The sequence below is a fragment of the Camelus dromedarius genome, chromosome 4 (genome assembly GCF_036321535.1).
Source record: "Camelus dromedarius isolate mCamDro1 chromosome 4, mCamDro1.pat, whole genome shotgun sequence".
In the NCBI taxonomy this organism is placed as follows: domain Eukaryota; kingdom Metazoa; phylum Chordata; class Mammalia; order Artiodactyla; family Camelidae; genus Camelus; species Camelus dromedarius.
The window spans coordinates 88,500,909-88,645,087 of record NC_087439.1 but is presented as its reverse complement, the minus strand read 5'-3'; the positions used below and the strand labels follow the sequence as shown (position 1 = coordinate 88,645,087).

General features: G+C 43.3%; 6 protein-coding genes and 1 non-coding gene across 8 annotated transcripts; 4 read left to right on the top strand and 3 right to left on the bottom strand.

The window, feature by feature from the left end:
• Positions 1-51,962: 51,962 nt before the first annotated feature.
• LOC116152961 (small cysteine and glycine repeat-containing protein 1-like) lies at positions 51,963-52,568 on the bottom strand. The gene has a single exon (XM_031451142.2). The coding sequence runs from the start codon at positions 52,535-52,537 to the stop codon at positions 52,226-52,228; it is 312 nt and encodes a 103-aa protein (XP_031307002.2). The 5' UTR covers positions 52,538-52,568; the 3' UTR covers positions 51,963-52,225.
• Positions 52,569-68,022: 15,454 nt separating this feature from the next.
• Positions 68,023-68,797, bottom strand: LOC135321230 (small cysteine and glycine repeat-containing protein 6-like). The gene has a single exon (XM_064485427.1). The coding sequence runs from the start codon at positions 68,738-68,740 to the stop codon at positions 68,423-68,425; it is 318 nt and encodes a 105-aa protein (XP_064341497.1). The 5' UTR covers positions 68,741-68,797; the 3' UTR covers positions 68,023-68,422.
• Positions 68,798-70,422: 1,625 nt separating this feature from the next.
• Positions 70,423-71,197, top strand: LOC135321229 (small cysteine and glycine repeat-containing protein 6-like). Its single transcript, XM_064485426.1, has one exon. The coding sequence runs from the start codon at positions 70,468-70,470 to the stop codon at positions 70,795-70,797; it is 330 nt and encodes a 109-aa protein (XP_064341496.1). The 5' UTR covers positions 70,423-70,467; the 3' UTR covers positions 70,798-71,197.
• Positions 71,198-82,056: 10,859 nt separating this feature from the next.
• On the bottom strand, positions 82,057-82,798 carry LOC116152960 (small cysteine and glycine repeat-containing protein 6-like). Its single transcript, XM_031451141.2, has one exon. The coding sequence runs from the start codon at positions 82,748-82,750 to the stop codon at positions 82,421-82,423; it is 330 nt and encodes a 109-aa protein (XP_031307001.1). The 5' UTR covers positions 82,751-82,798; the 3' UTR covers positions 82,057-82,420.
• Positions 82,799-84,396: 1,598 nt separating this feature from the next.
• On the top strand, positions 84,397-85,195 carry LOC135321228 (small cysteine and glycine repeat-containing protein 6-like). The gene has a single exon (XM_064485425.1). It carries the CDS (start codon positions 84,491-84,493, stop codon positions 84,806-84,808), a length of 318 nt encoding a protein of 105 aa, XP_064341495.1. The 5' UTR covers positions 84,397-84,490; the 3' UTR covers positions 84,809-85,195.
• A 16,846-nt stretch (positions 85,196-102,041) lies between these two features.
• On the top strand, positions 102,042-120,445 carry SLC19A3 (solute carrier family 19 member 3). Of its 2 annotated transcripts, XM_031452318.2 has the most exons (8): positions 102,042-102,138; positions 102,765-102,815; positions 105,831-105,933; positions 111,103-111,254; positions 113,464-114,277; positions 116,788-116,980; positions 118,270-118,411; positions 119,192-120,445. In XM_031452318.2, the coding sequence occupies exons 4-8, from the start codon at positions 111,105-111,107 to the stop codon at positions 119,366-119,368; spliced, it is 1,476 nt and encodes a 491-aa protein (XP_031308178.1). In that variant the 5' UTR covers positions 102,042-102,138; positions 102,765-102,815; positions 105,831-105,933; positions 111,103-111,104; the 3' UTR covers positions 119,369-120,445. The 2 variants fall into 2 exon arrangements, with proteins under 2 accessions (XP_031308178.1, XP_010996311.1); XM_010998009.3 differs by lacking the exon at positions 105,831-105,933.
• A 6,458-nt stretch (positions 120,446-126,903) lies between these two features.
• Positions 126,904-126,976, top strand: TRNAT-AGU (transfer RNA threonine (anticodon AGU)). Its single transcript has one exon. It is a non-coding gene; the product is annotated as a tRNA-Thr (tRNA).
• The last annotated feature ends 17,203 nt before the right edge of the window (positions 126,977-144,179 follow it).

Here is a 144,179-nt window from a genome sequence, read left to right as displayed (position 1 = left end):
GGCTGAACAAAAAATCAATTGAAGGTCACATTTAAAAAAATTTAAATAACAAATATGAAATGACACATCTATCAAACTAAGGATAGGGAAATACAATTTCAATCAATGTAAAATTATCAAAAAATCAGTTCTCTTTTATAGTTATAAAAAGAGAGATGGGATTAAGAGATGAGAGAGGGAAGAGAAAAGGAGAGCTTATGTGGAACAGAGAAGAGGGAGAAATGAACACAGATTGAAAGCAGTTAACAGTAGAAGTAAAGAAAGAAAGGGGTGTGTGAGCTGGGGTCAGTATTAGATACACATAGGTGGAGAATTTTTGTTGTCATTATAGGCTTTATTGAGATACAATTCACATAGCATAAAATTCACTCTTTTAAAGTGCACAATTCAGGGTGTTTTAGTGTATTCACAAGGTTATAAAAACTCATCACTTTCTATTTTTAGATTAAAAACGTAAGGAAGAAACTTCATACCCAGTAGCAGTCACTGTCCCTTCCCCTCCTTTCCCTTAACCCCTCAGCCTAGCTCTAGACCATCACTATTCTATTTCCTGTATATCTGTAGGTGTGCTGGTTTTGAAGATTTGATATAAATAGAATCAAATAATAGGTGGCTTTTTTTTCCACTTAGTATAATGTTTTCAAGGTTCAACCATGTTGTAGCATCTATCAGGACTTCTTTTACTTTTATTGCCAAATAATATTCCAATGTATAATTTCACCAAGTTTTATGTATCTATTCATCAGTTGATGACATTTGGATCATTTCCACTCTTTGGCTATTGTGAATAATGCTGCCATAGATGTTCATACAAGTCTTTGTGTGGAGATATATTACTTCTCTCGAGTATATACCTAAGAGTGGAATTGCTGGGTCATACGGTGAATCTATGCTTAACCATTTGAGGGTCTGTCAATGTGTTTCTCAAAGTGACTGCACATTTTTCATTTCCATCAGTAACGTATAAGGATTTTAATTTCTCCACATCATTGCCAACACTTATCTTTCTAATTATGTCACATCTTTGTGGGTGTGAAGTGGTATGTCACTGTGGTTTTGATTTATATTTACCTAATGACTAATGATGTTAAGCACCTTTTCATGTGCTTGTTGACCATTTATGTATCTTTGGGAAAAAGTCTTTTCCAATATTTTGTCCATTTTTAAATTGGATTATTTATTTTTATATTATTGAGTTGCAGGAGCTCTTCATATATTCTGGGTACAAACATAAGTCCCTTATCAAATATATGACTTGCAAATATTTCCTACCTTTCCATGGCTTGTTTTTCCACACTTTTTATAGTCTCACTTGAAGCAGGAAAGTTTATAGTTTTGATATAGCCCAATTTGTTTTTCATTTTGTTTCTTGAGCTTTTGGTCTTGTATCTGAAAAATCATTGCCCAACCCAAGGTCATGAAGATTTACTTCTATGTTTTCTTCAAAGAGTTTCATAGTTTTAGCTCCTATATTTAGGTCTATGATCCATTTTGAGTTAATTTTTGTGTATGGTGTGAAGTAACAGCATTAACATGATTAACATTATTCTTCTGCATGTAAATATCCAGTTGTCCCAGCACCTTTTGCTGAAAAGACTATTCTCTCCTCCATTGAAAAGTCTTGGTGCCATAATCAACAATCAGTTGACCATAGATCTGAAGGGTTATGTCTCAATTCTGTTTCATTGATCTATATGTCTACACTTCTGCCAGTGTCACATATCTTGATTAGCACAGTTTTAAAGTAAGTTTGGGAATCAGGAAGTGTAAGTTCTCTTTTGTTTGTTCTTCCTCTCCAAGATTGTTTTGGTTATTTGAAATCCGTAATTCCAGATGAATCTGAGTATTGACTTTTTCATTTCCAAAAAGAAGTCAGCGGAATTTTGATAGGACTTGCATTGAATCTGTAGATCAGTATGGGGAGTGGTGCCATCTTAATAATAATGTCTCCCAGTCCATGACATGTACATCTTTCCATTTACTTAGAAGCCTTCTTTATTTCTTTAATAATGTTTTATAGCTTTAAGTTACTTTTTTACTTCTTTTGTTAAATTTATACCTAGATATTTTATTCATTTTATGCTATTATAAAAGTAATTGTTTTCTTAATTCTGTATTCAAGTTTTTTATTGATATTGTATAGAAATACAGTTGTTTTTTTGTATATTGGTCTTGAATCTTGCAACCTGGTTGAACTTAGTTTAATGGTTTTTTAGCAGATTCTTTAGGATTTTCTACATACAAGATTATCCTATTTGCAAATTAAGATAGTTACCACTTCTTTTCCAATCTAGGTGTCTTCCTCCTTTTCTTGACTAATTATCCTGGCTAGAACCTCCAGCAGAATGATAAATAGAAGTTGTAAAAGCAGACATCTCTTCTTGTTCTTGATCTCAGGGGGAACACATGCAGTCTTTCAACATTAAGTATGATATGAGCTGTGAGATTTTCATAAGTGACCTTTATCAGGTTGAGGAAGTTCTCTACTATTTCTAGTTTGTTGAGTTTTTATTATGATGGGTGGCTGGTCAAATAAAACCAGCAGCCAGCTCTATTCTGAATTCTTGCAAGGGTGGTTGTTTCAACCAAAATGAAGAGCCCCAAACCAGTCTGAGGATAACAGGCTCTACTATCTCAGAGATGGAGCCTTGAAGGTCTCCACATGGATGTTTGGGTGAGTGTTTGGACACCCATCTAAGTCATGACCAAAGAAAGTGGTATATGTTTTATATGTGAAAACCATGTACTCCTTTTCTGACCTATGGAGAGACCCTCCAGTTCAGATTTAGCGTCTCTGTAGAGGGATTAACATAAAATTCAGCCAACTCCTCTCTGCACTGTCTGTTCTCACCAGGAGGCTCTTCAGTCCCCTCTGGTCTCCTACCTGCTCAGTTTCTGTGTAGTCACAGCAGAGGAGTGTCCATTAATGACACACAGGAGGAAATCAGCAGGGCTGCTACAGGACTCACACTAGAAACCAACAGATGCAACCAAAGTTTTCTGTCCAGGGCCATAAAACCTCACCTTTCCCCAGGCCAGGAAGGGCAGGCTACCAAACAGTCTGCAGGTGGTGTGATGATGCTGACGAACAGAGGTGATGCTCCTTCCCTGCCCTGACATCTTCCCCAGGAGAACTGCGTGGGATGTGCCAGCATCCAAGCCCGGAGTGCGCTCATCCAGACGTGGGGCAAGACAGCTGGATCTGAAATCACCTCTCTTCTGATGCTGATCTTCTTTCTCTCTCCTGCAGACACACTCCAAATTAGCTGGTTTCCCACCCAAAGTCCACCACTTTGCTCTTGTCTGGGTCTTGAATGATTTTGTTAATGTGTTTGTTTTTGGCCTGACTGCTCATACTTGCCTAAGGGCTGCTGAAAATTCAAGTTTTCTCTTACTGTCAAAGTCTTCATCATGATAAATCTCGGACTACATAATCCGTGGTACTTTGGAAGTTGGCAGGTTGAGGCTTTCCATTTAGCAGAGTATCTCCAAAGAGTCCACAGGGGTCCTCCTTTGCAGCCAATATGCTTAACAAATGAAGATTTGCCTCCCCTCAACGGTCCCCAAATTGCATTAAGACCAGATTTCCTCACCCAACTGACATCCTTCAGTATCTCATTCTCAACGGCTTTGACCAACTCTTTCCCTTAACTTGACAGCATATACTACAAAAACTTAACGCAGGTCAAACAGGTAACATCCCAAAGTCTATGGAGGGCCCAGTACATGGACCATTGGTGTTTGTTTAGACACTGGGAAAACGGAAACGTTCTTAGCAGACATCTAGAAAAAAATTTTTCTCCACTGTGATGCTATGGGATGGAATGAATCTTTCCCACAGAATTCTAAGTGGAATCCTGATTTATGAAACTTCCAGGGCCACTTCTTTCCTGCTGTGGAAGATCACCTCTGCTTAGTATGAATTTTAAAACATGCACATGCCTGCATGCACACACACACATAACACATACACATACACACATACACACAAAGGGCAAAGTAAGGGGGAGGAGGGACAAAGGATGGGAATTATTATCACCCAAAGGAAAGGTCCAGAGGGGATGCCTCATTTAAATGGACTCTACTATTCACTGAAGACGATGAAGAGAAATTCATTCGTTCATTCATTCAACAAAGATTTTTGTGCACCTAATTTGTGCCAGAGGCTGTTCATGGCACCTGGGATAGAGTGGTAAACAAAACAAAGTCTCTACCCTCATGCATCTTGGATTTTAATAGATGAGACAGACAAGAAACAAATAACTTAACATATAAGAAATCTAATATTAGATAAGGTAAGGGTTATGAAGAAAGATAAAGTGCGATAACAGGGAAAGGCTGTCCATGGTGCCATTTTACGTAAGATAATCAGGAAAACATCTCTGGAGGAGACATTGAGCAGAGAGCTGAATAAAGTAAAGGAGTGAGCTCTGCAGATATTTAGGGAAGAGCATCCAAAGTGGAAGGAACAGCAAGTGCAACATCCCTGAGACAGGAAAGTGCTTGGGGTGCTCGAGGGCCAGCGGGGCCAGCGTGCTGGAGCAGATGGAGTGAGGGGCACAGTGGTATGAGACGAGGCCAGGGAGGTGGCCAGGAGGCAGACTAGGTGAGGAGCTGCTTGTTGTTCTAAATAGCACAGGGTGGGATACCACTGGATAGATTAACGTAGGAGGGGAAAATGTGCCCTGATTTAGGATTTTAAAGGCATCCCTGACTCTGTGAGGAGAACAAAATAGAAGCAAGGAGAGCAGTGATGAAGCTTGTTAATACTAGGGTGGATGTGGTGGAGAAGGTCAGAAGTAGCTGAACTGGGGTTAGAGTCTAAAGGTACAAAGAACAGTTATTTTATGTAAATTGGATCGTGAATGTGGAAGAGAAAGAAAAGGTAGGGTTGACTCCAGATGCTTTGTCCTGATAACTAAAGGGACGGTAGTTCCGTTTAATCAGATGGGCAGCAGTGAGCGAGGAGTAGATTATTGGGGGAAGAATGGAATCAAGAGTTCCATCCCATCTGTAACGTCTAATGGACATGCAGAGAGAGAAGTTTCTTCCCCCCACATAGGACAGTCTAACCTTGATTCTGTCTAGTGTAGCTTAGGCATAGCTGAAACCAGACTCAGTCTTGAGGACCATCAATAACTGGTTGGAATCCATATAAAATCACCTTGGAGACCATTTAGTCATTTTTTGACATTAGATGATACTTAATTCAGCTAAATCTCAGACAAACAAAAAACCAAGAACCTGACTTTCAGTATGGGTGGAAGGATTCACTGTGTTTCACTGTATTGTTCTCGTTAATATGTATAACAGAATCTCCCATTGGTACCACATAATTTGTTACGTATATAAGAAAAAAATTTTAAAGCAATGATGAACATTCAAGGGGAAATGTTTTATGTCATTCAAAACTATTTTTTGAAATCCCAGTTTTTCCAAACTATGAGTAGTCATTGCTTAATTCTTTTCTCATGTCAAAAATAAAATATGACCTATCTATAAGACATAGAAACCACAAAAACTCACAGAGGAGAAGATATGCTACCCTCTGGGGGAAGAGGGCTTCTGATACATATACAAAACTTCTCCTATACATGTGAAAAAAAGCCATTTTTTTTCATTTTGATTTTCAGAGTCAATGTCCTTGTGATCATAAAGTTTGCTGTTACTAGATGGTATACAATAATGTGGATTATTCCTGACCCATCACTTTAAAATTCTTTTGGTTTTCCAAAAGTCTAATTTTGCACGGAGAAGTTGGGGATTTAGCTGCCTTTCAAGGAAGCTTTCATTATAATGGAGACAATTCTAAATCCCAAAGTATATGAGTACTCTGAAGGTTTTAACAGGAATTTCCCACTATAAACTTTGAAGCCAATGAGTCTCCCTTGGCACTTCAAAATAGTTTGCATCACCAAGCCGTGCCACTGCCCATGACTAAATTTTCCTTTCAAATAGAGGATCTGAGCCACAGAGGCAACTTCATCCCTTCAACATGACTGATTTCTTAAATCTTCAAGCCACAGGAAATACGAACTTTTCCAATTATAGTATCATCAAACTGGCTGTGCCTTTCTTTGCTCAGTCACTGATAGAGCCCCCAAGCTTGGATGGCTCACCCAAGACCTGTGTCTTGAAATCCAGGTTGAAAGAGAAGTTAAAAAGCTACATGAAGCATCATGGGATTAAAATTTCCTAAGAAACTAGACAAATACCATACAATATACCAAGATATTCAGCTGGATGTGTGTGTGTGTGTATAACAACGAGGAAACATCTAAATTTGCTGGGGGTACATCGTTAAACTATGTACACTAATTGGCCTGTTACACGCCAAACGTTTGCCTTTATTTTCTGTATTGGCACATTTATTTTAACTTAAGTTTTGTCATGCTAAAATTAGGGTTTACTTCTTTGTCAAACATTCCTAAGCCAGGATGGTATTTTTCCTCAAAGGGCTTTCACTGATGAAATGCTGTGCTTCCTGGTTTAATAGAGTTTCCTTATAATAATATTCAATGGAAAATGCAACAAATACTATTCAACAGTTTAATGGTCGATTTTAGTATGATGACTTCCTGGTGCGACAAATAGAAGGTAGCCTTTTATGAATTGCTGTGCTGAGAAGGATTTGGAGGCGGAGTGCAGGACGCTGAGAAAAGTTTCACATGTACTGGGAGTGGCTGCTGTGAGGCAAGGTAAGTGATGACGTGAAGGCAGCATATATATGGACCCTAAAGTCATATCTGCTCTGAGTTCTTTTATTGGTTTTAACAAAATGGTTGAATATTTAGTCTTTTTCTTGCAAAAAAAAAATTATCCTAAAGTGTATGTGTCCAGCTGAATACATATATCTTCTAGTGCTTTTTCTCTTATAGGATGAAGAAAGTCTATGAGGCATAATACAGAAAGAACAGAGTTTTAAAGATACTTCTGCACTTAAAAATATTACAATTATATATACTCTATGGAAAGAAAAAAAAGATATAAGTCAGAAGAGAAACACGAAGATACATTCACCATCTTGAGAATTATAGCATTAAAATTTTTCTGTAATCTTCTAGACTTATTTCTATTCATATATTTAACATAACCTGGATCATAATGCACATGTTTTCAAAAAACCTATCCTTTCATTTAAGAATGCAGGTAAATCAACCATTCATATCAAAAAACGTACTCTCTATGCTATCATTTTAAATAGCTGTACAGTTTCCTATTGCATGATTATCCTTGATTTAATTTCCTAGGTTGTTTCTGATTTTTCAGTTTTTATAAACAGTACTACGAAGAACATTCTATGGATGAATCTTAATTACTTTCTTAAAATAAGTCCAAGAAATCCAATTTTAGGGTCAAGAAATGTGTACACATTTAATAGTTTTGAGATTGCAAAGCTGCCTACTAAAAATCTCTGATGGGGTGGGTATATTTCACAACACTCAGAAATACGTGCATTTATTTGGGGCTTTATGGCCACAACTACATCTTCTACTCTATTAAATAAAGAGTCTAAAATTTGGCAAATGCAACATTACCAACTACTGTGATACGTCCCTTTGCCTCTATCTCAGTAACTGCTGGGGACTTTCTATTCCTTACTGGCACAAAGATAAAATGTCCTGTGAAATGTGCATGCCACACCCTGAACTCTTAAAGTAAATATTTTGCCAGGGAAATCGAAGAACCGGAAGAAAAGAGCCAGTGGGAGGGAGGAGGGCAGTCCCTATTACTCCCGTACTTTCCAGAGGAGCCTCTGGGTGCTGAGTATGTTTATTTAAGAGATCAAAGGTTTTAAAAATGTTTAACTGAGTTATTGCTCTGATGATGAAATCTTGGTAGCTCCCTGCTGTAAATTTGAAAATTCCCCTGCATGCTTCTCAAAGCTGCCATGCAGTAGGAGTCGGCCACAATAACCCGACTAGGCAGAGAATAGTTTGCTAAGGAATACTGCTGGGTCAAGGTATGGATGGAGACCAAGGCCACAAGTTCCTTCAGAGCAGGTGGTTTCACTCTTGAGCCAGGAGTTTCCATCTGGTCCTTAGGGACAGCATCAGCTAAAAGGCCAGCATGTGACAGGCTCCAAGTTCTAATATGTAATGTTTAAATATTCCAGTATTATGTAAGTTTGCTCTGCTTCTATAGAGAAACATTCAACTGTCTACTTGTTATATGTTCTGGAGTTTTTCTAAGACAGACTTAACCTAATTTTTTATTTAACATAAACTGTGTCTATTAAGAATATAATCAGCAATGTTTGCGAAAAATTTTACAGAAAAAAATTCATTGCAGCAATACGTGGAAGAGGTAAGAAAATAAAAACACCCAGATCGTTCATAATAGAGTAGTGATTGAAATAATTGTAGGATATGCAAAGGATTGAATAATATGTTGCCATTTAAATCATTGCAAATCATTTTATGCCGGGGGAAATGCTAATGACATTATCATAGTAAGAGCCATAGGACACAAAATTTTAAATAGCCTCTCAGTTCATTAGAGGAAATTGTATGTATTTATATTCATGCATGTAAAAATAAACAGGTTGGGAGGAAATTCACCAAAATAGAAAAAGAAATGACCTTCAGTAGTTGGAGGTTCCCCCCTCCTTATTTTTATACTTTTTTCTATATTTATTCATTTTTTTTACAATAAACAAATACTGCCTTTATAATCAGAAAAAAATAAACTATTTCCAAAACTACATATAAAAAGAACCCCATTGTGTAGTATATCCATGAAAAAATTGCAGTAAACATTGCAAAATTTTTACTGCTCCTCTAATTTCACAGATAGTCCTAGGAGCAACATACTGTGCCAGTGGAACATCAATAATACGTTTTGTGTTGGAATTTGCAAGATGAAATAGGTGAAAGCTAACTGGAAACAGTTTATATGGGCTGGTAGCTTTTTCAAAATTTAATTAGAAAGTTGCCTTATTAGGTTAGGAAAAAGTATCCATAAAACAATTTCAGAAATAGATTGCATTGATGGTTAGGGCTAAAGAATAACTAATTAACCATACCAGTAACTTTCTGTGTGACTGGGAAAGCCATCATGTTCTCTGGGTCTTAGCACCTCCATCGGACAATGAGTGCTGTGCAAATACTCTCTGAATTCTCTTTCGGAAGAAATACACTAATCACTGATACAAGAGAATTCTTTTATAGATCTTATTAATTATCAGCCTCATTTCCACTAGTTTTTTAGAAGAAGAAATGGCTATAAACTCTTATAGTGTTATAGCCTTCTGATTGTTTTTTGTGTTTTTGCACATTTAAGATTTATCTCTTAGCAACTTTTTTTAGTATGCAATCCAGTATTATTGACTATAATCTCAATGCTGTGCATTAGATCTCCAGAAATTGTCTTCTAACTGCAAGTTTGTACCCACTGACCAACATCTCCTCAACCCCCACCCCTGGTAACCACCCTTCTATTCTATTTCTACCAGTTCTGTATAGCCTTACGATTTGAACCCGCTCATAATAAGCCATTTAACCAGTAGGCTTAAAAACACTTCCTTGTATTTCACCATGGTCTGATCCTAAGCAAGCATCTGTTTTGAATCTTGGTATTTTTCTTGATTCTGTTCCATCACACCATCCTAATCATCCTTCCTCTCACAGTAGGAGTCAGGCAAATCCTAACACTTGTCACTTGTCACTATATACATTGCCACTTATGGCACATCTCTCCAGAGCTCACAGGTGCCCACTGGGAGTGAACCCAATGATAGAATCAGATAAGCAACTGGAAGTCTGCACCATGCCCTCAAGCCAAGAGCTACCAATCTGCTTGAGGTTTAGACGTCAGTTCAGGAAGATTAGATGAATCACTGGCTTGGTTCAAAAGATGTTTCAATAACTAGTGGGTGAGGTTCTGTAGCAGCCAGCCAGGAAATGACACCAGTGAGATCAGTGCTTTGCACTCATTACTGAACAGGCTCACGGCTTTGCCCCTGCCCTCAACCCCAGCCCATCATATGTAAGGGGGCTTGTGTGTGATGGTAGATGATGGGTCAATACAACATGTGGTCCATACCGGAATAACAATTGGTACAGCATCTCTAGAACAAGTCCAAAAACCTTCATGATGGTCAACCAATGGGATGTACCTTTCCTACTGATTTAATTTGAGCACATTACGGAATATTTCCACACTTCCTGAGGACTACCACATTCCCTCTGTAGAAAATCACAAGGGAAAACTGTCAGACTCCTTCAAACATCTGTCTCATTCAGACTGAGTTTTCTAGGAAAGAACTTTCTCCCAGAGGTGGCTTAAGAGCAGCTGATGATTTTTGCCCAAGCTGAAGGATGAGCAGGACCGTGGGGGCAGTAAAACGTTAAGAAAAGCTAAACGATTTCAAGAAATTTCTTCATGCAAGGGATTTTACACCATGGAAGCCACTGGAGAATTCGGCACTATACACCTGTGTGTTACTAACTAGTAGAGACACACAATCATTTTAGAAAGACAGTTATAAAAACAGGAGCTGAAAACACTGCTGACCCTGAGTGGCACATGAAGCATTTTCACATGAGTCTCTTCAGTCATTTCTCTTACTCTCAATGTATCTTATTTTAATATCACTTCATTTATTTTTCAGGTTTGGCTTACTTTCTCTCCCCTTGTTCCTTTTCCTTTTCTTTCTCCCTTTCTTCCTTTCTCACCCTTCCCATTCTTATTTTTAACACAAAATATAACATCTATTTTGCTCTGTCTTTCTACTTCTCCTTTTACCCATCTCACTCTCTACACCATGTAATGGTATTCAATAGTGTAATCTGCTTAACCAACTCTAGAAGATATGTTGGCCCTTTTACTTACTGATAAAAACACATGTATTTACTTTCCTTCCCTGCCCCCAATAGAAAATACATTAGTTGATTCTTCCACAGAATTTTGGGAGTTAAGAATAAGTTGGCAGCATGGACACATAATTTTAGCCATTACAAATGAGACAGCTTTTGTTTTAGCATGAGAGCAACTAAGAAAATAATTCAGGCATAATGTTCTTCATCCCTCCAACTCCAAGGAATTCTGACCCTTGTTGAATGTGACAATAAATAACATAATAAAGGGAATAGTTACAGGAATTATTTGGAGCACCCGGAAAGCTAAATCTAATTAGCACCTTTGTTAAAGGAGGAACAGAGCAGAAAAGGACATTGAATGTGATGCTTCCTACAATTTATAGCAATAAAATACATTGGAAAGACCGAAAAACCTCATCTTTTAGGAATTCCAATCATGCCGAATACATAAATAAGAAATCTGCACTGAATGGTAAACGTGACCAAATTACTCTATAGAATGTGAAAGAAGAACCATTTCAGGGAAGCACATAAAAACCCGTGAGTGTTTGTTGAACATCTGCCATGTGGTCAGGGTGGCTGGAGGAAACAGCCTGGGGCCAGAAGTCAGAAGGACTAAGATCTGGTGGCACCTGGGGTCACACACTAACCACAATGCTCTGACCAAACCACTAAGTTTTAGCCTCAGTTTCTGCATCTAAAAAGTGGGGCTAAATGTGTATGCAAGCATCATTCAGAGGACCGGTAAGGCTCCACGTGACAGCACTTTGCACCATGCAATGTATGCATCAAAGGGAAGCTATTATTGGTTGGTTGATACTGTTTCCACCACACGAAGCAATGTGGTCAAGGCAAAGAGGTAAAAAGACAGTCTCGGTGGTTGAGAAGCTTATAATTTCTTTAGAAAGATAAAACATAAATCAATGAGAAAGTGCTAATAGCAGGCACTTATATAACCACTTTGTGGCAGGCATTTTCGCAGGTACTTCATGTATGTACATTTGTTTAATCATTACAATAATATTATAGATTAAGTACTAATATATACATTATATATATATGAAACACATATATAAGAATGACTAGTATTATTCCCACTTAACAAGTGAGGACACGGCTACAAAGAAATATGCAGTAACTTGCTCAGAGTCACAGACGGTAAGAGAAGTGAGATTTAAACCCAGGAGTAAAGAGGGGATGGTGGGGAGAAGGAAGGGAGGAAGAAGATAAAGGAGGGGGAGAAGGAGAAGAAAAAGATGGAGAAAGAAGAAAACAAGGCTCTAAATTCTGTGTTTCAGATTGTAGGTTACCAAAGGAGGTTTATTTTTTAAGGTAGCCAACAACCCTTTAAGACCCACTCTAATGAGCATTCTCAGGGAAACAAAGATATTTAAGAACTACTCTCTGTCCTTAGGGAATTAAGTGAAGTGTGGCAATATTAAAAATAAGGCAGGATACGGAACATGTTTCATACATATGCATACATATACTTCTTTTCCTATTCTTTTTCATTCTAGGTTACTACAAGTTGCGTGCAACAGAAATTGACCCAGCATTGTAAACTGAATCCACTTCAATTTAAAATATTAAAAAATAATAAGGCAAGATACAGAAATCTAACACCTGATACTTTACATAAAAGGAGCAATAACATTTTTCAGTTAAAAAGAAAGAAAACATTGTCACTCGATATTGGTGCAAAAAACTTTGAAAGTTCCTAGTGGTGGAAAGATTACCCCCTGGCACCTGTGAAAATTTCTTGTGTGCAATTTCTCAAAAAAAAAAAAAAAAAAAAAGAAGCAAGCCACACCCCTCTCCCATCCTGTCATTCCAAAAGAGTTTTCAGTCCACCCACAGCAGGCATGACACCACCTGACAATTTCCCTGCACGTGGGCCATTCTGCCAGGAGGTCTGGAAAGACGCCATGGCTTCCTCCTAGGCTTCAACCCCTGCAGGTTAAAGACTGCTGATCTTTCTAGTCCTGCCGTTCTTGTGACCTATTTACTGTTTCCTGCATGCCAGGAAGAGATGTGGTGCTGGAGTAGAAACTATCTGTCAGCACCAAGTCAGCATCAAATCACAGTCAGTGCTACGAACCTGAACCAAATCCAGCTCCCGGCAGTGACTCAGAGCAGCTTAGCAGGATCACACATGAACCACCTGAACCCCTCCTCCAAGACCGTGAGAACGGTGCTCACCAACTCAAACAGGAGATTCAAGGTGAGCGTCTCAGAACCAGCTCCAGGGCTGTGACCAGGACAAAAAAGGAAAAGTGGGTGTGATTCAACGGGAGGATTTGGAGATGAGGAAGGAGGAAAGACAGCACTTAGGAAAGTGAGTGCAAAACACAGGTCAGATGTAAGACAGGGCAGAGCCAAGAGTGGAAGGCAAAGGGACTGATTTCTCTCTCTGGGGGTTGCCCCGCCCTTCTTGGAGCCAGGACTTCAGCCCGCCCTGCACCCCCCATTATGAAGGTAGTGGCAACATTCACCATACTTACCTACGGGCTTGGGGGAGACCCTAAGAAGGTGGAAGTGTCCTCATTTGCTAGAGCTCTGCTCACACCCCTCAATGGACAATGCTATCATCCCAGGAAGTTTTTAGGAAACTTAAGAATCCTTCTGGTCTTGTCTTTTACCCAGTGATGTGAACATATTGATTTAAGGGCCTTTCTCCATTGTATCAGCCCTCATTCCTGGAGTAACTCTTTTCACCCCCTCAACCCCTATTTGACCGGCCCATCACTGTTGTTAGATATTCACGACCTATTTATTATTCAAGACTTGAGTCAAAGGCTACGTTTCCAGGGCAGTTTCCACAATTGGACGAAACAGTCTTTACTTTGAACTACCAGAGGACTTGGCTTCTCACATCATGTAAGAACCTGCATCAGTCTTTCTTTACAGCAGCAGCTTCTAGCCCATTTCCCTCTCTCCCACCACAGCTGCCTTGGCTCAGGGCCTCAGAGCTGCAGGTCTGCATTCATAGAGTAGTTTTCTGAAGCCTCTTCAACCCATCACATAGTTGAAGAATATTATGATCATGACATGGAGAAACTTGTTTTTTACTCTTCTAGTTGATCAGTTTCCAAGCCTAGAAAAAGAGGATACGGACCAGTTCTCCTTCCCGGAGGGGCTGTTTTTGGAAAAAAAAAACAGGAAAGATCATTTTGTAGGAGCTAGATCTTAAGAGAAGATGTAAATGAGAAAAAGGAATGATGATAGAAGGTTACATAAAGAGAGTGAGGTGAAGAGGTTGGGGTGGGGCAGCAACTCTGAGTTTGAAATTTTAGAGAAAGGGAAGAGCTAAAATTAATAGCTCTCACCTCAAGATATGCCTTCCATTGAAATTAACTTGGCCTCCTTCATCATGATAATGACTATTAATTACTGCATGTTCTCTGTGTAGCATTTTACTTACATAATTATCCTTCCTTGGGTACATATGTCTACACCTCTCTTAGCGATAAGAGATCAGGGAAATTGACCAGCTCGCCTCATGTCACCCAACTAATGATATCAGAGCTAGGATTTGAATCCAGATCAGTCTGGATGCACAGTCTATGCCGCTTCTCCATCACCTGCCTCTTCTGTATGGACCATAAGAGGAGAGAGATGAGGGTTATCACTGCCCATACTTTACTGTCAAGCAGGCTAAGACATCCTTGCCTGAGTTCACATGGCTAGACTGTAGCAGAATTTGAGTTTCAGTCCTGATTTACCTTATTCCAAAATCCTGTTTGATTTTTCTGCTTTGATGCCCCTTTTAGTGACCTTGCTTCTCTCTGTTCCCCCATAACCTTTCCCGCTCTTCCACGACATTGCTAGCAGTAACACTGTCTTCCAGGAAGCCTTTCCTCACTATCCTCGTTTTATGATTATTTATTGCTTACTGCACTTTGCTACAGTACTTCTGAACTGAGAGATTATTAACTTCAATTTTTAGATCCCTAGAATCCACGATTGGTCTTCAAGATATTCACCAAACTGCAGAAATTGTATGTAAAATATTGGGTCTAGCCAACACAATACTGAAGGAGAAGAACACAGTTGGAGGACTGACACTACCTGACATTCAGGCTTACCATAAAGCTACTGTATTCAAGACAGTAGTATTGGTGAAAGACGCAAATAGACGGATGGAACAGAATAGATACCCCAGAAATAGACTTATGTAAATATAGTCCACTGATCTTTGACAAAGGAGCAAAGACAACACAATGGAGCAAAGATAGTCTTTTCAACGAATGGTATTAGAACAGCTGGACATCTATATCCAAAAAAAAATTACATAAAACTTACACATTTACAAAAATTAACTCTATGGATCACAGACTTAAATGTAAAATGCAAAACAGTAAAACTCCTAGAAGATGAAATAGCAGATAGTCTAATGGCCTTGGATATGGAGATGACTTTTAGATACAACACCAGAGATACAGTCTGTGAAAGGAATATTTGATAAGCTGGACTTCATTAAATTAAAAACGTTTGTTCTACAAAAGATTTGGGATTTCTCTGATGACAACTGATGTGAAGCACCTTTTCATATGTTTATTCACTATCTGCATATCTTCTTTAGTGAGGTGTCCATTAAGGTCTTTGTTTCTTCTTGCTGAGTTTTAAGAGTCCTTTGTATGTTTTGGATAAGAGTCTTTCTATCAGATGTGTCTTTTGCAAATAGTTTTTCCCACCCTGTGACTTTTCTTCTCATTCCCTTACCATGCTCTTTCACAGAGCAGAGGTTTCTAACTGGACTGCTGGAGAGGATGCCGAGAACCAGGAGCTCTCATTCCTTACTGGTTGGAATGCAAAATGGTACAGCCACTGCCAGAAGACAGTCTGGTAGTTTCTTACAGAACTAAACATACCCTTATCATATGATTAGCAATTAAAGTTCATTAGCATTTATCCTAGGAGCTGAAAATGTATAGTCACACAAAAACCTGCTCCTGGATGTTTATAGCAACTTTAGTCATAATTGTCAAAACACAGAAGCGACCAAGATGGCCATCAGTAGGTGAATGGATAAAAACAAAAACTGAATGACTGGATAAACTGCATAAAATGGATGTGGTATATCCAGACAATGGAATACATTCATCCCTCAACATCCATAGAGAATTGGTCCCAGGACCCACCATGGTTACTAAATCCATGGATGCTCAAGTACCATATATAAGTTAGTGTCCTATTTGCTTATAATCTACACACACCCTTTCATATACTTGAAAGCATCTCTAGATTACTTATAATGCCTAATACAATGTAAATGCTATGTAAATAATTGCTGGCCTGCAGCAAATTAAACTTTTGCTTTGGGGAAATTTCTAGAATTTTTTCTGAATATTTTTCCATCCACAGTTAATTGAATCCCCAGGTGCTGAACCCATGGATATGGAGGGCCAACTATGTTATTCAGCATTAAAAAAAAAAAAAAATGAGCTATTAAGCCACGGAAAATACAAGGAGGAACCTTAATTGTGTATTCCAAAGTGAAGGAAGCCAGTCTAAAAAGGCTAAGTGCTGTTTGATTCCAACTGTATGCCATTCTGGAAAGGCAGAACTGTGGAGACAGTAAAAGGATAGCGGTTGGTAGGGCTCCTGAGTGGTAGGAGGGAGGGATAAGTAGAGCACAGAAAATTTTTGCTGCAGTGGAAATACTCTGTATGAAACTGTAACGATGGAAGTCATTGTACATTTGTGAAAACCCACAGACTACAACACCAAGACTGGGTCACAACATACACTGTGGACTTCGGATGACAACGACATCTCCGTAGGAGTCATCAATTGTAACAAATGCACCACTTTGGTACATTTGTGGGGATGGAGAGTACATAGAAAATCTCTATTCCCTCCTTTCAGCTTTGCTGTGAACCTAAAATTGCTCTAAAAAAATTGTCTTTTTAAAAAGTGCTGGGTCTATGGGCATAGATCCATTTTTCTGAGGCAATAAGCCAGAGTCTTCATCAGGACCCTTAAGTAGTCTATAACTCCAAAAAGTTTAAGAATCACTACCTTGGAGCATTTCTGCAAATCATTCAATTCTCTCTGAAAAAAAAAAAATCTGCTTATTCCTTTAAATTCATTTCCCTGAGCCCAAGATGCAAAGGACTTTCAACAGCCTGGAATCTTCTCTGTAACGCAAAACAAGCTCTGAAGTGCTCTTAGTTGTTTTCTGTGGGCAGGATTTTAGGACTCCGATGGATGATCTGAGATGGTGATTTCCCAGCCTTGGCACTGTTCTTCCATTTATCCTCATTCAGATAATCATGCTGCACCGCTTGTGTGCTACCTGACTCCCCCTCCTTACAAAATCAACTGATACATGGTTCCCAGGCCCTTTATCTCAAAGTTTCCTCATTCAGCCTGCTGAGCAGGTAGTTTCCTAGTGCTGGGACCAAAGCCAGTTAATTCTGATGTATTTTTGTGGTTTTTCACTTCCCCAAAGGAAAACCCAGACCTATTGACAAGCATGAGGATGTGAACCCATTTTAATCCTGTAATCTATTTTTATCCACTCAGAACTTCAAATCAGACATGTCAAATTGATTTGGGGGAAAGAGGGCAGAATGCTCACATCTACAGTAGAATTTCAGCATTGTGAGTAACTTGAGACCACAGTCACCCAACTCAACAAATAAGTCAGCCACACACCAAAAGAGTTTTGTCAAAGCCTTAAAACTAGCAAGGTGCGGAGTCAGGAGACTTTTTTCCCTAAACCATTCTACACAACCAACTTCAAGATGCACATGTGCTCTTTCCTCACTGGATTCAATGTTTTTTCTAATTTTAAGTATCAACACTTCTTACCCATAACACCAGGAACATGTGGACATATTATCTGGGAGCAGTTTTCCTGGCTAGATGCCTAAGCTAAATAGTACACACACACAGATTAGAGTTGCCGACAGTATGCCACATGCCCTGAAAAGAATTGTGCTTATACAGAAGAAAAAAAGTAAATAAAGATCAAAGCTATGGGCACATCTGAGCAGCACACAATTGAAGGTCTACAACTGGCTTCGTGGGTCAAGGTCTAGCAACTGACTCTTCCTAGGCTCAGCAGTAGCTCCCGGCCCCTCGCGAAACATTACATCTGCAGAGACAGCTCTATTGCCGAAGGCTGGGAGCTGCTTCTGCTGGTTGGGCAGCAAAGGCAAGGCAGAGGCTCTCCAGCCAGCACCTCGCTAGCCTCATTTTCTCTCCAATAGAAATGACCCACCATACGGGTTCTATCAACCCTGCCAGACCTCTCTGCCTCCCAACTGCAGCTTCCCCAGGAGAGGTGAAAAGGAGAAACCACTGGCGAGTTTCTCATTGTATTCTTTGGAGTCCACCGTGTGGTCCAGCTTTGGGGAAATGTGGACACAGTCAGAACACACTTGTCCTTAAGTGTTGGGGATTCTCTCTCTCTCTGGTGTCATGAGGATCTGGAAAACTGGAGCTGGGGACGAGGCCAGTGAAGGGGGAAAGGTTGTGATGCGGGGCTTGAAGTTGAGTGAACAAAGGAGGGCAAGGAGGATTCCACTAAGAAGGGCAGGGGTCTTCAAGACTGTACTTGAGATGAGGGTAGGTGCATGGGGAATGGCCACATGATTTGGGAATCAGAAATATGCTTGATATCTACCTACTTTTTCTTTCACCTGGGCAAGAAGATTTCTTTCAAAGTGCATTTAAATTCCACCTCTCAGCCATCATAGTTCCCAGAAAATCCATGCTGTTGGGGTTCTGGTTGCCCTCTGCGGTCCACTGTTACCACAGTGGAGCCCCACCAAAGTGGGGCATCGCCCACAAGTCCTGGGCCCCGTATGAGGGATTTTACAATTCCTTCCCTAAGCCAATGGCTCACAGACCCTCACTATATTCAAGGGAGAGGAAAGAGAAGTCTCTTTTTTTTACCACCAGCATAGCACTTAAGACTTGTGTACTATGCCTTGTTCTTAGTGATTTTCAAATATTAACTCATAACATGCATAAATTCTCTGCCAGGAGATTACATAACAGTTGTTTACTCCAGTGTCTCTCAAAATGATTTTTGGGAACTACTCGTACCAGAATCATGGGATTCTTGTTAACAGTGATGAAGTCTAAACCAACTTAAAGCCAGTCTTCATAACAACCATGTGAGGTAGGTGTATTACCCCAGTTTTACAGATGAGAAAACTGAGATGCAGAGAAATTTGTACCCCACACGTGGTCACAGAGCTATCAAGTGCCAGAGCCAAGGTCAAATCCTGGGTCTGCCTGGCTGTAAAGCTTGTGCTCCTTCAGCAACAACATGGTACGGAATCAAACCCCGAGGGAGGGTGAGCACACTGATGCCCTGCTGCTGCGATTTCAGCAGCAAATCTCACACATCTCCCTCATGCAAGACACTGCAGAGGGCACTGCCGTGTCCCAAACACAGTGCCCTGGGATCAATGAACTCCTGTGGGCCAGAGGAGCCTGGGCGACTGGGACCAGGACCTAGGGCGGGGCAGGAATGGAGTGGATGGAAACTACAGAAATTGGGAGCTGTTCAAATTGTAGGTCATCCAGGCAGAAGAACGTGTCGTCAGGTTGCAAAGCATGCAAGAACCTGGAGTATCCCAAGGAATGACAGGCTCTCTCTGAAGGGGCTTACAGAACACAGTGGGTGAGGATGCAAAGAGTAATGGGGAAACCTAAGAGGAGCCAACAGAGCCCCAGCCCCTGGGCTGAGTTTTCAGGGCAGGGTTGGGGTCCCTGGGGTGAACGATAAGAGCAGAAAGACTTGGAGAATAAGACACAGGTAGTCTCCAGGACTGTGACCTGAGACCAGAGATACAGCCTTGGCCTCAGCAATCAGGACGAGGCCTCATAATCACAGCTATGGCACATGATCATTCTGTGCCACTGGCAAGGGGCAGAGTCCGAGGGTGTCCCCCAAAAGATGCATCTTCCACACCTGTCTGTGGACCACACTGTCCCTGGAGATGGCGTGTGGCCCTGGGCTAAACAAAGTTAACCAAATACTTTACAGATGTTACTCTGGAGACATTCATATACTCAGTTTCCTTTCAAATCTCCAGAAGGGAACCATAAGGCATTTCCCAAATGTATTTATCTCAGAATTCCTGTTTTCTGGTTTGTTTTTTAACATCATCTGTGGTTACTATCTGGAACATCAAAACACTACGTGGGGAACAGTGAGGTAATAAATCCAGTCTCCGCCCCCAAGATTGAAATGGTCCTTAAAATGGAGCGGTGTTGTGCCAGCAAGTGGGGGTCCGGGGGTCCCAGCCGTGCAGAAGAGGCTGCGGGGCTGGGGACCAAGCAGGGATGAACAGACGCATGCACACAGTACACAGGAGCATCATTTCTGCTTTCAAGACACGTGCACTCGAAGGGAACCCACCTCTTTCAAAGAGGCCACTATACCTTTTCTCCTGTTTGCCCAGGCTACTCCATCAGCAGTGTGACAGCTATGCCAGCTTTCTCCTCCCCTTTTCATGGAGTCAATCACTAAAAATTAAATAGGATATATCCATTCATACAATGAAATATTTATTAGCAAAAAATTTAAAAGTGAAGTACTGATACACCCTGCAAGATGGATGAACCTCAAAAACTTTAAGTGAAAGAAGCCAGACACAAAAGACCACACAGTGAATGGCTCCATTTCTATAAAAAGTCCAAAACAGGCAAATCCACAGAGACAGAGGCAGGTGAGGGGTGGCCAGGAGCTAGAGGCGGGAAATGAGGAGTGACTGCCAAAGTGCTGTGGGTTTCTTTGGGCGGGGTGGGTGGTAAAAATGTTCTAAAATAAGATTGCAGTGATGGCCACACAAAGCTGTCTTGTATTTCTTTTTGTAACTGACTATACTTCAATAAAAAAAAAAAATTAGTGGGGCAAATTTGTGTGAGTGTATTTCCAGCTTCTCCATTCTATTCCATGGATCTATGCTATGATGAATTTTTAAGACATCAAATTTTACACTTTAAATGGTATGTAAACTAAGTCTTAATAAAGCTTTAAAAATAAATAAAAAGAACTACTGGGAACCTTTTCACATGCCCTGCAGAGAGAACCTTTTCTTGCCTTCCTACCTGCTCAGGGCTTAAAGAAATTGATGCTTCCTCTTTGGTTAAGTCACTAAAACTCTGAACTGGGGAGGAACAACCCCCTTCCAGCTGGACCCCTGGAACCCTCACCCTCCATAAAATGAAGTGATTTGCTAGACACACTTCCTAGAAGATAGCTGTCCTCTCCTAGGCCCATCCTGCTGTGTTTACCTGGGGACAACGTCCGCCCAGTGGGCAGTGTCACAGCAGGTGATGGTGACGGATACTGATTTCAACAGGTATTTGATCCGCACCTCTTATTTAAAAAACGAAACAAAACATAAAACAAAAAACTGTTTTTAAAAGTATTTTATACAATAAAACAAGCTATTAAATTACAAGAGCTAAACAACGAATAAGCTTTGACTCCTCAAAACTGTCGAGGTCAGTCATGAAAAGCAAGGAAAGAATCTGTCACAGACCAGAAGGGACTAAGCATGTGTACTAACTAAACGGCCTGCGGTCCCCTAGAGGGATCCTCAAACGGAAAAAAACAGCGTTACTGGAAAACCAGTGAAATCCAACCAAGGCTGGAGTGTAGTCCAGAGTCACGTGCCAACACAAATCTCCCTGCTCTGATAAGCGTGCCTGGGTCAGGAAGCGGGCGGCGTCCGGGGAAGCCGGGGGACGGGTACACGGAACACCGTACCATCTCCCTAACTTTTCCGTTAAGTCTAAAATCATTCCCAGATAAAAGAGCAACATTTAAAATAAATAAAACATCTATGCACAAGTCGAGCCCAGTCAAAGCCAACTGTTAACTATGATCTTCTTAGCTTAACCTTGTCGTTTCTCCTGTTTTGGGGGGAATGATTTAACTTCCACAGGCTTTTCTGCACAGCCAGATGCTGAAACCACTTCTTCCTCTCACTGGTTCCTAACAGCCCACCTATGCCTCTCGGCTCTTTTTCGCTCCATCTCACGAGAGAAGATTTTGTCTTCTTTTCATTTTCCTTGCAGTCTTCCCTGGAAGAAGAATCCAGGGGAAACTGAGTCATAGTGGGACTGCGGGCTTGGTTACTGGGTGACTTCACTCCCTTCTAATTCAACACACACACCATCTCAGCAGGAGTTATTACATAACACGGCAAACACTGTAAAGTCCATCTGCTTTCCACCAGCGTCTCTTTCAAGGTCGAACTGCCTCCTAACATCCTAAAACCGTGGAGCAGAAACCAAAAATTGATAGTAGTGGTCCATGCTTGTACTTTTTCCCTTCTTCTTCTTAAACAAACAGCTTGTTTGAAGTGATTCGAAGAACAAACAGTAGAAAATGAATCGCATGCATCACGACTGTGCCCGTCAGCACCAAGGTAGGAAGAAAAAGTTGAATCAGAACATGCAAATGTCAAGGTTTTTCTTTGTGTTACAAGAAAGGCCTTCACAATTAGAATCACTTTTCACAAGTATTTTCAAGGTGTGGGAGAGAATTTTTCCAGTTTCTGTAAGAACAGGCAAAAACACCAGCACACCTGGGATTAAACGCTAGCACGATATTTCTTAGAAATCAGTGTTCTTACGCTTACCAAACCGGCAAGAAGGTTAAGACCGTAGAAAAGTCCTGTAATTCAAGTGGAAGAGAAATGAAAGATCATTAATCAATGACAGAGACAATGCCTTTTCGTGATTAATGGAAATTCTGATAGATTTTTTTACCAGAATTTTTATTTTAAAAATTAAGAAGTGGAAAACAGTAGACTCACCATTTCCTCTCCTAATTCTTGGTCTTCTTTGAAAACTGGCTTACCCAGCTTTGAAGTCAAGCTTTCTAGGGTCAGCTTAGATGTGGGGAAATCTGCTACGAACAGCGACCTACTTAGGGTTCAGTGATATTTTCATAGAAACTTTAGAGTCACTGAGTACAACCACTCATGTTTCAGTTAAAGAAATCAGGGCCAGGCTGATGAACCTTTCCAGGACGAGTTTTCTAGTGAGAGAGGAACCAGGTCTCCAACCAGCTCTTCCAGAGTTACAGCTGATGATCTTTCATCACCCCTCAGTCTTCTTTCTGCTCATCTCACTTTGGGCAAAAAATGTAAAATGTTCAGATATGGAGAAAGGGTAGGGTTACTCATCATTACATTTTTTTTAAGAAAGGTATTCATAACCACAAGAAGAAGAAAGGATAAACTGAAGATAATAATTATTTGTTATTGAAGAGGAACTGTTCAATCATTATGCTGTAAACTGTCTATTTATTTTGTACTATTTGTTCAGGAAAAAAAGTGATGCTTTCAAAGCAAGATCACATTCATACTTGAGCTCAAAATCCCCTTACCCTGGGCAACACTCCACCTTGCCCTCCACGAATATGCAGAGAACAAGTGTGCCACTATCTTAACACCTGCTGCCAGAAATACTCTCAGACAGGGAACTGTTTTTGTAAGCAAAATGGCATGGTCAGTGAGTAAAGTCATCATGGACAAAGACAAAGACACAAAAGAGAAAGTTGAAGTTCTTTGCATTAAAAATCAACAGAAACTAAAACACAAAGCCATAAAACCCTAGAAGATAACATTGGAGAAAATCTAGACGGCCTTGGGTACGGCAACAGTTTTTTAGATACAGCACTAAAATCACAATCCACAAACACTTGGTAACCTGGACTTCATTAAAACTTGAAACTTCTGCTCTGCAAAAGACAAGAGAATGAGAAGTCAGGCTACAGACTGGGAGAAAGTATTTGCAAAGAGATCTGTGATAAAGGATTTTTACCCAACATATACAAAGGACTTTTAAAACTCATTAAGAAAAAAAAATTTAAAAAGATGGGCCAATTTGCAGCAACATGGATGCTCCTGGAGAATGTCATTCTAAGTGAAGTAAGCCAGAAAGAGAAAGAAAAATACCATATGAGATCGCTCATATGTGGAATCTAAAAAACAAAAACAAAAACAAAGCGTAAATAAAGGACAGAAATAGACTCACAGACAGAGAATACAGACTTGTGGTTACCAGGGGGGTGGAGGGTGGGAAGCGATAGACTGGGATTTCAAAATTGTAGAATAGACTACACTGTATAGCACAGGGAAATATACACAAAATGTTATGATAACTCACAGAGAAAAAAATGTGACAATGAGTGTGTATATGTCCATGAATAACTGAAAAATGGTGCTGAACACTGGAATTTGACACAACATTGTAAAATGATTATAAATCAATAAAAAATGTTAAAAAAAAAATTAAAAGATGGGCCAAAGACCTTAACAGATACCTCACTAAAGAAGATACAGAGATGGCAAATAAGCATGTGGAAAGATGACCTAAATCGTGTCATCAGAAAAATACCAGTTAGAACAACGAGGTGCTACTCCAAACCTATTAGAGGAGCACACTGCCAGCACCAAATGCTGGCAAGGACGTGGAGCACCAGGAACTCTCATTCATTGCAGGCGGGAATGCAGAATGATACAGACACTTTGGAAGACAGCTGGGCAGTTTCTTACAAAACTAAATATAGTCTTACCATACGATCCAGCAATTGTGCTCCTTGATATTAGTCCAAAGGAGAAGAAAACTTATGTCCACAAAAAAACCTGCACATGGATATTTATAGCAGCTTTATTCATAATTGCCAAACTTGCAAGCTACCAAAATGTCCTTCAACAGGTGAATGGATAAGTAAACTGATACACCCAAAAATAAAATATTCAGTGAAAAAAAAAAAAGAAATGAGCTAACAAGTCATGGAAAAGACATGGAGGAAACCTAAGTGCACATTCCTAAGTGAAAGAAGCCAATATGAAGTGTCCATAAGGTATGATTCTAATGATGTGACATTGTGGAAAAAGGCAAAACGATGGAGTCAGTAAAAAAAAAAATTAGTGGCTGCCAGGAGCTGGGGGGAGGGGAAGGATGAAAAGGCAGAGCACAGTGGAAGTACTCTGTATGATACTCATAATCATGGATTCATTTCACTGTACATTTGTCCAAAATCATGGAATGAACCCTATTGTAAACTATGGACTTTGGGTGACAATGTGATTGCGATGTGTCAATGCAGGTTTGTCACTTGTAATAAATGTACCAATGTGGTGAGGGCTGATGGTGGGGGAAGCTGCCTGGGGGAGCAGGGGGTATATGGGAAATTTCTGCACCTTCCTCTCAATTTTGCTATGAACCTAAAACAAACAGAAAAAAAAAAAAAGATCTTAATATAAATAACTGAACAGAAATGTGGGTATGATGAAAGAGGAGCAGAAGGAGAGCAGGGTGACCATGAGCACACGCTCCAGCAGGACACACCCCGGATACCGTCAGAAACCCCGGGGAAGACAGCAGACCTGGTAGAACCCCACTGAGCAGACTACAGTTAGAACCCAAGGAACAAAGCGATCACAGTCTCACACCACACGCACACGCCCTGTGGCCTGTGGCTAGTGAAAGAGGGATTGGTGTTCTGCTAACAGAGTAAGCTGTGTGGTTTACAGGGCTTGATCAGGCCACTGAGAATATGAATTTTGTTCACCCAGTATGATCTGCGCTTTTCATCACACAGGCCAATGAGTGAATACATACAACGTCCTATAGCTTTCAAAGCCCCTCTCTCTTTTCTTTTGTTTGTGTTCTGGGTTTATTTGTTTGCTTAGCACTTTGAACGAGATCCTCCTTGCTCTGGTGATCTCAAGGAGCAAAGTAGCAGGGGAGAACCTCAATAATGACCCAGAAGGCCTCACATAGACCTCTGCCAATAGAAGGGAAACAGTTAAGAGTAGACGTAACTTAAAAAATCCCATGTGAAATCTAAAAAAAAAAGAGAGACAAATTTTATTTACAAACCAGAAATAGCCTCATGGACATAGAAAGCAAACTATGGTTACCAAAGGGGATATGGGGGAGGGTGGATGAATTAGGAGTTTGGAATTAACATATACACATTACTATACATAAAATAGATAAACATCAAGGACCCACTGTACAGCACAGGGAACTATAGTCAATTTCATGTAAGCTAGAATGAAAAAGAATCTGAAAATATATATATATATGTATGTATGTGTATAACTGAATCACGTTGCTGTACACCTCAAACTAACATTGTAAATCAACTATACTTTAATAAAAAATATTATTAAAAAAATTAAAAATAGGAAAAAAAAAAGAACCCCAGCATGGGAGAGGAGGAAGGAAACCACGGACAATCCAGCAGCATCCTTCGCTTTGTAGGGAGGAACCAAAGGCTCAAGAAAGCAAGTGGCCGGCCCCAAATTAATCAGCTGGTTAGAGCAGAGCCAGCCCTGCTGATAGTCGGATCAGTGCTGGAACAGCTGCATTTACCTGTTTTGAAACACACCTCTACCTCCCTCAAGCTTCTGACCATGTTCTCTAGGACTGTTTCTGACATGAAAGAAATCAAGTACTCCTGCAAAATCCAGCCGTCTTTTTCCCAAGATGAAATGTGTTCCCTGCATAAGCTCACGTGGGCAAAAGAGAACTTTGACACAACCCAAAGCTCAGTGGACTCGTGATCGTCAGGGAAAGGAAGTTCCAGAAATGAGGAAACTCTGAGGAAAACACCCATCGTACAAGGCTGGGGGAAATCAGCAGATGTCACTGTGACGATAGTAAGGGAACAGAAGATAAAGAGGTGAATCACAATAAAAAGCTGCTATTCAAACAAAATGCACTTTCAGTAAACAAATGTTTTGTTTGCTGGAAGGTTGAGCTCCTAAAGAATTCTGAAGGAAGCATTTTCTTTGGCCAAATAACACCTCCTAAAGCTAAAACATTTGCTTTTAGGGTGGTCATGTCAGCCTTGTAATTTGCAAATATTTTCAAATCTGATAAGGGTTCCCCCTGAACCAGACAAGATCCCCCGAGCCATCCAGTTTGACTAGTGTCAAAGAAAAGGTGGTGTGCCTGGCTGAGCAATGGTCCCAACGATGTTCAGGTCCTAATTCCTGGAACCTGTGAATGTTACCTTGCATGGTTAAGGGGACTTCACAGATGGGATGAAGGATTTTGAGATGGGAAAATTATCCTGGATATCGAGGTGGCCCTAAATGCAATCACCGTGTCCTTATAAAAGGGACGCAGAGGGAGATTTGACTACGTAAGAGGAAGAAAATGATGTTGGGACTGGAAACAAGAAGTTGGAGTGATTCAAGGGAGGGATTATGAGTCAAGGACTGCACGAGGCCTCCAGAAATTAGAAAAGGCAGGGAAGTGGATTCTCCCTCAGAGCCCCCAGGAGGAGCCAGCTGAGCCGACACCTGGACTTGGACCTGGTGAGGCTGATCTCAGACTTCCAGCCTGCAGAATAGATGTGTGCTGCTTGACGCCACCAAGTGTCTATTTGATATAGTGGCAAAATTTGTGCAAATATAGGGGCTAAACGTACTTAACCTCCACAAGGTGAGCCAGGGTATGTTTTCTTTTCTTTATAATTGAAGTAGAGTTGACTGACAATGTAATATTCGTTTCAGATGTACAATGTGGTGATATGGATTACACTCCATATAAAGTTATTATAAAACATTGGCCCTAGTCCCTGTGTTGTACAATACCTTCCTGTGTCTTACTTATTTTATACATAGTCGTTTGTACCTCTGAATCCCCTTCACCTGTCTTGCCCCTCCCCCCACCCCCTCCCCACTGGTAACCACTGGTTTATTCTCTGTATTTGTGAGTCTGTTTCTGTTTTGTTATATTCATTTATTTTTTAGATTCCACATATAAATGAAAACATACAGTGTTTGTCTTTCCCTGTCTGACTTATTTCACTAAGCATAATATTCCTGAGGTCCATCCATGTTGCTGCAAATGGCAAAATTTCATACTTTTCTGTGGCTGCATAATATTTCAGTGCGTGTGTGTATGTGTGTGTACATGTATGTGTATCTTTATCCGTTCATCTGTTGATGGATGCTTAAGTTGCTTTCACTTAAAGATAAAGAAACAGAAACAAACTTTGATGATGTAGAAACTAACAGAGTAGTTGCAGGGCCCAGAGAGAGCCCCATATCTCCCTGGACTGGTCCCTGAAGCCTCGTTCAGAATCTGTTTGCACAGACTCCAGGACACATTTCTCACCCGGCTTTTCTAGGTGCCCTAAGAAAGCTTCCAGGGCCTAAAGAATTTCTGAGTAACAAATGTTATTGACAAACAATAAGCCACACAGGAACAGGTTCCAAACCATTGCTTCTAGAGACTGTCTTAATAATGAGAACATTTAAAATATCAGCAATGTTCAGGAGGAGTAAATCTTCTCATGACCTTGAGCAGAAAAGGAGTGTCACAAAATTACACTGCTCTGCCTCTTACGATTCCAGAACTTTCTTTTGAAAGTCGGGTATCAGATAGTCACCTCCAGGAGTGAGCCAGTCCTGTCCTGATCTGCCAAAGGCGCCGGAGAGTCCATGTTTAACCAGTCTGTCGCCTCCAGCGCGCTCCTTGTTCTCTGCCTTGAAACCCAGGCCTCAAATCCTGGCCACCCCCACCAGCCGTGGAAGAAAGAACACTCTGATTATGAAGAACCTGGAGGGGTAGCCATCTGAGCCTTGTCAGGGGCAGGACAGTTCGCTTCACTTCTTTATCCTGCTTCTTACTAAACAGAAATAGCTGAGAAGTAAGACTGCGAAGAAAGCTGACAACGGTTAAAGGCATTTGTTACAGAATAATCACCCAGTGAGACCCCAGAACCCCCTTTCATTTCCCCATGTCAGATGAGAGAACTCTCAAGGCTTCACCTATTGCATCCAAAGACAATAAAAAGTAACGTCTTAGGAATCAAACTATGGTTACCAAAGGGGAAAGGGAGGGAAGGGATAAATCAGGAGCTTGGGATTAACAGATTCACACTATTGTATATAAAAAAATAAGTGAACAACAAGGACCTACTGTACAGCACAGGAAACTATATTCAATTTCTTGTAATAAACTATAATGGAAAAGAATACGAAAATATATGTTTGCATATATGTATGCATATGTATAACTGAATCGCTTTGCTGTACACCTGAAAATAACATTGTAAATCAGCTACATGTCAATAAAAAATTAAATTAAAAAAAAATAAAATAATGTCTTATAGCTAGGGGGAGGAGTGAGGGGGAGGAAAACTTTGATATTTCTGGACATATGAAAACAACGCCATGGCCATAGGCCCAACAATCTGCCTTTTGTTCGCTTGCTTACCCTTTGTCTCATTACTGCAAAACATTTGAACGTTTGAACAACAGCTCCTACACCATCCCCAGGATATGCAAACAGTTTCATTTTTCAAAACCCATGGAGAAACTGAGTCAAGGAGTGTTCCAAAACCACAAAGTTTATTTCTGGCAAATGTGAGCGAGCTGTGCTTTACCCGCGCTGTCTGGCTGGGCCTGTAATTGCAGCAAGCACCCAAGCGTGTCTCTCTCTTTAAAGAAATGTCATCTGCAGTTGCATCAGCCTTCTAGATTTTAACCTGTGGTTTTTCTACCTTAACGTGGTAACTGAATGTTGCAAACTCTTCTTAAACGTTGGCTTTGCCCCAAGGAATGAAAGTAGTGTCTTAGAGCCTGTGCAAGCTTTCAGTGCATGAAGAGTTTATGAATGAATCCCTGTAAGGCCGTTTTCTCTGTCTTTCAGATCCTCCTGTGTGTGTGTGTGGATGTGGGTGTATGTATGTATGTATGTGTGTATATAGGCATATAATATATATATATATATATATTGTTAATGGTTCTTAAGAAAATTTTCAACAGTCAACCCCAAGTTATCAGTTAGGGGAAACAGGTTACTTTCACCCAAACAGCACAGTGAGATTTTGGGGGTCAGGAGGGGAGGTATCTCTACTTGGGCAGAGTGAGGGGTCCACAGGCATCCTGGAGAAGTGGACCTTCCGCCTCCACCCACCCACCCATCCACCACTGTGGGTTTGCAGCATTATCCTTAGAACAGCAATCTGTTTTCCGGCAGTTCACAGCACCAGCGGTGGAGAAGAATTCAGCTCTAGTCAAGAAGCCATCCGAAAATCAGACGTAAGAAAGCACTGGCTCCCCCTAGATCAGGTCAGTAAGTGATGTGTAAGCACCTGGCCAAGGGGGCCTGGAAGAGTAACATTTAATACACAATTGTGGCTTCCATCACTGCTGGGATAAAGACAAAATTCTTAACAAGCCCCCAAGCCCCGGGTGGTCCAGTCCCTGCCAACCCCTCCAGCCTCATCTTGCTCGAAGCCCTGCTTCTGCCTCTGTCCTTCCCAGAGAAAGCCATCTTCCGGTCACTGGCTGACACTGTGCTCAAATCAGCAGACAACAGGTTTTTTTCTGTGAAGCACCAGGTAGTGAATGTTCTAGGCTTTGCAGGCAGAGGGTCCCTGTCACCACTGCTGCTCACTCTGCCATCATAGCACAAGTATCCCCAGATGTCGAGTACACAAATGGGCGAGACTGGGTTCCTGTGAAACGCAATGACACTGAAATTTCAGTTTCATATAATTTTCACATCACAAAATATTATTTTCCCTTGATTTTTTTTTTTCCCAATCAATTAAACCTGTAAAACTTAGTCTTAGTTCATGGGCTGAATAAAGCAGTTGGCAGGTCAGTTTTGGCCCATGAGCTGTCATTTCCAACCCTTGCTTTAAATCACCTGCCCTTGCAAACTCCAGATGAGGCTCTGCTACTAACACAAAAAGGGTTAATGGCGGTAAACTTCCCTCAGCTACCTCATCAGCAGATAAAACCTTAGGAAGTGGATGACCTGGAGACTAGTGGAGAAACTGTGAATTCACCTTAAGCACTAGCCATCACTGTGAGTTACCCTTTCACAAAGATGTCTGTATTCATTTGTTTGGGCTTCCATAACAAAGTACCACAAACTGGGTACTTACACAACAAAAGTCTATTGTCTCACAGTTCTGGAGGCTGGAAGTCCAAGATCAAGGTGCCAGTGTGGTTGACGTCTGCTGAGACCTCTCTCCGTGGCTTGGCGATGGCCGTCTTCCCACGGCGTCTTTACATGGTCTTTCTTCTTGGAGTGTCTGTTCCCTAGTCTCCTCTTCTCAGGACACCAGTCATACTGGAGGTGGTTCCACCCCCAATGACTTCACTGGACCTTAATTATCTCTCTAAAGGCCTTACCTCCAAGTATAGTCACAGCCTCAGGGACTAAGGTCAGGACATGACATACACATTTTTTTTGAGGGGGGGACACAATTCTGCCCATTACAATGCTTTTCATAGGAAATCTTCCATGATCATCCTTTTGTCGAAACCCAATTGCCAAAGCGCTGGGGATGATATACACAGTAAATGACAAGACCGACCATTCTCATGGCTCAGCTGGGATTGACCCTTTGACTCCAGAGGAGACCTCTCCAATCTAAGCCCACCCAGAGCAGCCACTTTCCTGTCTCAGTTAAGAACACTCGTCAAGGTTGCTGGTCCCAAACTGTCCAAACTTATTGGCCTAAAATAACCTCACGGGACTTTCAGGACCGCAGCACATGGACTCTGGATGCAAGGTCCCCTCCGGCGGTCCTGAGTCAGCCCACCATGCTTCACACCCTCCGAGGGAGCAGGAGAAATGGAGCTGCTCCCCAAGGCTGCAGCGCATCTGTGACAAATGACAGAGGCTGAGGGGCCTGGGGAGGAGGGTTGATTCCCTTCCCTTCACATCCCTGGTTTTCCACCTGGCAAAACCACACAGGCAAGATGAATGGGCTCTTTCCCCTCACCTTCACATGCACATTTTCCAAAACAGCCTTCTGCGCGCTCATGACTCCCGTATGCCGACACCATCAGGCGGTTCTGAGACCCTGTGCGAGAACCAGTTTCACTTTCAAGCCTAGAAACATGTGAAGATCTTCTCCCAAAAGAAAAGAAAAAAGTGGCAGGCTGTAGCAAAACACCCAAAAAGTGACAGCAGCACTAGAGACAGTTCAATTTTGGGGAAAATGGTCTGTAGGTGAAATAATAATTTCTGTGAACTGGGCTTGAGGAAACATCAAGTTCCTGATTATCTCCAGGGTGGGTGGGATAAAAGTGAAGTTTTGTCTCTGTAATCTTCCGGTGTTTTCCAATTTTTCTACAATAAACATGTGTTACCTTTGAAATAAAAAACAATCGATGCGATTTCTTTAAATGATTTACTGTTAGGATACGTGACAGTTTATTCGCAGAAAAAGACATTAGGATTTATTTTTGTTACTTTGGTTTTCACATCATCCCTGCCCCGAGGATACACAAACAAGTGCCCACAGAGCTGTTTTCACATAACTGAGATGAAACTTCATAGCTAAATTTCTATTCTATGTATTTTTGCTTCACATTCCTAGTGTGACTACTTGGGGAAAGCTATCTGGGTGTTTCCAGACGTGGGTTCCCTTGAAAGCCCAGCCCCTGTCAGCTTCCTGTGTGCAGTCCCAGGGCAGCCAGAGTGAGGGACAGGAGGTGGGCTGGGAAGGAGGACCAGGCCTGGCCAGCAGGCACAGCCCCACAGTAAATCCCACAGCCGCCAGGTCACTCCTGGGCTCCACTAAGGCCAGGGGGGACCCGGTGCCTCAGAACTTTGTTGGGGGGGAGGCAAAGGGAGGCATCTGGTCTCCTAACTCTGGCTGGTCCACATCCATCCATGGGGGTTAACCTTTGCCTTCCTGGTTCCTGCTATATCCAATTCTTGGGGAGCTGGTCAGAGGAGACCCAGGTGCTGGCTTTCTGGCTCCTCCATTGGGCTGATGGAGGCCCGGTGGGTGACTGGCTGAGAGCAGGAGAGGGGACAGCGGCTGCAGGCTGGGACTCCACTGAGCTGGCAGGAGAGGCCCAGCGGGCAGGGGACCGAGGGAATCTGGGGAGACATTCACTCAAGTTCCTGTCACCTGCCTTCTAAACCACACACTTTGAATCTGCACGAATGAGAAATCCTTTCTCCCCTCAAATGTCAAATTATTTCTTATTCTCAGGTAACCCTTTCATTGAAAATAACTGCTGAAATACTTTGCCGCCAGCCCCGTATTTAAATGGCCCGGGACAGTCCGTCACAGCCTGCACCACAAGACCATCCCTGCTGGGCTGTGGACGGTAATCCACAGCCCTGCAGCCCAGCGACCCCTCTCGGCTCCTGAAGAGAAGGCCTGGATAAAGGACAGGAGGACAGCCTTGACCTTACCCTCGGGACAGGCAAACCGATACCCGCTGGAGGGAAAACCTTACTCCGAACTGTTGCCAACTCGATCCAGCGGCTCCCCTGAAATAAGGCATCGATCCAGTAGTCTGGGCCTCGGAACGCAGCCCTTAATCCCCAGAAGCGAATGCACCCCTCGTGTGGGGCGGGGAACCAGGATGGACACAGCCCCACGGAGGCCCGGGGCCACGCGGGAGGCCCTGGGACCCAGGCCGCAGCGCTGAGCCTTGTTTCTGGGACGCGGCGCGGGGTCGGCGAGGGCGTCCTCCTGCTCGGGTTCCCGGGGCCGCACTGCGGGCTGGAGGCGCGGTGGCCAAGCCCTCCGCCTGCCCCAGGGTCCACGCACCGCGCGCGGCGCGTCCGAGCGCAGGCAGCCAGCTCACCGCGCGCAGACGCCCGCACTGTCGACCTTTGGGGTCGCAAAATTCTGCGTTGTGGGGGCTGCCTCGGGCACTGTAGGGTGTTTAGCCGCAAGGAGCACCCACCGCCACCACCACCAGTTGTAACTGACCAAAATTGTCTCCAGATGTTGCCAAATGTCTCCCGAGGGGCAAAAGCGTCCCTGATTGAGAATCGCTGCTATTGCGCTTCAGAAACAGTCAGTGAACAGTTGTAACGATGCCTTTTTCTTGGTGTCGCTGAGCCCGCTTCCCCGGCGTTCGCTCGATTTCAGGTCAGCATCATTGTATCAGGATCATTCAGGCTCCAACCTGGCCGGCAGCCTTCACTCTTTTCTTCCGCCACCCCCACCCCACAGCCCCTCACCAGCCCTGACCGCCCCAGGGCTTCTGGAATCCACGCTGTCCTCCCATGCATCCGACCACCAGGGTCCCCGTGTTCCAGCCGCTGGGCGCCTCCCTTCTGGGGGCTCCTCGTTGCCCTCATGGCCCAGGTCTTGTCTCCCATGTCCATTTTCCTCTTAGCAACAAAGTGTGCGTATGCACACCTCGCCAGTCACCGCCGTGATTAAAAGCTCTTCGCTGGCTTCCCATCGGCTCCAGGATAAGGTCCAAGCCCCTCACAGGTGGCCTCCCATTACCCTTTCCTCTGTGATCTCTCAATTTAATCTCCTAACTGGTCCCACTTTCCTCTTAACTCATCAGCATCGCCCAGTACCCTGCGCATGCGCCTTGACTGTAGCCTTTGTGCCATGGAGCGTGCTGCTCCATCTGCCTGGGCTGTCTTCCAGCCCAGCCTTCCTCATTTCTGCTTCAAGGTCACACTGTCCAGGGATCCTTCACTGACCCTCCCATGCAGACCGGCGGGGCACACCTCTACTGTCGCACTTCCTACATGGAGCCACCAGGTGGCAGCACAGGGCTGTGTCCGAGAGCCGCTCAGGGGCCACGCTGCCTGAATTCAACCACCCTCTCTGCCAACTGCTGGTTAAATGACCCTGGGTAAATCAGCTAATGCCTCTCTGTGGTTCATTTGCTTTCTCTAAAAGGTGGAGGTAAAAGGGAACCTGCTCCATAGAATCGTTGTGTGGATTATATGAGCTAATATGTGAAAAGTGCCCAGAAAATCCCATGGTAAACGTTCAATAAAAACTGTTAAATCTAGTTTTCTGTTGAAGTTCCTGCCTCTCCCAGCAGCCTGTGATTAATACTTCATGTTTAAACATGAGTAGGAGACACCTGGCGAATTAATAATACCTGCTCTGACCCTGGCCATAGATACGAATTTTCTTCTGAAGTTACTCAAGCTCAATCAGAGCAACAAGCAGCAGCCTGACGCAGGTAACCAGATACATAGTTCTATCCGGGAGTCGTGATTATAACCGTGTAACTGTAGATGTGGGCAGAAGCAACACGGGGGAATTTTTCCTGGGCCATCATAGACTAGCAAGACAGGTGGTCCAGAGACTTTGGGCTACTGTTAATAAGGTTTAGTCTTGTAATAGCAGGTTGAGTGTCCTATCAACAAAATCCCCGCCTGCCCTAGGACTGAGCATTCCTAGCTCTGCGGACAAAGTGGTCATGAAATGCCTCCCAAGCCATGGTCAAATTTATGACCATGAGAGCACTTGCCACCTGCCTCTACAAGGATTAAGTTGCAAGCCCCTGAAGTGACTGACCTTCAGCACACCCTGAGAAGAGTTCAGGACAGAGATCAGGAACGAGACACTCTCTGATCTGGGAAACTGGGAAACAGGCCTTCAGATAGTTAGGTATTTTCAGGAGAAAATTTTATGAGCCCAAATTCTTGCATCTCCTCATACCTAGAAAAGCACTGAGATCATTAACGGTGACATTTACTTTAGCCATTAGGGAGAGCTGTCTGCCAAAACCACAGGGGTCTTGACACCCTATGCCGATGTTTACTACTTTGTCACTAAACAGGTCTCTGACTGGTACTCCAGTGCCTTTCCCTAGATCCCTAAAGGCATACAGGCTTTCTTTTTAGACATTCTCAAACTTCTTCTCTCTGCTTTTACCGGGTTTAGCTCTTTATCTTGATATACACTTACTTTTGTGTTGTGTCCCTCTCTTACAAAAACGATTGTCTCTCTTTGAGGTCCAAGAACTTAGGAGCAAACACCCCCTTTCTACCAAAACTGCTGCCATGAACCAAGCCAACACCCTGGTGATGCAGCCCTTGGACACTGCTGGAGTCTCCTTCCTCTCCCACCTGTAAGGCTGCTGGGATGATCGGGCCCCGTGACACCAGACAGATCGGCAATGTAGGTAGGGACAGCCCCTCTGTTCAGCAGGAAGTTGATACGGATGAGACCTTCGCCCATTCCAGAGATTTGTCACTGCCAATCTGTAAGGGGGATGTGGGGCCAAATGACGTCCTTCAAAGCCCAGTGACTCCCATTTCTGGGCTCTCAGATGCCTGCCTGTGATCCCTCAACAGATAAAGTATACTCTTTACTGGGCATGTTTGCCCTAACAACCTCATAGCCCTAGGTAATGCCTAATCTCACAATAGCTCAGGCTGGTTCATTTATAGGAGCCATAATCCCCACTGCCCTTCCCGGACCCTAAACCTCTTACCTCATCTACAACCAGAGACTTGTGCACAAGGTCATCAGGCATCTTGTGACCTGACATTATAAAAAAAAAACCCAGCAGCCAACCCTCGGAGCTCACGCAGGCATCTCTTCTCTGTGTGGCCTAATAAACCCCTTTTCTATGCTAAAAAAAAAAAGAAAAGAAAGAAAAGAACAGAAAACAAAAGAAAAGAAAAGGAAGGAAGGTAGAAAAGCAAAAAATGAATAGGAGAGAGTCGACTTCACAGGAGCTTGTTAATTCTATCCTAGGGGTCTCACGTTTTCTAAATTATTTGTGAAATCTGTAACTACCCCCACCTTCCTCCTTTTCACCCTGTGACCTCACTCCCCACCCCCACCCCACCCCCGCCCCTGCCCCGGCCATGAATTGCTTGTTCAAACACTTTGCTTTTCTGATCAGAGCAGTTCTGATCACCGCCCTTCTTTGGCTTCAAAGTCCTGCCTGGTTCACTGCTGCCCCAGGGTAAAGTCTTAATGTCTCCTCCCTCCCAGCTTACAAAGGTTACGGAGGTGGGGGGGCTTCTGGCTTAATTCTAGGGACCTGGAGTTCCTTCTCACTCCCCTTTCAAGAAAGGAAGAAGTCAAGGGATGACCGAGGCCTGAGACCAGGTGGAGAGGGACAGAGGCTGGCTCTTCCCGCCACGGAGGACCTGGGGGACCCCAGCCCCACTTGGCGTCGGAGTGCACCCAAACCAGACAGACAGAAGAACCACAAGCCGAGCCCTGCCAGCTCACAGAAGTGCGGGGGTTGATAAAGCAGCTGTTGCCTTAAGCCATCAAGTCTTGGGGTGCTTCGTGACATAACCGTAGGTCACAGAAACTGTCATTCTTAGTTACTAGTGGGTTTTCTAAGACTCCAGCTTTGCTCCATGCTGGCTATTCTGAGTTCTGACTGTACAGGGCTGCCCCAGGCTGTTGTGTGCTCAGCGCCCAGGGGAAAACAGACATTTTAGCAAACCCAGTGTGTCTAGCTCTGACCCTAGCTGGACGTTCTCCCGGGCAAGGACAGACACATTTCATCCTTCTCTGAGCTCAAGGCCAGAGAATAATCAGTGCCCACTGAATGTGCAATAAATTGAGCTGAATTGAACGTAACTCCCTGCAATTTGACTCTAGTTTCACTATCTCTGTTTTCTACGGAGATAACGAAAAATTGGTAGCCTAAGGATAACCCTTTACATTCAAAAAATGTATTCAATTTCCCTTGGAAATTGACTGGCTAAAGAAAAAAACCATGTTTATTTGATTAAGCACACTAATAATTTTTCTGAAATAAAAATGCCCTGGAAATACCTGTGTGCTTGAAATCTAACCTTGAGGTTTCAGTCACAGGTGAAATCTAGCTATGTGGCCCTGACCAAGTGACGAGTTATGATCCTCAAATCACAGAAAGGACAGGGGGACCACAGGCTGGACACGGACAGTCAAGACACGTGTCTAGGCCTGACTGGGGACACCCGAAGCATCGCCTGCATTGCTGAGAACGCTGGCATTTTGATCCCAGCCATCGCCTACATCAAAGAAGCAATAAAGGCAAAACCATGAAAACCTTCATTCACTCACTCACTCATTCACTCACTCAGTAAAGCCTTGTTGGTCCTGTGGACCACATTCCCCAGGCCAGGCCCAGGACGGCTCTGGGAATACGGCATTACCAGCCACGGTGACGCATTTATCCAACCGCAAACCAGTCTCCAGAGAGACAGTGAACACCCGCTGTGTCGGTTTCCTATTGCTGCTGTAATAGGTCACCACAAAATGTGTGGCTTAAAACACAAATTTATTGTCTTACAGTCTTTGAGCTCGAAAGCCTCATTGGGTCCCACTGGGAGAAGGTCCAGGGGACAGCAGGTCACGTCTCCTGAGGCTCTAGGAGGATCTGTTTCCTTGCCTCTTCCAGCTTCTAGAGGCGGTCTGCATTTCTTGACTTGGAACCCATGTCTGGCAATTGCCTCGCTCTGATCCCCGCTTTTGTTGTCACATCTTCACTGACTACCCCCTTCTCCCTCCCTCTTAGAAGAACCTGTGGTCATGTTGGGCCCAGTCAGATGTTCCAAGATTCTTTCCGTCTCAAAATCTTTCTCTTAATCACACCTGCGAAGTCCATATTCAGAGGTTCTGGGGATTAGGAAGAGCACATCTTGGTTGGGGAGGGGGGGCATTATTCTGCCAGCTACCCCCACCCAATGCACAACACATACCAGCTACAGTAGAAACCCCAAAATAGTTAGGGCCATGATCTGTAGAAAATTCCTGCAGGATGAGAAATGTCTTCATCCTTCCTTGAACATGCAGATTCCTGGGCCTTAAGTCTTGAGCAGAGCCCATGAATCTTCATTTTAACTACACTCTAAAGTGATTCCAAGGCAAAAGAGCAGTGGACCACACCTGAGGACCACTACTCTAGATCTTAACAAAAATCTGTGAAATAGTCCATAGAATTGAATCTAGTGGATTCGCTAGATTTAAATCTCTGAGGAGCTTCTTTTTATGGGAATTTATATTACTGCAGTTTAATATAAACAAAAACCATCTAACTGATCTACTCTGAATGTAATATTAGTTTATCTTTAAGGGTATAGACTAATTTACTTACGGCTGTGAAAGAATTTGTTTAAAGCTTAAAGAGATCTATAAACACAAAGCATTACCTGGCTGCACTGCGAGCAACTGTACATAGATTACAGGGCATCTTCTTAAAACCAAGGTCACAGAGTTGAAAATAAACCCTTTGTCACTGTTCTAAATTTAAGCCTAAGACAATGTTTAAGCAATTTGGATTCTACAAACAAAAAATACGTTTTCCAAGACCAATAGTCTTGCCAACATTTTACTAGTTAAGGGACGCATATTCTCCTATTACTTGAAATAAGTAAACCAGCAGCTATGCCCTTTTTCCAGCTAATAGGAGAAATACCATATTAAGACGGAAACAGATTTCTTGAATATGTGTAAGCACATCTGACTGTCCTCTATGACTGGATTACCGCATTCTGTTGATTCTTATTTTGTAGTTGGCATTACTCCTTTGATAACTATGTAGGTTTAAAAAGCTAAAGCTCTAATCTGTTCTTAGAAACAATGATCAGGACATACATGTAAACTAAAAAAAATGTGCAGTGTATACTGTACATATGTATTTACATGCAATATAATGTGTATATGCAGTCAAGCTGTAATAATTCTACCTAATAAAACAGAAAGTGGAAAAAAAAAGAAGGAAACAGGTTATAGAACAAAGAATGATGTTATCATTTCATGAGTTTTGCTTAATTCTCTCCACTCAAATTCCAATCATAATAGGAGAGGGAATTACTGAGATAACTCAAAGCTATATGATATGGCTTTGGGGAGATTCTTCTTAAGGACACAGACACTTCCAGAGCCACATTTGTGATGCCAGTATAGTGTTTTTGTTGGCAACCTCCGCTCAGTAAAAAGTCCAAGTCTCTTTTTCTTTTAAGGGCAGTTCTTAGTAGAATCTATACGTCCATACGTTCAAGGACCTGCATTGCAGCACTGTTTATATTAATTTTAAAAACTGCATACAACCCAAATGTCCATTAATGGTGACAAAGTTAAAATTTCATGGTTAATTTACAAGATGGAAAGCTTTGCAAGAATTTCTAAAAGATACGGATAGACCAGAGAGATGCCATGTGGCACTAACATGTGAAAAAAGCAAGTTGCACAAAAGTATATACAACATGGTCTCGTGTGGCAAATATTAACTGTACACTAGTATATGCATACAAAAAAGCTGTGAGAATAGCCACCAAATATAGAAGTGGCTATGTTTATTTAGATGATGAGAATACCAGGGCACTTTTGCTTGTTGACTTTGTCCAGACTGGACAGTCTACTTTTGTCTTAGAAAATTAACACACGCTGAGAAAGAGTGGTGGATGGACAGATGTGTGCCTTCTGTGAAAAGCTGCATTGCCTTGTGGTCCATCTCAGTACAAAATCAGTTATCCAGGAGAAAAAAGACAATATGAATTGTCAATTTATACTGAAATAGAAAAAAAAAATCTTCAATGCAACCTCTTAGCAAAGTTTAAAGTGGTAAATGAATTCTAGAAGCTCAAGAAAAATATCCTAAACATCTTTATCCTTCCAACTTCCCAGTGCCCTTTATACCCCAGTGTGGCCAAACGTCTCCGCTCTCCCCACGCTCTCAAAACTACCCCCAAATTCCCAAAGAACTCAGGCTTGACTCCTACTGTCAGGAACCGCCTCTTTTCTCTCCTCATCAAATCCTTCTTAGCTTCCAAATATAAACTGATTCTGTCTTTCAGAACTTCTTTCAGTTCTTCGCTCTCAGAACTGGCAAGCAAACTCAAAAACTATGGTGCAGAATGGAGGACATGCCTATTTACCCACGCTTTTACCTATGTAACATGTGCTGGATCGGATCCAAGGTACTGTGCACACATGTATGTAGCCATGACGAGCCAAATTCAGTCGTCTTACCTAGAAATAAGTAGGATACAGATGACTCTCAGTGCAAGAAAAGAAAACAAAGGGTCTTCTACGCTATTTGTTAATGTTTGATTTTAAATACACACAGAAACACACATTAGAACGTAGCCAACAGAACACCTCATGTTCTTTGGAAGACAAACAACAGTAGCTATCAACTGTGTTAAGCATTCAAGAATCGACTTTCTCCCTTGCAAAAACAGGGACTGGGGAAATGGCCGTAAAGATGCTTTACAGCCAGTTATTAAACTTTGCCTTTTCCTGGTCCGGTGCACTTTACTCTCTTGTGCTATGTGCCAAAGAACCAGCACGGAAATGTTGGATGATTACCTAGCGCACCATTAACCCTTATTTTGCATAATTATTATTCAAGCAAATTAACATTCTTTGTGCTATCTATGAAGCCAGATTTCTTAGACCAGAACTCGTGCAGGACATCACAAAAGTGCTCCAGTCCTAACCAGTAACCATAGCTGATGTTCCTTCAAAGGCAAAACGTTCCCAGTTAAAAGCAAAATATGAAATGAAGCTGTATCTGGGACCCGTCACATTTAAAGCAGTCACACAGCTTTTAGTAACTGACTTCTGCCATCAAATAGTTTCTGCACTTAGGTTTTGGGAGAGAAAGGGAACATGTGAGTCCCTGAGTGCAGCTGAAAGCATGGGCTCTCCCCCCACCACCCACTCTTTCATCACCAGCAACCCAAGGCACAGAGTGGGGACAGGGGTGAGGACACCAAGACCAGCCATGATCCTCCTCACCAATGGCTCAGGCTAACTCCTCAAAAATCCCTGTCCTGGACATCAGCCAACTGCCCCTCATACATTAGCATCAGCGAGATATAATACAGCAGCCTTGGACCTCCTATGCACACGGAGGTATCCACATCCCACACTACAGAGAGCTGTCTATGGAATTTGCTAACTGTCTTCACCTGTCAATTTACATTCTGGATTAGTGTTCACTGAATCCCAAACATGTCAAGGAATGTTGTTCTGATTAAAGTCTTAGCCAAAAAATGTCCAGTGAAAAGAAAGTTGTCTATGGAATGGAGAACATGCGTTGACAATGTGGTTGTAAAGATATACAAGTAATAAGCCATTTTTTTAAGTTATAAAACTTTATTTTTATTACAAAAAAGCCACTAGAAAAATTATTTTTGTCTAGTAGAAATTTTAAAAGAAAAAGTGTTTTTCTAACACCGTGTTCTTTTCTTTGTTAGTCACATGACACTTTATCCAATAAGAAATTTTTTTTTCCAAGTGCAGAAACAAGAATGAAGGAATAACAAGGAGAGAAAAGATAGAGTGAAGTCAGGAGTGAGGTTCCTACAGAAAGAAAGATGCTGGGAGGTCTTAACAAGGGGCCTCAAAATTCCAGTTTGATATCTGCAAAAGCAGTACTTACACAAACAATTATAAGAAAACATTAAGGAGATGTAATTTGGATTTTTGAGGCAGGTCATAGGGTGGGAAGAAAACAAGCAGGTATAGTTAAACCTCCAACTGGATCTCAGAACCAGAGGTTATAGTATGTCTTGGATGAATTCGGCCAATTCATTTTTCTCAAAGTCTTTGTTAGCAAGTAGATCTTTGAGGGATGGCAAAGTGGTACAAGAAAAGAAGAATTCCAAAATATGTGAAAAAGATTTCTACATTTTGGGAGAATAATTAACACAGATCGTTGAAACCACAACTTATCTGAATGTCCACAAATAAGGTATGACGGTGAACATTTACCTCTGGAAACAAGGAAAGCTGGTCATTAATCATTCACGGTGCAATGAAGTTCATCCCCTCCCATCTCACCCACCTCTCTTTAACATGATGCACAATTTACTGATTTGAAGTCCATTTTTTCACTATGCATCAAAATAAAATAGGTGGAAGTTTGATGATAGAGAAAAATTTTTCATAAAGCATGCCCTTTTCCTACAGGAAAAAAAACATCTCTGGGTGGATCAGCAGAAACCAATCAGAGAAGCTGAACTCTGGGAAGCAACAGCAGAGAAAAGCACATGAAAGACACTTTTCTTGGCTGACGTTCTGATGGCTTTTATTGGTTGATTATTTCCTTGTTTGCTTATTTATATTCCACTTTATTTCACAAAAGAGTTGAGATGGCTTTCAAAAGATACATGGAAAGATAAAGGGTTGAAAAAGTAGTGACGAAGGGGAAGTACAGGTATGTAAACCAAAGTTAAGAGGAGATTAATACAGAGAAATAAAATAAACCACAAAGTCCTACTGTACAGCACAGGGAACTATATTCAGTATCTTATAGTAGCCTATGATGAATAAAAATACGAAAAGGAATATATATATATATATGTATTACTGAACCACTATGCTGTACACCAGAAATTAACACAACCTTATAAACCAACTATACTTCATTAACAAAAGAATACAAAGAAATACACAGTTCTACTCACACCAGAGTCGACAAAAAGTTGACTCTAGGCTTCCTTCCAATCAAAGGCAGGCAGAGAGAGTTTTGAGACCTACTTAACAGTGTTCCCTTAGCATTTTTGTTAATTCTGATTAAAACGTAGTCCATTTACAATGTTGTGTCAATTTCTACTGTACAGCACTTCAGTCATGTAGGAGCATACATGTATTCGTTTTCATATTCTTTTCACCATAACTTACTACAAGATATTGAATATAGTTCCCTATGGTATAGAGTATAAACTTGTTTATCTATTTTATATATAGTAGTTAGTATCTACAAATCTTGAACTTCCAGTTTATCCCTTCCTACCCCCTTCCCCACTGGTAACCATAAGTTTGTTTTCTATGTCTGTGGGTCTGATTCTGTTTTATAAGTAAGTTCATTTGTCTTTTTTTTTTTTCAGATTCCACATATAAGTGATACATGGTATTTTTCTTTCTCTTTCTGGCTTACTTCACTTAGAATGACAATCTCCAGGTCCAGCCATGATGCTGCAAATGGCATTATTTTATTCTTTTTATGGCTGAGTAGTATTCCATTGTATAAATATACCACAACTTCAGGCATACAAGACCTTAGAAGTTTTGTCACCAAAAGAAAAAAAAGTCAATAGTGAAAATATTCTTGGAGGAATTATTCAAATAAGAAGAGGAAAAGCTTGAGGAGAATTATGACACATCCAAGATAACATTGTGAGAAATGAAGGAGTTGGAGGTGAGAGGCAAAATAGAATAGTGGTCAAGAAGGGTAACTGATGTCTGGCTGCCTGGTCCAAACACTGGTTCTACCAGCTGTGAGATGTGTGATTGTGCAAAAGTTACAGAACAGCTTCGTGTCTCAGTTTTCTCCTCTGCAGAAAAAAAGTTATTGTGAGTTGACCAAGCCAAAACCTTCAGAGTCATTCTTAACTTTTCTCTACTTCTCACACCTAAATCCAGCTTCAGAAAATCTTGTCTATAGTGTCAAATTCTATTCAAAAGCTGTCCATTTCTATTCTTTGTTGTCTCTCCCCCTTCATCTCTCACTTGGAGTATTACAGAAGCCTCCCAACCGGTCCCTCTGCTTCTCCACTTGGTCCTGATCTACCTACCACAGCACCTCTGCAACAAAGCGTCCTGGGTGATCATTTTAAAGCATAAATCATAACACTTAATCCTCTGCTCAAACTCCTACAGAGTAGTGGTCCAAGTCCTTACAAGACAGGAAGGAAGGAAGGAAGGAAGAAGGAAGGAAGAAGGAAGGAAGGAAAGAAGGAAGGAAGGAAGGAAGGAAGGAAGGAAGGAAGGAAGGAAGGAAGGAAGGAAGGAAGGAAGGAAGGAAGGAAAGAAAGAAAGAAAGAAAGAAAAGAAAGAAAGAAAGAAAGAAAGAAAGAAAGAAAGAAAGAAAGAAAGAAAGAAAGAAAGAAAGAAAGAAAGAGAAGCAAGCAAGATTGATTCAACTGCAGGCAGAGGTAGACAGCTTTAATAATTACTGTTTGTAGATAATTTTGTTTCATATGTAACCAAACTCATTCATCTTTCCCCAGATAATTTTGAAACAAATCTCAGTCATTTACATTATATCATTTCACTAGAAGTCATTCTGAAATTATTCTGTTCAGAAGCTCTAAAAAATAAGAAGCCTTTTTAAACTAACTGATCACACCAAAATACATACAGGTAGTTGGCTGGTTTGAATCAGAATCCAAACAAGATCATACATTGCAACTGGTCAATATACGGCCCAAAATATTTTTAAAATTATAGCCACTCCCCATTCTATTTTGTTTTCCTTGTAATTATTTGTTGGAGACAGCAGGTTGCCTGTATTGTGCAGTTCCCTACAGTCTGGATTTTTAATTATTCTGTCTTCATGGTGTTAGCTTGCTCTCTTGTGCCCTGTATCTCCTAAAAATTGATAATTAGATTTTGTTCTTGATCAAATTTAGGTTCCACATTTTCAATAAGGATGTCATAAGAGGTTTGTGCACCTCATCAGGCGGTACATACTATATGATTTTCTTACATCTTCCAAAGTATGACCAATAGGTTGTTTTTGTTTTGTGTAACTCTCATTGTGAACTCATAGGTTTAAAGATAATGAATATTTCAAGTTTTTGCCATCACATTCTTACTGAGACTCAAATTGTCTCCTATTTGGTCAGTGGGAACCTCTATCAGTTGGTTCCTAAGTCCTCTTAACAGCCCTGATTCTTCTTAGTGGCAAATGGTGTGCAGATTTTTGCCCTGGTAGTATCCATTGCTAGTAGGCTGATCACTGTTTCTAGATCTTTTCAGTGGACAGAGTGGGAAATTTAAAATACACCATGAGTTCTTACAGATCCTTCTCATTCAAAATCAAGACTATAAAGATTCTACCAACTGTACTTAACTGGCCCCTGAATGCTTTCTCCTGGGCCAAAAGTCGCATTTACCAATTAACAGCAACGTAAGTACTCATTTGTTTTATCCCATAGCACATGCACAACCATCTCAGCCTAACAATACCAAACCACCACCAAAAACTCTACCACCGAACACCAGTTGTGTTGGGTTTGGTCGTTCTTTTGTCCTTAGAGTACATTTCACAAGAGATGTACAAGTCAAATTACTGTCCTTTAAAGTCTCTTGAAACAGTTCCTGTGTGGTGATGCCGCCCACTCAGTTCACATTTAAGCTCATCTGTTTCATTTTATTTTCAAGTTTTAGGGATTTTCGAATGTTAACTGTGTTGAATAATTGTGTAAAATAGTCACATGGTCCCAAAGTCAAGCGCACAAAACAAAATATGTTCAGAAAAGTGCAATTTCTGTTCCCTCTTACTATTGGGAATCAATTTTCTAGCTTTTTTTAAATTTACTTTGCATTTTTTGAAAATTATCAACAAATACACACACATTTTCGAACACCCCTTTCTTAGGTAAACCTACCAAATCCTTGAAAACACTTAATTCCTTACTTATAAAGTTGTGTTAGAAAAAATAGAGGAAAAAAAAAAGTGAAAGCTGCCCAGATCATTTTATGAAACAAGTGTAATACTGATTCCAAACTAAAAACCATGCCAGAAAAGACATGTGTGAAAAGAATGGGACATTTCACTTATAAAATTGACACTTCGGTAGACTGAAGGAGAAAATTGAAGACTACCTCAACTTAATGCAGAAAAAGCACCTCATAAAATCTGAAACCTATTCATGGCTTTTAAAAAGACTGTCTCTCAGCCACCTCGAAACGTCCAGGTGACCTAAAACAAACATCATTTATACTTAATGAAGACACTTGAGCTGTATTCCAGCTACTGTCAGAAACAAGACAAGGATACCTAGAAACATTAGCAGAATCAACCGATAAATCATGAGAACTAATACGAGCGCTCAGAAAGGCGACCAGATGTAGCACTAAACGGAAGCCTTCAATAGCAATTTTATATATATTGCTCTTAAAGGCAGGCGACTTAACCCCTGTATTAATTTTAATTAATAACTGTTAATTTCCTAGGACAGCTGCAACAAAGTACCGTTAACTGGGTGAGTGAAAACAACAGAAATGTATTGTCTCATGGTTCTGGAGTCCAGAAGTCTGAAACCAAGGTTCCCTCTGAAACCTGCGGGGGAATCCTTCCCTACGTCTTCCTACCTTCTGGTGGTTTTCTGGCAACCTCTGCATCCTTGGCCTTGAAGCTGCATACCTCCCGTCTCTGCCGTGGTTGTCACGTGGTGTTCTCCCTGTGTGTGTCTTCACATGGGCGTCTTCTTATAAGGACACCAGTCATGTTGAATTAGGGGCTCACCCTACTCCGGTATGACCTCATCTTAACTGATTACTGCAATGACCCTACTTCTAAATAAGGATAATATTCTGAGGTCCTGAGGCTTAGAACTTCAACATAGGAATTTTTTTGAGGGGGGAGGACACCATTAGACCCACAACCCCCCTCATCTGCAGCGGGATGCAGCAAGTGCCCTGAGAGTGGCTCCGGGTAAGAGACGCGCGCGAGCCCTGTTCCGCAGCGCACCACGAGAGGCGGAGACAGCCTTTCAAATGGACTGCGTAGGCTTGGTGATGGCAGAAAGCATATTCCAGGTGGAGAAACAAGCATCAAAGTCTTGACATCAGAAATGGTGGAAGAAAGTGTGTGAGTTAACGCAAGCACAGTATGAATGAAGGGAAATAGGAAAAAAAAAAGTTCAGAAAAACGACTCTGGGGAGTGTCTTGAAGGCATTGGTAGTTGAGTGATTAGCAATTCAACTTCTAATCCAATCTCTACAGACATCCAGCTACTCCTTCTTTTTTTTTTTTTTTTTTCCGCTCTAATGGTTTGTATTGAGTGACCACCCTAAGCTATTGCTTGTCCTGGGGACAGAGCACTAAACCAGACCTTCATGATACTTGCAATAAATATGGAAGGAAACAGATCATAAAAGACAGATTCATGTAATTTCAGTATATGAAAAATGCTATGAGGACAGTAAAACAGGGCAAGGGCAAAAGGCATCTCTGAGGAAGTAGCTTTCGACCGAAGGACAACAAGAAGCCGGAAGTGCAAAAACCTGGAGAAAGCGTGTTCCAAGCAGATGGAGCCATAGTTGCAAAAGCGCTGAGGCAGGCAGATTAATGAACAGACTGCCAGGAGCCCAGGGTGAGGGAGAGCACTGGATGCTGGAAGTCAAGGACCAGATCACACAGCGACGTGGTAAGAAGCCTTCAACTGACAATGATAAAACAGAAAGGATAACATTCAATCCACATTGCTCATGTCAAAGTTTGAGGGGTGTGTAAAAACTGAATAATGTCACCAAATAATGTCATCAAAGCTGCCGGGTAGGGTGCCCAGAAGAGATCTGACACTGGCTTGCACCTTTTTGGAGCATCATCCTTAATCTCACCGCTATACTGAAAGAAAAAAAAAATGTTTCTGGTGTAAACATCTGTGTTTAAATGACAAAAGGCAGTCTTCTTCTGTAGGGACAGGAATGGGACTGACATCTTGCTTCATACTTCATAAAACTCCTCTACTGAGTTGAATTTTTCAAGGCATTTGTTCATATACTATCTATGCCATTTTTTTCAAGTGTGGCAAAGATGACAACAGCTCATTTTAACCAGCTTTTCAAAGACAGCGTCTATTTTCAGTTCCTTAGCTGGAAACTCCTCCCAGGCAGGCCTCCCTGAGGTTACACTCACACCACTCTGTTCAGATTTGGGATGTTCCTGAGTGTCCTTAATCATACATTCCCAGGCAGTTTCTTGGGTTGGATTATTTCTTCATGTACTGATTTCATTATAACTTTTTTTTCCTCTGAAAAAATGGTGCAAAAATTCAAATATACAAAAAAAGACACGGTGAAAAGTAAATTTCCCTCTTTCCTGTCCTTTAGCCCCCCTTCAATTCCCCTCCCTTGTCATTACCTTGAGTATCTTTCTAAAGGTATTCTGTGCGTGTATAGACACATACAATAGCAGAGTTTACTATTCTGTTCCTCACTTTGATTTTCTTTTCTTTTCCTTTTCTAAAATTTATTTATTTATTTATTCATTCATTCATTCATTCATTCATTCTGAAGTCAAGTCAATTACAATGTGTCAACTTCTGGTGTACAGCATAATGTTTCACTCATACATATGCATACGTATACTTGCTTTCATATTCCTTTTTATTATGGGTTACTACAAGATATTGACTATAGTTCACTATGCTATACAGAAGAAGTTTGTTTTTTAATCTATTTTATACATAGTAGTTAGTATTTTCACATCTCGAACTCCCAATTTATCCCTTCCCACTCCCTTTTCCCCCAGTAACCATAAGTTTGTTTTCTATGTCTGTGAGTCTGTTTGTGTTTTATAGATAAGTTCATTAGTGTCTTTTTTCTTTTCTCTGATTTTCTCATTGAAATTATCTGAAAGCACTAGGCAGCTGCTTCATTTTTGTTCATTGCTGCGTTTTATTCTTTGTCATCTGTGTACTATAACTTGACTAAATAAATCTTCCTTGAATGAGTCTTTAAATGTTTCCAATTTTTTCCTACTACAAATAATGCAACAAATATCCTGGTACACACATCATTTTGCCCCTATAGGAGTATATCACAGGATATGTAAATTATATTTGAAATCTTTCTAATTTTATTCTTAGAGGTTAATTTTGATTCTAGTTCAGGCTCCCTTAATACTATGTGTTCTGTTCAAACTACTACACCTTTGTGGATTTACAGTAAGAAAATGTGTTATGAGCTGAATTGTGTCCCCTCAAAATTCACATGTTGAAGGTTTCATCTCCAGTGTGACTGTATTTGGAGATAAGACCCTTTAGGAAGTAATCAAGGATAAATGAGGTCATGAGGGTGGGGCTCTGATTCACTATTACAGATGTCCTTATAAGAAGAGAAAGAGACACCAGGGATGTTAGCACACGGCAAAAAGGACATATAGAGACACAGCAGGAAGACAGCCAGACATCTGCAAGCCAAGGAGAGAGGCCTCGGGAGAAGCCAGGCCTCCCAAGACCTTGATCTTGAGCTTCCAGCCAAATAAATCTCTGTTGTTTAAGTCATCCATTCTGTGCCATTTTGTTATGGCGTCCGGAGGAAAGTAAAGCAGTTGCTGCCTTGACAGATGATGCTCTTAGAAAAAGTTAGTTAAGAAATCATTTAGTATGTTACACTATATTTCTTAGCAATTTACCCTTGAAATTTGTCTAATACACAAACTAAATATTAAAATACTTTTTTCTTGATCACTGGAAGTTTAGTTCAGATTCATATGATTTCAGTTCAATTAATCTAACAAATATTCAAAAAAAAAAAACAATTATTACTTGTATCAGTTGAAATTGGAGGATAGAATTAAGACAGTCTTACCAAGGTCTAAAGACACTCTCATGTATCACAGACTAAGACAGAAAGTCAGTAAGGCTCTGTTTTAACTTCAGAAAACTTTAAGAAAGTTAGTCTTTTTACCTCTAATAGCAAAGAAAGCCAGGACTCAGGCCCAAAGAGAGATCAAGGTAAACCAACTCTCACCTTTCCAACATGTAAGGTGTGTGTGTGTGTGTGAGTGTATGTGTGTGTACATATATATATATATATATATATATATATATATATATATATATATATATATATGCATGTACTCATCTAACAGCATTTATTAGCAAACTATAGTATGTGCCAAGCCCTGTGACCAACAGCGTATGTTCAGGATCTGCAATCTGAATCCAATGCTATTAGCAGTCAAGGCAAAAGATCACGATTAGGTAAGCAGACCAAAACAGCAATTTTTCTCAAGCCTAGTAGACACTTTTAGGTTAGCCAGTATAGCAAATCAGGCAGGTCTGCTTCTTCTCAAAATACTCATGCCACTGGAATAGAATAAATCATGATGAATAGGATCAGAGTGATTTATGAGAGAATTTAATGTGGAATTTATTCAACCACTCATTTAAGTTATCAACTCCCTTCACTTCTACATCTTACAGAGTGAAACAAACAACCTTAAAGGACATGCTCAGCTCCTCACCTAATTGTCCATATCGAATAGAGATTTTTAAATAGACTACCATGCACAGTGTTCCAAATCCCTCAGAAAAGAATAGAGGTCACTATATGCCATTACTGTTCCATCACTCTGCCAGTCAGCTCGGGCTGCCATAGCATAATACCACAGACTGTGTGGCTCACACAACAGAAATGGACTTCCTCACCGTTCTGGTGGCTGGAAGTCCGAGATCAGGATGCCAGCATGGCTGAGTTCTGGTGAGGGCTATCATCCTGGTTTGTAGATGGCCACTTTCTCACTGTGTCTTCACATGGCAGAGAGAGAGCTCTGGTGTCTCTTCCTCTTCCTGAAAGGAAACTGACCTCATCCATCATGAAGCCCACACCTTCAGGACCTCATCTAAACATGGTTAACTCCCAAAGGCCCCATCACATTGGGGGTTAGGACTTCAACACATGAGTTTGGGGGAGACAGTTCAGTCCACAGCAATCACCACTGTTATCTTGCTTATTTTGTATCTGCAGATGTTGCTGTCACTTCTTGGGTTTTGTATTTGCCCACAGATACACTTGCTGTTCCCACTCTGCCATTGTTCCTAGTCCTGATTGCTTGTCCTAGGATTACAGGCATAGCTTTAGTCCTCCCCATGAACCAATTAACTCTGCAAGTTGCTGCACAAGTGTCCCAGCTCAAAAACCTTCACTGGCATTGCTGTACATCAGAGCTCCAGCAGCAGCAGCTATGTGCTTTAAGCAACTTATTTAACCTCTCTGTGTAGTTTTCCTATCTGTGCAATGGGCATAATAATAATGCCTCTATTAAAAGATGTGCATTCTTAGAAGAATGCCTGACTTTTAATGGCAACATGAATATTAGCTGTTGCTATCATTATAAGTGCTTGATCTAGTCTTTTTTTAGTGCTTACTTCTAATTATTTACATGGGTATAATCTGCACTTAGGTCCAACTCATGGTTTACTAGTTCCCATATGTGTCCTGAACTTTCCTATCCCTCATTTTTCTGCCCTACTTCTTAGAATATCTGCCTTCAACCATCTCCACTAGTCAAAACTTCACTAATTTTTCAACACACCTCTCAGACTGTCATCTCTTTCTTAAAGCTCCTCCACCCTGTACACCCATTTCCCATCTACCTGTGTGGACTCCCTCCTGCCCTGACACACCACATCTCCACCTTTTGGCTTCTTTATAATTATTTTGTTTGTGTTCATGATTATTTGTGTCTGACTAGATCATACATCACAGCAGGGCATAATTATTTCTGTATCTTTGTCAGTGCCAGCCCATGGAGAACCATAATTAATGCTAGTTTAATAAAAAAAAAAAAAACTAAGACTAAGACTAAAACAAGGGAAACTGTTCAGAATTTATTTTTGCATTTTATTAAGAAATTTTTAGAACACCACATAGAAATATCTCTACTGCCATGGACAGGACAGATCATTTATAGGAAAGACAAGAAGACAATCCATAGACAGAAAAGAAATTAAGGAAAAAGTGAAAATCATTACCTCATTTTTCTGAGCTCAATACTCAGGATGTTTTCCATCTTCTTTTTTCCATGGATGACATTGAATAAAATATCCATCGATGTACCTTAAAAATGGAAATAGTCACTTAAATTCACAGCATGAGAACCAAAGAGGGAAGTGCAATGAAGCCCAGGTGACAGGGAGACAGCAGGGAAGAGACAGAGGGATGGAGGGAAACTTTAGCGTTGGGAGCAGATTCCCCAGTAGAACCTGCAGACCGCCCCCTAGTGGCAGCACTGCCTCTTGCAGCACCTCTGCTGACAGCAGCACCTCTGCTGACAGCAGCCCTTCCCGCAGCCCTTCCCGCAGCCGCAGTCACACGAGTGGCGGCGGCACGTGCGGCGGTAGCAGCAGACCACGGGGGTGTTGCAGCAGCTCCCGCAGCAGCCCCCACAACAGCCGCAGCAGGAGCGCCCCCGGTAGCACCTGTACGAGGTGCAGCTGTCACAGCCGCCACAGCCACCGCCACAGCCACCGCCGCAGCCACCACAGCCGCAGCCACCGCAGCCACAGCCACCACAACCACAGCAGCCCATGGTGTCAGTAGAGAGGACTCAGGAGAGGGGAGGATGGAGACTCAGGAGGTGAGGAGCGTCTGATGTCGCCTTCTGCCCCAGGGGCCCTTAAATACTGTCCCTCCTCTGCTGTAACCCAATTGCCACGGAAGGATCTCACAGGACCTTTTATTTACTTCCTTCTTGAGAACCTTGAAATAACTTGCTATTTTTAGCAGAGCATCCTCCTTTGGGAACCTGGAGTTCTCTGTTATGAATGATGTATTTGTGTGTCATATCTTTAGTCCAGAACTAGGAAAGTGAAGGCTGAAGTGTAGGGAAGAGAAGGTCTCAGGGGCTCAGGATGTTGCCTGTATCTCAGACACGACCATCGTAGATGTTTCCTGGGTCTCTGGGCACTCAGCAGGGTTTCTGCACGGTGCTGGGCACCCGGAACGGAGAGCAGGGAGAGACCGGACAGCCTCGGCTTCAGGGAGAAATAGATCAAAGGAGGGCATTTTCAAGCTTTCTTCTCTGGCTTTCAAAAGCCTAACTTATCAAGGAGTTGCCAGTTGTCAACCAGGGACCCCAAAGCCCTGGGAGCAGCACAGAGCCAGCAAAGCTGGGGCGTCTCCCCTCCAGAAGCTGCAGAGCGTGTCCCCAGGAGGACTGTGGCGTGGTCCCTCCCTGGGAGCTGTCTGGAGCTCCTGGCCAGGCAGATCTCAGTTCTCAAGACAGTCAAACAAGAACATACCTCTGCGGACCGCTGTTGACACCTGCGGGCTACCCGGGGCAGAAGGACATGGCCCGACAGGTAGACTCAGCCAAATGGAGACCAATCATTGCAAATAAACATTCCCCGGGGCCATGGTCGGGCAGAAACCCTGGGTTTGGCCACAGGTCTTAAACCTGGAGAGGCACGAGAGAAGGCCAGCCACCGGATGAAAGCCTTCTTATTTTTGTTTCCCAATTATTTAACAGAAAAGCAGCAAACAGGAACTTCCCTCTTGGCAGATGACATAGAAGGAGGCTACACAAAACTATATTTTTAGCATCTGACGTCACACACATTCTCTTGGGCTTTTTGGATGATTTTTAACAATCAAGCAATTCTTCTTGTGAACAAAGAATCTCAGGGACCCCGAAACAGCAAAGCTGTGTTTTAAGGTGAGATGCAAACATACATGTTGGGATGTCTGCCCTTTCCACTTCGATCTGGTTCTTACTCATTCATCCCACAAGTTTCTGTAACTCAGGGGTGAGTAATGAGTCGAAGTAGACAGAAAAACCATCTTTTTCTATCCTGCGATGCCAAAGAAGTAGATAGAGAAACAGCATTTCCCTGGCTCTAGGTTCAGACGTTAATGGCTATAAAACATTGAAGATTATTCTTAAATGTTGTAGGCATTCAGTTAAACCAACAGCTGGCTGGTGAGCACTTACAATGGGCCAGGCACTATTCTAGACTGCAGTGCAAAACATATATACACATTTGTGTTCTTATGGGCACAAAGATCTTAAAAGGGTGTTCTAATGCAAATATAGGTTTAAGATGGGACTTAGCAATATCAGCTGGCCAACAACGAAGGACGTAAGAGGCCTCGTGAGATCGTTTATGGGAAGTGGGATAAACAACAACAAGGGGTCTCTGGGCTCAGCTCCTGAAGATGCTATATAAGGGGCCCCTAGCAGGAGGCGGTATCAGACCCCTCCTCACCTCCTGAGTCTCCGTCCTCCCCTCTCCTGAGTCCTCTCTACTGACACCATGGGCTGCTGTGGTTGTGGTGGCTGTGGTGGTGGCTGCGGCTGTGGTGGCTGCGGTGGCAGCTGTGGCTGTGGTGGTTGTGGCTGCGGTGGCTGCAGTGGTGGCTGCAGTGGCTGCGGTGGTGGTTGTGGCGGCTGTGACAGCTGCACCTCATACAGGTGCTACCTGGGGGGCTGCTGCTCCGGCTGCTGTGGGGGCTGCTGCAACACCCCCGTGGTCTGCTGCTACCGCCTCACGTGCCGCCGCCACTCGTGTGACTGCGGCTGCGGGAAGGGCTGCTGTCAGCAGAAGTGCTGCTGCAGGAAGCAATGCTGCCACTAGGGGGCCGGTCCGCAGGTGCCACGGGGGTGTCTGCTTGCTCCCAATGCTAAGGTTTCCCTCCATCCCTCTGTCCTCTCGCAGCTGTCTCCCTGTCACCCGAAATTCCCGGGACTTTTCTTTTTGGTTGAGTTTCTCAGACTCTGAGGCTTTGGTGACTCTTGCTTCTTAAGACTGATGGCAGGACATCTTATACAAGGAAATCCAGTGGGAAAAGGGGGAGAGCATCTCGGTTATTCATCAGTGGCTCCGGTGGCTGCAGCACTTGGGGACGCTGACAGTCTGCTGACCCTGGGGGAGGCGGCCTGGTCTCCGCCCCAGGCAGTAGCTGCAGGGCCGGCCTCCCCCAGTCCGTTCCTGTCTGCTGCTCCCAGACCCACTTGCCCTGCTGGGTGAGGTTTGTCCCTTTGGGCTCTGTGTTGGGACCTTGTTTTAATTTCATCTCTTTTTGCTTTGACTACAAGTCTTCACACCTGAAAAGTATCTCACCAGCAGGAATAATGAACATCAAAGCTGTGAGCACTTCTTAGCACCTGCATAGCAGCCGCAGCCCCGACCTCGAACCAGGAGGACTGCGATCCTCCGTGTTCTGTCCTGTGACAAGTGTGCGTTGCTTTTGTCTACCAAGGTCTGCCCCTGCCGCCTCTAAGTACGGTGGGTTCCTGATTTCACAGTGGCTGCTTTGTATTTCTAGTTATTACATAGCAACCTTCTAAATATCTAATAAAGTAAGCTGAGTCATCCTTACAAAGTTGCCTCAAAAGACTTTCTTATTTCGTGGTTATCTCTGAGGGAGGATGGATGGGCAGTGTTGAGTAAGGAGGAGAAGAGACTTCCCTGGGCTGGGTTGCTTAAATGTGATCACAACTTATTCTTTAATGGAAGATCTACTTTCATCAACATTAACATTTTAAATGTTTCATTTGTTTCTAATCTGTATTGTGACCTTGTTGCAGAGAAATGTGTTACAGCTCAGTTGTGACAGCAACCTGGATCTGAGCGAGAGATCAAGTAGTACTCAGAGAGTTGGAGAACTCGGTTTATTATGCCAACAGGCCCAATGGGGTTAGCACTCCAAGCTCTGAACCCCGTCGGTAGGTTTACACAGGCTTTTACAGGCTGCCAGTTTACACTTTGCAACATCATATGCCAATAAGGTATAACAAAAGATGACTAATTAGAAATAAGATTTGTAGAAATGGACCAATCAGGAGGGACAGAAATAACCAATCAGGAGTGAGGGAAATAACCAATCAGGAGTGAGCTCCATGCAAATGAAGTACTACAAATGGACCAATCAGGAGTTAGCTCAGAGAACCAATAAAATTTTAGGGGTCAGTTCCAAACTCCTAGAAGTAAGCTGTTTCAGAGGCAAAGAGTGAGATAAAGCTGCTAGGCCAGGGAACCGGATGGTCCTGTCAGGAAAGTAGTGGCCCTGCCAGGGGTTCTGCTGGTCTTTTTTTATAGGGGTTCCCACCTCATTCCCCCCTTTTGATGCTCTCTTTAACATCTGTAGTGAGCTTCAACCTTTAGAGTGGTGCCCCTTATTCGCCATTGGGCTCTTCCTGATCCAGAGGCCGGTACTGAGTAACTAGTCGCTGTAGACTTAGTGACTCTATTCATGAGCTAATGAAATGAGTAATGAGATTAAGGATGCAGGAACCAAACAGCAGTGCTAGAAGGATCATAAGGAGGGGAACTGGTAGGGGGAGGAGCCAGGAGGCCCAAGTCCAGAGGTTATTCCACTGTGCCCAGGAATTTGCTGATTCCTGGTTTCTGCATTCAGCTCGATCTCGTAGTTTTTGGACCATATTTCTGACAATTCTTGATTGATTTACATAGAAACAGCATTCCTCATTTAGGAAGAGACAGAGTCCCCCCTTTTTGGCGGTGAGCAAGTCTAAACCCCTCCTGTTCTGTAGGACTACTGCTGCTAAGTAGTCCAACTGGTTTTGTAGAGTCATTAAGGACTCGGCCACTTGTTTTAAATCTTCAATGACCTCAGCAGATAACTGCTGGTGATAGTGGGATGATGAGGCTATTCCTGCTATTCCTGTGCCTACTCCAGTTGCTATTCCCAGCCCATCGAGTAGTGGTATTAACTGGATGGCCCTTTTATGTCGAGTATGGGCCATCAGGGGTATGGGAAGGCTCTGGTTATTAGGTATTATGTCCATCTGAGAGGTAAGGAAGGCCAACGTGCAAGAACTTGTCCAGCTGGCTGGCAGGTACCGGTAGGAGTGTGCCCCACATACAAAAAAGGTTCCTGGGTTCAGTGTGCACCAGAGTTTGGTAGGCATACAACCATGTGCAGTTGTGCAGTTATGGGTTTGGGCACACTGGTCAGTGGCCAGATCTCCTACAGGATGTTTTGTCCCCGGGTTGGAGATGCAGTCAGGAGCTGTATGGGCCAATTGTACATTAACTGACTTGGGGCTTACATCTGCAGTCTGAGGACCACCCAGGGTGGCCATTAAACTTGGTTAGATCTGAGAGACCTACCGGGCTGGCTACATGCTGGAGGGGGCCGGGACGCAGGCAGAGCCAGCAATCACTTGCTAGTTGTGGGTTAGTAGCGTTAAGAAGGTAATGGACCTTGTTTATTAAGGGACTTAATTGGGGGTCCTGGTTATAAGGCATGAACCTGTTCTATTTTTCTTTTCCTAATCCTTACCAGGTCTATAGGAGGGCCCTGAACATGTGGGCTGGGGGTTTATATCTAGGGAGAAGGCCCCTGCCAAATGCAATTTGGTTAATGGGTCCCATTGGAACCCCCATCATTGAAGGAGATATGTCAGCAACTACTTTTACAAGTAGCAGAAGGGTTTGAGTTTTTTTCTAACAGGGAGGTATGGTTCCTATAGCAGACACTGACTGACCATTAGGCTTCCTATTGTAGAGAGATAGAGCACAGCTAGTATTAGTTTCTGGCCTCTGTTTCAGTCCTGGGGTGCAGTGGCTATCAGTCCTACAGCTAGCAATATAGCAACAACACTCATTAATAAAATTAAGTAAGGGCGCAGTTCATTTTACGTCTTGATCGGTGGTTCCTCAGGCTTCCGCTGTGCATTGACTAGCCAGCTTCCGGGTGTGGCTAGAGCAAGGCTTGGTGCTCTCTGGCAGGTGAAGTGGGCATCTGTGGTCTTGATTTCAAGTGGCTCCTCGATGTCCTGGTCGACTCTCCAGACGTCCTCGTCTCATGGTGATGCTTCTCTCTTTACTCTGATGTGAATCCACGGGGTGATAACCTGCAACTTTAAGAGCTGTCAGGATGGTTATGTAACTGGGTAGGGCCCCTCCAAGTGGGTTCAAGGGGTTCCTTTTTTCAATCTTTTACCCAGACTTGATCTCCAGGCTCATATGGGTGTAACATTGTTCCCAGTGAGACTGGGATCCTGTCGGTTACCCACCTATGGACTTTCTGCATAGTTTTTTCGAGGCCCTGCATTTGCTTATGAAGTTCTAAGTTTCCCACTTCCCTAATTCTTTCTCCTAGTATCTTCAGGGGAGGGGGTCTCCCATATAGGATTTCAAATGGGAGAATCCCATCTTGGACCAAGGGGCATAGAGTACCCACTGGAGAGCCACGGGCAGAGTGTAAGTCCAAGGTAGTTGAGTTTCTTGACTGAGCTTTATCATATCCTTTTGTAGGGTCTGGCCCATGCGCTCTCTCCTCCCTGAATTCTGGGGCCTGCAGGCCTCATGTAGATTCCAGCAGATGTTTAGTGTTTTTGCCACTTGTACTATTTCTGCCACGAATGCAGGTCCATTGTCTGACCCTATGGTTAATGGCATCCCAAATCTGGGAATAATTTCTCTGAGTAAGGCCTTTGTTACTTCTCTTGTCTCCTCAGTCCGTGTTGGGTATGCTTCTACCCATCTTGAAAAGGTGCAGACAAAACCCAGCAAGTAGTTGTATCCTCTGCTGGACCCCATTTCTGCAAAACCCATTTCCATATCTTTAAAAGGAGGCTGGCCACAGCACTGGATTTCTCTTGGTCCAGTTGACCCCTGTTGTGCATTGTTCTGGGCACATAAGAGGCAGCGTGCTGAGACTGAGGCACAGAGGGATGGAAGTCGAGGGATCAGACAGTACCGTCCCAGCAGGGCCTCTAAGGCAGTCTTCCCCAGGGGGGTGAGCTCATGTTGCTGAAGGACACCTGGTGGGCTCATCGTTCAGGTATATATATCCATTTGTCAGGCATCACCCACCATCCTTCCTTTCTGCTGGTTCCTCCTTTAGTTTTGGCCCAGAGTTTTCCTCTTGGCCATATGCTGGAGATGTTGACAGCAGTTTGGGTGCTAGTTGACCTTTGGGATGGCCCCAAGCTCTCTGGCATTGCCCGACTGACTTGCTGCTTTTTGCATAGATTGATCTGCTAGTTGGTTTCTTCTGTTTATGGGGTCATTTCTTTTTTTGGTGTCTTTTACAGTGGATGATTGACATCTCTTGGGCTCCCAAATGGCCTCTCATAGTAGTAAATGGGGACTTGTCTGGTTTTGGGGCCATGGTGGTCTTAGACATGTTGGTTAGTTTCTTTGCCTTGGCTCACAGCCCATGTGGAAGGGCTCTCTGGTATGTCCGCAGAGCCTCCCGTTCAGCTTGGGAGTTAGAGTTCCATTCTTGTCTTGTGTCTGGGGCTGCATCCTGGGCCCATTCCTCCGCATCCATGGCTCCCTCTGGGGCCTGCTCTTGTAGCCATTTTCTAGTTTCTGTTATGATCTGCTTTCTTTCTTTAGTATTGAAGAGTGTCAGTAGCAGCTGTTGAATGTCATCCCAAGTCGGCTGGTGGGTCTGGAAGATGGATTCTAGGAGGTCAATCATGGCCTGAGGTTTTTCTGAATATGGCGGAGTGTGGTGTCACCAGTTCAGGAGATCTGTTGTACTGAAAGGCTGGTAGTACAGGATGGAGTGACCAGGCTGTATGGAGCCATCATTGTTAACTTGTTGGGGCCCTTGGGTCTCCCAGAGAGGCATCTGGAGGGTGGCTGCTGGCTGGGCAGCCTGCAGGGCCCGACAAAGTTTCCTCCCCTTCGGCTCCCAGCTCAGAGCCCAGGGCAACCATGGTGGTACAGGCGGCGGTGGACCATCCAGTAGAGGCAGCTGTGGTGGAGCCGCAGAAGCAGGAGGAACATATGGCAGGGGTGGCATTGGCAGTTCTTCAGGGTTCTCCCAAAGGACTGGCCTCATTGTATCTTTCTTTTTCATCTTTAATGTCAGGACCACGAGGATCTTATATTGTCCCTGACCATTCCCGTAGACCCGGACCTATGGAGGCAAGGTTTGGGCGATCGTTAGCCAAGAGTCAATATATAGGAATTGGTCAGGGTGCCCTGGGGGCATGGTGATTATCCAGTATATGGCCCTGACAGCTGACAGGTCGAGTGTGCTTTCCAGGGGCCTTCCCAGTCCGAAGGTGGGCCACTCTGACTCACACAACGTGCACAGTTTTTCTGGTGACAATTTAATTCCATAGTTTCCTGAGAAAACCTTTTTGAAATTCTTAATCATGCAGTCCAGAACTGTTGGCTTTGATTCTGAGGCTCCCATTATTATTTGTTGGCAGATTTTATGGCCTGTAGGTGTTGGTCTGCTCCTGGCACCAAGGACTGTGACCCCAGTATCTCTGTTTTTTTCCACTCTTCAAAACAGGGAGTTTTCAAAAAGCTCGCTGCCTCACTGGGCCTAATACCTATCTGCCCAGCTGCAGGTGCTGCCGATGAGTTGGGGCTCCCCATTAGGCAGGTAACCCTGAGACTCCCCTGGGCCTGGATGAGCTCTAGGGGTCCCTGCATAAAGTCTTTCCTATAGCCTGAATTGACAAAATATGAGGCCAGGATGGCCGGCCGGTGGCAGAATAAGTGGACCAAAAAGGGGGACCTCAAAGGAGGGTTTCAGCCAGTCCTGGGGTGGCTCCCTCTGGCTCAGGTCTTGTGGTCTTAATTTTAGACAGAGGAGTAATATTGAGGCTGGTTTATTAATCGCGACAGGATATTCTGGGGGACTGGTGACAAGGTCGGGTCTGAAACTCTTTAAAGTAGTCTCATCTTAGTCCCCAAGGGCACAGAAGTCTACTCATGAGCTGTTCTATGTCCCTTTCCCTCCCTGTGTAGCCACTCTGTGCCGGTTTCGCAAACGAGACAAAGGGAGTGTTTTTGCTACATCTGCCTGGCCGCTCCCCTCACGGGGACGAAGGTGCCTCTTAGCTTTGGCAGGTCCGTATAAACTGCTGACTCCGATCGATAACCCAAGGGGCTGATACCGCCATGAGCCGTATGAGGTCACCATGGAACCACAGGTTGGGACTCTCTCGATCTCCGTAGCAGAATGCCGTGGAGCTAGAAACTAGAACCTGATTACATGCTTCACAGGCCACACATTCATTCACACAAATACACAAAGATTATTTGCACATCCGCCTCCCTATCACTGGGGCATCCCTAATCTAACCTAATCTAACCAGATCTCCCCATCCAGACTACTGTAAGATGGGAAGCATAACCTGATCTCCCTGTCCGGACTACCGTCAGAAGGGGAGCCTGTAGGAGGTGATCAGTCTCCACTTCTGTCCACTTGGACAGAACCTGAATACCCTAACCTATATATGGACACTTTCTGGGGCCCCTACCTTGTTTGGCCATGTTGCTTGGTGAGTTGGTCCGTCCCTCCACTGAGTCCAGTTGGGGCACAGCCGCCCAGAGGACTGAATCACCTCCACGAAGGAGGACACAGAATACTGTTGGGTGGCACACCTCCTTGTTCACTTTTGGAGTTCCCAACCTCCAGGAGGTTGCTCCACCGCCCCGGTGGCTCAAGGGACCGGCGTGGTTGGAATCTCGCTGGGGCCTCCAGAAATGTTGCAGAAAAATCTGTTACAGCTCAGTGTTACAGCTCGGTATTACAGCTAAGTTGTGACAGCAACCTGGATCCAGGCGAGAGACCAAGCAGCACTCAGAGAGTTGGAGAACTCAGGTTTATTACACCAACAGGCCCAGAGGAGTTAACACTCCAAGCTCTGGACTCTGTTTGTAGGTTTATACAGGCTTTTACAAGCTGCCAGTTTACACTTTTCAACGTCATATGCCAGTAAAGTATAACAAAAGTTGACTGATTATGAACAAGCTTTGTAGAAATGGAACAATCAGGAGGGAGAGAAATAACCATTTGAGAGTGAGGGAAATGGGCCAATCAGGAGTGAGGGAAATGGACCAATCAGGAGTGAGGGAAATAACCAATCAAGAGTGAGCTCCATGCAAATGAAATACAACAAATGGACCAATCAGGAGTTAGCTCAGGGAACCAATAGAATTTTAAGGGTAAGTTCCAAACTCCTAGAAGTAAGCTGCTTCAGAGGCAAAGAATGAGATAAAGCTGCGGGGCCAGGGAACTGGATGGTGCTGGCAGGAGAGTAGTGGCCCTGCCGGGGGGTCCTGCCAGTCTTTTTTTGTGGGGGTTCCCACCTCAACCTGAAATATTCTTTTTTTAAAGAAGATCTTCAGTGAAATAACAGCAATAGCCAAGCACTCACACTAAGCTTGACAAAATGTCCCTTGGGCATCAGGATTATCTGCCATTGTGACCCAAGCATACTCCTTTTTAGCCAAAAAAAATCATAAAAGTAGAGAATTTCACATATATATTAAATTCAATGTGGGGGGGTATCTTTCTCACAAGTACATTTCCTCAATAGAAATTAAAATCCTTGTTTAGTCACAGAAGACTCATTTCTGCAGATTTTTAGACAATTCCAGGTGTCCCTACAATCTAAATATTCTCTATAACAGAGCAGAAAACCACTTCTCAATTTAGAATGGTATTTTCACATTGAATGTGAACAAATCAGGTTTTGGAGTTATGCAATTTTTAGGTGAATGGTGCTATCTCTTCTGAAAAAAAAAATGAATTTTGCATAGAAGATCACACCCACACCACTACCACCATCAGCATCACCACAAACCATCCGTTTGTATTTAATAAGCATGAATAGAGATAGGTAAGAATTTCATATTCCAAGATGTTTTAAACAGTGTTTTCTCATTCCCCATTAGCTATTTTTGAAAATGAAAAACGTCGAATTGGGCATGGAGAAATAGCCACTCCTTTACATTATCAGCAAGAATGCTAAAAGGTACTATTTCTTAGAACAGCAATTTAGCAGTTTGAACATTTTTGTTTTTACGTGTTTGACTTTCAACTCAGAAATTTCCCATCCCAGGCAAAGGTGGACTGTTTACAAGGCTTTTCATGGCAGTGCAGTTAGAAACGAATAAAATAGTAAACGTCTGCCACCGAGGTCAGACTGAATGTCGTATCTGTGCAACAGAACACTGCACGGCTGTCAAAATAGGAAGATCGATCTATGCCCTGAGAATGAATGACTTGAGATCTAGTATATGTTCAAACAGTAAGCTTCATTGTGTCCAAGATCATTTACGTAAACAGAAATTTAATAAAAGAATTGTAAGAGTCAGGAGACTGATGATAACAATGAGGTATACATGAGATGTTGTTCAGATGCCTGGGGAGTGAAGGGGATTCGGGAGATTTCAGGAAGAAAGAAGACCTGACTTGATGGAAACCTGCAGGCTTCTCGATGGCACACCACCGCCAGTGCCGGAGTGTCCTGTGACATCGCACTTGACTTTAGTGCCCCAGGGAGCACTTAGCTGGGGACCAGTGATCTGAATTCTTCCAGTTTCGTGGATTCTTTTCATCTCTTTAAGCACACGCAACTGCCTCGGGGCTGCGCTGAGGGACTGCAGGCAAAATAGAGGCAGGGAGAGCCTGACAGGGGCTTCTTCATGACCCTGTGAGGGGCAGGGGTCTAGTTTTCAACTGACCAAACGCCTCAGTATCTCCAGGTTCCTAGGGGCTAAAGTAAAGTAATTTGAGGGGGAAATCAGGGGATTCTTATATTCACATTAGCTCAATCAATAGGCATTAAGTAGTTCACCCTAATTTTATTCCCTGCAAGTTTTTAGAGTCCTGTAGATCCTGTCCAAAAGGTCCTCTATCCTCTGAGAAATAATAGACCTACAACTGTCTCTCAGACTCCTGAGGAAACACACCCAGATGAGAGAGCCTTTTCTCCAAACACAATGACCACAGCAGTGAGGATTGTCTGCGTTGAATTACCATTTCCTATTTAGAAATTTAGTTCAGAGTAATTAATCATGAATGAATCTTTGTTGAAGCTGGATAGCTGGGAGTTAGTTACATATGTCTGAATGAGATCTGTTGCCTGCCACAATCAGTAAACAAAGGATGCTGAGGTCATCAAGTCATTAGACACTACTGCCTCCCGGAGGGGACCAGCGAGAACTCAGGATGGAGACAAGCAGGCAGCCCAGCCTCTGCTGCCACCCCCAGCTGTGCCCCCTGAGGGAACTCAGGATGAGGGGAAAATGGGCAGGAGACTGGCCCTGGATGGCCAGCTGCATATCAAAGGAATGATTTCAATGAGCTCAGACCTTTGTACCTTCCTATACACAGAAAAGCTCTAAATTCCTAAACAGATATCTGGTTTTCTTTAATTCATAGTAATCTTTGGATGTTCCCACTACCTGGTCTTTGTTGCAAAAACTCCTATGTATCCTGTCTTCCTGCCTCTTCAGAGCAGTTTCTGAGAGCAATCTGAGATGCTGCCTCCCAGGCTCCCATCCTCAGAATGTCCACCAAATAAAATTTACCTCTCAACAGTTAGGTTGCGCATTATTTTTCAGTTTACATATGTTTAAAGTTCCTTTTTTTGTTTGTTTTGGTTTAATGTATTTATTTGTTTATTTGCATATACATACATATGTTTGTTTTCATATTCTTCTTCATTAAAAGTTACTACAAGACATTGAATCTAGTTCCCTGTGCTATACAGAAAGCTTCTTTATAATAAACAGTTTAAAAACACAAAAGATCAACAAATGTGTTCAGTTAGAAAAAGGTGCTTAACCTTACTAATAATCAAGAAAAATACTAATTTTTTTCATCTGCTATATTAACAAAACATTATTTTTAGTATCTATCTAGTGTTGATGCTGATTATAAAGCAAGCATTGTACACTGTGGGTTCGAAGACCTGACATATTTTTATAGAGGGCAACTTTGTAACTTTCCTCTGTATGCAAAACATGGATAACCTTTGATGTAGTAATTCCATCCTTAGGAATTTACTCTAAGGAAATAATCAGAAGGGAGAAAACACTTGATGTGTTGCTAACATTTATCCATCTCTGACTTTGCAGATTCAGTTCATCTGCAAAATAACCATGTGGATTAGATATATTATTATTATTATTATTATTATTATTATTATTATTATTATTATTATTATTACTATTATTATTATTACTATTATTATTTCCATTAGAGGAATAAGGAGACCAGAGCGGTGAAGTCACTCTGTTGTGGAAAGATCTGCTCTGGGCCCTGAGGAGACAAATAACTCAGAGACAGGGTCTTGGAACTTGGAAGAAAAGAGGCAGCTTTATAGCTTTGCTGGGCAAAGAGGACTCACAGCAGGCTAGTGCCTTTAAAACCGTGAATCCACCTTGGGGATGGGGCAGGGGGATTATATCCATAGCTTAAACAATAAAGCATGGATAACAATCAACAGAATTATTTCCTTCTCATAAGACTCAGAGTTGGGTCAGGGCGAATCCCTGTGACCAATTCCATAGAGGCTGGGGCTTGTCAGTCTTTTGATCTGTTTATCTTATAAGTGCCCAAGGTGTGGTCTTCTTGGTAATTTAGGCTATTTTGTAAGGTTACAGTCCCATGACCTTCTGCTTGGAGAACTACTCAGAGACCAAGCATGATTACTACTTTCGATTACTGGAATAAAGTAGAAACAGTAAAATTAGTAGCTTTATTTTAACTACAGGACTAGAGCTATGAGTAGCAACTGGTCAGTCTGGTTAGTTAACTGTTTTAAAGGCGAGCATAATAATATGCAATCTGTTAGCCTACGTGCAGCCATTTTATTAATTTTCCTTCAATTTTACAAACTAGTAAGTATTAGAGCTGGGATCTGACCCCAAAACCGGGGGGTTACTGTGTGTGGACAATCATTACAGGATTAAAGGTACATGCATGGGGTTTGGCCAAATAAACTGCACTACATACATCTCATGGTTATCAGATGAGCCTCAAGCACATTTCACTCTCAGACCCGTGCTGTCTGTACTCGCTTGTGTACAAGGCTGATCTTCCCTATAAACATCACACAGTGTTTTCCAAACAAGGACAAACTAGTGTCGAGCTTCACATCACCCAAATGTCCAGGAGTCTAATGACAGTAGGTCCCCATTTCCATTAAACCCCTCAGTAACCGCTGTGTGATGTGGGGGAAAGGCTGGCTCCATCCCCAGCTTGCTGCTGGAGGTTTGTCCCTCTGGTAGTCACTGCTGCCTCACCCTCTGCCTCTGCACCTCCCACCTCAGCTTGTCCTGAGAGGTCCCTAGGGTGCCAGGTCCCACACCCGGGCCCAGCTGTCCCCACTCACAGTGCCCACCCAGGCTTTTCCACCTCCAGCCTCCTCACCATGGAGCCCCTTTGCTGCCTCCACTGAATCTAGGGGCCCCTGCTCTGCTAGGCTGGTGCACCCTGCTGGAGCTCCCTGCCCTTACACCGTGCAGCCCACTGCCCCTTCCCTCCTCAATCCCCAGGGTGGAGCAGGGTCTTCCTTTAATTCCCCACAACCTTCCAGACCCAAGATTACAACCAAGTAAGTTTCCATGTAAGGTTCAAGGACAACAGGAAGTGACTTAAAACAGTGACCAATGACCAGTACAGCCTTGCTCTTCAGCTCTGCGAGCCTCCGTCCACTCCTCTTGCGTTACTGGAGCCCGGCATCACCAGCCAGCTCCCCTCCCCCTGCAGAAATACCCCGAGGCATGTCGCTCCACTTGTGGTCCAGGCACAAACCACAGTGAGATTCCAGTGAAATCATTTGCCCACCCTGGGCAGGGCTGCACCCTATGTCCTATTCTGAAACTTAACGCAGCTCAACGTGCCGGACTCTGGGAATATCTGCTCCCTCCAAGGTATATCCCGCTTTATTCCCACCCACACAGATGTGGTCTTGTTTCCAAAGCCCAGTTTCACAGAAGGACAATTCCCTCAGAAATTGTTAAACCACCATCTGTCTCTCCTGATGCCTGGAGTATTTCATTTATGAGTTATGTGTATGGGATGTGGAAACTAAGTCTGTGCTGAGAAGTGCCAACTTCTGGCCTATTGATTTTCATGGTCCCTCTCTCACTAGGGGTCAAATTGAACTGGGGCATCTTTTCTAGAGACTTGAGGTCAGTGCTCCAAACCATTTGTGAGCACCAGCTTGAACAAGAGCACACATGGCCTGAGGAAAGGAGACCCCTGAATCTGTGCCAAGAAAAGGAAAACAGCTACCCAGACAGTTTTATGTGACTGCAACTAAAAGACCTGCCAAATCGCTGTGACCCCATGGAACCTCCCTGCCTGCCTCTTCCAGATCAGGGTGAGTGCTCATCTCCCTTGTGGACCTGAATCAAAGGAGCAGTGACCTGAAAGTAGCTTGAAGTCTCCCCACTAAAAATGGAAATGGCTTTCAACTTTTATATGAAACCTTTACTGCTCTATCTGAGGTTTTACAGGGGTGCAATTACAGGAGAGCAGTCAATTGACAAGTTTACATGTTTGAAACTGAACTGTTGATCTCAAAAGAGTGCTTGTCTTCCAGACACTCCCTTCCCAGTTACTGTCAGTTAAGAGCAACTTCATCCTTTCGGTTGCACAGACCGAGAAGACACTGGCATCACCTAGGCTCCGATTTTCCTCTCACGCCTGCACATCGTACACTGTGTGTGGTTCACCAACAAGGGAGTCAGTGTGTGGTGGAAAGTAACCTCTTAATTTTTATGTTCCTATAATAGGTTTCCTTACAATAAAATTAGTGTTTTAATAATGCACAACTTCTACTAATACATCTGTTCAATTATGGCCACACAAGTATTTTATGATTTTAATCTACAAAGAGACAGTTAACTAGTAAAGGCAATGAAACAAAAAATCTCACTAAATTGGAGTCAGATTGTAGACAGTTAACATAATCAAACTAAAGAAACCAAGACCTAAATAAATAGACTTTCCTTTAGGTGCTGAACTTCATCTGACTATAGACACTGAGATCAAAAGTTGTTAGAAAAGTCGATCTAGAGGTAGGGAGAACGTGATGTCATAAGGGTCCAGAAATACAATATTCCCAGAATCCTTTTTCTGGCTTACGTAAAAGGACAGTTGTAGACACCAAAATTTTACCATCATGTAAAAATGTACTAGAGACAGATTATCCACTGATTACTCTAAACCCATCTCAAACACACATTGGGAGGTCTTACTCATTTGATGGGTTTAGTTGAATCTTTGGCTGAGACACAGTTGAACAAGAAAAAAAGAGAAGATGTCGAGGAGTCTTTGAATGCTGATTTTATGTGGTTTATTGGGAAAAGAATTGTCTTAGGTTTACAGAACCAGAAAGCTGTAACAGAGCTAGAGGATGGAGAAGCCACAGGAAGAGGGGGAAAGAAATGGAAACAAGCATTTCAACAGTAAAATACCAAGAAACTGTAACATTAAAACTCATCACTCCACTTTGGTGGGCTGACACTTTGGTGATGGACGGAGGGAGACTGTATTGTAATTTTTCATTTGGAGACAGGATCTCAGGATGGGAAGATCAAACCCTTCAGCCTGAGAACCAGTCTCATGTCACCCTTGTGACATTCAAATCAGGGAGGGCTGGCAGAAAGAAAGAAAATCTTACCAAGGAGGCAGCTCCCTGCAGCATCTTCCCAGAAGCGGGAGCCGCCCCCTAGTGGCAGCACTGCCTCTTGCAGCACCTCTGCTGACAGCAGCACTTCTGCTGACAGCAGCCCTTCCCACAGCCGCAGCCGCAGTCACACGAGTGGCGGCGGCACGTGCGGCGGTAGCAGCAGACCACGGGGGTGTTGCAGCAGCTCCCGCAGCAGCCCCCACAGCAGCCACAGCAGGAGCCGCCCCGGTAGCACCTGTACGAGGTGCAGCTGTCACAGCCGCCACAGCCACCACCGCAGCCACCACAGCCACAGCCACCACCGCAGCCACCACCACCGCAGCCACCACCGCAGCCACCACAACCACAGCAGCCCATAGTGTCAGCAGAGAGGACTCAGGAGAGGGGAGGACGGAGACTCAGGAGGTGAGGGACGTCTGATGCCGCCTCCTGCTGGGGGGGGGGGGGGGGGCCTTATATACCATCTTCAGGAGCTGAGCCCAGAGACCCAGCCTGTGCCTTGTTGTTGTTTATCCCACTTCCCATAAACGATCTCACAAGGCCTCTTACATCCTTCCTTGTTGGCCAGCTGATATTGCTAAATCCCGTCTCTTAAACCTATATTTGCATTAGAACACACTTCTGAGAGCTTTGTGCCCATAAGAATGTAAGTGTGTATGTATGTTTTGCCCCGGGGTCTAGAATAGTGCCTGGCCTGATGTACGTGTTCATCAGCCAGCTGTTGGTTTAAATAAATGCCTACAACACTTAAGAATAATCTTCAATTACTTGTAACCATGAAAGTCTAAATCTAGAGCCAGGTAAAAGTCCTGTTTCTATGTCCACTTCTTAGGCATCGCAGGGTAGAAAAAAGGTTGTTTTTCTCTCTACTGGTATTCATTACTCACGCCAAGTTATAGAAACTTTTTGGAAGAATAAATAAAGAGCAGGAACCCAAATGGAAAGAGCAGACATCCCCACATGTACTTTTCATCTCTCCTTTAAACTCACTTCTGCTTTTCCTGGCTCCCTGAAATACTTTGTTCACAAGAAGAATTTCTTCATCATTAAAATGGACAAAAATAAAATACATTTGTGTGATGTCAAATGATAAAAATATAATTTTGTGTAACTTCCTCCTAAATTATTGGCCAAGAGTGAAGTTCCTGTTTGTTGTTTGTCTGTTAAATAACTGGTAAACAAAAACAAGACAGACTTCATCTGGTGGCTGGCCTTCTCTCGTGCCTCCATGGGCAAGACTAGTGTTTCAGGCTGACCATGGCTAAGGGGGAATGTTTATTTGAAATGATTGGTCTCCATTTGGCTGACTCTACCTGTCAGTATGCCTCTTTGTGCCCCGGGTATCCTCAGGTGTCAACAGCGGTCCGCAGAGGTATGTTCTTGTTTGACTGTCTTGAGAACTGAGATCTGCCTGGCCAGGAGCTCCAGACAGCTCCCAGGGAGGGACCACGCCACAGTCCTCCTGGGGACACGCTCTGCAGCTTCTGGAGGGGAGACGCCCCAGCTTTGCTGGCTCTGTGCTGCTCCCAGGGCTTTGGGGTCCCTGGTTGACAACTGGCATCTCTTTGATAACTTAACCTTTTGAAAGCCAGAGAGGGAACCCTGAAAATGCCCTCCTTTGATCTATTTCTCCCTGAAGCCGAGGCTGTCCGGTCTCTGCCTGCTCTCCGTTCCGGGTGCCCAGCACCGTGCAGAAACCCTGCTGAGTGCCCAGAGACCCAGGAAATGTCTACGATGGTCGTGTCTGAGATACAGGCAACATCCTGAGCCCCTGAGACCTTCTCTTCCCTACACTTCAGCCTTCACTTTCCTAGTTCTGGACTAAAGATATGACACACAAATATATCATTCATAACAGAGAACTCCAGGTTCCCAAAGGAGGATGCTCTGCTAAAAATAGCAAGTTATTTCAAGGTTCTCAAGAAGGAAGTAAATAGAAGGTCCTGTGAGATCCTTCCGTGGCAATTGGGCTACAGCAGAGGAGGGACAGTATTTAAGGGCGCCTGGGGCAGAAGGCGGCATCAGACATTCCTCACCTCCTGAGTCTCCATCCTCCCCTCTCCTGAGTCCTCTCTACTGACACCATGGGCTGCTGTGGTTGTGGTGGCTGCGGTGGTGGCTGTGGCTGTGGTGGCTGCAGTGGTGGCTGCGGCTGTGGTGGCTGCGGCGGTGGCTGTGGCGGTGGCTGTGGCGGCTGTGACAGCTGCACCTCGTACAGGTGCTACCGGGGCGGCTCCTGCTGTGGCTGCTGTGGGGGCTGCTGCGGGAGCTGCTGCAACACCCCCGTGGTCTGCTGCTACCGCCGCACGTGCCGCCGCCACTCGTGTGACTGCGGCTGCGGCTGTGGGAAGGGCTGCTGTCAGCAGAAGTGCTGCTGTCAGCAGAGGTGCTGCAAGAGGCAGTGCTGCCACTAGGGGGCGGCTCCCGCTTCTGGGAAGATGCTGCAGGGAGCTGCCTCCTTGGTAAGATTTTCTTTCTTTCTGCCAGCCCTCCCTGATTTGAATGTCACAAGGGTGACATGAGACTGGTTCTCAGGCTGAAGGGTTTGATCTTCCCATCCTGAGATCCTGTCTCCAAATGAAAAATTACAATACAGTCTCCCTCCGTCCATCACCAAAGTGTCAGCCCACCAAAGTGGAGTGATGAGTTTTAATGTTACAGTTTCTTGGTATTTTACTGTTGAAATGCTTGTTTCCATTTCTTTCCCCCTCTTCCTGTGGCTTCTCCATCCTCTAGCTCTGTTACAGCTTTCTGGTTCTGTAAACCTAAGACAATTCTTTTCCCAATAAACCACATAAAATCAGCATTCAAAGACTCCTCGACATCTTCTCTTTTTTTCTTGTTCAACTGTGTCTCAGCCAAAGATTCAACTAAACCCATCAAATGAGTAAGACCTCCCAATGTGTGTTTGAGATGGGTTTAGAGTAATCAGTGGATAATCTGTCTCTAGTACATTTTTACATGATGGTAAAATTTTGGTGTCTACAACTGTCCTTTTACGTAAGCCAGAAAAAGGATTCTGGGAATATTGTATTCCTGGACCCTTATGACATCACGTTCTCCCTACCTCTAGATCGACTTTTCTAACAACTTTTGATCTCAGTGTCTATAGTCAGATGAAGTTCAGCACCTAAAGGAAAGTCTATTTATTTAGGTCTTGGTTATTTTAGTTTGATCCTGTTAACATTGTAAAATCTGTCTCCAATTTAGTGAGATTTTTTATTTCATTGCCTTTACTACTTAACTGTCTCTTTGCAGATTATGGCCATAAAATACTCGTGTGGCTATAAGTGAACAGATCTATTAGCCAGAGTTGTGAGTTATTAAAACACTAAACACTTTGATTATATTTTATTATAAACAAGCCTATATAGGAACATAAAAATTAATAGGTTACTTTCACCCACACCCTGAGTGCCTTGAAGGTGAAAGCACATACAGTGTACATACAGCGTACAACGTGGATAAATCCCCCTTTGGGATGTACTGCCCTTCTCTATGAACTACCCCTTAGGATTCTCTACCAAAGTCTGTTCCGCATTCAAGGCAAGAAATGAAAGTGGCAGAAGAGGGCTCAGTGATCAGGCAGCTGACTCCGGGACTGCAGAAGTTGATTTACTCCTACTGGTTTCTGCTGGACCAAAGAGGTCCTGCCCTCCCGCTGTCTCTCCCACTCCTCCTGGCAGTGCTCACAGCGAGTAGATGCTTCAGAAGTGTTGCACTGAAAAAAACTGCAGGAGGCACCGGGCGGGGTCAGCGGGGCAAGCGGGGGTGGCCGGTAGGGGGTGGGGGGCAAGGTAAAAGCACACAGCAGACAACAAGGGCTGGGATGCTTGCTGGGAGAGGCTGTGGGACGATCTCACTGGCTCAAGGGACAACGGGCTCTTCCTGCCCGGCCCCAGTCTGTGCTCAGATGTCCCTACACAATCACACTGATACTGTTTGCTGGGGTGGGGGTGGGGGTGTTATTACTGGTTACTACTTGCCGGCCATCCCATTAATAGAGGCATCAAAGGATAATAATATAAATAGATGAATTTGCTTCAGCATGTATCTGGCCATCACTAACTCTGTCAAACACTGCGCCCAGCGGGGTAGGATATACAGAAGTCAGCAAAAGCCGGGAGCAAGCCTGCACTAACAGAGAGGGAGTAGACCTGAGCGATAAAGCCTTTACTTTTGAGGATCGTGGCAGAATCACACATGCACACCAGTGACTTAATATTTTTGTATACACATCGTGTCCCCTCAATGGAAAATATTTCTTGAGTGCCTACGATGTTCTAGGCACTTTTCTAAGCATCTAGGATATTTCAATGAACAAAACAGATAAAAATTCCCACCCCCAGGAATTTTTTTTTGGTCACAACTGAAGCTTTATTTTAGTACGTTTCATTCTTTTTAGAACATCCCTGACAACTAGAAACTTGTATGTAAGGGTGATTTTTATAACGGTAGGGTAAATATAATATAATAGGTGGTGGAATTGTAACAATAAATAGATTTTATGTATCGATGCACACTTTGACATCCCACAGGTAAAAAAGTCATACTCTATAAATACTCTATAAATAGTGGATTCCAGATTTGTCTTTGAGGGTTTGCATGTTATGAATATTTCCGGACAGCCTATTTAGGAATACATTATAAATTTTTTTAAAAAAATCATAAAGCATTAAAAAATATTTAATCCCTTTTTTCTACAAAGAATGAACATTTCTTAAATATTACAAATACTGAAACAAATATATTAGCTTGCAAATATGTATAATTTACTAGTTTACACTTAAAAATGCAGGATCATCAATTACATGTAAATATATGTATTATATCTTAGATCAAATGAACAATTCGGCATTACTCTGGAGCTGGTTTTGCTGCATTGCATGTGTGCCCAGGGCACAGTTACCTAATAGCCAGCTCAGGCAGCCGACCTACTATTCACTGTCAGGCTTACAGGAGTCGGACCACTAACTCTAGCAAAGAGTCCAGGAATTAAATGATAATTCCTGTAACAATCGACCCCAAATGGCCAAGACTCAATTAATAAACTGACAGCTCCCCTAGTTTTTGTCCCTTCTTCCAACTAGTGATGAGCCAGAGAAAGCCAAATATGCACCCCAACCAGTCACATAGGTCACCCCACTTTACAGCGCTCAGCTCCAGCTTCCCCACAAAAGCCTCCAGTCAGGGGCCACCTGGATTCTTCCCTTTTTCCACCATAAAGCTCTCCCACCCTGTTTGCCTGTGAGTCTCTGACAAAAGGCAAGTGATTGTGGGTGGCCCTGTTGCCATAGCAGCTCTGAATAAATAGCCTCCACTCATCCCCTTTGACTGCTGTTCATTTATTTCCTCAAGACTCAAGAATTCCACCCCTGGTATATATACATCCTTGCACGCTTGCTCCAGGAGCTGTATACAAGATTGTTCATAGCAACACTGGCAAAAACAGCAAGACCTGGAAACAATGGAAGGTCCAGTCATCTGGTCAGTAGATGAACAAATGAACAGAAGTATATCCATAGGAAGAAAACCAAAGGAATGCTGGGCGTGAGCACTAGCGTAGGAACTAACCTGGGTGTGGGGGTGCAGATGGGTGGGTTGCGGTGGGGAGGAGCCTTAGAGTTAGACCAGCTTGTCAAGGTCCCAGCCTATTAAACTACTAGAATGCTTAGTAAAGAAAATAAACAAGACCATGCTTAGAGTGCACTGTGAATGCACTGTGAACCAAAGAGATTATGGTCTAACATTTTCTGTGCCTCTGAAGTCTGTATAATAATAAAGTATATTAACATGTGATGTCAAGGAAAAGAAACAGAGCAGAGTACGAGAGATTTGGATTGCAGAGAGGGTGCAATTTTATGTTGGATAGTCCAGTTAGCACTTGGGAGAAGGTGACACTGGAGAAAAGACTAGAAAGTGAAGTGGAAGAGAACTGTCGAGTTATCTGGAACAAGAGAATTGTGGACAGTGGGAAGGACCATGAGAAGGTGAGTCAATGAGGGTGCTAGGTGTAGGGATTTTAACAGGTGACGGGGAGACTGCATTTCATGGGTGTCACTGTAAGTCATTGTCTACTTCAGCTTTGACTGTGGGTGGAGCAGGCAACCTAAAAAGGGTTTGAGTTGAGAAAGGAGACCACTGTCTTACATTGTAAAAGGATTGCTCCAAACAGCACCTTGAGAGGTGACTATGGAGGGGCTGCGATGGGAGCTGGGCCATGTTGAGGAAGCTCTTGCTGGTTGCAGGTGATGGGGCCCTGACTTGTGGCGCATGAGCAGGTTGTGTTCTGGTGATGTCAACTGGATTTGCTCATCAATGACGTGCAGGTGTGAGAGGAAAATAGGAGCCCACATGGTGCCAGGGTCTTCTAGGTCAGTGCAATAGAAAGGATGAAGTCCTTGTTAACTGAGAGTAACTGGGAAGGTGGTCTCTGGGAGAGAAGCACTCCTTTGAGGAAGATCAAGAGTTCACTTTGAAACATGTAAAGCTTAAGGTGCCAATTGTCATTGCTCCTGTAATTGCACCCCTGTAAAACCTTAGACAGAGCAGTAAATGTTTCATATAAAAGTTGAAAGCCATGTCCATCTTTAATGGGAGACTTCAAGCTACCCTCAGGTCACTGCTCCTTTGATTCAGGTCCACAAGGTAGGCGAGCACTCACCCTGATCTGGAAGAGGCAGCCAAGGAGGTTCTGTGGGGTCACAGCGATCTGGCAGTTCCTTTACTTGCACTCATACAGAACTGTCTGGGTAGCTGTGTTTCTTTTCTTGGCATGGATTCAGGGGTTTCATTGCCTTAGGGTGTGTTTGCTCTTGTTCATGCTGGTGCTACAAACGTGGAGCACTGACCTCAAGTCACTAGAAAAAAATGTCCCAGTTCAATCTTAACCCCAGTGAGAGAGGGACAATGGAAGTGTCAACTTCTCAGTAGAGACTTGTATCTACACCACATAAAAGTGACTCATGAACTGAAATACTCCAGGCATCAGGAGTGACAGATGTTGATTTATCAAGTTCTGAGCTAATGGTCTTGCCTGCAAACCAAAGGTTTGGAGGCAAGACCACCTCTGTGTGGGTTGGAATAAAGTGGGATTTGCCTTGGAGGGCACAGATATTCCCACCGTCCACCACCTTGAGCTGAGGTAGATTTCAGAATAGGACATAGGGGGCAGCCCTGCCCAGGACAGGCAGATCCTTTCATTGGAGTCTCACTGTAGTTTGTGCCTGGACCCCAAGGGGTAGCAAGATTCATGGGGGCATTTCTGCGGGGGGAAGGGAGCTGACTGGTGCTGCTGGGCTCCAGTAACGCAAGAGGGGTGGACAGAGGCACCCAGGGCCGAAGAGCATGGGTGTGTCAGTCATTGGTCATGATGTTGAATCACTCCTTGTTGTCCTTGAACCCTAGTAGAAACTTGTTTTCTTGTAATCTGGGGTCTGGGAGGTTAAGAGGAATTAAAGGAAGACCCTGCTCCACCCTGGGGATGGAGGAGGGAAGGGGCGGCGGGCTGGATGGTGTAAGAGCAGTGGACTCCAGCAGGGCACACTCAGCCCAGCAGAGAAGGGGCCCCTGGCATCAGTAGAGGCAGCAAAGGGGCCCCGTGGTGTGGAGACTGGAAGTGGAGGAGCCTGGGTGGGTGTGGTGAGTGGGGGTAGCTGGGCCCAGGTGTGGGACCCAGCACTGTAGGGACCTCTTGAGGTGGGAATCTCCATAAAAAAAAGACCAGCAGGACCCCCAGCCTGGGCCACTACTCTCCTGCCAGCACCATCGGATTCCCTGGCCCAGCAGCTTTATCTAACTTTTTTCCTCTGAAGTGGCTTACTTCTAGGAAAGTGGAGCTCATTCCTGATTGGTCCATTTTCCTCACTCCTGATTGGTTATTTCTCTCCCTCCTGATTGGTCCATTTATACAAAGCCTGTTCCTAATTAGTCAACTTTTGTTATACCTTATTTGCATATGATGTTGCAACGTGTAAACTGGCAGCCTATAAAAGCCTGTGTGAACCTACAGATAAGAGTCCAGAGCTTGGAGTGTTAACTCCTCTGGTCCCACAGGCGTAATAAACCTGAGTTCTCCAACTCTCCGAGTGCTGCTTGGTCTCTTGCCAGGATCCAGGTTGCCGTCACAACTGAGTTGTAACACCGAGCTGTAACACTGAGCTGTAACACGTTTTTCTGCAACACTCTCAGGACAAGCTGAGGTGGGAGGTGCAGAGGCAGAGGGTGGGGCAGCAGTGACTACCAGAGGGACAAACCTCCGGCAGCAAGCTGAGGATGGAGCCAGCCTTTCCCCCACATCACACAGCGTTTACTTTGGGATTTAATGGAAATGGGGACCTACTGTCATTAGACTCCTGGACATTTGGGTGATGTGAAGCTCGACACTAGTTTGTCCTTGTTTGGAAAACACTGTGTGATGTTTATAGGGAAGATTAGCCTTGTATACAAGCAAGTACAGACAGCTCAGGTCTGAGAGTAAAATGTGCTTGAGGCTCATCTGATAACTATTAGCTGTATGTAGCGCAGTTCATTTGGCCAAACCCCTATGCATGTACTTTTAATCCTGTAATGATTGACTAAACATACTACCCCTGTTAGAGCAGGCAGATAGCTAGAAATGAGCAGAGAAAGGGAGATGCAGACCAAATGCCAGAAATTGAGCAAAAAGGTGGGCCACAGGCCAAATGCAGGAAACCATGCATTATGTAAGCACCAGGGGTCCCAAGAAGAGAAAGAAAAGCAGGAACCTCTGGGCTGATAAGTGGGCACACCTTTGGGGGTGATAAGCAGCCCAGAGACCAACAACAAAAAAAAAGAAAAAACAGGAAGCTCCAGTGTCCAAAGGGAACCTTTTCCTCATTATGCCCTCATTACAATCAAATCAGCCTTGCAGATTAAAAGTACCCATCTTGCACTGACGCCATGACACTTTCAATCCAGAGTAAATAAGGACAAGAATCCTTCCTCCCTTTGGGAAGGTGGAGTTGGTATGAAAATCAGGGAATACGACCCCAGACCCTTCCCTCCCTGATGAATATTCCACCCATTCATTTTTACACCCTCTGTCACCAAATTGCCAAAGAAACTGGGACATCTGCTCACCTGGGCCTGCCTTCTCTCCCCTTGAGAGTGTACTGACTATTATTTAACAAATCCTCACTTTACTTTTTTAACCTCCATGTCATGTTTCTGAACTCTTTATGAACGGAATAAGAAACTTCAACACCAGATACGTCCACTGACAACAGTACCACCACCACCACCACCACCACCACCACCACCACAAACCATCAGTGTGTACCTAACAAGCAAGAAGAGAGATATTTAAGATCTTTATCTTCCAATGGTCTTTTAAATGCTATTTTCTCAATTCACATTAACTATTTTTAAAAATGAATAGTATGTTGAACTGGACATAGAGAAATAGCCACTCCTCTACAATCTAAGTACTAAATGGTACTATTCCTTGGGACACCAATTTAGCAATCTGAACATTTTTTTTTTTAATATACCCTTTCAACTCAGAAATTTTACATATTGGGCAAAGACAGATGATTTACAAGGCTATTCATGGCAGTGTAGTTAAAGACAAATAAAATATAAAATGTCTGCCACCGAGGTCAGATTAAATGTCTTGTCTGTGCACAGCTGTCAAAAAGAGCGAGATAGATCTCCACGAACTGAGAGAGAATGACTTAAGTTTTATTAAGTGTTCAAACAGCAGGCTACAGTGTGTCTAAGATAATTTATGTAAATAAAAATATACCTAAATAACTGTAACACACAGTCAGGAGCAGATGTTACCAGTGAGGTATACGGGAGGTGTTGTGCAGGTGCCTGGGGAGTGACGGGGATTCGGGAGGTTTCAGGAGGAAAGGAGACCTGACTTGATGGAAACCTGCAGGCTTCTCGATGGCACACCACCGCCAGCGCCGGAGTGTCCTGTGACATCACACTTGAGAACTAGTGCCCCAGGGAGCACTTAGCCGGGGGAGTAGTGCTCTGAATCCTTGCACTTTGCTGGACTCTGCATCTCTTCAAGCACACACAATTGCTTTGGGGATGGGCTGAGGGAATTCAGGCAAAATAGAGGCAGTGAGAGCCTGACAGGGGCTTCTTCATGACCCTGTGAGGGGCAGGGGTCTAGTTTTCAATTGACCAAAGGCCTCAGTGTCTCCAGGTTCCTATGAGCTAAAGTAATTTGGGGGAAAATCAGAAGATTCTTATATTCAAGTTAGCTCAGTCTTAGGTGTCATTAAGTAATTCATCCCAATCTTACTCCCTGCAAATTTTTAGAAGCCTGTAGGTCCTGTCCAAAAGGTCCTCTATCCTCTGGGAAATAGACTTACAACTGTGTCTCAGATTCCTGAGGAAACACACCCAGATGGGAGAGCCTTGACTCCAAACACAGTGACAACAATAGTGAGGATTGTTTGGGTTAAATTATCACTTTGCACTTAGACATAATTGATCATGAATGAATCTTTGTTGAAGCTGGATAACAGGGAGTTTGTTACATATGTCTGAATGAAAGGTCGTCAAGTCATCAGACACTACTTCCTCCCCGAGGGGACCAGAGAGAACTCAGCATGGAGACAAGCAGGCAGCCTGGCCTCTGCTGCCGCCCCCAGTGGTGCCCCCCGAGGGAACTCAGGATGAGAAAAAACAGGCAGGACACTGGCCCTAGATGGCCAGCTCCATATCAAAGGAATGATTTCAATGAGTCCAGACCTCTGCACATTCACATACACAGCAAAGTGCTAAATTCCTTAACTTGAGATATCTGGGGTTTTTTAATATTAACAGTAATGTTTTGATATTCTATATTTTTCACATATATTCATTTTCTTATTCTTTTTCATTAAAAGTTATTAAAAGGTATTGAATCTAATTCCCTGTGCTATACAGAAACTTTACAATAATCAGGTTAAAAATACAAAAGATCAACACATGTGTACAATTAGAAAAAGATACTCAGCCTTGCTAATAATCAAGAAAAATACTAATTTTTTTCATCTGTTGTATTAATAAAATATTATCTCAACATCTGTCTAGTGTCTGAGCAGATCATAAAGCAAGCATCATACATTCTATGGGGGAGTACTTCACATATATTTTATTCAGGGCATCTTTGTACCTTTCATCAGTACACGAAACATGGGTAACCTTTGATCTTATAATTCCATCCTCAGGAAATTGCTCAAGGAAATAATCAGAAGGGAAAAAAGATGTAATGTATCACTAAAATTTTTCAAGCTTTTAATTTGTGCCAGGGACTGATTCATTTCATCTGCATCCTGACTTTATGGATTAGGTATTATTATTATTTTCATTATTGTTTCCATTTGAGGCATAAGGGATCAGAAAGGTGAATTCATTGCACAAACTAGTAAGTATTAGAGCTGGGATCTAACCCCATAACTGGGGGGTAGTGTGTTTGGACAATCATTACAGGATTAAAAGTATATGCATAGGGGTTTGGCCAAATAAGCTGCACTACATACAACTAATGATTCTCAGATGAGCCTCAAGCAAGTTTTACTCTCAGACCCACGCTGTCTGCACTTGCTTGTTTACAAGGCTGATCTTCCCTATAAACAGCACACAGTGTTTCCAAACAAGGACAGACTAGTGTCGAGCTTCACATCACCCAAATGGCCAAGGGTCTAATGACAGTAGGTCCCCATTTCCATTAAATCCCACAGTAACCGCTGTGTGATGTGGGGTAAAGGCGGGCTCCACCCCTAGCTTTTTACTGGAGGTTTGTCCCACCCTCTGCCTCTGCACCTCCCACCTCAGCTTACCCTGAGAAGTCCCTAGGGTGCCGGGTCCCACACCCGGGCCCAGCTGTCCCCACTCACGGCACCCACCCGGGCTCCTCCCCCTGCAGCCTCCTCACCACGGAGCCCCTTTGCTGCCTCCGCTGACTCTCAGGGTCCCCTGCTCTGCTGGGCTGGGTACGCCCCACTGGAGCCCCCTGCCCTTACACCATCCAGGCCTGCTGCCCCTTCCCTCCTCCATCCCCAGGGTGAAGCAGGGTCTTCCTTTAATTTCCCCAGAACCTTTCAGACGCCAGGTTACAACCAAACAAGTTTCTACTTAGGGTTCAAGGACAACAGGGAGTGATTCAACATCATGACCAATGACCGACACACCCATGCTCTTCGGCCCTGGGTGCCTCTGTCCACCCCTCTTGCGTTACTGGAGCCCAGCAGCACCAGTCAGCTCCCTTCCCCCCGCAGAAATGCCCCCATGAATCTTGCTACCCCTTGGAGTCCAGGCACAAACTACAGTGAGACTCCAATGAAAGGATCTGCCTGTCCTGGGCAGGGCTGCTCCCTATGTCCTATTCTGAAATCTACCTAGCTCAAGGTGGTAGACTATACGAATATCTGCGCCCTCCATGGCAAATCCCACTTTATTCCAACCCAAACAGAGGCGGTTTGACTCCAAACCCAGGTTCATAGCAGGACCGTTGACCTGAGAATCTGATAAACCAACATCTGTCTCTCCTGATGCCTGGAATATTTCATTTCATGAGTCAGTTGTTTGGAGTGTGGATAATATGTCTCTGTTGTGAAGTGCCAATTTCTGACCTATTCATTTCCATGGTCCCTCTCTCACTGGGGGTCAAATTGAACAGGGCATCTTTCCTAGAGTCTTGAAGTCAGTGCTCCACACCATTTGTGAGCACTGGCTTGAACAAAAGCACACATGCCCTGAGGAAAGGAGATGCCTGAATCTATGCCAAATAAAGAAACACAGCAACCCAGACAGTTCTATATGACTGCAACTAAAGGACCTGCCAAATCACTGTGACCCCATGGAACCTCCGTGGCTGCCTCTTCCAGACCAGGGTGAGTGCTCGTCTCCCTTGCGTACCTGAATCAGAGAAGCAGTGACCTGAAGGTAGCTTGAAGTCTCCCCACTAAAAATGGACATGGCTTTCAACTTTTATATGAAATCTTTACTGCTCTGTCTAAGGTTTTACAGGGTTGCAATTACAGGAGAGAAGATAATTGATAGTTTAAGCTTGGCATATTTGAAACTAAATTCTTGTTCTCAAAAGAGTGCTTGTCTTCCAGGCACTCCCTTCCCGCTCACTGTCAGTTAAGAGCAACTTCATCCTTTCGGATGCACAGACCGAGAAGACACTGGGGCCACGGGGGCTCCAATTTTCCTCTCACACCTGCAAATCATACACTGTGTGTGGTTTCACCAATAAGGGAGTCAGTGTGTGGTGGAAAGTAACCTCTTAATTTTTCAATTCCAATAATAGGTCTCCTGACAATAAAATATACTCAAAGTAGTTACTGTTTTATTAACTCACAATTTATACTAATAGATCTATTCACTTACGGGCATACAAGAGTATTCTGATCATAATCTGCAAAGTGACAGTTAAGTACTAAAGGCAAAGAAATAAACTTGACTCACTAATCTTTTGTCTGACTTACATAAGAGGGCACTTGTAGACACCAAATTTTTACTATCATGTAAAAACCTACTAGCGACAGATCACCCACTGATCACTCTGAATCCACCTGAAACACAGAGCAGGGGGTCTTAGTCACTTTGATGGGTTTAGTTGCATCTTTGGCTGAGACACATTTGAAAAATAAAAAAAAAGAAGATATTGATGAGTCTTTGAATGCCAATTTTATGTGGTTTATTAGCAAAGAATTGGTTTACAGAATCAGAAAGCAGTACAGAGACACAGGATGGAGAAGCCACAGGAAGAGGGGGAAAGAAATGGAAACAAGCATTTCAACAGTAAAATATCAAGAAAATATAACATTGAAAATCATCACTCCACCTTGTTGGGCCCATAATTTGCTGATGGATGGAGAAGAATTGTGTTGTTGTTTTTCATTTGGAGGGAAGATCTCACGGACCAGAGGATCAAACCCCTCAGCCTGAGAACCAGTCTCATGTCACCCTTGTGACACTCAAATCAGGGAGGGCTGGCAGAAACAAAGAAAATCTTACCAAGGAGGCAGCTCCCTGCAGCATCTTCTCAGAAGTGGAAGCCGCCCCCTAGTGGCAGCACTGCCTCTTGCAGCACCTCTGCTGACAGCAGCACTTCTGCTGACAGCAGCCCTTCCCGCAGCCGCAGCCGCAGTCACACGAGTGGTGGCGGCACGTGCGGCGGTAGCAGCAGACCACGGGGGTGTTGCAGCAGCTCCCGCAGCAGCCCCCACAGCAGCCACAGCAGGAGCGCCCCCGGTAGCACCTGTACGAGGTGCAGCTGTCACAGCCGCCACAGCCACCGCCACAGCCACCGCCGCAGCCACCACAGCCGCAGCCACCACTGCAGCCACCGCAGCCACAGCCACCACCGCAGCCACCACAACCACAGCAGCCCATGGTGTCAGTAGAGAGGACTCAGGAGAGGGGAGGATGGAGACTCAGGAGGTGAGGAGCGTCTGATGTCGCCTTCTGCCCCAGGGGCCCTTAAATACTGTCCCTCCTCTGCTGTAGCCCAATTGCCACGGAAGGATCTCACAGGACCTTCTATTTACTTCCTTCTTGAGAACCTTGAAATAACTTGCTATTTTTAGCAGAGCATCCTCCTTTGGGAACCTGGAGTTCTCTGTTATGAATGATGTATTTGTGTGTCATATCTTTAGTCCAGAACTAGGAAAGTGAAGGCTGAAGTGTAGGGAAGAGAAGGTCTCAGGGGCTCAGGATGTTGCCTGTATCTCAGACACGACCATCGTAGATGTTTCCTGGGTCTCTGGGCACTCAGCAGGGTTTCTGCATGGTGCTAGGTACCCGGAACGGAGAGCAGGGAGAGACCGGACAGCCTCGGCTTCAGGGAGAAATAGATCAAAGGAGGGCATTTTCAAGCTTTCTTCTCTGGCTTTCAAAAGCCTAACTTATCAAGGAGTTGCCAGTTGTCAACCAGGGACCCCAAAGCCCTGGGAGCAACACAGAGCCAGCAAAGCTGGGGCGTCTCCCCTCCAGAAGCTGCAGAGCGTGTCCCCAGGGGGACTGTGGCGTGGTCCCTCCCTGGGAGCTGTCTGGAGCTCCTGGCCAGGCAGATCTCAGTTCTCAAGACAGTCAAACAAGAACATACCTCTGCGGACCGCTGTTGACACCTGCGGGCTACCCGGGGCAGAAGGACATGGCCCGACAGGTAGACTCAGCCAGGTTGAGACCAATCATTGCAAATAAACATTCCCCGGGGCCATGGTCGGGCAGAAACCCTGGGTTTGGCCACAGGTCTTAAACCTGGAGAGGCACGAGAGAAGGCCAGCCACCGGATGAAAGCCTTCTTATTTTTGTTTCCCAATTATTTAACAGAAAAGCAGCAAACAGGAACTTCCCTCTTGGCAGATGACATAGAAGGAGGCTACACAAAACTTTATTTTTAGCATCTGACGTCACACACATTCTCTTGGGCTTTTTGGATGATTTTTAACAATCAAGCAATTCTTCTTGTGAACAAAGAATCTCAGGGACCCCGAAACAGCAAAGCTGTGTTTTAAGGTGAGATGCAAACATGCATGTTGGGATGTCTGCCCTTTCCACTTCGATCTGGTTCTTACTCATTCATCCCACAAGTTTCTGTAACTCAGGGGTGAGTAATGAGTCGAAGTAGACAGAAAAACCATCTTTTTCTATCCTGCGATGCCAAAGAAGTAGATAGAGAAACAGAGCATTTCCCTGGCTCTAGGTTCAGACGTTAATGGCTATAAAACATTGAAGATTATTCTTAAATGTTGTAGGCATTCAGTTAAACCAACAACTGGCTGATGAACACGTACATCAGGCCAGGCACTATTCTAGACCCCGGGGCAAAACATACATACACACTTACATTCTTATGGGCACAAAGCTCTCAGAAGTGTCTTCTAATGCAAATATAGGGTTAAGAGATGGGATTTAGCAATATCAGCTGGCCAACAAGGAAGGACGTAAGAGGCCTCGTGAGAACTTGTATGGGAAGTGGGATAAACAACAACAAGGCACAGGCTGGGTCTCTGGGCTCAGCTCCTGAAGATGGTATATAAGGGCCCCCCCCAGCAGAGGGCAGCATCAGACGTCCCTCACCTCCTCCTGAGTCTCCGTCCTCCCCTCTCCTGAGTCCTCTCTGCTGACACTATGGGCTGCTGTGGTTGTGGTGGCTGCGGTGGTGGCTGTGGCTGTGGTGGCTGCGGTGGTGGCTGTGGCTGTGGTGGCTGCGGTGGTGGCTGTGGCGGCTGTGACAGCTGCACTTCGTACAGGTGCTACCGGGGAGGCTCCTGCTGCGGCTGCTGTGGGGGCTGCTGCGGGAGCTGCTGCAACACCCCCGTGGTCTGCTGCTACCGCCGCACGTGCCGCCGCCACTCGTGTGACTGCGGCTGCGGCTGCGGGAAGGGCTGCTGTCAGCAGAAGTGCTGCTGTCAGCAGAGGTGCTGCAAGAGGCAGTGCTGCCACTAGGGGGCGGCTTCCACTTCTGAGAAGATGCTGCAGGGAGCTGCCTCCTTGGTAAGATTTTCTTTCTTTCTGCCAGCCCTCCCTGATTTGAGTGTCACAAGGGTGACATGAGACTGGTTCTCAGGCTGAGGGGTTTGATCCTCTGGTCCGTGAGATCTTCCCTCCAAATGAAAAACAACAACACAATTCTTTTCCATCCATCACCAAATTATGGGCCCAACAAGGTGGAGTGATGATTTTCAATGTTATATTTTCTTGATATTTTACTTTTGAAATGCTTATTTCCATTTCTCCCCCCCCCCCTTCCTGTGGCTTCTCCATCCTGTATCTCTGTACTGCTTTCTGATTCTGTAAACCAATTCTTTCCTAATAAACCACACAAAATTGGCATTCAAAGACTCATCAACATCTTCCTTTTTATTTTTCAAATATGTCTAAGCCAAAGATGCAAGCAAGAGTGTGTTGGATTCTGGTGATGTCAGCTGGATTTTCTGATCAACCCAGTGCAGGTGTGAGGGGAAAATAGGAGTCCAGGTGGTACCCAGTGTCCTTGAGGTCAGTGAGATGACATGGATAAAGTTGCTGTTAACTGAATGTAACCGGAAGGGAGTGTCTGGATGAGAAGTACTCTTCTGAGGTCAGGAATTCAGGTTCAAACATGTAAATCTAAACTTGTCCATTGTCTTCTCACCTATAATTGTGCCCCTGTAAAACCTTGGATAGAGCAGTAAAGGTTTCATATAAAAGTTGAAAGCCATGTCCATTTTTAATGGGAGACTTCAAGCTACCCTCAGGTCACTGCTCCTTTGATTCAGGTCCACAAGGGAGATGAGCACTCACCCTGATCTGGAAGAGGCAGGCAGGGAGGTTCCGTGGGGTCACAGTGATTTGGCAGGTCCTTTAGTTGCAGTCATATAGAACTATCTAGGAAGCTGCGTTTCTTTTCTTGGCATGGATTCAGAGGTCTCCTTGCCTCAGGGTGTGTGTGCTCTTGTTCAAGCTGGTGCTCACAAATCATTTGGAGCACTGACCTCAAGTCTCTAGAAAAGATGCCCCAGTTCAATTTGACCCCCAGTGAGGGAGGGATGGTGAAAATGAATAGGGCAGAAATTGACACTTCTCAGCAGAAGCATAGTATCCACACCCCAAACAATTGACTCATGAAATGAAATACTCCAGGCATCAGGAGAGACAGATGTTGGTTTAAGAAGTTCTGAGGGAATTGTCCTGCTGTGAAACTGGGGTTTGCAAGCAAGACCACATCTGTGTGGGTGGGAATAAAGTGAGATATACCTTGGAGGGAGCAGATATTCCCAGAGTCCAGCACCTCAAGCTGAGGTGAATTTAAGAGTGGGACATAGGGGTCAGCCCTGCCCAGGGCAGGTGAATCCCTTCATTAGAGCCTCACTGTGCTTTGTGCCTTGACACCAAGGGGAGCAACATGCCTGGGGGCATTTCTGCAGGGGGAGGGGAGCCAGTTGGTTCTACTGGCCTCCAATAAAGCAAGGGATGGGTGTAGGTGGTATGGACAGAGGCATCCAGGGCAGAAACGTATGGCTGTACTGGTCATTGGCCACTGTTTTAAGTCACTTCCTGTTGCCTTAAACCTTAAGTAGAAACTTGCTTGGTTGTAATCTGGGGTCTGGAAGGTTGTGGGGAATTAGAGGAAGACCCTGCTCCACCCTGGGGATGGGGGAGGGAAGGGGCAGCAGGCCTGGATGGTGTAAGGGCAGGGGTCTCCAGCAGGGTACACCCAGCCCAGCAGAGCAGGGGCCCCTAGATTCAGTGGAGGCAGCAAAGGGGCTCCGTGGTGAGGAGGCTGGAGGGGGAGGAGTCCAGGTGGGCACAGTGATTGGGCACAGCTGGGCCCGGGTGTGGGACCTGGCACCCTAGGGACCTCTCAGGACAAGCTGAGGTGGGAGGTGCAGAGGCAGAGGGTGGGGCAGCAGTGACTACCAGAGGGACAAACCACCAGCAGCAAGCTGGGGATGGAGCCAGCCTTTCCCCCACATCACACAGCGGTTACTGTGGGATTTAATGGAAATGGGGACCTACTGTCATTAGACTCCTGGACATTTGGGTGATGTGAAGCTCGACACTAGTTTGTCCTTGTTTGGAAAACACTGTGTGCTGTTTATAGGGAAGATCAGCCTTGTACACAAGCGAGTACAGACAGCACGGGTCTGAGAGTAAAATGTGCTTGAGGCTCATCTGATAACCATTAGGTGTATGTAGCACAGTTTATTTGGCCAAACCCCTATGCATATACTTTTAATCCTGTAATGATTGACTAAACATACTACCCCTGTTAGAGCAGGCAGATAGCTAGATATGAGCAGAGAAAGGGGGACACAGACCAAACGGCAGGAATTGGACAGAAAGGAGGGCCACAGGCCAAATGCAGGAAACCACACATCATGTAAGCACCAGGGGTCCCTGGATAGAGAAAGAAAAGCACAAATCTTTGGGCTGATAAGGGATCATGATTTTGGGGATGACAAGTGGCCTGGAGAAGAACAAAGAAAGGTGAGAAAAGGCAGGAATTTCCAGTGTCTGAATGTAACCTTTTGCTCATTATGCCCTCATTTCAATAAAATTAGCCTTGCAGATCAGAAGTACCCATCATTCACCAACACCATGACACTTCTGATCCAGACTAAATAAGGACAAAAATCCCTCCTCCCTTTGGGAAGGTGGAGTTGGTATGATAATCAGGGAATACGACCCCAAACCCTTCCCTCCCCAATGAATATTTCACCCATTTATTTTCACACCCTCTGTAGCTAACTTGCCGAGGAAACTCAGGGCAGCCGCTCACCTGAGCCTGCCCGCTCTCCCCTGAGAGTGTACTATCCATCCTTTAATAAATCCTCACTTTACCTTTTTTAACCACTACATGTTGCTCTGAATTCTTTCTGGGGTGGGACAAGAACCTGGAACACTGGTTGCATCAGCAACACCCCCAGGTATGGGGTCAGATCCCAGGGCTCAAATCCCACTTTTAATGCTTACTAGTTTCTGCAGTAACTTCACCTCTCTGGTCCCTTATTCCTCAAATGGAAACAATAATGATAATAATACTAATTAATAATAATAATAATAATAATACCGAATCCATATGGTCATTATGCAGATGAATGAATCAGTCTTGCCACAAATTAAGAGCTTGATGAACATTAGTGCCACATTACATCTTTTCTATCTTCTGATTATTTCCTTGAAGCAATTTTCTATGATGTAATTATGAGGTCAAATGTTATCTATGTTTTTCATTCTGATAAAAGTTACAAAGTTGTCCTTTATAAAAATATGTCAGCTATTCACTCACACACTGTATGATGCTTGCTTTATAATCTGCATGGACATTAGATAGATATGAAATAACGTTTTGTTACAACAGCAGATGAAAAACATTAGTATTTTTCTTGATTATTAATAAGGTTGAGCAGTTTTTTCCTAATTGTACACATTTGTTGATCTTTTGTATTTTTAAACTGTTTATTGTAAAGAAAATTTCTGTGTAGCACAGGGAACTAGATTCAATATGTTGTAATAACTTTTAATGGAAAAGAATATGAAAATGAATATATGTAAAAAATTAATTAATTAATTAAAAAAAGAAACTTGAAACATATGTTAACTGAAAAAAATGCACAGCCTGAAAGTTGAGAGCTCTGTTTTATTTGATGGACTTTCTGAGGACTGGAGCCTGGGTGATGGCGTCTCAGATTGCTCTCAGAAACTGCTCTGAGGAGCAGGGGAGGAAACAGGATATAGAAGAGTTTTTGAACAAAGTCCAGGTAATTGGAACAGCCAAAGGTTACTGCTAATGAAAGAAAACCAGCTATCTCAAGTTAAGGAATTTAGCACTTTTCTATATATGGGAAGGTGCAAAGGTCTGAGCTCATTGAAATCATTCCTTTGATATGCAGCTGGCCATCTAGGGCCAGTCTCCTGCCTGTTTTATGTCATCCTGAGTCCCTTCAGGGCACCCGTGGGGGTGGCAGCAGAGGCCAGGCTGCCTGCTTGTCTCCATCCTGAGTTCTCTCTGGCCCCTCGGGGAGGCAGTAGTGGTAGCGGCTGATGACCTCAGTGTCCTTGGTTTCTGATGATGGCAGGGAACAGCTCTCATTCAGACTCATGTGACTAACTCCCAGCTACCCAGCATCACTAAGATTCATTCATGACCAATTATTTCTAAATGCAAAGTGATAATTTAACCCATACAATCCTCACTATTGTTGTCATTGTGTTTGGAGACAAGGCTCTCCTACCTGGGTGTGTTTCCTCAGGAATCTGAGACACAGTTGTGTGAAGGAAAAGCTGGGCTGGGCTAACTTGTAAATCTAAGTTAATAAGCGTCGGTTTGCTGATTCCCTGCTCCTGTTTTTTTCGCTAGCCAGCTGGGTTTTCAGAGAGACATATCTGGCCTTGGAGTGTTGGTTTGCTGCCCCCCTACCTCTGCTTTTGTGGTAATGATGCTGCTAAAGCTGTTCCATGCCTATTGGCCGAATACCCCAAGCTTGTAATTAACCCTATAAAACCTCATACACACACTTTGGAGGTGCTCAGAGCTTCGAAACAGAAGTCCCTCTGAGCCCGCCACCGTAATAAATCTGAGTACTCCAACCCTCCGAGTCGTGCTGGTTTTCTGGCTGGCCTGTTGTTTCCATAACATTTCTGGAGGCCCCAGTAAGATTCAACTACGCCGGCCCCTTGAGCCGCTGGACTGGTGGCTCCGGCCGACCAGGGCACGAGACCGCTAACGAACAGGGTGGCGCCGCGCAATGGTATTCTGGGTTCTCTTTCGTGACAGTGACTCACCCTCCCCACCCCCAGGTGACTGGGCTGCAACCAGAGCCAGACTCAGTGGAGGGACACACAGATTCACCAGGTGGCCTTCCCAGACAAGGCAGGAACCCCCAGGGAGTAAATCAGGTCCTGTCCCTAGTGGACAGAAGAGGAGGCTGATCACCTCCTGCAGGCTCCCCGTCTGATGGTATTCCAGATGGGAGATCAGGTCAGATTAGGTTAGAATAAAGATGCCCCTGTGATAGGGAAGGGAATGTGCAAATAGCCTCTGTATGTTTGTGGGAGTGAATGTGTGGCCTGTGAAGCATGCAGTCAGGCTCGAGTTTGTAGCCCCACGGCATTCTGCTACGGAGTTTGAGTGAGTCCCAACCTGTGGTTCCGTGGTGACCACATACAGCTCATGGTGGTATCGGCCCCTCGGGGTATCAATCAGAGTCAGCGGTTTATACTGACCCGCCAAAGTTAAGAGGCACCTTCGTCCCCACAAGGGGAGTAGCCAGACAGATGCAGCGGAAACCCTCCCTTGTCTTGTCTGTGACACCAGCACAGGGTGGCTACACGGGGAGGAAAAGGGACATAAAACAGTGTGTAAGTAAACGACCCCTGTGAACTTGGGGACTAAAATGAGACTATTTTAAAAAGTTTCAGACATGACCTTGTCACCAGTCCCCCAGAATATCTTGTCGCAATTAATAAACCAGCCTCAATACTACTCCTCTGTCTAAAACAAAGACCACAAGACCTGAGCCAGAGGGAGCCACCCCAGGACTAGCTAGAACCCTCTTTTGAGGTCCTCTTTTGGTCCATTTATTCTGCCACCGGCCAGCCTTCCGGCCTCATATTTTGTCAATTTAGGCTATAGAAAAGTTTTTGTGCAGGGACCCCTAGAGCTCATCCAGGCCCAGGAGAGCCTCAGGGACACCTGCCTATCATGGAACCTTAACTCATTGGCAACACTTACAGCCAAGCAGACAGATATTAGGCCCAGTGAAGCAGCAGGCTTTTTAAGAACTCCACCGTTTTGAGGAGTGGAAAAAACAGAGATACTGGGATCACAGTCCTCCGTGCCAGGAGTAGACCCACACCTATAGGCCATAAAATCTGTCAACTAATAATAATGGGAGCCTCAAAATCAAAGCTGACAGTTCTGGACTGCATGATTGAGAATTTCAAAACGGGGTTCGCAGGAGACCATGGAGTTTAAATGATCCCTGGCAGGCTCCATACTTTGTGTGAGCTTGAATGGCTGACCTTTGGAGTTGGGTGGCCCCAAGAGGAATTTTGGACCTAGCAACAGTGTGAGTAGTCTATCAAATAATCAATCACTGGAACTCTAGGCCACCACGATCGATTCCCATACATTGACTCCTGGCTGAATATCACCCAGACTCTACCCCCATGGATTTGGTTCTGCTCAAATGGACCTGGACAATGTAAGCTAGCATTTCAGCTGGTCCAGGCCAAAAAGACAGATAGAGAAAAACCTATTTTCCAGGGAGACACAGAAAACGAGATGTCCCTGTCCCCTCCATATGCCCCCAGGGTACTGATAACTCCAGTCCCAGTGGAGACACCACCACCCTCTGTATCACCACCTCCCCAACCCGAGGACCCAGAGGCAGACCCCAGCCCCCAGCCTGAGCTGGAAGGAAGGAGGCTCAGCTCAGTACAAGCCAGGAGACCAGCACCACCGGCCCTCCACATGCCGCTGCGGGAGACACAAGGGCCGCAGCAAGTTGGGGAGGATGGGACTGTTCAGCCCAGGCACCTCGTACTCTGCTACCAACCTTTTAGCACCACAGCCCTTCTCATTTGGCGCCATCATACTCCGTCCTACTCTGAAAAACCACAGGCATTTCCATCACATTATGGTCTGAACACAATTAAGAAGAAGAGCTTCCATAATAATAGCAGATGAAGAGCCACTGGTGAACTGGTCAGGATTTTTGGCCTGCCCTCCAAAGAAAAGGAGCGGAAAGTGTCAGAGTAGGCCACGGATGATGGCAGGGGAAGCCGCTCCGAGCAGAGGCAGCGGACGGAGCAGAGGCCTTGGCCTCAGGGCAGCAGCAGCAGCAGCAGCCTCCACAGCCCCAGCACCGCATCCACCTTGGCCGCCACCACTGCCGCCATGGCAACTGTCGGGGAGCGCCAGCCCCTGCCCAGTCCCAAAGTGATGCTGGGACGGTCATGGAGCTCTGTCATGAAGATATACCAATATTTGGTCTCTGTCCAGCCCATGATGATTTCTACTGGGTGGTGTGTAACGACTGTAATCAGGCTGTCAAACGGCAGGCTATGATTGACCCCGTAGAGTCTATCTTTCATTCTCACCGGCCCACCTGGGAAGATGTTTGCCAGCTGCTTCTGACTCTTTTCAATACAGAGGAAGAGAGACACATTCTCACTGAAGCATGAAAATGGCTGCAGGGCCAAGCCCCCAGGGACACACTGGATGTTGAGGGGCTGTCATGACACAGGCCCCTGACACCAGACCAGATTGGGACTTTCCCTCAGAGTCCTGGCTCAGAATGTGGGGCCATGGCAGCGCCCTGTGACCTATTTGTCTAAAAGACTGGATCCTGTGGCATCAGGATGGCCACCCTGTCTGTGGGCCCTCGCTGCCACAGCCCCCTGGTCAACGAGGCAGACAAACTCACACTGGGACAGACTTTAAATGTAAAAGTGCCCCACTCCATGGTGGCCCTGATGAACGGCCCAGGTTACAAATGGATAACTAACACAAGGATGACCCACTACCAGGGGCTGCTATGTGAGAATCCAGGGGTCCATCTAGAGACTGTACAAACCTTAAACCCAGCCACATATTTACCTGAAGGGGAAGGGCAGCCTGACCACGACTGTGAGGAAATCATTGAAGAGGTGTACGCGAGCAGGCCTGATCTAACCGACAAGCCCCTACAAAATCCAGACCTGGAACTTTTCACAGATGGCAGCAGTTACATGCAGGGTGGACAACGGCGAGCCGGTTACACTGTAGCAACAACCCCCGAGAGGCAGTAAAGGCAGAGTCCCTTCCCCCAGGATGGTCTGCTCAGTGAGCAGAGATCTGGGCACTGGTCCAGGCACTCAGGGAAGGGAAAGGAAGAGAAGTCAATATATACACTGATTGCAAATATGCATTTGCAGCCTTACGTGTAGACGGAATCATCTAAAGCAGAGACGACTTTTGACTGCTGGGGGAAAGGAAATCAAGAACAAAGAAAAAAATTGTACAGTTATTGGAGGCAGTATGGGATCCAAAGGAAGCGGCCATTATTCACTGTAAGGGACACCAAAAAGGAAATGACTCTATGAGCCAGAGGAACAGGCTGGCTGATCAAAAGGCAACAGAGGCAGTCGCCTGGGAACACCCAGTAATTAAAATTATGGCAGCACCAGAGCTCCCCACTGCCCCCAGAATCTAGCCACGATGAAAACAAGGGGGCACAGGCCGAACAAGGGAAGAAAGAAAAGTGTGGATGGTGGGTCATGACGGATGGAAGCGTTTTCATCCCGGAACGACTAGCTTATCGCATAGTCCAACAACAACACAAAGCGACACACATGGGAAAAACGGCTTTGGAGGCCCTCCTAAAGCGATCTTTTCTGATTTCTCATCTCCCTACTCTGTGCACATCAGTCTCCCAGCACTGCTTGCTCTGTGCTCAAAACAATCCAAAACAAGGGCCCACTGGGCCAACGGGAGGACAACGATGTGGATGGCTCCCTTCAAAGATTTAGAAGTGGACTTTACTGAACTTGGGCCCAGTAAGGGATATAAGTACCTGCTGGGTTTTGTCTGCACCTTCACAGGGTGGATAGAGGCCTACGCCACCAGGACAGAGAAAGCAAGAGAGGGAGCAAAGGCTCTCCTCAGGGGTGTCATCCCTCGGTTTGGAATGCCTACCTCCATCGGGTCTGACAACGGACTCGCCTTCATGGCAGAGATTGTACAGCAAGTGGCAAAGACACCGAGCATCCGCTGGAATCTGCACACAGCATACTGGCCTCAAGGCTCAGGGAAGGTAGAACAAATGAACAGAACTCTAAAACAAATGATAGCTAAAACCAGCCAAGAAACCCAGCTCCCCTGGGTGGACGTTACACCCCTGGCTATTTTGTGGATTAGATGCACCCCAAGATTTAACACTGGGTACTCTCCCTTTAAAGTCCTCTATGGGTGACCACCACCTTTAGTCAGGATGGAAAGCCCCACCCTGGAGACAGGAAATTTAGGGCTCCACCAACAACTGTTGGGACTAGGACAAGTACTACAGGAAGTTTTGGGCTGGGTAATGGAGAGAACCCCCATTTTGTTAGGAGTCCAGATTCATCCCCATAAGCCGGGAGACCAAGTATGGGTGAAGGATTGGAAAAAGGAACCTCTCAAACCAACACGGAGGGGACCATATTTAGTGGTATTAGCTCCCCCTACAGCTGTTAAGTTGCAGGAATCATCTCTTGGATCCACCACTCCAGGGTTAAAAGAGCGACTTCACCTCAGACGGAGGGTCCCTGGAAAATTGAGAGTGTCCCGGGAGACCCGCTCAAGGTCAAGATCAAGAGGGACCAGAAAAGGATCAACGAGCCCTGCTCTAGCCACACCCAGAAGCTGGCTAGCCAATGCTCGCCGGAAGTTTGAGGAAAGCTCAACGAAACTGTTAAATGTATTCCTCTTGTGCTCCCTTGCCTCTTTCCCTGTTTGCTGTACCAACCTGCGTATTGGCAGTGGGGCTGGCCAGCACCGCCCCACCTGACTGGGTTATAGGCCATAGGGTCCTGATAGCTATTTTATACCTTGTTATAGCTAGTGCCATCACCGCAGCATCATGTGTAAGACAGTCATAAGGCTGATGTTACTGACGCTAACACCCTCACTCCCCTTGCTAGTGGGGCTCGGAATGGCAACAGGGGTGGGCACAGGCATCGGTGGCATAGCCTCATCCTCTTATTACTATTATCAGCTTACAGGTGAGTTAGGCCAGGATCTCCAATGAATAGCAGAAACCCTAGGGGCTCTGCAAAATCAGATTGACTCTCTGGCCGAGGTGGTCTCACAAAACAGGAGGGGTCTGGACCTCTTCACGGCCAGAGAGGGGGGACTGTGTCTCTTCATTAACGAAGAGTGCTGTTTTTATGCCAATCAATCAGGAATTGTCAGAGGGATGATTCAAGAGTTACAAGACCGAGTGAAAAAGAGGAAACATATTTCAGACAAGGGCCGATTGACAGGCCCCTGGGGCCGGACCTCCTGCTGGGCACCGTTCATAAGTCCCTTGACCCTGATGTTTGCAGTTCTGCTGTGTGGGCCTTCTATCCTAGACTTCCTGATCCGCTTTGTCAGTGAGCAGATGGAGAATATAAAACTCCAGATGTCAGCCTCCAATTATGAGCCCCTGCGACAGGTGAGTGATGATGCCCACTCCAAAAGGGGCTGTGAACGCATCAAGGGCGGGGAATGTGAAGGAAAAGCTGGGCTGGGCTAACTCGTAAACCTAAGTTAGTAAGTGTCAGTTTGCTGATTCCCTGCTCATGTTTTTTTGCTAGCCAGCTGGATTTTCAGAGAGACATATCTGGCCTTGGAGTGTCAGTTTGCTGCCCACCCCTCCGCCTCTGCTTTTGTGATAATGATGCTGCTAAAGCTGCTCCATGCCTATTGGCTGAATACCCCAAGCTTGTAATTAACCCTATAAAAATCCATGCACACGTCTTGGAGGTGCTCAGAGCCATGGAGCAGAAGCCCCTCTAAACCCGCTGGTATAATAAATCTGAGTACTCCAACCCTCCGACTGGTGCTTGTTTCTTGGCTGGCCTGTCGTTTCCATAGGCCATTTCTCAGAGGATAGAGGACCTTTTGGACAGGACCTACAGGACTCTAAAAACTTGCAAGGAATAAGATTCGGGTGAATTATTTAATGACGCCTATAGATTGAGTTAACTTGAATAAAAAATCCCTTTTATTTTCCCCCAAATCACTTTACTTAAGCTCATAGGAACCTGGAGACACTGAGGCTTTTGGTCAGTTGAAAACTAGACCCCTACCCCTCATAGGGTCATGATGGAGCTACTGTCAGGCTCTCACTGCCTCTATTTTGCCTGAATTCCCTCAGCGCAGCCCCAAGGCAGTTGTGTGTGCTTAAAGAGTCACAGAGAGGCCACCAGAGCACAAGCATTCAGAACACTGCTCCACCTGCTAAGAGCTCCCTGGCGCACTAGTTCTCAAGTGTGATGTCACAGGACACTCCGGCGCTGGCAGCGGTGGGTCATTGAGAAGCCTGCAGGTTTCCATCAAGTCTTTAACCCTTGTAATTAACCCTATAATTCTTTCCTCCTGAAACCTCCCGAATCCCCGTCACTCCCCAGGCACCCGCACAACACCTCCTGTATACCTCACTGTTAGCATCTGCTCCTGACAGTGCGTTACAGTTTTTTAGGGAAATTTCTGCTTATTTAAATGTTCCTGGACACACTGTAGCTTGCTGTTTGGACATTTAATAAACCTCAAAGCATTCCTTCTCAGTTCATGGAGATCTAGCCCCCTCTTTTTGACAGCCGTGCAGTGTTCTGTTGTACAGATAGGACATTTAATCTGATCTCAGTGACAGACATTTAGTATTTTCTTAGTCTTTAACTACACTGCCATGAATAGCCTTGTAAACAGTCTGTCTTTGCACAAGATGTGAAATTTCTGAATTGAAAGGCATGTACTTAAAAAAAAAAAGTTCAGATGCTGAACAGCTGTCCCTAGAAATGTCCCATTAGCATTCTTACTAGTATTGCAGAGGAGTGGCTGTTTCTCCATGTCCAATTCAATGTGTTTATCATTTTCAAAAATAGCTAATAGGGGATGAGAAAATGCTGTATAAAAGTCCTTTGGAAGATGAAATTCTTACGTACCTCTATTCATGCTTATTCAATACAAATGGATGGCTTTTGGTGGTGGTCATGGTGGTGGTGGTGGTGTGGGTGTGATCTTCTATGGAAAATTCATTTTTTTCAGAAAAAATGTCACCATTCACCTAAAAACTTCATAAACCCAAAAACTGACTTGTTTATATTCAATGTGAAAATTCATTTCTACATTGAGAAGTGGCATTATGCTCTGTTATAGAGAATATTTAGATTGCAGGCAGATCTGGAATTGGCTAAAAATCTGTGGAAATAAATCTTTTGTGACTAAACAAGCATTTTAAATTTAATAGAAGAAATTGACTTGTCAGAAAGGTACCCTTCCCAAATTGAATTCAAAGTATATATGAAATCCATAATATAATGAATTATTTTGGCCAAAAAGGAATATGCATGGATCACAATGGCAGAAATTCTGATGCCCAAGGTAGATTTTATCAAGCTTGGTTGAGTGCTTGTCTATTATTGTCTGTTCACTGAACGCCTTCAAAAAAATGAAAATATTTCAAGACACAGTACAGATTGGAAACACAAAATATTTAAAATTTTAACATTGATGAATGTAGAGCTTCCATTAAAGAATAAGCTGTGATCACAATACATTCAAGCAACCCAGCCCAGGGAGGTCTCTTGTCCTCCTTACTCAACGCTGCCCATCCGTCCTCCCTCAGGTAACCACCAGATAAGGTCTTGTGAGGCAGTATATTAAGGATGACTTAGCTTAGTTTATCAGACATTTAGAAGGTTGCTATGTAATAACTAGAAATACAAAGCAGCCACTGTGAAATCAGGAATCCACTGTACTTAGAGGCGGCAGGGGCAGACCTTGGTAGACAAAAGCAACGCACACTTGTCACAGGACAGAACACGGTGGATCACAGTCCTCCTGGTTCGAGGTCGGGGCTGCGGCTGCTATGCAGGTGCTAAGAAGTGCTCACAGCTTTGATGTTCATTATTCCTGCTGGTGAGATACTTTTCAGGTGTGAAGACTTGTAGTCAAAGCAAAAAGAAATGAAATTAAAACAAGGTCCCAACACAGAGCCCAAAGGGACAAACCTCACCCAGCAGGGCAAGTGGGTCTGGGAGCAGCAGACAGGAACGGATTGGGGGAGGCCGGCCCTGCAGCTACTGCCTGGGGCGGAGACCAGGCCGCCTCCCCCAGGGTCAGCAGACTGTCAGCGTCCCCAAGTGCTGCAGCCACCGGAGCCACTGATGAATAACCGAGATGCTCTCCCCCTTTTCCCACTGGATTTCCTTGTATGATATGTCCTGCCATAAGTATCAAGAAGCAAGAATCACCAAAGCCTCAGAGTCAGAGAAACTCAGCCAAAGAGAAAACTCCCGGGAAGTTCGGGTGACAGGGAGACAGCTGGGAGAGGACAGAGGGATGGAGGGAAACCTTAGCATTGGAAGCAAGCAGACGCCCCCGTGGCGCCTGCGGACCGGCCCCCTAGTGGCAGTATTGCTTCCTGCAGCAGCACTTCTGCTGACAGCAGCCCTTCCCGCAGCCGCAGCCGCAGTCACAGGAGTGGCGGCGGCAGGTGCGGCGGTGGCAGCAGACCACGGGGTTGCTGCAGCAGACCACGGGGTTGCTGCAGCAGCCCCCACAGCAGCTGGAGCAGCAGCCCCCCCGGTAGCACCTGTACGTGGTGCAGCTGTCACAGCCGCCACAGCCACCACCGCAGCCACCACTGCAGCCACCGCAGCCCATAGTGTCAGTAGACAGGACTCAGGAGAGGGGAGGACGGAGACTCAGGAGGTGGGGGGGGGGTCTGATGCCACCTCCTGCTGGGGGGTCCCTTATATACTGACTCTGGGGACAGAGGAGAGCAGACACGTGACCACTTCCCTGTTGCTACTTCGCTCCATTGTCATGGAAGAATCTCATAATATATTAATTAGTTTCCCCTCTTTTTTTTTTTTTTTTTTTTTTTTGAATGTCAGCTAGATTTAGCAGATTTTTTCTAAGTCAAAAAACCTAAAAATTCCTGGAAGGGCCAGGTTTTGTCAACAGTCACAGGCACACAAGGAAATCTCACGTAGCACAACATGACATGCTTGGACTGACATCTGAACAACAGATAAATACAATCAGGAAGTTTTCCTGGGTACAGTCCAGAATCCCTCTTACCAAGGACAGGATAAATGAAAGGGTATCAGCCTCAAAATTCATTGCCAAGTGCAGAAGCAGCCCTGATCTTGTCACCAGAGCCTGTTTACTGACTTCCTACCACAGGTTGTAAAGCAGGTCACTGTGCTCCATCATTTAGTAAACTGCCCATTGTGTGATGACTTAGAAAATGCAAATAAATCTTTTCAATGGCTTACCTTTTTCTGGTAAAATCCTTATTGCATTTAAAATAAGAAAGCATTTCCTACCTAGAATGAAAAATGAATTTATGTGCTTGAAGGATTTTTATTAACTGATGTCTAAGAACAAAATCTTACAGGCAAAATCATATGGCCCACGCTGGCAGAGAGATGAAAAGAAACAAAACAAGAGCCAGACAATTAGAAATAAAAAGACAGATACCTCAGAAGAATAAAAGATCGTACATGAAGGAAATACAATCACAGTAGACTAGTTTGACTCGTCTGATGGTAAGTGATGTTAATATGGTAACAATTGTTAACATCAGGTATGTATTTTACTAAAAATAGTGATATAAATATATTGTGAGTGGCATACAAGAGTTAAATCCCCAACTATCTTCACAAAAACTAACATTGTCTATTAAGAAACAGCCATGAAAGAATTAAATAAGAAATAGGGGGGCACAGGGGAGCTCCTGGAAGAAGCAGTTGGCAAGATGGCAGTGCTGTCTCTGCAGAGTGGCCTAGAGGGTGAGGTGGGATAAGAGGGCCTCACGGAATTATTTTAACACCCAGTGAAAAATACACGTATGTGTATTTTGTTAATTAATATTCAAGAACTCTTTGCAACTGAGGGACATGACCCTATTGCACGTTTCGCATGGCTGGGTATCAGCGGCCCTACCACCCAGCCTCAGTTCCCGCTCTAAATCACAAACCAAATAACGGCCCAGAATGTTCCATTACAAAATCTCCCGGCACAGAATTTTGTCCATTGCAGGGGCTCCATGTATCTTTATTAAAACTAATAGACGAATAGTTTTCTTTCAAATAAGTCTCAGGATCAGTGTTTTGAAATAATAGATGGGGAAATGCTCAGAAGGATAAAACACACTGTAGCTGGGTTTCTCAGTCTTGGCACTACTGACATGTGGAGCCAGACGTTTCCTTGTTACGGGAGATGTCCTATGCACTGCAGAATTTTGAGCAGTATCCTTAGCCTCTACCCACTAGTTAGACTCATAGACATAGAAAAACAAACTTATGGTTACCAGGAGGGGAAGTAGGGTGGAGATAAATTGGGAGTTTGGGGTTTGCAGTTGCTAACTACTCTATATAGAATAGAAACACAACAAGGTCCTACTGTATAGCACAGGGAACCATATTCAATACCTTGTAATAACCTATAATAAAAAAGAATATGAAAAGGAATATATACATATAACTGAATCACTATGCTGTACACCAGAAACTAATGCAACTTGGTAAATGGACAGTATTTCAAGTTTTTTGTTAATTAAAAACAAACAAGCATTTGCCTTCAAGGAGTCGACATCTGAGAGGGAAACAGAGAATCGATTATAATACAGCTTTCTATTTCAGCTTTCTTTTTCCAGTCAACTTTTCTCCCTGATTGATCCTCTATCAGCAATTCAAATAGATTTTTGTGTACAGTATTACAATACTTTATTGAGTACCAGTTTAAAAGATGTTCAATTTATTTCCTGGATAAGCCAGCCAAGTGAGTAACTGACACTTTCCACAGGGCTTTTCATCCATCCTCCCAACAGCATTTGACAGAGCTGACCACTCGCTCCTCCCTAATACCACCCCCAGCCCCTACCCCTTTTCCTTTTCTCCTTCCTCTTCAGCCTCCTCTGCAGGTCTTTTCCCAACACTGGTGCCCAAGGCTCAGGCCTTTGTCCCTTTCTCCATCATTCTATATCCTCATCCGATCTCTACTCTGTCTTTTTTCTTTCCCATAGTACTCAGCACTTTCTAACACAGCATAAAATTCCTGAATTTATCATGGTCACCCTATATTGTCCCCTCTGCCTCACCCTACACCCAACTAGAATATACAAAGCAAAGATTCTCACTCTATTGTTTGCTGACATATCTCAAGCACCTAGAACAGCCACTGGCACATAGTATGTACTCAGTAAATAGCTTTGTAATAAACAGATGAGCTTTTTTAACTTTCTAATCATGGAAAATACCAAGCATACACAGAAGTGGAAAACAGCACAAGAAATTCCTAAGAACCATCACCCAAGCCAACTGTCAACACACAGTCCATCTCTGGTCATCTATGACACCAGGCTCCCACCACTCGGCCCCTCCCAGCACTGGATCCAACAGAACCCAATCCTCATGTCATCTCCTCAGTAAATATGTTTATGTTTCTATGAACGAATGGATTCCTCGTCATCTCTCTCTGACCTAGACTATAACTAGCAGATATCAGAGAAACACAGCAGTGGACTTCTCAAGGTCCAAATTGAGATGGTCTCTCAGGGAAAGCTGTAGAGGAAATCATGACAACTTCACCTTTAAGAAAATTTCAGTGTTCCCTAGCAGAACCCTACAATTTACTCATTGCCACTCCTGAGGTGGTTCTTGGTAATTTATAGGCAGACTCCCAGAAATCACAGGAGGGTGAGAAAAGAAAATCCGAACCAATAGAACAGTGACCGAAGACACTGGGGAGACTTTTAATCAATTTCATTTTCACTACTAGCCCTTAGAAACCAAGCAGTGTTTATCTTTGGAGGGGGTTTTCTATTTCCACCAGCAGATAAACAAACAAAAAAAAGTTTTGTAAAAAAAAAAATCCATTTTAACCAAACAGAACTTCATAACGCCTTAAAAAAAAAAAAACTCTGCTTAATAAGAAGTATTTATTAAATGAACTAAATATTTGTATTAGAAAATTCCCAAAGCACCAGAAAACCACCCTACCCTACCACTTTAAAAGACAAAAACAAAAACGTAGTGATTATAAACATTGTGTCTGGAGCCGGGAGACCGTGGCAAAATCCGGGCTCCTTTATTTACAGTTTTCTTTCCTTTGGCCTCACTTTATTTGCAGGATGGAGATGGTGGATGATCCTAAGTTTTTGGAATAAATGGATTTCTACGAAATGACATTTACAAACTGATGATCGAGCGACACTGCATTCAGTTCATCTTGCTTTTTTATTACGTTGATATTGGGCATCAGTATATTACCTCCCGTTGGTCCTTTCAGATACAGGGTTATTTGCCCACAAACCGCGGACTCCTGCCTCTAGTTGAAAGCTTCCCGCAGCCTGTAAAGGACCCTTGCAGAACTTTGGGGCGGGGCCTCCGGGCTGGGAGTCGGGCGGGCCCCGCCACCCGCCCCGCCCCCGCCCCGCCCCCACTCCTACCTTCAGAGCCCGACTCGCCCCGCGGCCGGACCGCTGAGGGTGCTGGTCCCGGAGGGGTTAACATCCCAGGTTGTGAGCGATATGGCGAGCAGAAACCCCCTCCTGTAGGTAAGAGTATCTCTGGGAGGTAAATTAATTGAAGAAACACCATCACCCCTCGCCCGCCGCGCTCCCCTCTCCCACAGTTTCCGGGGCATGAGCGGGGCGGGTACCTGCGCCGCCGCGGGCGGGTTCGGACTGGCCTGGATTACATCCCTGAGCCCCAGGCCGAGGGCCTTTGATCCGCAGTCCTGCCGCCACACTGCTGAGGCGCGCTCGAGTAGGTTTGTCTAGAATTCTTTCTTTCAACCATCTGGAAAAGCAGATTAAGTAAAACCAGGATTCTGAGGAAGGGTTAACATTCCCCATGGAAATCTTAGCGCGCAACCCCAAATCTCCATCCAAGAATGTCGAAAAGGTCCTGGTAAGGAAAAGAAAGGGGACTTTGAAGTTAGGAGATGCGGACTCTACTGAGACTACTTTAAAGGAGATTTTAAAATAACACATACCTTGCAATAATATTTCTGGAAAGGATACCTAATTCATCAGATAACGTGTATAACAATTACTCCTTCAGTCAGTGTTGCTGCTGTAAATATGCAAAAGGTTTGAATTTGTGGAGTGTTTAAAGTCCCAAAAGAGTGAAGGAAATAATGTTTTCTAAAAATACTCACATAAGTGTTTTGCTCCCCCAGAGTTCAGAACACATCGGTGTCTCCTTAGGCAAAAGGTGTGTTTTCGTTAAGGTATGTATTTTAAATAGACCGAAACATAACTTCCAAATACAGACATACTTTGCTTTATTGTGTTTTTGATAAATCAACAGTTTGTGGCAAGCCTGAGTTTTCCCGCAAGTCTACTGGCACCATTTTTCCAACAGCATTTGCTCATTTCTGTGTTTTCGTGTCACATTTTGGTAATTTTCACAATATTTCCAACTTTTTCAATGTAATTGTGTTTGTTGTGGTGCTGTGATTTTTTTTTTTTAATTGAAGGATAGTAGATTTACAATGTGTTAATTTCTGGTGTACAGCATCATGATTCAGTTATGCATATATATACATTCCTTTTCATATTCTTTTTCATTATAGGCCATTACAAGGTATTGAATATAGTTCCCTGTGCTGTATAGTAGGACCTTGTTGTTTATTCTGTATATAATACTTTGCAAATCCTGATCTCCCACTTTATCCCTCCCCACTCCCTTTCCCCCTGGTAACCATAAATTTCTTTTCTATGTCTGTGAGTCTATTTCTGCTTTGTAAATAAGTTGATTTGTGTCATTTTTTAAGATTCCACATATAATTGGCTATTGTAAATATTGCTGCTATGAACATTAGGGTACGTGTATCTTTTCAAATTAGAGTTTCCTTTGAATATATGCCCAAGGGTGGGATAACTAGATTATAGGGTAAGTTTATTTTCAGTTTTTTAAGGTATCTATCTCCATACTGTTTTCCACAGTGGCTGCACCAGACTACATTCTCAAGAACAGTGTAGGCGGGTTTCCTTTCTCCACACCCTCTCCAGCATTTACTGTTTGTTGATTTTCTACTGACGGCCATTCTGACTGATGTGAGGTGATACCTCATTGTAGTTTTGGTTTGCATTTCTCTGATAATTAGCGATACTGAGTATTTTTTCATGTGCCTATTGGCCATTTGTATGTCTTCATTAGAGAAATGTTTGTTTAGGTCTTCTGCCCATTTTGGGATTGGGTTGTTTGTTTTTCTTATTGATCTGTGATTTTTGATGTTACTCCCACCACTTGCTGAAGGCTCAGATGACAGGTAGCATTTTTTAGCAATAAAGTATTTTTAAATCGAGGTGTGTACATGGTTTTTTTAGACATAATGCTATTCACACTTACTAAACTACAGTATAGTGTAAACATAGCTTTTATATGCACGGGAATACCAAAACATTTGTGTGAGTTGCTTTATTGGCAGCACTCACTTTATTGGGGGTGGTCTGGAACCGAGCCCACAATAGCTCCGAGGTATGCTTGTTCTTTAACCATCTTAGTGGTAGCTGAAAAGGACAAAAATACTAGTTTCTTTTGATCATTATTGGTTATGGACCAACAATGGTTTCTTACGTTTGGGTAGTGGTAAATGCAACTGAAGCATGAACATTTTAAAAGATGAATTGCTTTGGCTTGCTGCCCCTTAACAGTTTAGGTGAAATGATCTGCTGTGTACCCTTCTGTGGTACTGGCTGTGAACTATGAGGGCCTAGCTGTGTTCATTCTGGTTGGATTTGCAATGTGTGCCTGCATGAGGAAGACAGGAAGGAAGCTGTATTGAGTGCATAATGTGCCAAGAACCAGATAGGGCCATTCCTGAGACAAGCTTGAGGGGTGAGTGTGATTATCTGCACTTTAAGAAGAGGGTTAGAGAGGTTAAGTCCCTGCCAACTGGGGTGGGGCCAGGAGAAACGTGGGCTTCAGACTCCAAAGTTATGCTTTTTCATGGGGCCACACTGGCCAGCGTGAACCCAAACATAGGGAAAAAATTTAAATAAACAAGCCTAAAGCTGGGTGGTTCTGCAGTGGCATGTCAAAATATTAAAGCTGATTCAGTAATTTAACAACTATTCACAAATCATTGAGATTCAAAGGAATAAATCGGAGGTTGCTTGGATAGGCTGCAAGCACAGTGCCTAGTTAACAAGTATTAAAAGATTATTTCCGAAAAGGGATAGTCGTAACTCTCCTACAAATATAAAAATGAAAACATGCTAAAATCTGATTAACTCGCTGATGAGGAAACTGAGAAGGCTGTTAGAATCAGATCAATGGAGAATCCAAAGAATTGGTTCATTCATAGATCAGGAATGTTGAAATGGAGGTAAAACTGGTTTTCCGTGGAGGATTGGGGAAGAAAGCTTATCTTCGTTGGCTAGAACTCATTTTCACGTCTACAGATGAGCATCATTTCACATTGCCTGTCCGTTACTACAGTTACAGAGTTGTAAAATAGCTCTCGAGCAATGCCTAGTTTTTTCTTGAAGGACACATTTTTTCCTCCACCTCTGCCTCCAGGCCTTTGATCAGCTAAGCACTGCATTTCAGTGGCTAGATGCGATGGGTCGACTTTCTGTCGAAGTTGTCCGCCAGTGTGATGGTTTTGAGAGGCATATTCCTCCAGCTGCATCTGAGACCAGACTGATTTAACCATAGACACATGGAGAATAAACAGTCTGGGAGGGGGTGATCAATTCATCAGCAAATATTTCATGCAAGTCAAGAGAGAAGGACGCCTTATGTGATAAAATGGAATCTGAAGCATGTATCTTAAAGACTGCTTGCACCCTTCCTCGCAATGGTTTAGCAGAACCATTCGGGTCTGCACATTGAATATCTAGACCTAATTCACCTTTTGAAGTTGTGTGGAGTGCTTCATTTCAGTGAAGATTCCGTGGTTTGGGTTTGGGTTTGGGTTTTGGTGGGGAAATACATACAGAATTACGAGTGGGTGACAGGTGACAGGGCTGCTTCATAATTTTCTGAAATTCTAAATCACTTAATACAAAATTCTGGAGGAACTAAATTAGATTATTTTAATAACACTCAGAAGGAAGTGTTTTTGATATTTTTACCTCCCTAATCATCTGTATTTTAGAAAGATCTAAATCTCGTTATCTATTTTTTGCTCAATGACATTCCAAAGAGGGTGGCTGCAGAAGTGGGTGGGTTCCAGTGTATGAAGCCAGCGGGAGGGGGTGAGGTTTGGTGCATATAAAGTCGTTGTTCCTGACAGATCAGTTCTGAACGAGGAGGACTCAGTCCCTGGTGAGAGGAAGGGGCTTTGTGACAGGCACTCACAGCAGCTGGCTGAGAAGGAGCAGAAGTTGGATCTGAAGGTAAGAACCTGGATTTAGTTGTAGAAGGAAGTGAGTTCGGGGCACAGAAGGAAACAGTAACTCTGATCGTGTCTGCATTATTTTGAAGAACGTTAGATGTGGCCATACTTACAAAGTTCGTTGGCCTGTCCTAGCTTTTTGATTTATGGGCACTGTTTTCATGCTAAATATTCTAGGACAGATCCCGTTTCAAAGATGCCTTTCTACTTGCAGATTAAAGTGAAACTTTGCCCCAGCACAGAATTTGGAAAAACCTTAATTGTTGCACCAGTAGGAAAAGTTCAGGGCTTGGGGAGTTCTACACAGTAAAATGCTTTGCTTTGTGGGCAAGGGGCAGGGGCAGGGGGCGGGGGAAGAGTAGGATGCATTTTTTTTAATTCAGGTATAATTTACATGCAATATAAAGTATAGATTTTAAGTTTAGTGTTTATAATTGTACACAGCCATGTAACTATGTCCCATCAAGATATAGGATATCTCGTCACCCCCAGAAAGTTCCCTCATTCCTCTTTACAAACAGTTCCCGCCCCCAACCCCCCACATCTCAGAGGTGACCAGTGTTCTGATTTCTGTCAGCCTCGGAATGGTACAGGATGTCCTTTTTGTGTCTGGATTTTTTTTTAGGCAGCATAACATTTGAGATTTATTTATTTGTATTGTTTCATGTATCAGTGATTTGTTCTTTTTCTCCCCAAATCATCTTAAATACAGTATAGTTTAATTACGTACAATGAAATGCACGAAAATATAAATGAACTTTGACAAATGTGTGTACGTTTGTAATCACTGCCACAATCAAGATACAGAGCATTTTCATCACTCCAGAAGGTTCCCTTGCTTTCCACTTCAGTCAGTCTCTCCCCTGTCCCCGAGTCCAGGCAACTACTGACCCAGTTTCTCTAACTGTAGATTGGTTTTGCTTGTTTTAGGACGATACATACATAGAGAGTCATACAGTTTTGAGTCTGGATGCTTTGGCACAGCGTGATGATTTTCATATTCACCCAAGTTTTTGCAGTAATTCATTCCTTTCAGTTGCTGATTAAATCAGTACTAGTTGCTTAAATATACAATATTGTTTATTCATTCACCTTTTACTAGACATCTCAGTTGCTTCCCATATTTTTCACTGTTATGAATACATGAACGTTATTATACAGATGCCGAAAGCTGTTCCAAAGAGTTGGTACCATTTCACATCCCCACAAGCAATGTGTATGAACCCAGTTGCTCTAAATCTTTGTGAGCATTTGATGTGCTAGTGTGTTTGTACTTGGGCATTCTAATGGTAGCCATGTGTTTTCTCTGGTTTTCCTTTCCAGTTTCTTTTTTATTCTTTTCTCTTTTAATTTTCTTTTTGGTTTAAGTATAGTCTGTTTACAATGTTGTGTTAATTTCTGGTGTACAGCATAGTGATTCAGTTATACATACTATATACATATTCCTTTTCAAATTCTTTTTCATTATAGGCTATAAAATACAAGATATTGAATCTAGTTGCCTGTACTATATAGTAGGACCTTGTTGTTTATCTGTTTTATATATAGTAGTCAGTTTGCAAATCTTGAACTCTCGATTTATCCCTCCACCCACCTCCTACCCCTCTGGTAACTGTCAGCCACCAGGCTATGGGGTGAACCACGTGCTTGGCAAGGAATCCCTGACTTGCTGGGGGGCGGAGGAGCAGCCAGACGTTAGCAGCTGAGAGACTCAGAGTCTCCCATCAGGCAGCGGGCAGGGACCGTGGCTGTGGCTCTGAAGGCTGGAGAATTGCCACCAGCTGAGACACCGTCTCCGAAAGGATCACCTGCTGCCCCTACACCAGGAAACTCCCACTTCTCTGCGCGGTCCTTCTGGGTTAAAGGACTGCTAATGTTTGTTTAGATGCCTTCTCTCATTTTCTCTGGCAGAAAAGCTAGCTTTGGGGCATGTGTTTGTTTCCAGGGGAAGGGGCTGGACAAAGGAGAGGGAGAAGGAAGCCCAGCATCCTAGGGCTCAAGGATGAGCCCCCCAGGTACTTCTCAGCTGTTTTCAGCTGAGGTCTCATGTTCTCCCGAAGCCTGAATCACAGTGGGGCCTGCAACATGGAGAGAGCAGAGGGAAGGAAAGTGAGGTGTGTTTGATCAGCGGCTCTGTGCCCAGCATGGCACCAAGTCCTCTCCAGGTGTCAGAGCACCCCAAGCCCACAAAAGCCCCACACACGCGGGTAGCACAGTTATCCTGTTTTACAAATGAACAGCTGAATGCGGGGCACTTGTAGAGTTGGAAACCTCCCTGGCCTTTGCCTGAAGCTATAGGAAGTGCACTCAGGAGACCGAGACAGAGCTTTCCTGCTTCTCAGAGGTGAGGTTTGACTTCCATCCTCTTCCTCCTACGAGGCTTTCTGTGTGTCGGGCACTCTTCCAGGCACAGGGGTAGCGCAGTGAGCCAGACAGACCAAAGAGCCTGCCCTCCTGCTCACCCTCGAGCCGGGCATATTCTGTCCTTTCCTGCTCGCCCTTCCCACCTACTCCAGGGGCAGCACTTGTACAGCAGTTAGACAGTTGCTGAAGACAGAGGTAGCCCAGGGGACTCTAGCAGCCCAGCCACCGCAGGCATCGCCCTAGGTCTCTGAGATGCACAGACAAGCTCGGAGTTAGCGCACTATCCATGGTCAGCACAGACGGAGAGAATGTTCCAGATGGAGAATCAGCAGATGCTACCCTACTAAGACCACCCTTTGAAAGATGACCAAGCTTTAGTAACTGCCTACCCAGGATAGCCTCTTCTACAAGAACGTTACTCACAGAGAAAGAAGGTTCCAGCAAACCCAGGTAGCAACTCAGGAAGAAGATAAACCTCATGCCCTCTAGGCTGAGGGAGGGGCTGGAGGACCATCAGCTCCAATCTGCTCGTGGCAGAACGTTCGTGTCATCAGTCTTGTGCTGTCATCCAGTTCCCTACCCTCCTTCCCATTGTCTCTGTGCAGCGTCACAAGGGTTTTGTTGACCTAAACAGAAACAGAACTTACTTTATTTAACTTAAGAGCAGAAATACGCAGCTGTCTGGGGCCACCTTGTGAAAGGATAGGGTGGGTGCCAGACCAGTGGTGCGACCTAGTAGCCCCACCACCACCACCTCCCCATCTCCTAGCAAAATTCCCACCCCATCCGGGTGACTTGCTCTCCTGGGGTGAGCAACTTCTTCCCTCTCTGTGGCCCTCTTTCAAACTGCAATTGCCCCTGGAAGCTCTGTGTCTTAAGCCCTGACCTTCAGTGTGAATGTGCTTATAAAATCACTTTCTTCCCTCACTGTGGGGAGAGGTTGTCATTAAGTTAATAAGAGCCACCGAGGAAGAAGGGCCACCAGAATGAGGCTGAGTGGAGCAGGTGAGAGGACCCTGATGGGCATCAGGGAGACCTGGATTCAAATCTTGACCACGTGGTTTAAACCCAGCTGTTGGGCATCTTTGATTTCCCATATACTCACCTGGGAATTCGGGGAAGTAATGCACATAATATATCATATGTACATATATTACAGTAATTGTGAGGATTTAATTAGGTTACGTGCAGAAAAGCATCGTACCCACAGCAGGTTAGTTTCTTTCCTATAAATGATCTCAGAGAACTTAACCACATCCAACACCACCAAAAATGTGTCTGCTTTGCAAAGTAAAGCTTGATCCAAAATAAGAAGGAATGAGAGTGAATTTTCCTTTTGCACCTTGTAAACCACATGAAAAAGCAAGATGTTTCCAGATGTGGCCACCATAAAGTAAACTGTTGTTCTCATTTTTCTGTGCAGTGACAAATGCGATCCTCCACTGAACTTTTGATCTGAAATTTAAATTTCAAGCAATTTCATTTCTGGGTGAGGAAAAAGGTATAAACTGTGTATTAACTATTAATTAGCAACCTGCCCCATCGAGTGGTACAAAACTACAGACTTAGAGGAGAAATGGGCCCCATCATGAAGAAAAGTGGAATGACAGTCTAAGGAGTGATGCCTTCCATTCCCAGGAGAGAGTTGGCACCAGTATGGAAAAGGGGGGAAATATGTAAAAGGGGGCAGGTCAGATCTTTATCCAGCTTAATTTTTTTAACTGAAGAATTATGAATTCTCAGGTGAGAGACACCCAACGAAAATGTCTATTATATGTCAAGCACAACACTAAGCAAGGCATAGTCTAATGGAGGGATGAATGTGTAAATGAACACATGCCATTCAGTGTGTTAATATTTCTGAGTCCTAGGTTTCAGTGCAAAATACAGGGGGCAGATAATAGAAGCTGTGAGCAACTCAGTCTGTGTTCTCTTGAGTTTGACCTAGAAGGTCATGTACAGGCCTACCTTGTTCTATTGCACTTTGCTTTCGTGCACTTTGCAAATACAGAGTTCTTTACAAATTGAAAGTCTGTGGCAACCCTGCCTTGAGCAAGACTGTCAGCACCACTTTCCCAACAGCATTTGCTCACTTCATGTCTCCGTGTCACATTTTGGTAATTCTCACAATACTTCAAACTTTTTCATTTTTTACTGTGTTTGTCATAGTGATCTGTGCTTAGTGATCTTTGATATTAATTGCAAAAAGATTACAGCTCGCAGAAGACTCAAATGATGGGTAGCATTTTTTTTGCAGTAAAGTATCTTTTAATTAAGGTATGTATATTGCTTTGTTAGACATGATGCCATTGCACACTTAATAGACGACAGTACAGTGTAAACATAATTTTTATATGCACTGGGAAACTAAATAATTTGTGTGACTTGCTATATTGTGATAGTTGCTTTGTTGCAGTTGTCTGAAACCAAATCTGCAAGTACCTCTGAGATCTGCCTGTACACGAATAATTCACTATCCAATGTTTTGCTTACTTTCAAGCATTCATTGGCCCATCATTTACCATTTAGTAGTAGCACTCATTACCATGTTTATGATGGAGAACTCTAAAGAAGTGGGACTGTCCCCCCAGCAATAATGAATAAGAAGTTTGTTGACAAAGGAGGATTGACTGGTTCCCCTAGGGAATATTTGAGAGAGTTACCCATCCCTTACTTTTTCATGTCAGCTGCAGATGGATGAAACTTTATCCTTCCATAAAACATTTAGAAATCAACTTCTCATGACATCCAAGATGCCAACAAGAATAAACATCAGTTAATTTTGGTTTTGTTTCCATTTGACCAGCCATGAGTTGTTTCCAAGCTTCACCGAGACATTCCTGGATTTATCCCACTGTGATCCTCTGCCTGTTTGGATTTTTCTCCACAATGAGACCCTCAGAACCCTTCCTTATGCCGTATTTATCTGGACCAGATAAAAACCTGACCAGTGCAGAGGTAAGTTAATATACATACATATCTTAACGTGGTTTAATCTTAACAGGACTTGAACAAGGACATAGAGTCAGGGCTTCATTCAGCTGGAAGTAAGATTAACACACTGACTTCAACGAACGCTCTGTTTTCATGATATTTGTTATTTTATAGAACCGTTCAAGCTAGTCTTTCTTCCTCACACTTGCAGAAATGGGAAACCAAAACCCATTACCTGTGTAATAAATATTTTCACTTTTGTCGAGTCCTAACATTAGTCTTGATGCATGGGGACATTTTAAGTCTTCATTGATTCTGTTATACTAATCCTAAAATAAAATCATTGCTGGGCACAGGATCTAGTCCTAATAAACTTTCAGGCTGCTGAAATATAAGTAGACTCTGTTAAAGAATTATAGTGTTTCTTTAGGACACTTGGTTTTGAAAAACTCTTCCTTAGCAGGTGAGACATTAACAGCTTTATCTCCCAGCTTTATCTTCCCCAGAAGTCTCAATTCTCTTACTTAAAAGATCCACCTCTTTTTTTTTTATGACAAGTGCAACAGGAATACGGACTGACCCAGCAGGAAAATTACCCTGGTTCGGTTTCATAATCTCCAGTCATAGTTAAGAAGACACTACCGTGTGTGGCTTCACCTGGAAGGCTCAGGGATGCTGGTTTATTGGGTGATGAGGTGGTGAGGACAGGAGGGAAAACTTACTCTGCTGAAGTGTGAAATCACTTCAGGGCGACTCTATCTCAAAGTTCCCCAGATGGCAGCATATCGTTATTAAGACAAAGCAAATGACAGATGGGGGTCCAGAATCAGCCAGTGAACCCAGAGGGTCCGGATAATGCAGCCACTGTGGATCAGTTAGGTACCCATCCTCAGAGGTGCAGCTCAGTCACACTCGCCTGTCAAGCCACTGAACTTTCCCTTGTCATTGACACTTGGACCCACTGAGGATGCCAGAAAAAGCAGTGGAGGCACAGAACAAGGTGTAGTGCAACTGACCCATCATGCCCCAAAGATCAGCAACTTCCTCAGTCCTTTCTTTCTAAGAATGAACATTGAGGTCCCGTGCATTTCTGACTAAAGCCATGAGATGACCCATATTCAGCTGAGGCCAGAATTGAGTAAGCGGAGACTAATCAGTAGAATTGGAGAGGAAGTGGGTTGGGAGCCCAGCAAACTCGGCCAGGAAGGAGATGAAATGCATTGCTGGTTCCCACAGCGTAACTCTGCAAGACGATTCACTCTCTGCTGTCTTCATGTGTGTGTTCATCCAGACTTTGGGAGAGCTGAGATTTTTGACATAATGATGAATCACATCACAATAAAAGGTGTTGGATTCTTCTAACATGGTAGCTGCTTTATCTAATGTTGTTAATCTTCAAACAAGAAGAGAATAATAATTTTTAATAGCCTGAAAAACCCAGATGTGTCTGTTGAATAATAATTTTTAACTAATTTACAGGCAGACCTCAGAGATATTGCAAGTTTGGCTCCAGACGGCTGCAATAAAGCGAGTCACATGAATTTTTTGGTTTCCCAGTGCATAAAAAAGTTATGTTTACACTAGATTATAATCTATTAAGTGTTTAATAGCCTTATGACTAAAAAAGTATATACCTTAATTTTTTAAATATCACTAAAAAATTGCCAGAACAATTACAGTAGTAACATTAAAGATCACCAATCACAGATCACCATAACAAATATAATAACAATGGGAAAATTTGAAATATTGCAAGAATTACCAAAAGTGATACAGAGACATGAAGTAAGCAAATGCTGTTAGAAAAATGGCAGCAGTCTTGCTCAACACAGGTTGCCACAAACGTGTAAACAAACACGGTATCTGCAAGGTGCAATGAAGCAAAATGCAATAAAACGAGATATGCCTGGACTCTGGAGTACACACTGTAATAAACTTAATATAGTTCAGATTACACATTAAGCCAAGATATTCTTCAACTGAGAGGCATGTATGTTTATAAATTGGGGTTTTTTGGGGTGATGGGGGAAGGTGCTCTCCTTTCCTAGCAGTTTCCTTGAAAATCAGTTTTCTGTTGTGCCTCTTCATAAGATGAAGGATACCACATCTGACTGGATGCAGAATTTGATGTTGGGTAAGCCGCATGTACCTTAGTAACACGCGTATCTGAGAAAGGAAACCCTTCTCACTTCCTGGTGCCTCACAGTCCACGACCCACTTTTCAACTTTGCAGCTCACAAAGGAGGTCTTCCCCGTGTGGACGTATTCCTACCTGGTGCTGCTGCTCCCGGTGTTCATCCTCACCGATTACATCCGCTACAAGCCGGTCATCATCCTGCAAGGCCTTAGCTTCATCACGACCTGGCTGCTGCTCTTGTTTGGCCAAGGAGTGAGGACCATGCAGGTTGTAGAGTTCTTCTACGGGATGGTCACTGCCACCGAGGTGGCCTACTACGCCTACATCTACAGCGTGGTCAGCCCGGAGCACTACCAGAAAGCGAGCGGCTGCTGCCGGAGCGCCACGCTGGTGGCCTACACGGTGGCCTCCGTGCTGGCCCAGCTCTTGGTGTCCCTGGCCAGCCTGTCATACTTCTACCTCAATGTCATATCCTTGGCCTCTGTCTCCATGGCCTTCCTTTTCTCACTTTTCCTACCAATGCCTCAGAAGAGCATGTTTTTTCACGCCAAACCCAGCAAGGAAGCCCCTCCAAAGCCACCAGGAGGGGATGTTGTCTCAGAGGAACCTCAGAAGGATCTCAAACCAGTCTGCCAAGAACTGTACACCATTTCAGGCAACCCCGGTATTGGCCAGCAGAGCAGCCCAAAGCCAGAAAATGTCGTTTTGAGAGTTTTTGTGCAGTGGTTACGAGATTTGAAGGAGTGTTACTCCTCAAAGCGTCTTTTCTACTGGTCCCTGTGGTGGGCTTTTTCCACAGCAGGTTTTAACCAGGTTTTGAACTATATTCAAGTCCTTTGGGATTACAAGGCACCGTCCCAGAGCTCTACGATATATAATGGGGCTGTAGAAGCTGTTGCAACCTTTGGCGGTAAGTAAACTTTGATTTATCTTCCTTTGATGGGCTACCCCACCCCCATTAAGTTCATTTCTCCAGTTGCTAAATGTCTCCAGGGTGATAAATTAGCCCTGTTCAGAAGGCATATTAATCTTTTTCAGGATTAGAAGGCACTGGGAAAAATAAAAAGAGGAACATGACATTTCTATTTAATGTTATAGTTAGTAAGTCAAGAGCTCAGGATTAGCACCAAATGATTCAATTCAAGCCAGATTCCTGAGATTCCATTTCATCATCAGGAAAACTGTGAATAATGGCCCCTGTTCTTTCAGGATTGTTTTTAATATCAAAAGGAAAATAAGCATCTCATTTGTAAATAAGGAGTTTTCATTCTTTTAGAAAATGAATTGAGCTATGAAGACTTCCAAATGATCACTAGAAGAATTTTTGTTAATAAAGGATTTCAGTTAGCTAGTGCCCATCTTTAAGCAGTTCTAGGCTACACACCACAGATTTCTAAAAGTAGCTTTCTTATGAGATTTAAATCAGAAGTGGAAGTAATGTGGCAGTCAGGATTATAATATCAGAGGGAAATCTGCCTTTGAAGTTCACTCTACAATAAATATTTGTATCCTGGTAAATGGAAATTTAAATACAACTAAGACTTTGAAGATATTTTCTAGGAAGCAGGAGATGTCCACACCCTCTTTTACAAAAATTTTCAGAAAACTCAGGTGGCATCCATTTTATTATTGTCTCTCCTTTAGGAGACTTTAATTCCTAGAAACCAAGACTGTGCTGAAATTGGATCACTGAAATTATTTCTCCTACATTCCAAATGCTGGGAAGAAAAGTAACTATTTTTTTTGCAGTAATGGTTTCTGCCTAGAATACGTGTGGAAAAGTTAATTAACCAAGTCTCAGTAATTTGAAACATAAATGCCTCTCACTTTGTTAAAAGAACTAAAATTACTAACCCTAATTACTATCAATTATTCAGTCTCTTAAATTCTTTAAGTTGTTTCCCCAAAACTTCAAGTAAATTAAGCAAGATCTTGAAGACTAACATTAAGATGGAATTAGAAATAAGATTAAGATTAAGAAAGATTACCAATAAAGACTAAAAGTTACTACCCAGTGCACCTCTGTTACTTGTCACTGAGAAAAACAATAAAGAAAGGTAAATGTGGACAGGCCAGGTGTCCTGCCAGAACAGTTGTTTCATCCTTATCCATCCCTGTGCTAAACACCTTGCAGTGACTGAGTTTATGTTCCATTTCTGACCACTCTGTCATGGTTAGGAACCCTCTGCATAGAAGAGTGTTTGGCACATAGTTGATGCTAATTAAAAGTGTACCAGATGACTGGATAAAGAAGATGTAGGATACACACACATACACACACACATATACACATGATGGAATACTACTCAGCCATAAAAAATAATAAAATAAGGCCATTTGCAGCAACATGGATGGACCAGATTGTCACTCTAAGTGAAGTAAGCCAGAAAGACAAAGAAAAATACCATATGATATCACTTATATGTGGAATCTAAAAAAAAAAAAAAAAAAAAGACGAATTTATTTACAAAACAGAAACAGAGTCACAAACATAGAAAACAAACTTATGATTACAAGAGGGGAGAAGGGGTGGGAAGGGATAAATTGGGAGTTTGAGATTTGCGGATACTAACGACTATATATAAAATAGATAAACGAGTTTATACTGTATAGCACAAGGAACTGTACTCAATATCTTGTAGTAACCTATAATAAAAAATAATATGAAAAGGAATATATATATATGTATATATATATATATATGTATATATATATATGACTGAACTATTATGCTGTACACCAGAAATTGACACATTATAAACTGACTATACCTTAATTAAAAAAATAAAATAAAAAATAAAAATTATGGCTGCAGTCCCATAAAAAAAAATAAACAAAAAAACAAAAAACAAAGCTAGATTTAAATAAGGAAAGACTTTATCCAAAAAGATTATTACTCTAGGGACAATGCTCTGATCCCAGAAAACTGCAAGTGTCTCAAAATCAAATAGAAAAAGGCTTTTCTTTGTATAAAATAGATGAACAAGGAACTACTGTACAGCACAGGGAACCATATTCAATTTCTTGTAATAACATATAATGGAAGAGAATCTGAAAAGAAAATATACATATGTATGTATATTTACAACTGAATCACTTTGCTGTATGCCTGAGACCAACATTGTAAATCAACCACATTTCAATAAAAAATTTAAAAAACAAACAAACAAAAAAAACAAACAAACAAAAAGTGTGCCAACTGAATGAAAGAACAGAAGGTAAAGAGAGAAGCCAAAGGAAAACATGAGTGAGAAAAGGATAGAAACCCCCATTTAGGTGGATCACGCTATTTTCACGAATTGGGAAAGCAATATATTCATCTTTCAGAATTGCCTGAGACCTGAGTTCTTAGGAGAGCACGTTGCTGCTTCCCATGGGCAACGTCAATATGTTACCTCTTCCTTAATGTTCCTTCTTCAGGGGCCGTGGCTGCCTTTGCTGTGGGTTATGTGAAAGTCAACTGGGACCTTCTGGGAGAGTTGGCTCTGGCCGTCTTCTCAGTTGTCAATGCAGGTGCCCTGTTTCTCATGCATTACACGACCAACATATGGGTGTGCTATGCTGGCTATTTGATTTTCAAGACGAGCTATATGCTTCTTATCACCATAGCAGTGTGAGTAGTACCAACCACTTCTTTCCACTCCTAAAACTACACCGTACTCTCTTTTCTGTATTCCTATAGTTCCTTTGAGAACTTTGGAAGGATTTTACTCAATTGCTTTATTAAATATTGACTACTTCATATTAAATTAGTTACAATTAAGCTGTCTTTTCATTTAACTGTCCTCTGAATATTGCTAATATTAGTCATCAGGGAAAACAATTTCTGTAGGTTCAGAAAGCAAAGGCAATCATACATTGTCAGGTTGTGATTTTTATTTCAAGCAGTGTGCCAATTTGCACAGTGTGGTACAATTTGATTTTGCATGATTAAGTTTAGATTTCATCTCTGATTTCACTTGGCTGCTTGAGTTAATTCCAAGCACATACTGTTGTATGAAACAAAATATTTGCAGCGGGTTGTTAAAAACCGGATACTTAAAATAGTAGATGCAAAGATTACAAGAAACTATAAAATCCCAGAGATCATTTTCCTTAATAATTAAAAACATTTGGTTCCATATATAAGAACAGAGAAAGTTCAGTATAGGTAATGTGCTTTTGTAACCAAAAGAGATAAGAAACATTTGAATTTCAGATCATTTGAAAGTAGAGCCAAAGCTTTATCAAGTTTTGGGTTTTAATTTCTGAAAAAATATGCTTGATAAGTAATTGACAAAACACAGAAGTATAAAGATCCTGAGAAAAGATCATGAAACAAAGGAAGGATGAAACTGTGACAAGTTCATTTTTCTCACTGAAAGGTATCAGTTTAATATATCAAACTCATGTATCTTGAGTGTTTTTTTTTTCTTTTGTTAAGTTCGGATGACATTATTTCTTTTCATCTTAAGAATCTTCCGAACCCAAAGCCTTTTACGTGCATTCCAGGGAAGAACTGTCAAAAACATATATTTGCGTCTTTCATAAGTGTTTTGTAATAAGATTTCAAAATCTATATAATTATAAAAGATAAATTAATTATAGATTCACTCAGTTGTACAACCAGTCTTGGTCTGGATCTTCCAAAGAATAATCCACCTACTAAACTTTGAAATTGTCATTAAAATGGATAATAAAAAAAATAACTCTCTAAAAAACTCCTTAGGTTGGATGTTGCTGGCATTTCCATGAAAATTCACTATTGAAACAGTATCTAAAATCAAATAGCATCCCATATTCAACAAGACACTGCTTTCTCTTCAGTTTCTGTCTTTTAAAGATAAGATATCCCATGTATCTTCTTCTTAAAAACAACAACAACAACAACAACAACAAACCTTGTTCTATGTTTCATGACAGATTTCAGATCGCAGTTAACCTGAGTGTGGAACGCTATGCCCTGGTGTTTGGAATCAACACCTTCATTGCCCTGGTGATTCAGACCATTGTAACTGTGATAGTAGTAGATCAGGGAGGACTGGGGCTGCCGATCAGCATTCAGGTGAGCTGCAATACTTCTGTTCTCTTCATATAGTTGGACGAAGGCAGAATAATGAGGTCATCTCAAGGGTTTTTTCAACCTTACCACTGCCAGTACTTAATTTCTTTGAATTCTTTGGCTAGGCAAAATTTAAAAGAAGCCATTCCTTTAACTAACATACTGTAAAACCAAGTAGGTTTTGAGCAACAACAACTATAGGTTAACGTTTAGTGTTGGCCCCTAAAGCCTCATCAGGTAACTCTCTCGCCATTGTGTCCCCTTTATGTCTCCTCCTCCTCCCATCATCCAGTACCAAGGTTTACTACGATGCAACTGGAAGGGGTAAAGGGCTGCAGAGTTTAGTTCCCTTTTCCCTACACCATTGAGAGACTTAAAATTGGCCCAATTTCACATTTTACATATGGATCTGAAAAAAAGCGGGGATAAGACAGGCAAGCAGTGACCTCAATGTCTAAAATTCGTTGCACAATTCTCCAAACACAGACACATAGATCAATGGGATTTAGTGTTTTTTTCCCTCTTGGTGATGTTTGCTAGACTTTGAATCCAAGCAACCCTGACCCCAGCGCCCACACTCTTAGTTACTGCGTTGCTTACACTTTCCTACCTGGTTCTTCTAAGATGGGGGAAGAAAGTACTGTGCAAATCCAAATGATCCATATTAAGATCCTGGGTCGCGGGTATTCCATAGGTCAAACAAATCAAAAGCATAACTATGTATTATCAATGACATAGATGGTCACATTGCATGTGTGTCTAATGAATTCTGTTTTTCTCTAGTTTTTAGTTTACGGGAGTTATTTTGCTGTCATTGCTGGCATTTTCCTAATGAGAAGCACGTCCATTATCTACTCAGCTGAATGCCAAAAGAAAGTGCTGAGGTCTGCTACAAGTCAGACTCCAGATGGACCACATCCAGAAGAGCCAAGGAATGTCATCATGGGAACAAAGCTCTAACCCGTGTCAACCTCTACAGCCTCTGAGCAAGGACTGCTGGTCAACCACTACAGCCTCTGAGCAAGGACTGCTCTGAGCAAAGTCCCTGAATCCCATTAATTGACACATTTCACAAGTCTGGATTCCAAGGAACCTTTCCAAAAGCACCACACAAGCTCAGCTTTAGACCAGATATCTGTGTGCCCAGCTAAATGGGATGCAGTCATCAGGGCCCATCATCTCAGTTAAATAATCCATGTTGAGGAACCCCAGTGAATAGCAGTGGCTGGAAAATTCTGGTTCTGATTGCTTTCAAGGACATGCAAAGGCCTTGGAACCAAACCATGAGAAAACTCTAGCCATCCTAGAGTTGATGTTCCTCATTTGTGAGCAGAAATACTAACTGACGTGACCCTGTTGGCTTGGCTTAGATATTTGTTTCATTTTACCAAGACAGGCAACACAATGGACATTTTTAGTCACATGAGCCATTGCCCTTCTTCTTCTGTTAAGTGTATTTCTTTGAAACTTACAGTTCTCTGAGAGAGTTATAAAGCTCTGTCCCACTTTTATGGACTTCTTTTCTCTCCTGACAACATAGTATTATTCACAAGCTATTATTTGATAATATCACCATTTAATTTTTTCATGATTACTTTTACTTTGTGCTCTGCTGAGCTTTGTTGTTGCAATTCTACCTCAGAAATAGCTCCAGACATTCCTGTGTGGCCACAGAATGACATTCACGTCAATTCCCAGTGGCTCCAGCAGAGGCAATGAACTTTCTCTTGTCATGACCCCAGATGTTTTAGTGTCATGTCAGTGTGATGTCTGTCTAAAATGAAAAACTTAAGTGGAAGTTTTTCAAGGGTTTCTAGAAGTATTTGTAAATAAGAAAATACTGATGGAGGGAACACCTAATTTTTAAATGGCAGAGATAGTGTTAAGTAAATTGATGTGTGCAAAAAATATTAAAGAGCCTTTCTAATTTTTTGATGAATTGTGCTAAAAGTTGTCTGAGTTTGTCTGTCCTTTGAAATGTCAATAGAAGTCTCATTGAGCCGTCTGCCACTGGGAATAAAGAAAGCTGATTCATGATTTGTGTTTCAGATAGATTTTCCTCCAAATCTCAAAATTCAGTCACTGGACTGAAAATAAAATTCAGTCCGAAAGCCAACACATTTACTTAGTGGAGAAAACTAATAACTAATTACATCAAAAGCAAGGAAAAAATGACCACTATTATCCTTCTTACTTATTGTACTGAAGGCATTAGCCAACACAATTAGACAAGAAAAAAAATAAAAAGTCAAAAATTGGAAAGGTGGCTACAAGTATGCACCCAAGAGAGTCAATTAAAAAATGGGATAATTGCATAGAAAGTAAGTATATGGAAACCAAAAGCTTACATGATACAACAACCATTTGGAAGATATATGGGAGTAAAAGACCACATTTATAGTAGAATAAAAATAAAATACCTACAATTACATTTCATCTATTTAAAAATTTAATAAATATGTAACACATAAATGAATATGCCTAAAAACACTTTTGGAGATTATGAAATAACACCTAAACATATGGAAAAGCCTACCTTGTTCTTGCTTAGGAATAAAAATATATATAAAGACAATCTTCCTAAATAAATGTGTATGTTAAACCCTATCCCGAGGGGGAAAAACATTTTTAATTAGCAAAGGTGATTTTTAAATTTATTTGGAGAAGTTAACACAGCATTGTAAAACAACTCTACTTCAATAAAAAAAATAATAAATTCATTTGAAAAATTAAGAAAGAACCAAGAAATGCTTTTTATAGTGGAAAAAAATGAGATTAAATTATTTACAGAGAATTCAACCCTACTCTAAATTCTTACTATAATAGCATTATCAGCATGAAGAGACAGTCCAATGTAAGAAGTTCTGAATTAATCCCTAATTCATATGGGATTTCAGACTATGATAAAGAGAGCATTTCATACAAGAAGAAAAAGATGGAATATTTAAGAAGTTTGGAATAATTTTTTTCCCAAAGGAAAAACTGAGTTGGACCCAAGAGTGCTAGAATAATGATCAATATGTAATGATTATGTATCAATATGCAGATATAAAAAAATGAAACTGCAGAAGAACCAGAAGAAAACATGTAGGAATTGTTTCATAACTTCAAACCTTTCTAAAGTAGCAGAAAACCTAGATGTCATAGGAAGGGAAATTGACAGCATAAACCTAGACTCATGCATGGAAAAAACAGTATAAGCAAAGCGCAAAGACAAGTGATGATCTGGAAGAAACATTGCAGCTCATCAAAGCTACTTTCCCTAATTTATGTAGAACCAATCCTGATAAGATTGATAAGAAAAAAAGGTCAAAAGGATGTGAACAGGGAATTCAGAGAAAGGGAACTACAACAGCTCAGACATGTAACAGATGTTTAAATTATCTCATTAGAGATGTGTATTAAAACTACAATCAATGAAGCACCATGTTTCACCTATGAGAGTAGAAAACAGTCTAAATGTGTGACAACAGAGTTTGTTTTCTGGGAGTGGGTCAACAGGCAGTCTCAAAGGTTGTTGGCAGAAATGTACATTAGGTTTCATTGCTACAAAGAAAAATTCGGCATGTATATCTTTCCACCTATAGATTTCTCTGATTAGAATAAACACCACTGATGCCTGGTAACTGACTTGTATGAAAGGATTTTCATTACAGAAAAGTTTCTAAGCAGAAGAAAAATGGAAACTACTTAAATTTATTAAATGACAGGGAAAATGGATTATGGGACACCACTATATTTCACTTGTAATAATATTAACTAGATAAAAAAAGAGGAAAATCTTTGCATAGCAATAAAGGGCTCTAAAATATATTATTATTTAGTAAATAATAAAAAATTATTATGAAGTGGGAAAAAGTCAAGTGCAAAAATAATAATGAATGCAGTAACTCACCATTTGTGTTTAAGTAAGGAAGAAAGTATCTATATTGGTTTATGCACACATACAGCTTTTCTGGAAGAACCAAAATAAATAAATAAGTAACAGTGGGATTACGTGCTGTGGGTAATGGGAAATGGGAAGGAGGTGTCTTCTGTTCATGACTTTTTATGTTTACCCCATACAAATTGCCCATCCCCAAGTTAAAATACTAATTTTTTTAGTGCTTCACCTCTTGGGAAATAAATTAGCATGGAAGAATAAAGAGCCAGAGATTTTTTTATTTTTTGTACGTAACCATACTGATGTTTTTACATTTTTTTGGCAATATGCGTTCATAAGTAAATGTGCACTTATAATTAAAAAAACAAACACAGAAGGAAAAATATCAAGTATTTTTAAATAAAAAAATTTGTATTTGGTATCTCATGAAAGAGAAAGATTATTTTTTAAAATTAAAATCTAGGTTTGCTTTGCAAGATTTGTGGTTGGTAAGAAAACCTCATGGAGAAATATCTTAAATGCTTTTTTTTCAGAGTGAATTACATTTTATTTTATTTTTTTTCCAGAGCCACTGAGGATTGAGTCCAGGACCTCGTGCATGCCAAGCACGTGCTCTACCACTGAGCTGTACCCCCCACCCCTTTAAATGTTTTGTTTTGTACATAGAATGACTCGGAAACCACAACAGAAACAGAATTCATAGATAAATAACAGAAATAAGGGGATAGAGATGGCAGGCGAATAACCATTTATGAGAAGAGAAAAAAGAAAAGGTGATGGGTCTCGCTTGTTTGGCCCTGGCCCTTTGCCTCCATTTAGGCCTTGACTTAGGTGAGACATTGAGACCTGGTTCGAGGAAGTTGTCACTGAAGAGGCACGCAATGCATTTTGACAGGTGAACAGGGTCACAGGGCCTTTAAGGAAAAGGCGCACAAGGCAGCGGGTGTTGAGACACCCGAGGGAATCCCTGATCTGGTGAGATGGGAGATGGGCAGGTGGCTGGGAGGCCTGGGCCCCGCAGGCCCTGGGCGGGCATTGCGGTCACTGCACGTCTGTCATTCAACTTAATTCGAGAAGACAGAAATCTCTTGCTACCATAGCAGAATACAAGCAGAATCCCTGAGGGGTTGTTCTCTATATTTTATTTTAATTTAGGACATTTAGGTAGTAGCTATGTGGTGACTGGAAACAACAGTAATAGTCCTAGAATGAGCGAGAGCAACAGACCCAGGGTGCGCACAGACGCAGAGAGGCAGAAGGACCAGGTTGGAAGGCTGCATGAATACCCATCAAACACAACACTCAGAATCACGGGCCCTTTGCCTGGGTTAACATTTTTGTAATGGTCGTTTCCTGTTTATTTGTTTTTTGTTTTTTGTTTTTTTGTTTTCAGATAAAAAGATTTAAGACCAACAGGTTAAAAGAGAGATGCACAGAGTTTAAAAAGATATTGTCCAAAAGAGTAAGTCCCAGGAGATACAGGTGACGTGACATGGGAGGAGCAGAGAGACTAGATGGAGGAAAGTCAGTTCACAGCAGAGAGCGGCTCCCAGCCTCTCCTTCCCTAGAAGCAGGACCGAGCAGGGCAGCCGTCTGGCAGCCGTCTTGCAGCCGTCTGCAGCCACTGTCGTGCTGACAGCAGCCCTTCCCCCAGCCGCAGCCACAGGAGTTGCAGCCACAGGTGCGGCAGCATATGCTTCAGTGTCTAGACAATGCCCTGACAGTTTGGCAGTGGAGGGAGGTAACCCAGGGTGACTCAGAAGCTGGGCAATCATGGGTACTGGTGGCAGGAGAAGAAGAGATCAGAACTCACCCAGGAAGGGATAAAAACCGTCAGAATTGTGGAAAGGTAACTGCTCTATTTGCCAACCTCCTGTCTTTCTCAACAACGGGAGAGGACAAGGGATGGTTTGATTTGGTATTTTGATGGAGCTTCAGAGGAATTTGTTTTATTCAAACAGTCAGGGAATATATATATACCCAGCTTCCCGTCCCTGTGCACTGATGACTTCGGGAAAGATACTTAACATTTTTTGTACCTCAGTTTTCTCACCTACAAAATGGGGACAAGAGTGGTCTTACTTCATAGGACTGTTGTGAGTATTAGAGGGTTAAGATGTGCAGGTCATGTACCCAAGAGTACCCAGCACACAGTGAGGGCTGGGTAAGTCTTGGTGAATATTGTAAGAGCAGGACCCTACGGGGCCCTCCCAGAATAGCACCCCCACCTCTATGTCCTCTGCCTGCCCCTTGTCTGTAGAAATACTTTCCGAGGCTTCCCTGAGTTCCAAAGAGAAGTGAGAAAATGCAGGAAAAAAAGGAAAACAGTCAAGCAAGACAAAATAATTATAGTTTGGCCATTAAACAAAGTCAGGGACCTTTAGTTCCTCCCCAAGGGCTATAGATTATATTCTGAGCCATGTCCTTTGAGCTGTTTTGCAGCTACTGAAACCCTCACCAGGTGGCTGCCCACAAGCACGTAGACCCCAAATCACTTGGAACCAGAAGGTTGAAGATGTTGACTCCCAATGACCTCACCACCAACCGATCAGAAGAATATCCACAAGCTGATCATGCACCCACAACCCTTCACCCTCACCCTGTCCTTATAAACTTTTCCAAAGCCTTCAGGGAGTTTGGGTCTTTTAAGCACTAGCTGCCTGAACTCCCTGCTCGGTGCCCTGCGATAAACGCCGCACTTTCCTTCACCACAGCCCGGTGTCAGTAGATTGGCTTTACTGCGCACGGGCAAGCGGACCCAAGTTTGGTTTGGTCACAATATTACTAGTAAAAATTATGTCTCTAAATGTGAGATGTCCAGGCATACACGTAGTCTTGAGCTGCCAGAGTTTTGATACAGAGACCACAAACACACTGTTAGCATTTTTCTAGGACAGTCGCAATTTTAAATATCTCGTGGTACTGCCTAATTACATAGCAGAGCACTATGTTTGGGTTTTGGAAACTAAGGTCACTGCACTAATAGGAAAATTAGAGGCTTGAGAAGAGACAGTCTGCATGAGTTTGAAGATACTGAATTGCCCTGGAGAAGGTCCCATCAAAAGTAAGACCTTTTCTGTACTAGTAATTAATTGAGTGCTTGATGTGAACCAGGTATTGTTCTAGGTCCTACACTAACGAGAAGGCTTAGAAAAACCATCCTCCATTTTCCTATTTTCAGCAGAGAAATAGAAATTAAACAACTCTCTTCTCCTCCCATAGCATCAATTTCTGCTCCGTCTGACCCAGATTAGATCTTGGCCCAGATAAGAACAACATATGATGGCTTTATCTAAATGGATGGGTTTTTTTTTTCCCTTGCTTTAACACTGTCAGTAAATTAAAAATGTATTTTATTTGAATGTGTAAGAAGTTCAAATGAATCCTTAAATTTCCACTTTTAGGTAACCAATTTTGGTAGACCCTACCCTCAGCTCCCAGTAACTTTATAGTCAGAGTGTATTCTGGGGACCCTATAGGAAATAGTAGGTTATGAAGAAGGATGGAAAATATTGTTGCCAAAATAATGTGGGCATTTTGGGCGACAAGAATCAATTGTTTGTAAATTTCTTATCACAAGCGTAGCTTCCCTAGACCTTTGGAATTAAAAAAAGTGGTGGGGGAGCAAAAAAATATTGGGACACTTAGTTGTGTCCACTCCAAAGACCCTGTTATCTGAGTTATTGCATTTGGTTTTCTCTCCTAAGGGATGTCTTGTAGGGCATGGGGAGGCTAAAATTGCCCAAAGCCAGATACTTAAATGTATCGGGGGAATGCCCATCCCACACCCTGTTCCTTTCCACTTCACACAAATTGGAATCTTGGGCAACACTGTTGTTTCTTCTTCATGAAGGTCACTTCCCTTTCATGTCTTTCAAAATAATGACTGTCGGTCCTCCGTATCTGAGGGCTTCACATCCACAAAGTCAATCAACCTCAGATCAAAAATATTAAAAAAAAAAAAAATTCCAAAAAGTTCCAAAAAGCAAACTTGAATTTACCCCTCACTGGCAACTATTTCCATAACATTTACATTGTATTCGATGTAGAAGTACTCTAGAGACGGTTTAAAGTATACGGGAGGATGTTTGTAGGTTATACGCAAATACTACACCATTTTATATAAGGGACTTGAGCATCTGTGGATTTTGGTGTTCTAGGGGGTCCTGGACAATCCCTCCAGATACTGAGGGATGGCTGTATGAGGACAGCTGACCTAACCCAAGAATGTATGTAGGCTTCAGGTCCCTAATATAAACCCCACAGTGCTGACAGACCAGCTCTAGCCCTGTGAGTTACACCCACAGGCAGACAGAAGAATGCTGGCCTGGAGCCAATGCGAATGTCTTAAAGGAGGTGGTTCAAGGACAGGTTGTAAGTGGTGTAACAGGTAAAATGAGGCAGCGTGTTAATAGCTGCAATAAAAGGAGCCAGATATCTAAATTTTTATGCTAAGAAACCAAAATGCTTTTGAGAGCCTGGAAAAGAAGTCTTTACTAAAGAAAATGATAGGGGGAAAGACGCAGCCAACTTTGCAGATAGGAATTAATGTAAAATGTCATAGAGAAAAAGCACAAGTTTGTGGCCTTTTAAAAACTCAACCCAATTGAGGGGAGGGTATAGCTCAGTGGTAGAGCACATGCTTAGTGTGCATGAGGTCCTGGGTTCAAACCTCAGTACCTCCTCTAAAAATAAACAAATAAGTAAACCTAACTACCTCTCCCCCACCAAAAAAAGTCTGTGGCAGGTGTTATTACCCCATCTGCCCTACAGATGGGAACTTTGAGATGCTGGCCTTGTGTTCCAGGGGAGCCAGGTCCAGAACACCACATTTGCCTGGTTAATTTTGTTTCTGGCCAGCTAACACTCTCCCTTTGTGTAAAGCCTCCTCTTCTCTTTCAAGACCACGAAGGTAAGCCCGGACAAGCTTGACTTACCTGCCGGAAGAAGCAGTTGATGGAAGACATCTTTCTAGTTTTTGCTGCAGACATTGGTTTCACCAAATAGCCAACCAGCCTTTGCTGATCTTAACAGGGTAAAATACAGTACAGAAAATTATTCAGTCCAGAGGAGAGAGAAATTTCTGTATCAGAACAGAGAGGGCAATAGCAAAATAGCAATTTGTACAAATTCTTATTTCCACTCCTCACTGGCTCTGTTATGGAGAAGGTCTTTACATGAGTCAAACAATCATTTAAATGTCATTGATTATATCATTTGCCAAAGGTTGGAGAGGGTCTGCAACATATGCTTAAAATTATACACTCTTAGATGCAATAATAAAGGAAAAACATCTTTGAAACTACTTCCAAAACCCCATCAGTGGCATCAGCAGCAGGCTGGCAGAGCGGGTTCTGGAGAAAGGGAACAGAAGGGGTCTTCCCCCTTCCTGCATCCCCCGGCCTCACAGACACAGCTGGCTCTCAGTACAGATGCTCCTCCCCTTTCATCTGAACTTTCAATTTAGGAACGTTTCCAGATAGGAATTAGGCATCATTCCTGGGGTGATAACGTGACCATTTAATGACACTCATCATTTCAGATGGCAATCTTAAGCCATATACCACACAGGTTCAATCTTTGGGCGTGGCCAGCAAGGACAAAGGAAGCAAATAAGATTGTGAATCAGCTTGAAAGGAATGAGGGAAAGAAACTGAGATTATCATGTCCTAACCCAGTAGGTAGGAGAAAAAAAAAAAAGGAGTTTAGGCTTTGCATCCTTACAGAACTGGCTTGTAAATTCTATGACCCTGGACAAGCCACGTTATCTGTCTGAATTTCTGCTTTCTCATCCACCAAATGGAGATTATACCTCCTTTGCAAACTTTTCAAAGGATTAGAAAGAAGTCATGGAAAGCATATAGTATAAATATCTCCCCAAGTAGGGATTAAGTTTAAAAAACAAAGGCAGCTACCAGCAGGGTTCTTTTTATGTGCTTATTAATACTATGTGTTAGGAAGAACTGATTTGGTTTTACTGGGGGATTGCATCCTTGGAGGACAACCTAAGCACTCAGAATCTCAAGAAATGTAGACACAGAGGGACAACCAGACTGAATTAGGTTGCTGGAAGCCATATTTATAGATGGTCATTAAAATTAAAGAGGTATTAGAAGAAAATACCTTGTATTTTACCAACTGAAGGACTTCCAGAAGATACGGAGGTGGTAGAAGTCTACTGGGGACTGAGGAGTGTCAGATACTTGTGTGCACATCTCTCTTAGCGTGCAGAGCCCTGCCACACCACTTTGTGCGATCTGGGATGATCTGGGCAGGGGCGTCAGAGTGGTCCTCAGCTTGGGGGTGTGGCACGTCAGAATCAGGAGAATCACGGAGTAGCTGCTGCAAATTGCACACGGAAGACTCTAGGATCTCCTCTTGGAAAGGAATGCCAGGATCTCCATGAAAGAGGGGGGAAACCAGAAGGAGTTGTAATAAATCTCATCTCTTATCTTTGTGAATGGCCACTGTGGTCAGGGGCTAGCCTTGAGGAGACCTGGGCCAATGCAATGTCCCTTGGTCAGCTGCTACATTCCATCAGTAACACCAGTGCTTGGTAAACATGCAGATTCTTGGGCCCCAAACCTTATCTACCCAATCCAAAGCTGTAGAGATGAGACCAGGGCATTTATTTTTCCACCAAGTTCCCCAAGTGAATATGATGCTGAAAGCTGCTCATTACAGTCTTGGTAAATGGCCTGCCTGTGAGAAGATCAAAGGATAAGGCAGACACATAAATGTATCAACCTGGACAGTCACCCAAACATGGAATAAAGGTGGAGTTGGAGGAGTGCCAACATCTGAGCATTTGAGAGGCAGGATTCCAGGCCCAGAAGCCTCCCCGGCAGATCTCACAGCTGAAGTTGAAGGTCAGACCCAAGAAAATGCTTCTTGCCGAAGAATCCTCTAATGATTGCTGAAAACCTCAGCTCTTCCCTGCAACCCCAGACTCTGTCCTCTCTGCCCTTTCTTCTAAGAGCAAAGGTCTCTGGCTATTCTGAGCAGTTAGTCTTCTGGTCACTTTCCCCCTGGCAGAAGCAGCTGCTTTGGGCACAGTGGAAGTGCTCGAAGGTCTGGGGAAATACGGGCTAGGGGAGCCCCTGAACACCCCTCTGGGTCAGCAACGAGTCCTCCACCCCTCCCTGGGCTGCTACTCCTTGTTTCCACCTGCCAAGACCAAGGTCTGGATCACAGGACACCCACTCACTTCCTGCTCATGGAGGCAGGTAAACAGTTGCTAGCTATAGAGTGGGAGGAATAAAAAGAAGGGAAAATGGAAAAAAAGGAACCAAACTACACTGAGCAGTAACTATATGCCAGATAACTGTGTTTGGTTCCTTATATGCACAGATCTCAGTTAATCTTCACAGCATTATCATGAGACCTATATTATGATCCCAACTTTATAAAATGAGGCAATTGGGGTTCAGTAGATTTTCCATTCATTTAAAAATATTTATTAAACCCATATTCTACCAGACCCTTTTCTAGGCGCTGGGCGTATACTTGCAATCAACAATAATATATTTGATTCCTGATGTCATAGAATTTACAGTCTAATGGAGAACTCAGCTATAAATCCAATAGACACACTAATGAATGTAGTCACCAGCTAAGAAATGGACTCAGTTAAAAAAAAAAAACTGTGGTTTTTCTACACAAGTGTGATCAAAGCATTTACAGGCAACGAAGTTATGAAGTTTCTGGCACTGATATGATTATTGTAAGAATAATAAGGAGAAATCTGGGATATTGGAAAGAGAATGTTGGTCTCCTAATAAAGCTGAAGAATGGTGCAGTGGAAGTGGTTGATCAAGTAAGCAAGAAGAGATGGCTGTAGATAGAGCCAGATGAGTGAATCCCCTATTGGAAGAAGAAGGTGTGGCCATGAGAGTGGGTGGCTGTAAAAGCGGTCTTTGGAAATGGGATTCAGGAAGTGGAAAGACAAGATGCATTTTTTTCACGTGGATGTTGAAGAACTGCAATGTAAAAGTAGGACTTGGGGTAAGGAGTTGATGCCAAAGCGTTTGATGACAATAGAAAAGAGATCAGGAGGTCAACAGATACCAGCAACCAGAAGAAGGTGATCAACTTAAATGAGTTTCCAAAACAGGAACATGTCAAAGTTCTCCCAAGGGGCTGGGAATGATTGTCTGGAGGCCGTAATGAGGAGCAAGGACAATATCATGCACCACATGTTACATGCACCAAATCACAGCTAGAAAATGATGAAGCTGGTATTTGAACTCAAGAACTGGAAAAATCCTAGAAGCTTTCTTTCTCTCCTTATGAATTGAGCAAAATAACTTCCTCCCTTCTTCCTCAAGATCATCTTCCTCCATTTCTACCTCTTCCTATTCATTTCCTTCTCTTTTCAAGGAGGCAGTGGTCCCCTCCCATCCCCATCAAATGGGAGATTATGTTTCTTCTATTAGGTTTATTTCTGATTTTCTCAAGCCAAATTCAGAGGGCAGGCATGCCAGAACAGGCAAAAAGATGAAGAAAAGTCAGAGGAATTTCAGCATCTGCAGGACAGCAGAAACAGTCATAGGTCCATGAGAGCCATGGAGAAGAAAAGATGAGAAATTCAACCAAAAGTTTAACCACAGATTTGTGCAAACGACCCACAATCAGAATAGTCAGAAATATCATGGACAAAAGAAGAGAGTGGGCTTCCAGAAGCACAGAAATTAGATGACTCCCCATAAGGCTCATCAATGACTCAGCATAGAGTCCTTTCATCACTTACTTACACAAGAAAGACCTGGAAAACCCCAGAAACATCCTCCATAGAAGAGTGACTCCCTGTCATCTGGGAAGGAGAGGCAGAGAGAAAGTAGTCACCTCCACTTAACTACTGGCAAATTTTGTTCGTTGTCACTGTTGCTCTCTACTGATGTAACCCAGTGTCTGATTGTCCTTGCCACCTAGTCTAAGTAAGAGCTTTGTTGATATAAATTGGATCAGGATTTACTTTACCTCACGGAAGAGACAATTCATCTAATAGTTCCCCCAAAAAGTCTATCTTCATGTGGGATCAGCTTGTGAAAGTGTAGACTGGATGGTGAACAATAGAGGGTGATCTGGAAGGTCTTCCCTCCAAAGCTGTCCTCCCATTGAGAGCTGGAACCACCCTCACTCTTCTGGGGAGCAGCATCTTCAGTGGAATTATTGCTAATTCCTTTTCAAAGTGAAATTATCAGAGGGCTAGCTGATTGCTACCACCAAGGAAGCGCGAATGCGTTTACAGAAATACTTTCATCTCTCAGGTAGACAGGATTGCTCCAGGTATTTAACAGGTGAGTTCTTTAACACGTCACATCCATCTTCAGGCTTTCTTTTATTTCTAAGACCACACACACACACATACACCCCTCCACTCCTCACTCCCGTTAGCTTATGGGCAGAGGCCTTGTGATTCAAGGAGAAAAGATAAAACCCTTTGAGACTCAGCATGGCAGAGAAGGTAGACCTTATCATCATAAGTTAGTTGGCCTCAGAAAAAACTTTGAAGAAGCCTGTGTGTCCTTGTTTGTTGGCAACTCAACATTGTCACTGTGGCTGCCACCACCTTCCAGGGCCCCCTCTCTCCTGCGTGGAAGAACCCTGGGAAAGCATTTGGCTGGATTCGCTTCTCTGTGTGGCTGCAGGTCAGTCTGCCCATTAGGGGCACTCCTGTGAGGTTTACAGATGGGGAAGTGGGTTTTTTTAATCTATATTTTTATTGAAGCATAGTCAGTTTACAACGCTGTATCAGTTTCAGGTGCACAGCATAATGCTTCAGTCGTACATGAACATACATGTATTCATTTTCAAGACAGGGGGAAGTTTTTAAGTGGCCGGTATTTGCCAAGGCAGTCGTCTATTTTTTTAAGAAAGCTGAACATTTACTGAAAATTTTGGTGCACATTGTCTTTTAGGACACCCATTAAGTCACAATAAGGTTCTTATCTTTGGCAATTTCTTTATTTTCTATTTTGTTCTTTTCTGCTTTGAATTATTTCCATCTGTACACTTTCCTTATGTTTATCCTGCTAGTTCTATTTTTTAATGTTCTTTTCTTTCCTTTTTATTGAGGTAACATTGGTTTATAACATTATATCTTAATTATAGTCAAACCCGGTGTAGACGTCTTTCTCAGAGAGGCCTTTTCACAAATATAAATACCCATTATTTTAATGATATTTAAATTCAAAATTCCTGAGGCCTGAAAGAGTATTCTCTACTATAACCAGAGTATATAAAAATAAAATACCATTAAACTTAATTACTGTAAATTGTCAGACATTGTACTTTTCACCTCAAAAATGCAAGCGGAAATTTTCCTATAAATTCAGAGTGTTCAGATTATCTGGATCCTGTTTAAACTATTTCATAAAGCACCCCAGTTTTTACCATTTTAACACATTTAACACATAATATATATAAAACCCCTACCGGTTCTCTTTCTTTGGAGAACCCTGACTGATTTAATAATCAATCTTCTGTTACATACTTGGATAGTATTAGTTAATTTATCCTACCTACTTAGTACTAGGAATAGAGCAGACACCAAGATGGATACAATCCCTTCTGGTAAACAACAAGGATTTACTGTGTAGCACAGGGAGCTATATTCAATATCTTGTAATTACTTATCACGGAAAAGAATCTGAAAAGAATACATATATTATATAAAACGGAATCACTTTTTTGTACACCTAAAACTAACACAATGTTGTAAATCAATTATAGTTTAATTTTAAAAAAATTTCCATTATGGCTCTTCTACTTTAGTGGGAAAAATTAAATTACAAAAACAATTGAGCATATTAATGTAGGGCCCCGCCTGAAGGCTCTAGAGAATAAGCCATGGGCTGAACTGATAAACAAGCTGTGAGGAATGCCACGTATCCAGGCTGGATAAGAGATGGCCTACTTAATGTATCCAGTATGGACGGCTGGCTAGCCAGTGACGGGTAAGATCCTCAGAGGAGGACAACCTAAGACAGGCTCAGCCGGCTGGGTGAGAGATGGCCTACTTAACGAAGTTTCGTGATGAACTTTCAAACAATCTGTCCTTGATGATGTAACATCCTGTGCTTACTGCAGGAGCCTGGGGACCTAAATAGCTTAAGATTATTAACATTGTCATAAGTTAGATGGTATGTGTGGGGCATCATGCATGTCCTATATAAAACCTTTTCTAAAAAAATCAATAAACAGAGAACTGCTTCGCTTCTCTCCGCACTGTGTTCGTGTGTACATGACGTCACGCCACCGACAATTAATATATAACAGGTGGTGACAAAGCAAGATATTGATTAACATAAGAAAAGCCATACTGAACAGGGGGGTTCTGAGAAGTCCTCTCTGACGAGGGGCATCTGAGCACGCTCTGTACCAAGTGTTGGCGCACAGCCTATAGGAACCTGGAGGAAGAGTATTCCAGCAGGTGGAACAGGAAGACCCAAGGCCCCAGAGGGGCTGCATGGGACCGGCCTGGTACTGTCATTGCACACAGTCCTGTAGATGTTCTGATCCTGTGCAAAGTGCACTGGGCCGCAGTCAGGAAACAGGTCCTATCACTGCCCAGACATCATTTTATCCTCTGGTCTCTGACTCCTTATGGAAAAGCTGAAGCACTAGGACCAGATCGTTGTTTCCTGTGCAAAATACCCACCATCCTCCTGCCTCGTACATCCTCCTCCCAGCCCTTTCCAAGATACAAAGACAGCCTCTGAGGAACATTCCAGTAAAGAAACCCATATAACTTTATTTAACCCAATGTTTCCAAACACACTTGGGCTCAAAACCACTAGCTTTAAAGAGCCAATTCATCTTTCAATTCTAAAGTTGTCTGAATAATGGGACATAAAGTCACACACGCTCCCAGAGCTCCAGCTCTCCAGCTAACAGGATCTATGACTTTAAAAAGAAGGGACTGGAGAGAAAGCGCAGCTTTTAAAGTTATTTTTAGCAGCAGAACCTTACTTACATATAAATTCCTGCGTGAAACATCACTAAGCAAAACAAATTAAATCAGAGATGCCTGGGCTGAAGCAAAGGTAGTTTACACTCTAGCTGGAAAACACTGGGCTCAGTTTAGTGTGTGTGCTACGGTTACACTGCCCTCTAGTGTCTAATTCTCAAAGAAAGTAAAAGTAAAACTACTACAGAAATTGCAAACTTTCAGGCTAAGAGGTGCCCAAGACCGCTATTTGCTACACAGCGACTCTCAAAGTGAGGTCTCCAACCAGCAGCAGACGCATCACCCGGGAACTTGTTAGAAATGAAAATTTTCAGTCTCAACCCGAATGCCCCTCCCCCTGCTGAATCAGTTCATGCGGGAGGGACCCAAAAGTGTTTAAACACACCTTCCAAATGAGGAGCAAAATCGCAAGCCCATCACCCCCAGGTGGAGCAGCAATTTTTTGTACCAAGTTGCTTTCAATCAAGAAAAAAAATATATATATGGACTTGGGAACAACCTGTTGAAAATCAAAAAGTTCACAAACAGAAGAGTTTCTGTCTTCTAGCATTTGTTAAGCAGTTTTCACTTTTTGCCATAACAGTTACATTCATTCCAACAAACCACTCGACCCAGTTTTTTTGTAGCATGACCATGAAGAACAAAAGAACAACAAAACAATGGACCTGATCGACTTTTTTCTGAAAGAAAATCTCTGTGGTGATTATACCCATTGTAAAAATCAGGGTTTACATTGTGAAATAGTGGTGAAACCCTAAAAAGCCGACTTGTATCAAGACGTTTACAGGATGGGATTTCCAGCATAAGTTTTTTTTTTCCTGGCCAGCCATTGTGAATTTATGTTCTGGTCATGACCAGCGAAACCAGATAAAGGTCCATGAATGGGTTAAAGCAATTTCATTGCAGCTACAAGAAAAAAATGGCTTTTTTCCTTCTTCCTTCCCCAGAGGCTGCCTGAGCACACAGGGTGGATGAGGGCTCTGTTGACTAAAAGCATGAACCCTACTGAGCTTGCCCTGGGACCACCAGCCTCCCAATAAAAGGTGTCTTCATTGTCTCCATGGCACACTTTTTTCCAAAACTTGGTAACTTGATAAAGAAGACTGAGGCAGTAAAAAAGGAGAGCAATGGTTATAAACATTAGTATCACCAGGGGAAAATCAGTATAAAATAAATTTACAAGTAGAGTAATGACTAAGCTATAAGGAAATTTATGAATTTTTTAATTTGAAAATTACAATTTGCTTAAAAAGACAGTTCACCTAAAAGGGTAAGGCAACCACTTATCATTTCTGCAATTCATACAACATTAAATTTAAAAAACTAATATTTCAGTCTTTTATGAGAACACTTAAGGTTTCAAACCACCACCATATGGGGTATAATCAATGTTCATTACCTAGCTGAAGATTATTTATGGGTAGCCGTGAAAACAAACTTGGAAATTTTACTCCATATGCAAATAAAGACTCATTTGTCCTACTTATGTTGAACAATAATGAAAATACGGATACATGGAAATCCAGGATAGAATATATTTAATGAAAATCTTTAAATGTGAAATGCATCATACACGTTGTCCAAATGATCAAAAGTGAAAATTAGGCATGTCAGAATCTATGTTGGTTTCCTAGGGCAGCTATCACAAACCTGTGTCACAAAACTGGTGGTTTAGAACATTTTATTGTCTCATAGTTCTGGAGACTATAAGCCCAAAACTGTGTCAGTAGGACCATTCTCTCTCTCTGAAACCTGTAGGGAAGATCTTTCCTTGCCTTTACCAGTTTCTGGTGTTTGCCGTCACTCCCTGGTGATCCCTGGTGATCCTCGGCTTGCAGATGCTTTACTTCAATCTTGGCCACCTTCTCCCTCTGTGTCTTTGTGTTCTCCTTAAAAACATCTTAGTCTCATAATAGATTAAGGGACCACCCTACACTAGCATGACCTCATCTTAACTAATTCCACCTGCAACAACCCTATTTCCATATAAATCCCACTCTGAGGTACCAGGAGTTAAGACTCAACACATTTGGGGGGAGGGCACAGGTCACACCTTAACAGTTTACCCTCTGTCCCGCCTCCCAAAATTCATGTCCTTCCCACGTGCAAAACACATTCACCTCATTCCCAACATTTCCAACTGTCTTAACCATTCCAGCATCAACTCTAAGTCCCAAATCTCATGTAAATATCAATTCAAAGTCCCGGATTTCACTGTCTAAATCATCTAAATCTGTATGGGTGTGATTCATCCTGGAGTAAAATTCTTCTCCATCTGAGAACCTGTGAAACCACAGAACAAGTTATCTGCTTACTAAATACAATATTCAGGCATAGAATAGACACTCTCACTCCAAAGGGGAGAAATTAGGAGGGAAAAGGTGGTAATAGGTCCCAGGCAAGTCTTAAAAACTAACAGAGCAGGTTCCCTTGGATTTCAAGGTCCACGAATCATCCTCTATGGCTTGATGCTCCGCCCCTTGAGCCTGATGGGATGAGAGCCTCCTCTTCTTGATCTGAGGAGACTGCATCATTCCAAGCTTCTATATTATGGCTCTGCCCTTAGAGTCATTTTTCCTTCCTTAATGCTGTCTCAGTCCCTTTTAGCCCAGGCTGGTCATGTTTCTGCTGGTATAAAATTCTCAAAAACTTTGTCAGTCTCCCACGCAGTTCACAGAAGCCTAAGCCATCAGACAGGAGGGTCCCCCCTGCAGCTTGCTTGGGTAACCCCATCTCTATTCCTGGCTTCTCCTGAGATGGCTTATTAGATCCACTAGCTACACATCTAATCTCTAGCAAATGACTATCCAGGCCGAGCCTCGGTCCTGTTTCCAAAGTACACTCTTTGGATAGGCTGAGAATCTTCCAAATCATCAAGTGCTGGTTTATTTTTGCTTTGCAGATCATTCCTCAATTTATCTTTCCTCTCACATTTTACTGTAAGCAGCAAAAAGAAGCCAAGCTCTGCCTTCCATACTGCTTGGAAATCTCCAAGCAAAATATCCAAGTTCATTGCTTACAAGTTCTACTTTCTTCCCAAAAAGAGAACATAATTCAAACACGCTCTCTACCATTTTATAATAAAGGCCACCTTTCCCCCAGGATCCATTAACATGTTCCTCCTTTCCATGTGAGACCTCCCCAGAAGCACCTTTACCATCCATATATCTAGCAACATTCTGCTCATGATGATACATGTGTGCTGTGCTCTAAGACAACAGACACTTCCTCTATAGCTCCTCTCTCTTCTGAGCCTTCATCAGAAATGACTTTAAGGTCCATATTTCTACAAACAACCTCTTCAAGGCATTCTAAGGTTTTTCTATCAAGTATCTTAAAACTCTTCTAGCCTCTACCCTTTACCTAGTTCCAAAGCGACTTCCGCATTTGTAGGAATTTGTTGCTGTAGCACCCCGACTTCCCAGAACCAAAATTGGTATCAACAACTCATTAACCCTTGCGATATCCTGGGTGCAAGGGAAACATGCCATTGAAATGAGTCCCCAGTCCTAGCTCACAGCATCAAAACAGCAAGATGAGTTATGTGACCACTGAAAGTGAAGTAGGAAAAAAATCTGCCTAATCACCATTAAAAAATGACGAGGCTGCATCACCAGTGTGTATTAACCAACGCCGCTGGTTAAAAAGGGCAAGGCTGGGTCCAGATGGAGAAAGGTGGTGTGGAATGCTGATTTAAGTACTCTGGATAAAACTATTTTTAACACTGAGTCACAATGAGCTGGAATATAGAGGCCATTTCCTTTCAATTCTTTAAAAAGTACATACAGTAAATGTTCATCGATTTAGACTATTTAGAGAAAAATCTAAATGAATTAGTAAAACATCTGAATGGAGAAGTGTGTGTGTGGTAAACATGTATTTCGAGCAGAAACTGATTAAACTGACCAAGTGTTTCTTGTAGCAAAAGACCACAAAGATTTGATTAAAGGGCAATTAAGTATGATTTATGATTTTAAAGAGCAAATAAGTATGATTAAAGGGCAAATTAAGTGTGTAATTAAGTATTTATTAAGGGCTTTTAGACAAGATAATTCTTTCAAAAAATCGTTTTCCTCACAACCTTACTTAAACTGTTAATTTGCTTTTTTGGTATCTCCTTATTTTCTTAAAACAACCTTGAAATTAATTATACATTTTGAACTAATGATCAACAATTCAAGTTAGCTGGGTCTGATGTTATAAGCTTTTACTTGATTAGCTGTTCATTGGCCCTTGTGATTTCCTGGGTCACTGAGACTAGATCAGATCCTCTCGAAGAAAGGCAAGGGAAAGACACTGGGACTTACTGTGTCAGGCACTGCCCTGAGTCCTCTCCTGTTGACCTCAATTATTCCTCACAAACAGTAAAGTAGATAATTTTTATCTTCTTTTAATCAGTAGAACTCAGAAACACTAAGGAATTTGAGCACGCTCAGCCAACTATGATTACAACAGATACTCATGAATATGTATGACCGAGACATTATGCTGTACACCAGAAGTTAACACATTTTAACTCACTGTACTTCAATTTAAAAAAGATAAAAAGAATATTAGGGGCAAAAAGCAAAAAGTATGTATTTGATGGCCCACGTCACCTTATAGCTGGGACATTTATTTAGTGCCCATCCACTCATGGAGTGAGTCAGCTCTGCAAACAGCCAGGGCCCCGGGCTCCAGGACTCCAGAGCTGAAATGACAGTAGGATTCAGGACACTAGTGTCCAGAAACAGAAGCCCACTGCCTTCCATGCACCCACCTTCCCTGGGGAAGGCTAGAAGTTTGCACTTTAACATAATTAGGAGCAAATCAGGGCATTTGTTTGGGTACATTTTAACTGATTTCCAGTAACCTTTGAAGCAACGTGTTAAAAATTAACTAAAACTTATCTGCTTGAGATATTCAAAATTACACCACTAGGACAATCTAGGATTGTAAATTTGTTACTTGGCCTTTTTTAAAGTTATAACAAAGTTATTCAATTCAGAGGGGCTGCGAAGGCAGAAAAATTGACAGATAAAATGAAAAAACACCGTCTTTTTGCAATATATAAAGATAACAGCAGGGGGCAAATGTGGAGCCTGACCTAACTGGAGCAGTGGAATTCTCACATTCAAGAGGATGTGTTGTAGCTGTTTCCCTACGTGACCCCTTGTGATGTGAGTCTTTTCAGTGTGGTGGTGATGGATTCCATAATCTACTCAAACCAATCTACCCATATTGAGTTCAATACTCTGCTTTTACAGACTGGCTGCCAGCATTACGGGCAGAATCAAGTCATTTTCAACATATAAACCTGAAGACATGGTCTCTTCGAAACCAAAGTGCCTAGTGTCAGAAATGATATTTCATCCATGCCAACACCTGAGGTATGGATTCAGAAGGGGGATATGAGATTTCCTCAATTCAACTTCTATTAGAAACCTTCTGATTCCACTCTGCATTTTATTATTAGTATTCTGAGAATTCCTACTCTCTCAAAAACACTTTCACAAACTTTAATGGGTCTGACAGTGAGACATTATGAATTTGTATAAAGTATGCAATTATTTAATATGTCCCTCTCCAGGGAATTATTCCTTTTTCTTTTTTTTTTTTTTATTGAAGTACAGTCAGTTACAATGTGTCAATTTCTGGTGTACAGCACAGTGTCCCAGTCATGCATATACATACATATATTTGTTTTTATTCCAGCAGATTATTTCTGATGAAAAGAAATCTCCCCTGGCTGTTCCCCTTAACTACCAGGGGGACTGGTCTGTGTGAAAACAATCTCAGTTGCTAAACTCACTCACTAAAAGCCTAATTGTCCCAGGTTCTAGAACCTACCTGCAGATTAAGCTTTTCATACTCCAGCAGAAACCTGCCCAATGGTATCCAATCTTGCCACTGTTTATATAGACGGTATTTTCCTGATCCACAGCCACAGAAGCTGGATGTGAATTCTCCAGGTAAAGGCAGGCATCTAACTCTGCAGGAATGACAAGCATTATGCCAGGAAATTTTCCCACAACTACACTCGTGTGATGGATATCACAACCCACTTGTGCAGGTGAAGAATGCTGAGACCCTGACACATGAAGAAACTTGTCCAGAATTACATGACTTGAAAGGTCAGATTAGAGATCTGAATTTGCTCAGCCACAAAGCCCATGTTCTTCCCACCAGGAAATCCTCTTCTCATTGTTCCAAATCTGCTCTAAGAGTAACCTACATCTTTAACAGTAAGCCTAAAAATCAAATAGCTTGTAGTTCCCACTCTAGAGAACATTACACAACTGAGCACTTGGAAAACATCTTGTTCTTATTAGTTTGAGTTTGTCTGGTCAGTTAGAAAACCCCATCTGGCCAGTGGCTGTACCTTCAACAAGCATTTCCAGGAGACCTTCAATGTGTCAGACTCTGTGCTAGACTCTGGGTGACGCAGATGAATCCCTGCTCCCAAGGAGCTCCCAGGCCAAGGAGCAGCCATGCACATCCCCACATCAGTACCTTTCAAAGCCATCAGTACTACAGATTGCACAGCTCATGCTTACTGATGGCATTATTCTAACATTACTGATGCTTGTAATCTTCGCAACATAAGGTAGGCATTATCATCCCCACTGTCCACATGAGAAATCTGCAGTACAAAGAGATCCAGTAACTTGCCGAAGGTCAAGTGACTGTATGCAGCAGAAGACTCCGACCTGATTGACTCCAGAGCCCTGCCCTTGACCACCATGCCATAAGGTCTTGCCAGGGCTGTAACTGAGATGAAGCACAGAGGAAGGAGGGAGAGAAGCTAGTGAGGGTCAGGAGGCTTCAGAGAGGAAATGGTCAAGGACTGAGGGAGTGAGATTTCTCCTGGAGCTGTCGATTGCCTTTTAAAGGATACCCTAGTCTTCCCTTTGGTCAGCCAACCTTAAGGCTTATCACCCCGCACCGAAGTTCCCACTTTTCAGTATTAGCAACATAAATGGGAAAAAAATAGGAAAGGGATGCAGGCTAAATATCACCTTTGGAGGTAGGTGTAGTTTATCTTTGGGGGTAGGTATAGTTCTCTCTGGTTCTCGTGCATGTAATACTTTCATTCAGTTGTCATCAGTAAGAACAAAGGACACAAATCACCCTGAACAAATAGTAATCCTTGATTTTGGTGAAAATGGCCGCAGAGGACAGAGAGCACTCTGGAAAGGGAAAGGCAAGGTGTGGCGGCGGGGGAGAGGCAGGCCCTCCAACAGGATGTGGAGGGTTTTACTGAGTATTTACGGCTTTCCTTCAGTTGGCTGGTACGTGCCTGCTTCATCCTTATTTACTCCGGACGGAGTTCTGGTGTTGCATCTTGTCCAACAGGACGAAGGCAGGGAGACTGAATGGCCTGGAGAAGCCCTGAGAAGGCCTTAGGGGAGGAGGGGTCACAGCCCCCGCTGCTGGAGTCGCCCTTCGACCCTCCTGGGCTTTCTGTTTTGGCAAAGCTTCCCTTCCAGCTGAGAAGCCACTGTCTTTGAGGTTTTTTTCAGGGACTTGTCCAAGTACTCTTCCTTTTTCCCCAGAACATACTTTGTGAAATTTGAAACACTTGTCCAGAAGGAGTAGCATGCACAGAGAGAGGGAAGGTGAGCTGATGTGAGCTCATACTCTGCGGCCAGAGTCCAGAGCCGTCTTTGAAGTGAGCCCAACAATGCACATGGATTGTCCGGACGTAACAAAGCCTCCACATCAAATAAGACTTTGAAGATTCTTATTTTTGAAGTTGGGGCGTTCCACACCCCACATATTTATTGAACATTTCACGGTCCATTGTTGAGCTAACATTCTTCTCATTTCCCTTTCTGGAAATTCTATTTTGACTCCTAGAAAACTGTTCTAGGATTTGATCCCCCTTAACTTGTTTCCTCCTTAAGTACTTGGTCCTGGGGAGAAGCAGGCAAAAACCCTCTTCTCTTGATGCCATGTGCCCTCACTCAGGGCGTGTGCAGAAAAGGTAAAATTTTCATTAAACGTAGTCTCTAGAAGCCCTTTAAACACAAATATTCTCTTGGCGAGAGGGAGGACCCTATTCAGTGTCAAGTTTTTAGGGAAAACCAGGAGAAGTAGGATTGGGTTACTGACCTAAGGCCTCACGTAAGTTAAACCACGTCTTTAAGAAAGAAAGCTGAGGGTAGTAAGACGTCTGAGAGTCGGCTACTTAGCTCACAGCGCACCGTAGGAAGACGCTGGAAGTAGGTCTATACGATGCACGTTATACAACGGCTCTCCCTCTGGGACGTGTCCTGTGGCCGCATGTGCTCCCAAGCACTTGGTTAGTTAGGTTAGGGCTTGGGTCAGGGTTTCTTCTCCTCACATTGTTGACATTTTGGGAGGGGTAATTCTTTGTGGTGGAGTGGTGGGACGGGGGAGGGGAAGGGCAGTGGGGCGGGCAGGGTGCTGTCCAGTGCTTTGAGGATGCTCAGCCACATCTCCAGTCTCCAGCCCACTGGATCCCAGTAGCAACCACCTCCCCCAGTTATGACAACCAAAAATATCATCACATACTTGCCGTCTGTCCCCAGGAGGCAAAAACATCCCTGGTGAGAACCACTGGGTTAGAGTTAGGTTCGATTTGAGTTAAGGCCAGAACTTTTACAAGCTTTTTTACACTCTAGTAATACTACAAACTTCTGTGTCTAATTTCCCCAGTAGGCTGGACTGTTTTCAAGAGCAAGGAATAGTTTAGCACCATCTACCACCATGTTTTCCCACAGAGAAGCTCATAAGCGCTTGGTGGTGAATAAGTGAATGTAGGAATGAGTGAACAACAGAAGAGGAGGGTGAATAAACACACAAATGGGGAAGAGTGCAGAGAGAGAATTCTGGAAGAGAAGTTTGGCATCTGTCAGGGATCTCAAGGAAATTTTTTGATGTTACAGAGAAGACAGAGGGAAACAGAGACAAGGGCAAAGAGAGAGGCCATCCTTGCTGGAGCATCGTGCCCAGTGTGGAGAAAAGGGGAGCTGGAAAGCTGCATTGGATGGAAGAACTTGGCGCCTCACTCGGTCACCAAGTGTTCACAGCTGCCCATTTCTTACCCATTGCTTTGTCTTGACCAAAGTTTAATCAGGCTCCTCTCTTTCCCACAGGCCTCTCCACTTTGCTCACCCCCAACTCTGAACAAGCACAAAAAAATGTGGACCATGCTCCCCCTACCCCACCCCGCCTTATCAGCTTCTCCTGGAAATTGGCTGAGCGCAGCGGGACGCTTTCCTGTCTGACTCTGCTGGTCATTTCCCCTAGCTTGTCCAGCTTCCCCTCCAAAGATCCTGCTTACCTCTGCTTGCCCAATAGCAAAGGATTATTTTTTAAAAGAAAACCCCTTTTTTCTGTCTGATTTCAAGACACTTGCAGATTTGGGCAATTGCAGCATTCTCCCGACTCCAGTCGCCTTCCTTATAAACAAGCCTCTCCCTATTGAAGTCTGGATTTGCTTTGTTTGACACCAGGTTTTTGAGCCTGACTTTTATCTTCTGCAAAGGAAAGAGGAAAGAAACAAATGGCCTCTAGGGGTCCTTTCCAGCCTGTGATTTATGAAACCCCAAACTGAGTTGGTTCATTTCAAACTTTAAGAGAAAAAAGTTCATACATACAGTTTACAGAGCTGGCCCAAGTGATTATTCATTCAATTAAAGTTCACAATAAGTCAAACGTATTTACCGTAGCCTGGAAACGCCTCCATGTTTATATGATGCATATCTTAAGAAAACGGTGCGCTATTTTATCATGCCTAGAATGACAGTACGATTGTGGTTTCCTCTCTTTTCAGGGGCACATGGCAGTGGGGCATGTGAAAGTCAACTAGAATCTTCTGGGAGAGTTGGTTTTGGAAATCTCAGCAGCAGACGCAGGTTCTTCATTTCTCATGCGTCTCACAGCTAGCATTTGGGTGGGCTAGGTTGGTC

What these genes read in the sequence shown, in the direction of transcription:
- LOC116152961 (XM_031451142.2), bottom strand. Translation starts at nt 52,537, where the DNA reads ATGGGCTGCTGTGGTTGTGGTGGCTGTGGCTGCGGTGGCTGCGGCTGT.
- LOC116152960 (XM_031451141.2), bottom strand. Translation starts at nt 82,750, where the DNA reads ATGGGCTGCTGTGGTTGTGGTGGCTGCGGTGGTGGCTGTGGCTGCGGT.
- LOC135321229 (XM_064485426.1), top strand. Translation starts at nt 70,468, where the DNA reads ATGGGCTGCTGTGGTTGTGGTGGCTGCGGTGGTGGCTGTGGCTGTGGT.
- SLC19A3 (XM_010998009.3), top strand. Translation starts at nt 111,105, where the DNA reads ATGAGTTGTTTCCAAGCTTCACCGAGACATTCCTGGATTTATCCCACT. An exon ending in AAAACCTGACCAGTGCAGAG is followed by an intron (nt 111,255 to 113,463) that starts GTAAGTTAATAT and finishes TCAACTTTGCAG; the next exon opens with CTCACAAAGGAGGTCTTCCC. An exon ending in GGCTGCCGATCAGCATTCAG is followed by an intron (nt 118,412 to 119,191) that starts GTGAGCTGCAAT and finishes GTTTTTCTCTAG; the next exon opens with TTTTTAGTTTACGGGAGTTA.
- LOC135321230 (XM_064485427.1), bottom strand. Translation starts at nt 68,740, where the DNA reads ATGGGCTGCTGTGGTTGTGGTGGCTGCGGTGGTGGCTGCGGTGGTGGT.
- LOC135321228 (XM_064485425.1), top strand. Translation starts at nt 84,491, where the DNA reads ATGGGCTGCTGTGGTTGTGGTGGCTGCGGTGGTGGCTGTGGCTGTGGT.